This window comes from Tauraco erythrolophus, chromosome 2 (assembly GCF_009769465.1).
Source record: "Tauraco erythrolophus isolate bTauEry1 chromosome 2, bTauEry1.pri, whole genome shotgun sequence".
NCBI classification, from domain to species: domain Eukaryota; kingdom Metazoa; phylum Chordata; class Aves; order Musophagiformes; family Musophagidae; genus Tauraco; species Tauraco erythrolophus.
The window spans coordinates 114,312,605-114,456,783 of NC_141466.1; the positions used below are offsets into that span (position 1 = coordinate 114,312,605).

General features: G+C 40.6%; 1 protein-coding gene across 1 annotated transcript; it reads right to left on the reverse strand.

The window, feature by feature from the left end:
- Window positions 1–9,202: 9,202 nt before the first annotated feature.
- LCLAT1 (lysocardiolipin acyltransferase 1) lies at window positions 9,203–82,804 on the reverse strand. Its single transcript, XM_009991342.2, has 5 exons — window positions 82,636–82,804; window positions 80,779–80,977; window positions 68,225–68,371; window positions 59,341–59,457; window positions 9,203–9,907 (listed from the first exon to the last, which is right to left on the reverse strand). The coding sequence occupies exons 1-5, from the start codon at window positions 82,798–82,800 to the stop codon at window positions 9,399–9,401; spliced, it is 1,137 nt and encodes a 378-aa protein (XP_009989644.1). The 5' UTR covers window positions 82,801–82,804; the 3' UTR covers window positions 9,203–9,398.
- Between the last annotated feature and the right edge of the window lie 61,375 nt (window positions 82,805–144,179).

The following is a 144,179-nucleotide window of genomic DNA, read 5'->3' on the forward strand; positions in this document are numbered from 1 at the left end:
CTCAGCTGGCTGCAGACATTTGGGCAGCTGAGCACACTGACAGACAGACATCCACAAAGCATCAAGGCAACCCCAGGCATGAAGCACATGTCCCGTCACCACCCATAGCAGAGCTCAGCACAGGTGGTGCAGATCAGCCTCCACATTTGGTACTAGCCAAGGACTGCCCTGACCCCTGAACGAAATCAAGCATGTTTAGCAGTACTACACCATACAAAGGAAGATACATCCCACTCGTGTTCAAGTTTCCCTCTTCCACGTAGCAGAAACACCACCCATGGGCTCTCCCAGCACAGACCAGCACAGCACTCGGGTACAGCGGGGACAGCCAGGCTGAAAGAGAATGAGGTCATGGAAGACCTGCTGCCTGCCAAGTCACTGTCTGCTGAGATGTCTTCTCCTGAGCACTGCCTGGGTGCCATTCCATGCACCAGAGGGGGATTCCCCCACCCTGTGCGGAGCAATGGGGTGGTTCTCTCCAGACTTACCTATCCAGAAAGGAGGATGGAAAGCGCCTGTTGCACTGACATCTGCACAGGTTTCGATGGTCATTGCTTGCTTTCTGTATGGCTGTCTAGAATTGGCAGGCTTAGAGGAAGAACGGCCCAAAAAGGAGGTTGACTTTACAATATGGTGGTTATGGCATGGATCGGGGGTCTTTCTCCTCCTTTAGGCACTGGTTCAACATCCAACACCACAGCAGAGGTTTGAAAGGAGGCTTAGCGCAACACAGGTCCTGCCTTTTCAGAGGTGATGAACATCTATCTGAGCGTAGCACCACAACCCCAGCCAGAGCTGGAAAGGCACATTGGGGCCTCCTGACCTTGGCTCGCTGAGCAATGCAACGATGCCCTTCTGCAGCCGAGTCATATTTTTAGGTGCTTCTCCATGCTGATTCATTAAAGGAGCTAATGTTCTCCAAAGTGCCGGGCATCTGACCCTCAAGGTGCGTACACCATGCTCTCCTGATAAATATAGACCACTTCAATTACATAACCTGTCTAATAAGCAACGTCTGTCCTCACTGCAGGCATGCTGGGGACCGGGAACTGAAACGCCTCTGCCAAGGGTGTGAATGGATGCCTCGCTATTCCTTTTATTTCCACCATCTTCTATTTTTGATGGCTTCCTGCTGTATTGACCTAACGAGTGACTCAGTGAGGTTGGGTGGCCCTAGAAGTACTCCAGGTTCAGTGTGACCTCTCCGCTTTGCCCACCATCGATGATAGGCAGGGTGAAGTCCTCCTTTCTAATCCTCACTTCTGCTGGGGAGATGTAGCAGGGTGGGATGAGATGGGAGGATTAGGATTTGGAGAGACCTTGCTAAAAGCTGGGTTCGCTTCCTAACTGGATGTGTCACAGCATTTGGGAGACTAACAGTAACTGAAGGAATTCATAGCTAGGGGATGCAATGGTCTACCAATTGAAAAGGCACCTGGTTTGCTTAACAGAGCAACAAAAGCACTGACTGCATGCTGTGTCAATAAGGAATGATTAAAAAGTCCATGTGCTTGGTAATGAAGACATCTTGGTATCAGATGGCAAGACCTCAGTAGAGTCAGGTTGTGATCCCACAAAATGAACGTCTGATAACGTTAGGACCTAGATGTGCCTGCAATGTGAGCGGCAAAACGCAGAATAATCACTAAATAAAGTATTCGAAGTACAGTATGAAGCACATTATTAACAGACTTGACAAATACATGCGTAAGTGGGGGCTTTGCACAGTGATTTTTAACCCCTGGTCTCCGGTTCCTTGTGGCACTTGCAGCAAGAGCCCCATGGAGAGGACCTAGAGAAACCAAGTCTGCCCCATGTCAGGGGGTTTCTCTCCTTGAGAGACATTCAAGGATCCACTAACCATAAACCAACACAAGCTTCATATTATTTAGAAAGACAAGCAGCCATTTCCATCCAAAGCACCCACGGCTCTCCGTAGGTTTTGCCTCGTGCAGCCCGGCTGGCTGTGAGCGGCATCATGATGCCAAAGAGGACAGCTGAGACAGCTTTAGTGATATTTATGATAAGGACCGTTCCACCTATATTTGTTGTTCCTGCTGCGCAAGCATCCAGCGGGTCCTGTAATAACTCTAATGGCTTTTATGCAACAGCTAGGAACGATGAAGCTAAGTAAAGATTAGGTGTTCAACGGCCCCGGTTTTATTCCTGTCTTTATCTAACGCTCAACAACCTGATCTCTTCCAGGTCCCTCGCTATCAGCTTCAGGCTGCGGCAGGGCAGAGGGCTGGTCCCAAAGCAGGGGGCTCTGCTCTGGCCTTCTCAGAAGCAAACAGCTGTGCTTTTGCTCCTGGACCATCCCTCTCCTGATGTCCCATGTCCTGCCACCAGGCACCAGGATGAGGAAAAGGGGCAACAGCAACCAAATGGACTCCCAGGGAGCTGGAGCCCCTTTTTACCCATAATAAAGGTCATAGTGTGGTATGCATGCCCCCCAGCAGCAGCACATACTCAGGCGACGTCCCCAGCCCCACTGAACCACTTGGGCAGCAGGAGGTGTGCGACAGACGCCGCTGATCGGTGGCAGACCCAACAGCAGAGCCCAAACCACCTTTGCCCCAAGGTCTGGTCTTTGCCCGCAGGTCTGGGTTTCTGTCCCAGCCCAGAGCGGAGGACACCAAATCCCACCGCTCTTTGTCCACAGCCTCCTCCTCTACCTTCCTGCCTTCAATAATGCAGAAAGTCTGGTAAGGGCTTTCCTGCTGGAAGGACTCAGCAGGCAGCAGATAACGCAACCTCTCTTGCTCATCTACGGTACTCATGTCCCACGGATAATAAAACCACAGGCTTCCTTCTCATTAATCTCTAATTAGGCCCTCTCTCACTTCCATAGCACTTTCTGTCATTAGTGGTGGAAAGCTGAGAGCCTGACTTTAACCTTCACATGTTGTGAAGAGGCAGACTCCAACACCTTGCTGTGATCTTGCATAAAACACCTTCTTGCGCTTGTTCTCAGGGGCTCCTGGAAAGGAAGCCCCCCATCTTTCCACTGCGAGGGTAGACAAGCTAACCCTATAGAGAAGCATGGTGACTGCAATGAAGAGGGTGGGGATGTCCCACACCCAGTGGACACTTGACTACTGAGTGATCGCAAGGTCAGGTTTGCCCTTGCACAGCTTCAAGAGCCCAACTGATGGACCTCAGAGGCCTGATGAGCCTGATCCTGGCTCATCCTGGCATGGAAACGGAGAAGGCAGCACCAGTCATATGCTTCCACCTGGACCCCTGCCTCCATCACTGCTATTTACCAGTGGCTGGGAAGCAAAGGGAAGCTCCACCAGCCCTCTTGCTGCAGAAGGGTCTTCCCAAGATCCCCCAGTGGGCTTTTTGGTTGCTGTATGGGAGGGTGGTGTGGCTGTGGCAGTGGGGGACTCGGAGCAAGCTCGTCTACCTGTTGAGAGCAGAGCAGAGTAGCCCACGCTGAGCTCAGAGCAGCCAGACTACTCCCAGAGCTTCAGCTTCTTAACCTAAAGCTGGGCTGGGCCTGTGGTGTATGGCCTGGGGCACCTCAGGACCACGCAGGAGTCTCTCTCTGGATGTGGTTCAGGAGAAGGAAGAGAGCGAGTAGAGACCACAGCTGAACATCAGCCCCGCTCCCACCCACGTCAGACAAAACCCCATCGAATTATTAGGACGGACATTCTCCGTGGGTGCGGGTGCTGGGCACGTGCTGGGGATGCGAATAGGCGGCAGCTGAGTAATTTAATCTGGAATAAAATATTCCATCTTCACTGCCACCAGCAATGTGATATTCGCTGCCCGGCGGCCCTGGGTTGGCTGCGTCCTGCGCTGTCCTGCCCGTGACGGTGGGACTCGCTCCTGGCCAAGGCGTTGGGGACCAGCAATAACCTGTCCCAGATGGACGTGCAGCCTCAAACCCGTATGTGAATGTTACTGCCTGGTGCCGGACACCCCCCAGCTTGCAGTAAGTGGTGTCCGTGCACTGTCCCCACCCCTGGCCCACGTTACCCACAGCATCTTTGAGAAGGCCACCAAGGACACCCGAGGGCTGTCGGTCAGGTCAGCAGGTTTCCCAAGTGCTCCTCTCCAGCTACTCAGCTGGTGGCTGAAGCACTGGGGTGCCGCAGGATGATGCCCTATTGTCCTTGTGCTAGCCCCAAGGATCTCCTGGTGTTCACGAAGCAGCCCACCTAGATGAACCGGCTGGCACGTGCCCATGCAGAAGACCAGCAGCAGGTGAGGACCTGGATCCAGCCCCTCTCCTCGTGGGTCTCTCCAGTGGCAGACACAACCAAGGAGGCTGTGGTGTCCGCAGTCCTCGACTCCTTCCTCCTGAGCCGGGCCAGCACAGCTTGGTGCATGTGGGACAATGGCTCCAGGATCATTTCTTCAATGTTCTCCTGGTTTAAGATACCAAAACAGAGAGTGTCCCAAAACCTTCTTCCCTCTTGATCCTAGGAGGGAGAGAGAAGGAAGGCGTGAAGCAAGAAAGGAATCAGGAAAGTTTTGTTTGCTGCAAAACCAGGTTGAGTATTTTCTTTCAATGGCTGGTTCTGCTCTGCAGTTATGCTCAAACTCCTCCTGTCAGCCTCCTGCATATCCCAAACCCAGAGAAAACAGTCACCCCACATGAAGAACTCCAGAAAAAGAGATGACAAACCATATGGAAGCCAGGCTTGGATAAAACAAAGACATTGGCATTAAAACTCAGGTCCTATCTCTGCTCTTGCTGAAGATGCTGGGATGTTTGAGAGGCCCGCAAGGGCAGGATGAACACTCTCCACCTCCCGTGTGTCTCAGCACAAACCCTCTTGAGTGTGAGTCACTCAAACACATTATAGGCACAGACTGTGCTCCCTGCTCCCGGGAATAATTTCTGGTTGAGGTAGCTTGTGGTCCTATTTGAAGCCCTCAGGAAATAAGACTCCCTCGTGCCCGTTGTATTGAACCACAAAGGAGGTGTTTGGGGCAGCCAGGAGGGTGAAAGCTTTGGCCTCCATCACTATTATTTTCTGTAATGGCAGATAAGACAGAGAAATCAATTTTTTCGTTGCATATTTGAGCTCTGAGGAATCAAAAATGAAGTGACAACCATCTTTTCAGAGAGATGAGCCGCTCAATACAGAGCATGGCTCATTCCAACTTTTGGGGACTGATCTGAACACTCGGAGCATACACAGACATCGCAAACATCACCTCTAGCTGTACAAACTGCTACCAGGGTCTCCATTTCTCATGGTCTTTCTGACACACGCTACCTGCTGGAGAAGCGAGTGTTTTGCTAGGGCTGCTGTGGGGCGCGGCAGTCATGGCAAGGCTATTCCTCGTCTGGTAACAAGGAGCACGGCAACTCCTGAGAAACACAGCACTTGCCCTTCCACACCGGATTAACATTTGGGCAATGGAGAGAGAAATCAAGGAGCCTGTGATCTGAAGTTACATTAAAGACAGGTCCTCCAAGAAATGTGAACCGTGCCATAGATAATTTCTTGTGTCAGTAGTTACACGGGTGGTAACAGGATACAGCTAAGACAGAGGACATACCTACGTGTCAGTACCTAACATGCTCTTTCAAACCACAGCTTATTCTTATTCTTTGCTGGCTGAGCAGCAAAGCAAGGCTAAAATTGAGCTGCACCTCTCACACGCTCAGAGGTGTCTGTATCCCTTTACACGAAGAGGATAGAAGGGAGGGTACAGCCAGCTGCCCCTTTCCCACCTTCCTTGGAGAAAAGGAAGACGTACCACCCCAACAGCCACAAACCATGGGTCGAGCACCCGAACGGACACTGATCTGCCCGAGACAGCCAGCCCTATGACTGAAGACAGGGTTCATTCCTTACGGGTGCACACAGAATATGTCTGGCAGTAAAAAGAAAACGGCAAAATTAAAACACATGCAATGCTTCAGGTCTTTATTGTTGCTGTAGAGTAACCGGTACATGATTAAAACATTCTAATAGAATCAGCGAACTCTGAAAACTAAGGCTTTCTGTAGGTTTGTTGTATCCCGGTGTTTCCTTTCACACAGTGTTCATATAAAATCAAGTTATAAAAACACGGATCATTTTTGAACAACAGAGATTGATGCAATGCACAAAACTAGGAACTACATTTCGTATGACCAAGACAACACCTTACAGACTAGCTTCGGGGCTTGCAGCTTCGAACCCAAGAGAGCAATGTCTCAGTCTGACGTCCTGCTACCCAGATGAGCTTGACGACAAACACAGATGGCAGGATTTCAACCTTCTGTTCTGAGCAAAGGGAAAGACACCCCTGATGCTGATGAGGAAACGTGATTGAGCAAACGAGAGCAGTATCCTTAACGCACATCAGCAATCCCAGATAACGTCAGTAAGACCTAGCAAGATCTGTAGGTCCCGTCAACGGTGGGACCACGAGAGAAGGTGAGCTGTGACAAACGTGCTAATGAGCGAGATGAGTCTCGTGAATACGCGTCCCAAGAAAGAGGGGTGTGTGTGATTCCTGGAGGACTAGCACCTTTAACCTAACAGCACTGAAAACATTTCAAAGTGATTTACCCGACATGTCTTAGTAGACTTCAAATAGGGAAACAGGGTAAGAACAGAATAGTCTCCAAAAAATCTGTATATTAGAATCTTTTGAGTAAAAAGCTACATTTTGACCAAAGAGAAAGAAAAAGCATTCACAGAAAGATCTTTCCCCAGTTCCTTAACCATTTTTTAAACAAAGAAGATTCCACACCCACAAAGCTTTTTTTTTTTTTCCCTGTCTTGTATTTCTAATTGAGCTGGAAAATGATGCGCATAACCTGAAAATTTATGTCAATCACAAAGCCTGTGAGAGAAAGATTCTTCACTTACCATGTGCTGCCTGGCATGATGGAGTCAGGCACTGCAAACGTGGCATTTGCAGCTGACAAGAAGATTATTCTTTCTCTAAGATCCAAACACATGAGAGAGGAGGATGAATTACAGATTTGCAGGTTGTTTACCACATTACAGCAGGTTACGTGTTTGGCTCCAGCTGGGAGAAAACCCTTTGTAAGGGTCAATGATGGATTGTATTAGATTTCATTTTTAGAATCCAACTCGAATCACACAGAGATGTAAATCTTTCACTGCTCCATGACAAAGACTCACACTGACGTTTCTGATACATTCAATGACACCATGAAGTTCTCTGACGGACTGAGAAAAGTGTAGCTAGTATATATGTCACCGACATATATAACCTGTTCTCTGAAGTCACTCCTGAAGACCATGTTAAGGCTATTGGAGTAGGCTGGCCATGGTTACTCCTGGTGAGAAAGCACAGCTGCGGCTCAGGACAGAATAGAAGAAGCCTTTTAGGTCTCCTCTGCATTAACCATAAATGAAGTCTTCAGGTTTTTCCTTGCAGCGAGTTACCTGGATGCGCAGGGAACCGCACCAAAGCAGAGTGTTATGCAAAGAAAAAACAGGCTATGTAGATTTAAGCTGCAACCACACCTTTGATATCAGAGAATTAGGTTAAAAAAAGTCCTCATAGTGCAGAAAGGACCTCCTCCCACTTGTGACAAAGAAACATCAGCTTGTCAGCCATCAGGTACTCAAATACAAATATGAAAAAATCATTAAGAAACATAACCCTAAATATAAACCTAGTTTTATTTATTTTTAAGAAAAAGGGGATTAAAAAAATTAGAGTAAAACCGATGACTTCAAGTACTTTCCGCGTAATAAACAATTAGTTACTATAAGCACAGATTAAAAAATACTTGTCACCTTGCAAGGGACAGTTGAATAAAGGCTGGTGATTCGTTCAAAAAGTGGCCTTCGATACAAACACATCAGACAACATGTTTAGTGTTGTAATTTAGAGGAAAACAGATGTGTCTACGACGCCGACCCAACGCTTGAGATACTCAGCACAGTACAAGACACGTTTTGCGCTCTGTACTTTCACATTTCGTGGCAACGCCACTCCACATGCGGAGCCAGGCCATCTCGGTTTAGCTCAAACAAGCCTTCATGCAATAAAACCCAAATATTTAGTAAGTCGGGAAGGTTTTGCAGCAATTCAGTTGATCAAGTGGTGTAACATTTTTGAGGTTGAAAAACAAACGTAACCTGAAGTGTCTCCTGCGTGCTGGCAATGTTTATGTCTTTTACTACGTGAGCATGAACATTACTTGTATTATCTATGACAAGGAATACACATCAAAGTGCTTCGTCTGAGTTTAAGCCTTCAGATTTTCTCAACGTCATGAAAACAAGGGAAAGTTCACAGTGGGAGCCCCAAAAGAAACCCCCCAAAATTGTGAGGGAGGTTGGAAAAGCAATGATGTCATCAGGTAATCAAAGATAACACTGCAAAGGGAAGATCTAGCCCAATTTCCCTGTGCTGTGATAAGTCTGAAAACCATCTCTTGTACCTAGGAGGAGAAAAATCATTGCATCAGAGGCATTTCAACAGGTCTGGCTGACACACACGGAACAAATGGACTTCCTGCTTGTCTATATAGACACCTGAAATGCCTAACAAAGCAATATGAAAACCAAAATAAATGCTTCAAAAACCAAAAGGTATCTTGCCTACTCTGAAAAATAAACAAAATGTTTTCCATCAAATAATGGAAAGGAGACCTTTTTGAAAAACATTTGCCTACTACTCAGGGACAGACTCTTTTTTTTTTTGCCTCTATGAGAAAAAAACACCAACGAAACAACAAAAAAACCAGCTCCTCTATCCTGCAAGTCTGTGTACTACAGTAGGAACGAGTCACCCACAGCTAGCAGGGAGCCGAAACAGTAAGAAACAGTGAGAAATCAAAACGTAGCTGCACAGGTCTATTAAATAATCAGTTAAGACCTAAACAGAGGCAGAGCCAGCACTGTTTTCTGTACTACAAAACACGACTGCAAGGCTTAAAATTCCTTCTGAGGGACCAAGCCAGACTAGTTGAATAGTGGTAGGTTCAGTAGTGTTTGGAAAAGCCTATGCGGAAATATTATTTTAAAATAAGTTTGAATATTGAAATAGAAAAAAGAAACAGAACAACTTCTCCAACTTCCACCTAACAACAAAACATCATTAAACTTACCAGCTATCCAAATCCGATGCTGACTTTATGACATGAAAGTTCAGTGCGTGTCACATTTATTAATGTCCTTAGGATTGTTCAATAATCCAGCAATTTGTTTCTTAATTACAGCAGGATGCAGCTGCTAGCTGCTTGCAAGAGCAATGTTGAAATTACATTCAGAGATAAAAACTATCATTTTCACATGTAGCAATGACTAACATTTTTTCTTCCCCTTCACAGAATCAAGTGCAAATGTCTAACAACGGCGATAATAAAAGACAATTCTCATGCAAAAATTCTTCCCTGTGCATAAAATTTGCAGGACATCTCAAACCCACCCATTTTTACACCTTCCTCTACCCCAGAACTAACCGTTTTTTATTTTCGTGTCATGAAATTTCTGTTGCTTTTTAAAGTATCGATGACAAGCGAGTTCAATTAGTTCCAGCCCACCAAAAACCTTTTGCTGCACAACAAAAAAGACGATCATGGCTGCAAAATACCATCGTGCAAAGCTGTACAGGTACAGCAGTGCCAGCATACCCAGGGGGAACACCGTCCAATACAGGAGCGAGATGCACTTAACTGTCAGGACCCTGAGCTCAGATTTACACGGTGGAATAATGCTTTGCCCCGTCGCACTGAAGGACTTTCCACCTTCATAGAAGTGTCGGAGTCTCTCCTCTTTCTCTTCCCAACGCTTCCGGCACCAAAGCTGCAGCTCCTCCTTAGAAGTTGGCACTGTCTCTATGGGATATCTCTGGACGTGGAAGTGAATCTCCTTCGGGAAGTTTCCATTCAAAAGGTGCTTCTCTGTCTGAGGGATGTTTTGGGGGTACGCCACAGTTATGTCATGGATAGCATCGAGATTGTCACCTAGAAGAAAGGTTTGGGGGAAAAAAAAAGATCACTGCAGATCATGCAATGGTCAGAACACTAATTCTCTTCTAGGTGTGACTGAAAACTGCCCATATTGTGGCAGAAATCCCAAAGATGTGTTTGCTATGCAGAGTATGTTTTATCTGCTAGAATCCCTAAAGGCCGAGAAGTCAAACTTTTCCCAATCATTATTTGCTCTGAATCTAAGCAAAAAAACTTTAGGTACAAAATTATATGTGGTACAAACGTAGAATTACAACGCAGTGAGTAAGAGGATAAAGAAAAAATTTAAATGAGAGAAGATGCACATCTGGTCTTGGATAAAGAGCAGAGTCTGCGAGACTAATCTTCAGTTACTCATAACTGTGCTGCAAGCTGAAATTGCATTTAACTAGTGAAATACAACTTAGCGTATGTTCCTGTGAACACTGAAAAAAAATTCAGTTTGATCTGGAGCAAGCAGCATGCACAATCCTAGTTTACTGAAGACTGAGAAAACATATGAGGAATATACACCAGCTAAATATCAGGAGCTCATTAAATCTAGGGTATCTCACGTAGGACGAGGAGTATCTCTGTAGCTCAGTCAGCTTTGCAGAGCACTCCAGCTAATGCAATTTCTTTAAATCTGACCACCCAGAACTGTAAGGGGATGAGCTGCTGCTTACTGCATTCCAGATCTGGTAAAGACAAAGTACAACGTAACGTAAACAGTGGAGAAGCCCAGCTTTAAGTAAACCACACATAGTTAACTATTTGGGTAAAGTGAGTATAGTTAACCATTCAAAAAGCAATTGCAGATGAGAAATTCAAGGGATCACTGATGAAAACCCCCTCTGCTCTTCGTTACCACGCCTGGTCGAGCCAACGCTATTAGCAGGACATCAGTGCTGCCACAGCGGGGTTAGCCGGCACATCTCAGTATTAAGTGTTTTTACATTTTGCACTTTCCAAACACCCTCTTTATCCCCCGGCCTCTGACCAGACGTTCTTTTTAGATTTCACAAAGTAAATTCTGCTAGTGTAAAACTGATCTAAAAATAGGCGCATGGTGCACTGGATGTTGCATAACTGTTGAGTTCTGCCAGCAGTGATTTATCCCGCTGTTTTTATTTGGCTGGCTGGCTCAGGGCAAAATAGAATTCGAGACTAAAAGCTGTCTCCGGTTGCAGCGACTGAAGATTTCTGTTCTCATGGATGATGTTCCTTCTTGCAAAGATGATCAAAACCTACTCTTTAGCCCCGTGCCCCCTTTTCATTTGCTCCCCTTCCCTGGCTTTCCTTTACAGCTCTAAAAATGACAGGGACAGAATAGCAAGTTACTTTAAAAGGTCATGTTAAAAACGATGTATCTAAAGTTCAGCTTCAAACATCACAAGAGGGGGAAAAACCCTATTCAGCTTTTCAGAGTATTTTATAACTGCGCTGTCTTATAACGAGATCTCAGACAGATTTGTGGCCAGTTGCTCGTTTTTTTTTTAAAGAGCTACCTACATAAGGCTCCTAGGAGGTCTATCAAAGCAAAACTCAACACTCTAGCTTTTGTCTAGCTACGGGTTCACATCCTATCTAAGCAGAGAATCACTGTATTCTGCACGGATAAAACCTTTCAGATCTCCTTCCAAGAGATGTCAAAATTGAATCTGTTTCAGAAACTCTGCCCTTACAAACAGAAACAATGGCCAGCCTGGTGCACCCTAGCAGAAAGCATTTTCATTTTGAAAACAGCTCGCATTTTTCCTCCCCCTACTCCAAATATTTCTGCCATCAGAAGGAATTGCAGTTGCCCTACAGGACAATATGCCCTAGTCTCTAGTCCAGCCAGAGGAAGGGCTGCTACATATATATCTTAAGAGAGATCCATCCCTTACAACTTGTCTTCTTCCTGATCCTCCATAGCTCCTCAGGTCCTCGTGGCACATAAAACCTACAGGCTTTACCTCAAGTGGGAGGCCAGAAAAGTTCAGCCTTCCTGAGATCTTTGTATGAAAAAAAACCAAACAACCTTCTATGAAAAGAGTTTCTGGCTACATGAGTTTCTCACTCATCTTGTAGTCACTTATGCCTTTGCAGTTGGTCTGCCATTACATGCAAATGTTCTTGAAAAAATCAAGGCTTTACACCTAAGGATCACTGGTATACAGACCACAGGCAATAAATCACCAGATTTGCTTAAGACACAGGTTTTCTGATTCTGTGACAGTGTTGGACTGGCCAGACTGGGCAGGACTCTCTGCACCCACACATCTGGTCTGATCCCTTCAGCATGCAGATATATTTCTGCCCGTGAATTCCTAATCTGAAAGAGGGAAGCCTCTACTCCTTACCTATGCATCTGTAGCGTGTCCAGACAGACACCTTCCAGCAGGGCTTCACGCCGGACCGTAAAAGGTCTACACTACATTATGGCTTAACTAGATCAGTTGCTAAATTAGTAACTAAATTAGTTACCTAGAACAAAGCTCAAGGAGCTGCGTACAGGAGGGTGGACATTACTCTTTTCTGCATTGCAAAGGATGATTACGTGTCCAACTTGAACTAGTCTCTCCTAATTCCTAGCTGCGAGGTTCACCTATTAAAGTATATTTTACGCAAGAAGAAATGAAACTTCAAAGGTAGATTTAGCATATCTGAAAGTACAGAAACATCAGAAAGAGAGAGGAGCAGAATACCAGGTTTCATACACAAGGGGATTAGAGCCTTTCTCAACAGGCCCCTTGTTTGGGTCATACATATTTAAAAACTCCACACAAATGGCAGCCTGAAGCTTTAATTCCCTGGCAAGGCAAGCATGTGGAAAGGACCAGCTTCAATCAGTTTTCTACAGCTGCTGAAAGAAACATGCCCTGTTAGCGTTCCGTGCAGTAAGGCTGCAGGAGCTACACTGCACACTTGAACAAAAAGGTTCTGCGTATTCTCTGCTGATTCATCAACGGCATCTTTAATATGGACAAGGTCAACGCATCACTGCCAAACATGCTACAAGTGAACCTGCTAAAAAGAAGAAAAGTTGCCACAGCAGATGAAGGTAGACCAACCATTCGAGAGCAGGGACAAAACTCCCTTAGGCTAGGTTTAATCAGGCTGTTTTGAATCTGCATCGTTGGCTAGAGCATCTTTACTGTCTCCATTTCCCTCTGAAGTTAAGCTCATCTTCTCTGCAGTCTGGAGATATCTAAAAGCACATTTCAAATCAAAAGCAAGGTGCCAGTCAACCAGCAAAAGAGAGTGATCCAAGTGAAGATGCAGGGCCGTGACTGATTTTAAAGATCTTTTTTTTCCACCTGAATATAAAGATCTGCTTAAAAAAAAACAGCTTCTGCACATTTTAAGAAGAGATTGCCCTAAGGGAAACCACATCATTCAAATTCTCTAGCAGGTCAAAAACAAAGTAAGCAAGCGTGTTTGTTCATAGTTGAGAGAAGCTGTTGGTGGACAAACACTTTTTTGCAATGCTTTCAGTGACATCTGAGGGGTCTTCTTTATCCTGCGTCTATCCACATCCCTTTGGGGAAGGAATGAAGGACAGAGGAAATAAAATACTGTTCACAGTTTTGCATCTGAAACCTAATTAAGCTAAGAAACCGCCATTAAGGCTAAAATGTCAGGCAGGTAGCCCAGCTCTTCACGACAAAGAGACACCAGTTTCAGTAGCTTTACTGTCTTCATGACTTTCTCCCTGCAGTAGTAGAACTATATATGCTCCATACCCATGAACAATATTTTGTCCTATGCTTCATAAATGCACCTCAGAAAAGGAAGGCTTACTACAGTGCTCAGGAATGAATACAAAGTTTATTTGTAATTATTGCTATGTGGCTATAAACCACATAACACTCAGATGATGATTAATCCACGTGGCAGTCTCCATTTTAGGATGACAAAATGCCTCAAAAGCACTATTCTTTTTCTTTTTAAATTTTCTGTGCTCCAATCAAAGTTATTTATATTTCAGGCTCTGTAGATACACGGACATTACTTCAAGCGATCACAATGCACAGCTGGTTGCTTTGGGCATTGCACTCAGAGGTGGCAGAGGAACAACTTACCAGGCTCATGACAAAAATAACAGCATCAGAGAAAGATGTCGTCTTCTAAAAAATTTTTCCAAGGAAAAATTAGGACGTTTTCTTTCACTACACCAGCTGTTCCGTCGGAATTTTTATTCTACGTTAGAAGTTGAACATCTGGTAGATCAGCAGACGTGAGCTTGCTGCATCTCCCTGCCCCAGCTACGAGTGAGTCTGAGCACGTATCCCCAATACACACGCGCGCACACAATGCATGTGCACAGACAGACGGACAGCCATGGATCAACAGGGACAGAAAACACAGCACTCAAACAGAAAACTCCAGCCTCATCATGTTCCCCTCTCTGGTTGATTAGGATAAAGGTCTTTCAGTGGGAATTATATACATGTATACAGACTATGGACCCCTCCAGCCGCTGGCCATAGATAGACCATGCTGTAGCTGGCCCTGGGTCCTTGGTCTTCCCAGGTGCTGACAATTGGACACAGGAGCTCCTGGGGCCACAGGCCCTCTCCAGCAGCTGGTACAGATCCCTTGCACGGATGCACACGCACTGTCGATCCCTCCAGTAATGGGCCTTAGACACTTGGGACCACCCAGTAGCTGGTCTTCGGATCCTCTCTTCTCCAGCTGCCTCATGCAGAGACAAACAGACATACAAACTGGTCTCGCTTGACTCCAGACTCCACAGTCTCCTCAGCCACTGGCTTGGACCTCGCAGTCCCTCCAGTAGTCCAGTTGTGACCATCTGACCTCTCTAGTATCTGACCAAGACGTAGGGCCACTTTGATGCCTGGCTCCCAAGCCTCTTACCCTACTTGCCCCTTAGTCCAGCTTGATAGTCACTAGTGATCACACACTGACGTATGCACCCGCATGATAGACATGGACCATGGTCTCTCCAGTTGCTGGCACTTGGACCTCCATATGCAGACCAGCAGTCTCCTCACTCAGCAAAACAGTTAAGAAATGGGCTTTAATGAAATGATGGGGCAGACTGGGCTGATCAGATGCAAGGCAACTGTACTGACCAGCCCCATTTACATGGGACCAGCCCCATGCACCCCTTATTCCTCTGTTTTCCCAAACTTGTTCCTCCCAAGCCACCTTGAACCATCCCTTTCCCCATTTTTGCTTCCTCCTCTATATATACCATAATAAATCTTGTACAATCCCCAAATGCTCTTCTTGGGCATCCCTTAATGAGCCCCAAAGCCCTGCAAGCACTAAGCCCCCCTTAGTCTGTAAGGTGATGGACAGGAGCCTCTTCCATTGACTCCTTGTGGTGGGTGTCACCCCTGGCCCACAGGATGATGGCTCCTCTGTGACAGCCCTTGGAAGAGCCAAGGTTGGGGATCTGTTTGTCTGGATTTTAGGGTTTTCTTTACCTGCCATTGTGCCCCTGTGCTCCTTCGCTTGTGTGCAGACAAGCCTTTCATCTCACAACCTATATTATAAAACCTTACAACCAAGAGCCTCTTACTAAGTTCAAAACAAAGATAACACAGGTAAACTGAAAATTAATTTTAATTGTCTATATTAAATAATACAATGTCAGCACAGTATTTTAATTCTAGGGGCAAAAATCAGCCTGAACGTAAAAGGAAGTGTTGAACTATTTTAATCTGCTTTCAATACATTTGCAAAGTGAATATTGAAATGTAGCTTCAACGGGTGAAAACTGCCAGAAGCGATGCTCAGCCCCACAGCACAGTCCCAAATAAGTGGGATGGTTGGATGGACTCATCCCCTGTGCTGCAAGAATCACTCAGGAACTCGAGCACTGCTCGTTCCTCAGTCATGATTCACGTCAGGGACAAGGACACTTTCTTGCTCATACTCAGGACTGAGCAATGCTGAGCAAGCTCACCGTGAGACAGAAAGATTTATATAAGCAGCAATTTGAGGTTCAAAATGATGATTCAGAACAAAAGCTCTTAAAGCCAAAATGACCATCAGTGAGCCAAAATGAGGATGGGCCCCAGGCAAATCCATGCAATGAAATGCTCAGACTCTCAGCAGTCTGGAAGATGAACAGGCAGCTGAGTCTCTTTGGCATTACCAGTGGTGGCTATTACCCATTTCCAATCCTTGCAAGGATTTCAGCAGCCATAATTTGTCCTACTTTAGTTATCATTGACATTACTTTAAATCATACAAGGATTATACAGTCTCTTCCCCTGTATTGATCCAGTAGAGAAGATGCTATTCTTAACCACAGCACATCACAGAACAGCATGCCGATGAGTTGTTGAGCCGGAACGGGGAGAGGTATACTGAGATGTTCTCACCAAAAAATATTCATGGTCACCTTAAAATAAGCTGTTCTGTGAAAAGTGGGACCAATATGCAAGGCCCTTGCCCATTCCACCTTCCACCACAACATAACTGTAAATCCTTCCTCCTGTCCCTTCAGCACACAGCTCCAGATGCTTCATATAGCTCCAAGCTCCCCCAAAACACTAGTTGTAGCTCCCTCATCCACCTCTTAATATCCTCAACATTATATACATTTCCTTAGGAAACCTGGCAGGAGGAGGCTTGGCATTTCTGTAAATAAACTGATCAGCAACATAATCAAAAACAGATATGGAAACAAGTAGAACCAAACTAATCATGTTTCCCAATATCTGAGTATTGTACATTAGTTTTGAGACAAAGATACATTTTTGACCATTGAAACAAAAGCCATCTAAAACTGCTTACTGGGAAATATTACTGTCTTGGCTCCCGAGATTTGAGCCATTTTTCTTTGAGAACACAGTATCAGGAGGGAGCAGCTTCAAGAATTTACAGCCCCTCCTGGGAAGTATCATCCTTGTGAAGATTTAAAACTTCAGGCAGCCTCTTTAAAGCAGTGGTGTCAGCCAGGGTTAATCTAAATCACTTTCAACTCAGTAGTTATTGGAAATCTTTTTTGGGTAAGTGTAGCAATCAAATAAGCAAACAAAAAGAGACAGAATGATAATGCTGGCCTTGATTAATAGGGAAGAGCGATCCTGCATACCAATTCTTTCTCTAGCTGTCTGATTTTCCACCAGCACGGTGATAGAAGAAGAGAGGAAGACCTTCCACCTGTCAAAATGAAAGAGTTAAGGAAACTGCACCTCCTGTCCTTGAGGGTGGGAAGGGACAGACCTGTCTGCTTTCTGTTCCCCAACAGGAAGGAGCTAAGCTCTGGGAGCTGCACACACAGCAGGAGAGGACTACTGGGATACCCTACAAGGTACCTCCAGCCCAGCTGATACAAAGGTCAAGAGATATAAGGACATCCTCATAGCTATCAGAAATCATTGTGTGTGCTTAATTCTTTTGCCAAAGGCGTTTAAATCACATAATTTTGCAGCCTGATGCCACATCTCACTAACCATAAAACAATATCACTAACTGACATTGTTGGGGGCAGGGAGGAGGGGAATCCGCTTTGACTTTGAAATCTCTGTAAATACTTCATTTAATTATTTTAAGACCAGACTGGAACGTTATCATCATCTAATCTGATCTCCTGAATAACCCAGGCCACGGGAGCTTATGCAGAATGCTTTTGGTTTTGCCATGGGATGTTGTAAGACAGACGTCCTGCGCTGTCTTAAAGCTTTTAACATGAGGTAGGCAATTCCCCTAATTATTTATTTTTTTTTTAATCAGCATCACTACACTGAACTCGTAATGCCAATAAAATCTAATCGACTTAAATGCCTCTTACGGATTGAGTGATTCTTTGCAGGACTACAAACCAGTGTTAGTATGGGAGCAGGAGTAGATATCCCTCTTTTCTGTCCGAATGCAAGGGATGCTCTTTTCTTCAGCAGACACACCTGCCAGCCCCCTTCCTCCTCTCCAAACCAAATCCAAGCAAATACAAGAAGGAAGACACAGTGTAGTTCAGTCATGGTATGAGAAGTCAGGACTGTGGGAAAGCTGGAAAACCTAAGACCGGATGAAGAGGTGCATTATCCTGGTTTGCAAGTTAAGATGTATCGAGTGCTAAACTGATTCTTAGTTCATGGATTAAACTGTACAAAAATTCTTATGCACGTGTCAAGCTGAAGCAAAATACAGAAGATTTAGCTGATAATTACTGCATGCATTGCTTACACAGCTGCACTTTCCGGGCGAAATACAAGTATGGGTTGCAGTGCTGGATTTCATGCGTTTCACAACACTTTACAACCTCCATTAAGGCTCTACAGATACAACTCCATCTTGCCCACCTCCCGGACGCGGGGCCTCCGACCCAGCTGCTACCAAAGCCGCAGCCAGCTCATCTGAAATGCCACGAGGCTCCTGGGTACCGCTGTCAACACAAACCGACTAATGACTTCAGGAACTGAGTTTGCTCATATAAAAGAGGAATCTCTGAGTAGATGAGGGAAGGGTGTGCAGGGGAGAGAGGAGACCTGGCCATCGCGATGGGGAACGCGCCAACTCAGTAGCTCCATCCACAAGACTGCCTGGGGGCTGTTGCCCTTCAGTCTTCCCTCCGCAGCTTTGAAGGGTATTTTACAAATTGCAAAGTGAAAGCTGGTTGAGCTATAAATAAAATGAAAAATATGTGGAGAGGAGGGAAAGGAAGGATAAAAGGGTTGGAAAAACAAGTTATTTTCAGTCACTAGGGATGACCAGGCATAACTGACTCACCATTCTTTACTCTATCATTCCCAAACTATATTTATCAAATCCAGATAACAAAAATGCCATGTTTCTTCCCCCAACTGCGTATCGGCTTGCTCCCAGTCTCCCACCCTACACGTCTGCTCCACATACATATATGGGATTTGGTTTTCGTGGCTATATGTTAGACGTTAAGAAGGAGAAAACGTCATTTCCAGGCTTAGAGTACACTACTACTTATTCATATAGAAAAAAATGGTATTTCATGTAACAGACAGCACTGACGCATTGGTATGCAACTCCTGGCAATCAGCCAACAAATTCATATAAGAATCACAGTTATGCTTGAAATAAAGATAATTTACTACACTGCAGTGAAATCCTTTTAAAAAGCATCGCATGTACTCTACCTTGTCATGATATGATGTCTTTCTAGACAGGCAAACATACATAAATTAGGAAAAGGCTGATTTTTTTTTTTTTTTACTTTCATAAAGAAAGCTAAACTAGACATTCAAGTATTTCTGGAAAGCTAAGTATCATGACAATTAAGCAAAAATAAGACATCAAATATCCTTAAAATATCATACATGCGCATACACATAAAGTACGTATAAGCAGCTCAAGCTTATTCTTTTCTTTTGATACAACAGACTATTCGCCTAATTCCTCTGTTACTTGTCAGGCATTTGAAATCACTGGGAATCTAAGGAAGAAGTAATCCACCCATGTACATTTCTTTGCTCTCTGCCTGAACAACCTCTCTTCAATGCAGATGGAATTAAGCATCAATCTCTACAAGAGAAAACACATCTCTACTCGAGGTAATCCAGTTCTGCCAGAATTCAGCTGTTGCATCTGCAATTTCCACTGCTGTTTCTGACTGGCCTCGCTCAGTTAACAGAAAAGCAAAACACTCTGGAACAGTTTGCTACACAAGTGCCATACCAATGATGGTCAGCATAGCAGGACATCACTGCTATGCTTACTGTAGGTAAACAACACAGCCAGCTTAAAAGATGGAATTTTTGGAAAAGCACTACGTTTTTAAAGATGTAAGAAGTAGCAGTATGTATGAACTGCCATGTTGTAGCACACAAGCACATATTAGCTTTCAGCATCCCAATTAAAATACAAGCATTAAAGGGGTTACCCTTCCCAATCTCCTTGCTCATTCTGTTAGATGTTATTTATTTTCCCCCCAATCCTTCCAAAACCATTGCTTATATTCTTTTCAAATACATCTATTTTTCTTTCCAACAGTTTTTGGATTTTCCACGATGTAGGGTGAGAATTTTCTCATAATTTTCTCATTGTTTATAATGATTTTCAAATTGTTTTAAATGGAGGAACATTAGACCCTAGCTAATTTGTAGATTGACCACGCAGCTTATTTTGAGTCTTTTGTGAAGCCACCACAGAGCTAATGTGAGACACTGTGAGGAGTAGAGAAAAAGAATTCACCACAGAGATTCAGAAGGAAACACTTGTGGCAATTTTTGCTCAGTAATCAACTGAGCAAAGTGCATCCTGTCTCCTCAGAAACACCGTGGACTTTTCACTTTCCACCAGCCCTTAGGTCATGCCAATGAAGGATGGTGCTATGAACAGCGCAACACCATCCAACACTGTATTGGAATAGTAGCAATAAGGAAATAAGCGATGACTATCAAAGAAAAGAGATTTTGTTCTTGGCTTCTAGCGCATGACATCTATTCTTTTCTATAATTCAGATATAGAGTTCAGCTTCCTTTCCTCGCCTTACTCTATTTTTCTTCATTTTTTTAACGGCTACAGATGAGTAAACCTGACGTTAATTCAGCTCGCTTTGTTCTTATCACTACCCAAAGTCAACCGCTAGAGAGTACTATTTAGCTGCTGAGTGACCTGACACTGTTCTGTAATAACCCTGACCTCTTCAAACTGTCCCAGGCATCACCCATGGTTAGGGCAGCCTTCAGCAGCCCCAGGAAGAGCAATCTGGAACCAGTGGTGAGCTTGGATTCCTCACAATACAAAAGATGGGCTTGATGATAGACCCAGTACTGTTGTATTTGGGATAACACGAGGAGAAACCGAAAACACAATTGAACTTTTGAGAGATTTGATATTACAAATACAGCCCACACCAAACCAAAACACTAGATGAAAATGGACCCTGCACTAAAAATAGAGTATGAACCAGATGTTGAAAAAACACCTGCTAGCAGCCACCTCAAATATTTGGATGGAGTGCTTCCGCAGACGTACTGAGCCGCTTTTCATGCTCAGTTTCATACTCTCGCGTTTCATGCCTCGCCCATTCGTGCTATTGCCATTCTTGGTCACAGCGGTTTGTTTTCTTTTCTGTGTACAAAGCAAGTGGAATGCAGAACAGAACCAGCAGCAGGACAAGGCGGCATAATTTCAGCAGAGAGAAAATTGTGAGGCACAATTTCTCTCTGATGGATACATATACTAAAGTCACATCATGCTTTTACTCCACCTTGTTTTAAATCCAGGACAAGGATTTTGCTCTGAAAACATTTCATACTCTACCATTAGAAGAATTTCTGTCTGTTCTGCTACCTGAGTCGGCAGCTCAGGTGTATTTACACAGAAACAAGTTCATCTATACATCTCACTGACTGAAATCAGGTTGGGGCAGAGAAGCACTTGGGCTTCAACTAAGCTGCAAAGCCCTAGTTGTGAATTAGTCAACAAAACAGAGCCTCTAACATACTTTCATACTTCTGTTCTTTACTGTAATCCTCTAGATGTAACTTCACCCTTCGATGTCCAACTCTAACACTACTCATTACATTTCCATGTTTTTTTTTCCCTCCGCTGCCTGACCCCACAAACTGTGGAGCCCCCTGACACAAGAACATACGCCTGCACATAACAGGCATTTAGACCCATGCCTGCCTGCACCGAGATATGAACTTATTGTTCCCAATCCCCTGGTGCTAAAACAGTTTCCACCAGACCATGATACACACAAGTGGACAAATCTTATTAAATTTAATCAGCTCAGTACTTGGGGGAGCCATCTTAATCAGAAAAGGATTTAATGAAAAGCCGCAATTCCAATGAATACTCTTTAATTACAAATGACTAATATTTATCCACAAAGAAGAATTTGTTTCAGGATTAGTCTGAGACCTGGAAGAAGCCGAAGACATCAATTTAATAATGGAATGCCTAATTAAAGTATAATGGAAACCTAATTGTGATATACTGCTTTGTAGCGCACATGATTTATTTAGAACAATTGCTTTTCACTGGGCTCATTAGGGAAAGTTAAACAAAACACAACAGTAAAAAAGAAGAGGGAAAAACAGACACACTGGAACTTCCAAGATGATTATAATCAGCTGATGAAAGACAGTGACATATTTGTCAGATAAAGCACTGCCATCCCTCCACAGGCTGTGGTTAAAATTTCTAAAAAGGATAATGATTATATAGTTCCTTTCCTCCCGACGACGTGGGATCAGACCCAAACCCTACTGCAGCTACTTGGAGGAGCTCCACTGGTGGAAAGGAGCCATAAAGTTGAAGGGTCTGACGGCCTTTGGATCCTTCTCGTGCAGAGAAACGTCATATAACACACGCATCCTCCCAGCTGCTACGGAAGGAGAGCGGCCAGGGAGAGCAACCAGCACAAACCCCCTCAGTCCTCCCTATCCACAGCCTGTGGGTACCACCGACTGCTCTCAGTCAGGATGCCTTTCTTTAAGAAGGCATCACCCTACAGGTAGTCATGGCACATAACTGAGTGTCACCTATTTTTTTCCCTAAATGAAAAAAAAAAAAGTTGCTCAAGCCAGTCTTACTGTAAAACCAAACATCCTCCTGATCACATCCTGATGGCACTGGGGTGGTTATCCCCCCAGTAAAATGGGCTAGCTGCCATCCTCCTCGTTCACTCAAGTCGAGGTAAAGGACACGCACTGTTTATCCTGCATCACACTTCTACAGTGTCAATGCAAACAGTTTCTTCCCTTCCCTTTGGAAAAACGAAGCATGGAAAGGAGCTGCTCCTCCACTCTGTGGAGCCCTGCAGAAAACAGACACGAGGAGGTCCAGGAGCAGATGAGCTTTCTCCGTCAGTGGCTGCTGGAACTGCCGGTCGATGTTCTTAGCTCATGCTCAGTTACGTTTAATTGCTGATCTGAGAATGGCTGTACCAACAGAAGCTGTCACGGCAGTGCCATGGAAAAGAAGAAGGGATGCTACAAACAACAGGATGTGTAAAAACACTGCATCATGGCCTTGCAGATAAATGAGGGATTGCAGTAATTTTAAATGCACAACAGCAAAAGCATCTGTCTCCAGAAATAAAATGATTTGCTAATGGTTTTGTTCCAACTACTGCTGTTCATAGGGATGCTTAGAAAAATTATACTAAAGTCAACCCTTTGAATGAAAATGAGCAAAGAGTGCTGAGAGTGCCTCAACAGTCATTCCTGTGCCCAGATGGAAGATGAATTCTGGGCATCCATCTTCTCATACTTCCACATGTGTGATGCTGTCCATCTGCCAGTCTGAGAAGGAAAAACTGAATTCCTACCTCAAGAACAGCAAAAGAGTCAGATACGGGCAAGTGGCTCATCTTCAGATCAGGTCACGCTATTGCAAGAATGAGGCTGAGAGAGACCACTTATCCCAGTAACACAATGGCCCAACACTGAGCCAAACACATTGCTCTGCTCAAGGCAAACAAGACCAGGTTTAGGCTCATAATCTACGCATTGTACTTTCATGTTAAAGATGTGGGCTGCAGCAGTCTGCTGGTTTTTTATACAGATCAAAAGGCAATCCCATGCCGGCAGCTGAAGTCACAGATGAGAAAAATGCTGTAAACCTCTGTTGTACAGGCCTCTTTGAATAGAAGTCTAATATTGGTTTCCTGAAAATATCTGCTATAAACTTCCATCTCTGGACTCCGGCGGAACACTTAACTGCATTAACTAGCACTGCGAGCTAGAAAGCTTTAGGAGCAGTCATTGCTAATGTTTTTAACATTGCTTTTTGACACAAATATGAATATGTACATAACTAACCACAATGAATAAAATCAACTTAGGCAGTTCGATTTATTTCACAGGAATTACAGAAACAAATGGCCTGCAAGTTAAAAAGTCCATTGTTGTCAGCACACAATTGTTTTCCTTAAATATTTTAACTCGGGAAAAAATGAAGCCCCCTAAATTTCACAGAGTGCATTGAGAGGACAATGCTTAATTAAGGGAAGAAACTATCTGTCATAGCAGAAAATCCTTTTAAGCTATGTTTTCCATAAATACACTTTGCTGTATGTCACACATTAGAGTTCAGAAACACTTGCCCTTAAGACTGCTTGAACAACATCTCTGCAAAAGCACAAAAGGCATCGTGTAGTCCTCACTCCACAACCTCCTCCACTGGGAGATGCCAAGGTGCGCAGGGACAGCAAACAGAAAGTGGAAACATGCACGTCAGTAGCATGTCCCAGAAAACTCCATGTTCCTTGGTAGCACCTTGATATTTTCCCTCTAGTGCTTGTGTACCTAACAGTTCACTACAGTCAACATCCAGCCTTGCTAGTCTCGACATTTTTGTCTCAATGGCCATGAAGAAGCTAAACACCATTTGCATAGACTTTAGGTGAAGACTGCTATTCTCACTCATGTTTGGTCTATGGACGCAACTGTGGAGAGCTTCAGCCAGGAGGGAAAGGACAAGGGCTCTCTTGACCACCAGTAAATGTACCAACACCTCTGCTCTGGAGGAATAAGAGCCCGGGAATAGACCCAGACTGGTGGAATTAAGAGCTTAAAGCTCTGATCTGCCCGTAAGAAAACTTTGTCATGGTACAGCACACTGCCTTCACCAGCCAGAGGCAGCTAGATATCTCATTTTCCACCCCTGTGGGAAGTAAAAAGGCTGTCCTTCCAAACAGGAACAAAAAAGTTGCCACTGGTTCACACAGCAGGTCAACAAAAGCAGTGAGAAAGGTCAAGTTTAGCTGAAGAGCACAATCTCTCATCTGAGGAACAGCTTAAGTTAGATTTTTCAAGAGCTGCAGAATGATAAACTGCCAGTCGGTCTTTCACAAATAGACAAATCCAGTGTAGCTTGGCTTGTCGCAGCTGGAAGGCTTCAGGTGGCTCCAAGTAGACCAATGCTCTAATGCGAAGGCTTCAGGCTTACTCTAAGGAAGGCCCACACTCCTCCAAGGCTCAGGAGGAAATGCCTCGCCCTTAAGAGTAAACGCCCCGCCTTAAATAGTCAGGAGTCACATGGTTTGCTAGATGGGTCAAGGCTATTGGTCACTTGACCATCCATCTCCCAGAGTGATTGGCTGAATGCTACAGCACCTGTTTCAAGGTAACTTTCCCAGTGTAACGAGCTACAGGTGTTTCTTAGTTAGCCTGCATAGGGAAAGAACTTTCACAGGATGCTGCAGCAGCCAAAAGGTTTCTCCACATTGGCTGAGTTCAAAGTCAGTTAACCTCTAAAAGACAGTTCTAGTAAAATCCTTTCTCTCTGTGGGCAAACACAAGCAAAGGAGAACTTTACCAGTTTTCCTCACACTTTTTGAAACATGGAAAACACGATGACTACTGAAACCCAAATTCCACCACTCATCTCAGTATGTTTTCTGCCTAAGCAGTGGTAACACGAACAAACTCCCACCAACAATTCCACTTATCCTGCTTCAGAGAGCATTAAAAACAATCAAACAAACCAAAGAATTAGCAATAATAGCATGAATATCTCTGGAACTACAGACAATCAGTGACTGAGGCAAAAGAAATGCAAAACAAAAAGTGAAACCTCCTATTTTTATTCTCCCAAAGCAGTGTCAGCTTACAGTCATACCTTCCTTAAGTGACAAGAGCATCTTTAACTATGACGCTCTATTGTAGAAATGGCCTTTCAAATATCAGGGCTGACAACAAAATCCATTCAGCAAACTGACAACTTCTGTTCAAACACCTGTAGCAACTCATGTTTAAGTGGACTGCACGCAGAAGTGACAAATTCTTTGACTGGTTTATAAGATACATTGTACGTCAAATCAAAACACAGAGTTAGAAGCCTAAATATGCTGCTGCAATCACAGCTAATGTCTCAGAGAGGTTACAAAATGGAGTATTTTTCTACATCCATCTGTGACTTGAGCAGTCGTCACGGTATCATTCCACTCGCACCAACTGCAGACATGAATGAATAATTCTATCCATAGAGTAAAACCCTGGCACGCTTTGGCATTTTAAATTGACTAGTACATTGAGTTATGGCATTGCCTGTGATGAAATAACATCGTAGGCAAGAGCCCCAAGATGGAAATTAATTGGCTACTGTCCATCTGTCTTCGCTGACTTTCAAAAAACTTCTGCCTTGACACTAAGAGTGACAAAACAGGTACCAATGTGTTTTTAGACTCATTGGTAAATTATCTTACCTAATCTGAAATAGGGAACTGACGGAGGTCTGGAAGGCTGTCTAACTTTACTGTATTCGCATCTTTAAAGATATTTTGGCTACTTCTCAGTTACACTTATAGGGCACATTTCTATTTTGCTCCCCGAGCTACATACCTTCGAGAGAACTAACAGAGATGTACGCAGTAGTAGACCGATACAGCTGCATCTACATCGCTCTCACAGCAGTTCCAGGGCAGGCATGAGGCCAAATTAACTACCTGTTCCTAGTTACTTACCAAGAGCACTCTCCTGGGTCTAGCTGCAGGAAAATCCTGCCAGGATTCCCAGATGGAAATCTTCAGATGAGTCCAGTGCTTAGAAAAGAAAAAACACCTCATTTTTTTCTGGATTTGGACTTGGTGGTCTTTGGCACCTCCAGACAGGTTTATATCAGGCAGGGTACATACGTTACCCAGGGTCCTTCACAGAAAGGCCTTGGTACCACCTGCCAGTGGGCTCAGTGGGATTTGTACAGAGCCTGACGTGACATTATCTGCCAGAGTAGAGAGCAATAAGACCTATCGCTGAGTCTTGTCACCAGCCCAGACCCAAGTTTGTCATCAGAGCCACCCGGCTGAGCACAGTATTCCTGAGCCAGGCAGCTCAATCAGCAATGGGTCCTGAGAATTCCAGACCCTGCACTTTGGTTTTACTATGTGCAGTAGAAGTATACATTATATTTATAGATAGCATAGGCATACTAAAACATAATTAGAGTTTATATAGCACTTTGAAAAACATACAATAGTACTCAGACTCTTAAAAAAGAATTGTATACAGTAAAAGGGGAAAAGACTGGATGAACGACTACCTTCTCTTGCTTTCCTATACTGGACACACTTCTACCACCAAGGGTTGAACTCAATCCATGAGGTGTAATTCTGAAGCATGCTATAAAACCAGAAATTTATCCCCTAAAGCAAAGATGAAGATGACTAAATGCTGAGGAAGTACATATTATCAAAGAAGGATTCTAAAATTGATGGAAAGTCCATCATTTTGTCCTGACATCAGCAGGACCTCAACTAAAAATGTTGATGCTACAGCTGATCTATGTAGCTGCTTCTGATTTACTATATGTGATGCTTTCCCTTCATGATCTACTGTCTGAAATTGCTAGCCAGTAACAATACCTGTCTCATTTTTGAATACTGAAAAAGGCAACAGCAGAACAAAATACCACTAAATGCCCTGAATTCCTGATTCTTAAGTATACATTCTCAAAGGGCTGTTTTAAGAAAATATTTACTTTTTGGTTGTTATGGTGATCATCTTTTCACAGCGGTTCATAAAAATAGGAATGGCTAAAAATAAAAATCCAAAGGAGCCTAAGGCATTAAAAAAGAATATGGCATGCAGATTTGTCTGCTTCAGAATCAATCTGCATATAGTGTCCTGCAGCAGCATGTTTTACAAAGGGAATTAAAGCCATGAAATTAACATTTTAATGAAGTAGAGAGACCATTGACGTCAGGACTACTCACTGATTGCTGCTTCCAGGTGGCCTAATGAGATGAAAATGAAGTTTGTATCTTCAGCTAGTCTAAGCCAGGCTTGTTTTGTGACTGTGATTGAATTTAAATGAGAAGATACTGCTGTGTGCAAACATGTCTAGGCTAGTAAGTAGCCTTATCAAATCTAGGCATAATAAATGCTTGATTTTAAATATTTTACGTTAAGAAAATGGATTTCAGTCTTCCTTTCACAATTCAATGTAAATGCAAAGCAAAGGTTTTATCATTAATTGTATAACATGCTACAGCGTTGGCGCTGGTTGCTCCAGGAATTCCCATATAAAATTTTTACTGCAAGATGTGCTCGTTTATCTGTCAAGACACAGAAAACATTACGGATTACAAAGGTGAAGTAGGAAATCATAAATCCAACGTAGCCTGTGGATAACCCACAGTGTGATGTTTTGGCACCAGAGGCGTGTCAGGCATTAGGATACAGTGATGGAAATGCAAGACCACCATATATTGTGAAACACAATAAACAAGGAACTGCAGCACATCATAAATTCCATGTTCCTAAATGCCACTCAGAGAGCTGCATTTCATTTTCTGTCTTCACTGTACATAATGAATAGATATGTATAAATATTCTTCATTATTTCTTATTAGAGGAAAGAATCAATATTAGCTTTGCTTTAAATATCATATTTCTACCTAGAGAACGAGACAATCATAAAACTGGGGACATACCTGCAGAATCCCTGTGAATAAGTTTAGCACTGTTTCATTTTCTTGTTACGATATTAAAAAATAAATAAAAACAAACCCAAAGCCAGACTCAGTTTGTAACACTATTCATATTGAGTCTAATTCTCACTTCATTCCTGGGTTCACACGTCTGTGAAGTAGTCTTCAACAGTCCTAATTTCTCACTTCGTAAGATGTCCTGACATGCAATCTGCTGCTGCTGTTATAATTGATCAGCCCTAGAGATGGGAGCAGGGCTGGAGAAACACAGAAAATAAATCGACTGAGCCTCCAACTCAGCTCTTCTCCCGAGTCTGTAACCTACAACAGCAATGAGGGGGTTTGGTTTAGTCCCCTTACATGACAGTCTCTATTTTGTCTATTATAACACACATAGTTTTGGGTTCAAAACAAGAACAAAGGTAGCCCATCAATAGCTCTTTTAAAATCTGAAAACTTCACAGGAAACCACTGCTACAGAAAACCCCTTGTTTCTCTGCAAGATGGGGTTACTCATTTTTACTACTTCTAGCAGACTGCTTGTAAGCCTTTTATAGACATCAGCTTTCCAGGCAAGATGCATCTCTGGATACAATATCTATATTTGCATTCTTTTTTTTTTTTTCTTGTTCCCTTGGAACAAGGGCTGTTGCACATGAATTACATTTGAGGATTCAGTAACTAGGTTTAACGAATGTCCCCACTCGTAATCTAACAGTACTACCATGCTTGAAGCAACTCCTGACCCCTCCAAAGCATGGCCAAGTGATCTTCCTGGCTGTTGAGGTGAAGATTTCCAGAAATCTCTTTCTGTTTAAGATCTTCCTAGGTATGAGGCACAGGAAAAACTTCATGAAATGTGCAGCACGCCCTGTCATGGGAACTCAGACGCTGGGAAAGTGACTGCTCAAAGCAGGAGGAACAGTCAGCAGATACATATTTGAGATGCTCTTGTATCATCAGCAGAATCATGCATGTTCTCATGGGCAAATAAAGACATCTGAGTTCAGGACAGCCCTCTGGCCCCTGGGACTACCTGGAATATGGAGCCTTCTGATCCAGTGCTTGCACTACTGGAATTGTTGAGACAACTGTTCTGGCCAGAGGGCTAGATATAAACATGCCTGTTCAATACGCTACCAAAACAGAAGCGTAAACTGCTCAGTGTGATAGCATACACCTTTCTCTCCAAAAAGAGGTTTTAAGCCACTTTTATTCTTGGGATGCAGGTGATAGAGCTAAACCAATCCAGTCCTAACCCACCTCTGATGGAGTGATTTTGCTGTCTCTTGCCCCACACTGGATGCTCCCACTGCTCCCCCTGATACCGCAACGAGCCCTTTCAGCACAGGCAGCTAGCAGAAGCCAACCCTGCCAAAGAGCCGTGCTGGTACCGGGGGTGCTGGGAATCTGAACCCCTGACTACTGATGGAAGTGGGATACAGGTATTCCCACTGCAAGGCTGCGGACTCAGGAAAGCTTGTCATATTAGGAACTTCCTCCTTCATCCCTCAAAGAGGATAAGAACTCTCTTTTTCCCCCACCCATCCAAGAGGTGGGTGCAGGCTTGCCTTCTTACGGCAGGAGACCCAACCTGCAGCTCACATCTGTTGTGTTGGTAAGATGCAAAAACAAGATTACACAGAACACAGCGTCCTCCTGTAATTCATACGAATTCTGGGCCAAGGGTTGGAACATTTTTTCTTCATTATTCTACCGTTGCCTAGAGTAGCATTTTCCTCTATTAGTTACTATTGCCTAGAACAGCATCTGGAACAAGTTAGGTAGCCAGAGGAGAGTAACAGACATGAGCTCAGTGTGTTCCCAAGACCTGATTTTCAGAGATACAACACACCTGCAGCTTTCAGCAAATTCATTACAGAATTAAAGGGCTCAAAGTTATCTGAAAAAAAATCAAGCCCATGCTGATTAAACCCACTCAGGAAGTATGCCACTGCTTTCTACACTCCAGCTAAATGCTCTGGAGGCTTATGAACATTTGCTCCAAGTATGGATTGCAGTATTTCAGCCTGGGAGGTGACAAAGACATGAATAACCTCAGCGAGATCCACATCCGAGAAGGATGTTCACAAATTCCTGGCTAGCGACAGATGGAAAAAACAAAGGCATGGAACCACAGCTGTTCCTCTTCTGAAATGGTGAAGGACCCAAGAGGACCTCCAAGCTACAAACTCCAACAGAAGTGAGCAGCACAACCTCCCACTCCCTCTGGAGGTGTGGGCACATACTCCATTCCTGCAGACAAATGCCCTCTGCCCATCAGCTAGACATGTCGCTACCATTCAGACCCAAATTTCTTCACTACTGAAAACACATGGAAGTGTTTAGATTACGGAATAGCTACATGCCTCACCAGCTTTATCACAAACAAGTCCATGCTAGGTGAGAAGAAAACAGAAGAAAATGTTGTACCCAAGTCGTGCTAAAACTGTAGTTTTCAGCACTTTTCAAATCCCTTCCCCACTATCCTCATGCATTTATTTATCTAGAGCAGCAACAACTTCAGCAGATTCCTCAAATTAAAAACTTTTAGGGAGGAAGAAAACCACACTACATGTCACCCTGTGCCATCAGTCAGCGCTCAGCAATGACACCTTCATGCACAAAACCCTTCCTGCTGTCAGGAGGAGATACTCAAGAAATGGTGCAGTGTCTCAAGGAGAGAAAGGAATGAAGACTGGGCTACATCACCGCCTCCAGATGCATATAGCCCTAAACTCTTGGATATTTGAATTTTGCAGAGCCCATCTTTAAAAAGAAAGAAAACCAAGTGGAATAGTTCCTTAGTTTCCTCATTCTTCTCAACTAGCAGAAAAAAGCTAGGACTGACTTCAATTTAGAATATTGAGGGGGGGGGGGGGGGGAACGACAGTGTCCTTGTTTCGTTTCTTCCAAACTTTGCCAAAGGTTCTGTGTTTCAGTACGGCAATTTCTACAAGGTGTTTCCTGCCTCCCATCACTCACCCAGCTCCTCCATGATGACCTTAACTGATGGGGAAGTGACAAAACACGTATCTTTCTTATTTCAGTGTAAAGTGCTTAAAGCTACTTCTATGATGTATTAAGCCGATATTGTCTTTAGTAAACAGCACATTCCAGACTTACAGTGTTTTTCAGTTTCAAAATAAGAATTTGTACTGAATGCTCAACACACACATTTGTAAACTGACAGATCAAACAGTGCTAACGCTTGATGCAACATAATTACTTCTGTTACAGAAAACACTGTTGAAGACGAGTAAACACATTTTTGAAAAAAATTAAAAATAACCCACACAGTACATCAAATTTTGCACCTGAGACAAGACGAAAACCCTGCTTTGCCTAGTCCTTCAGTCTTGCTTCCCTGCCTTTATGCTGCTTTGCAAATGGCAAAGTGCTTGACCAAAGAATTAATTGCAGAAATAGTAATTCTGAATCCAACTTAGAGTTGTTTATAAGAAGCCATGTGAGGCACATACCTATTCCACAATAAAACTCTGAGCAAACGTCCCTGCAAAGAACCTGGCTCAGCCAAAGAAAAAGAGAGATTTGCAATCAAAGGGGCATGAAAATGACAGCCCTGAACTAGATGCAGGTGCTTTCTTCTATGAGCTTTGTTACCATTATGAAAAAGTATTTATAAATGATAGTTAACACATTTTCTCAAAACAAGGTTGTAGTTTGTCCGCTTAATATTTGGAATTTACAGGTTTTTTTAGGAGACAGAAGGATTATTTTCTCCGTACACAATGTGTGCAAAAAACACACATGCTTAAACCTGTCTAATTATCTTTTCTGCCTTTATGAAACGCATCTAGAATTTCCATCCTAAATTACACATAGGATTCTTTATTATAAACGATGTGACTCACCCATGTAAACGTAATCTGCCAAGAACTGCTTACTGTAGTCAACTGCATGGCAGGCACATTACTGGCAACATCGCACATGAATTACCTCAATCCCTCCTCTCCCACCCACCACCCTCATCTCCAAAGCGTTAAAGCTCAAAGATGTTTCACGCTGCATTTTGGGAATACTCCCACCATGTACAAAATGAGCAAAATTCTGTATGAAAACAATTTTCTTCTAGGAAGGATTCATATCTTTTTGCACGTTTATCGTGTATTCACTATATCTGGTAGACATGAATCAAACATTTTGGTCCTGGTTGGGACCTGCAGAAGGTTATTATAATGCAATTCATAACAACAACTTTTGGTTTTATGGATGAATCTCAAAACAATCCAGTGGGTTCCAGGGAGGCTTTTACTAGGACAGAGTACATGATTTACCTTTAAAAATACCCAGGCTGGTTGCTGAAAAGCCTGGTTCAGATTTTTAAATAGTTTCTGTGGTGTTTCACTGTCTGCTTCTAAAAATTAACTTCTAGGTGTAGTACATCCACTTTTTTCTGTTGCTGAACTACAGTAATCAACAGTTTAAGGATGCCTTATTCAAACAGAACTCGAGTTTGTACTTTTCCATTTCTTAAGTGGAAACACAATCATACAACTAAATGATATGTTCACTTCTTGTTTCATGCATAAAATTGCAATTAAATGTTAACTGCATACATTCAGACAGGAAATCAACCAAGGTTTCACAAAAATTATTTTTATATTCTGCTCTGAAACAGAAAGGAAAGAGGCTATCTGGAAAAAAATAAAATAAATTTTAAAAAAGCAGTCTTCTGAAATTAAGATGATCAAGTTGTATTTGGTTAGGTTAAAGCCTTGCATTCTTTAACCACGTTATAGCACTGAGTGCCTCATATATGAAAAAGACCCCAATCCAGCCACTACAGAAAAAGATGTCTGATTTTGTTTTAGAATGAAAAGCACCGACAAATATCACCTACTCTGGCATTCTGAAAATATTTTTTCCATATACCAAAACCTACTAAATTAGAGCCTAAAAAAGAATGCAACTTGAGTTTTTAAAATTTACTATTAAAAATATCAACTTCTGATCTGAAAAACTGCATATATATAAGTAGCTTTATTCCTGTAGTTTCTGAGTAAAAAATTATTCAAACTGGACAGAAAGTGACTACTGACAGCACTCTATTAAATGTGCATAATATATTTGGAGGAAAAATACAATAAAACACAAATCAAACATGTTTTTTCAGTTGACAGAGTAGCTAATAAAAATACATTGTGTTTCAACATGTTTGAAAGAAAGAAGATGCAGACAGAAGATGAATTACATAAAGAATGCTGTTTGAGTTTCATATAAATCGCTTTATTTTTATTTTCAGAAACCTAATGTACTAACAGTCCTGAAATCAGATGTGCATAGCTTGTCCCGAGTATTTGTGCAGTCCCTTGACCACAAATGAAATTGCTAGATTAGGATCTAAAATTTAAAGGACCTCCTTTAACCTCTCGTACCCATTTATTCATATGCGCAGTCACCAGGGCCTTGAACAGTTTACAAGCCCTCTGTGTATCCTTATTAATTTTCCCTGTGCCAGCTACATCATTCATTTCTCTTTATTTCCTGCAATCCACAAACCATATTCTGTGCGAGCAGAGGAAGCCATGAAGTGGCCAAATGTGATTGCTGAGACGCTAAGTGAATAAGAGCAGCACTGCGTTAGATACCAGAGCATTGTATAACACGTTACTCTCTCCTCACATACATTATCTGATTTTTCTTGGACAATTATTGAATGAGGAATACAGATCCAATGTCACTTTTTGTTTGCACAGGCGGTCGCTGTAACAGGACATAGGTCAGGTGAGCACAGACACACACAAAGCCATTTTGGAAACTACATCCGTGTACGCCGACCTACAGAGTTTGCTGTAACCCCACCTATCTTTAGTGCTATAACTTTTAAAACCAGCCCTAAAGGTTATTTTGATAGGTTTGGCTTAGCTGATGATTAAAAGTATTACCTCTAACATTTACCAAAAAAGACTCCTAAATCTTTGTTTTTAAAAATCTGCCAGTGATGCTAGGAAAACTTTAGCTTTTTTACAGTCTTGAAATGAAAATATTTTTTTTTTAAAACTATACTTTTTAAGTTGCATCTCATAGGCCCTTAGTCCTTACTAAAAAGTGTTTATATAACATTTCCAAGCTATTCTATGTTGATATACAGACTCTGAATTTTATTAACAGAACTTAGCATGATCAAAATCCCAGTAGGGTATGCTGACATTGCTCTCCCTCCAGCTGGTCTTCTCCATCTGAAATGTTCTCCAGTCCATAAGCAGGGAAAACTACTAAAAACCTGACAGCATCATATGCTGCAGACACATACATCCCTGAAAACGTGCAGTTTACAATATCAGCAGCTGCATAGGAAAACAAACAAACAAAACAACAAAAAACCCCAACAAAAAAAAACAACAAAAACACCACCAACAACAAAAAAAGGAACATTTCATAACAAGATTTCAACAAAATCCTCAACAATTAAACAGTTTTTGGTTGAGGAGCTGAAGCTTGTTACAAATATCCATATGTGAAAGTATTAAGATTGTCCAGACGCAGAAACAAAGATAATATGGAAAGACAGATGTCACTGAAGATGGTGCTGCATGTGAAAATGCCCATTTTTACATCTACTAAAACACAACAGAGGGTGTGCAGGAGGTGGAATCCTCCAAATGGACAGAGGAGAAAAAAAATTTCAATATGGGATGTGTCCAGAGAGAGGTCAGAGAGAAGAGAGAGGAGAAAAGGTCACATTCAAGCTTTTAATAGGCAATAACATTTTCTGGAGGATATAATTCCAAAAGTATTTGGCAAAACTTCAGGACATCCATCAGCACGAGCAAAATGAGGGTCAGTTGGCTATTCTGTGATATATTGAGCATTTTATGAGTCATAAATTTAAGAAAATGTGGATGTGCTAAATTTACTCCACTCCCAAGTCACACCCTTTTTTGGTAACCTCTGTCCACGATATTCTTCAATGCATCAATAATGGGAACCCTCCAAAAAAAACTAAACTCAAAGGAATTAAGACTGAATAAAAACAGACAATACATGAATACTGAAGTCCCATTTAAGGTAACAAAAGAATAGAGTAAAAGCTCGAGACACACACAGAAAAGTAGATACATCGTTTTTGCTGCAGGGCTGTCATTAGTGATGGGAGAACATTTCCCAAGGCTCCCACAGTTAAGCATCAGGCTCTGGTGAGTAGTTTTGCTAGCCTCCGATAGATGTTCTGCAGCTCTTTTACTGAAAAATTTCAATTGTTAAGCTGAGCCATTTCCCCACATACTCGGGGTATGTGATGCTACAGGGCTGCAGAATGTGTCCCTCCACTCTGCCCACGATCTCACTGCCACAGCTCACAAAAGCAAATTTCAGTAGACACAGATTTGTACCATGCACAAATCTATGTCTCTCTGTAGCAAACCAGTAATGATCTAGGCCGCCAACTCAGAGCGTTTACTTCTGAAGGTGATTCCTAGCTGGGCTGGCTATTCCACAGTTTCTTTGTCTCTTGCATCTCTCCCTGAAGCTGCTAAAGAAGTTTGGATACTAGTTATTTCCCTTTAAAAGAGCCTTACTGCTACTCTGCAATGCCTTTTCAAATCCCATCTTTTGTTCCCATTTCTGTATAAACTCTCAACCACAATTTCAGCAGACAGTGCTCTGGCTCCTGAAGTCTTCAAAGGGAGCAAAGGAGACTTACTGTTACCCCATCCCTTTGCAGCATTTTGCCTGATGCCCCTTGTCTTTTTATTTTGACTGTAAGCTCTTTGGTCCAGCATTTAAAATTACAGTGGAATGGAAGAACTACTGCCGTATGAAAAAAAACCCCAGAACAATCCCCCCAAAACAAGCCAGACTTCATATGAGTTACTAAGAGGTGGAGACCTAGCCACAATTTGCAGAGGGCCTCATGGATATACTCCTGTGTGGTTTTAAATCACTCCTGGAAGAAGGTCAGTAGAAGTGAAGGGAGAATCTGTAGATCCCAATACTTCTACTACCTACAAATTAGCGTGGGTCTTGAAGAAGCAGCTGCGTGGAACGGGAAAGTGGGAGAAGCAAGACCTAATTCAAGAAATCACCAAACAGAAGCTTTAACTCAACCAACTTATATATTCCCTTTTCAGGAAAACAACAGAGAGAAAAGAGGACGGGAGGCTAAACAGAATTGAAACTGGCAAAAAGTCAGGTTCCCAAACAAATCTTCATGTAAGAAACTGTATCAAAACCTCTGATGGATTAATGGACCTTTACATACACTGTCTTAAGGAAACCCTTCCCTGGTTGAAGCTTTGAATTTCAAGCTCCAGCCAAGAAAAAAAAAAAATTAAAAATTGGTTCTTTTTTTTTTTAAATTCAGAGAAGAAAGGTTATCACTGTTTTACAAGGATGAGTTAGCCTGTCTTTCGTTGTCTTTCAAAAAAACACATTTGTTTTTATATTCACGTATTACAACTGACTGCATGTTTCCTCAGGAGTTACAGTTCCTCAGATGTTCTCAGTGAAGCTACAGCGGTCAGCACAAAATAAACCGATATCTTAAATTTCCAGAACAACAGCCACTACAGGTGAAAGATTTTGTAATACAGATACAAATAATTACTCTTCAAATATTAAAAACAATCCTCTGAAAACACTTCTGCTTAGTTACACTCTTGGGATGGTAGAGAGGAAAGATACTTGCTCCTAAGACCACGCCAGGTGGGCTTCCATTCTTTCTATGGAGTCGGCTGCACCCAGAGGTTCAGCTTCGATGCTCCTTTTTAAGTGCTCATGTGTTACATTTCCATTATGCAATCTCTTGCATAAACATCACTAAAATTGCAACTGCTAGTAAGGCTACCAAACAATCTCATTAAAGTACAAAAAGTCGTTTTGTTTCTGTCTAAGGGTTTTTGTTTGTTTGTCTGGGGTGAGGAGGATATTTGATCATTTTAGTAAGATCCTGTCTCACAATGAAGTACAGCATGACATAAACCATGTCATGATCTTATCAAAACCATTTCTTTATTACAGTCATTACAACACACGGGCCACTGCTGGCTTATTATTAATTTAGAGTTAAGTAGTTTTACATACAGGATAATAGCCACATTTAGTGGAACATTTAGTTTCTTTTTTTCTTATTCCTGTTGTTTAAAAAACATAACAGGAATTAAATCATACGATATCTGCAATATTTGTATATGAAAGAGCATACATAAAACAAAAACAAGTGAGGAATCTCTATAAATGCTGGTAAATATCTTTTCTCTTTTAGTATTACTAATGCATTCATTTTCCAAGAGAGACTAATCTAGAAATGGAGACTGTCAGTATTTAACTGAATTTATTTTATACCAAGCAGGCTGCTTTTGTTAAGCTTTAAAAAAAACCCAACCACCTCAAAAAAAAACCCCCTAAAAGATACTTTCACAATAGAAAAATGTTTAACTGTTCCTAGTTAAATATTTATAATGAATTGTATCAACAAGACACAAGCAATTTAAAAATAGCAATGTTTGACACCTACTATTCAACCTGACTTCTAATGAATTAATGTTTTTCCTTGGTCAATACAAATAAAACATTAAATTCTCAGCAACCTCTCCCCACATACAGGAGGAGCCAGCAAATATCAAATTTCAGGAGATGTTGGGTCACCCGGGGAAATAATGAACAGTATCCCAGTGAGTATCACCCAGTGAGACAGATTTACCAATTTATTTTATAGCTCAGTGAATGCATGAGTGCAAGGTGTAGGTTTTGCAGAGACCTGGACTCGTCAGGTGCTCACGTCCCACAAAAGTCAATACCCTGTGACCTTTTCAGATGTATGGAATTGAGTCAGGTGCCTACTTACAGCCCTAAGAATCAATTATTTTCTTTTACCAACTGCTCTGATCACCCTGCTGCTTTGCGTTAAGCTGCAGCACTTGAGCTGGCATTGTCCTTTGCCATCAAAATAAAACAGCTTCATCCATCTCCCTCACTCTCTGGCTTTGGCATCGCAGGGCTGCTCCCTCCCTCCACGACCACCGCTATGACACAAGCATTCACAGGCCAAATGGTGAATCATATAAAAAAAATTCTCCCATTGAAAAACAATCCTCTTCCTGTATTTTTCCCCGGTGGCAGTTGCTGGTTTACATGCACATAAAACTACACGGTTGGTTACAAAGCTTTTGGGTGGACTAATAACCCCCCCGTCCCCTCCACCCCAGTTGTGCAACTTGTTGAGAAGCAAACCAACTGAAGGACCGCTTCCCGCTTTATTTTTACTAAAGTTCAGCCAGGAAATAAAAACTTGACCTTCCAAGTGCAAACCCAGACATTCTAGTTAAAAGCAATGCAAATACTCGACTGGATATAAATCAGCAAAGCTGTACGTATTTCAACAGGGTGGAACTAACACGCCCCAGCTAAGGATCCAGCCTCGCAAGAGCAGGGAGGCAGAAAACCAGCAGATCCTCACTAAAGACGGTGAGAGCTGCACCCATCTTGGAAAGGAGCAAAATAACTTTGCCCATAAAGGGTAAGATGTTACTGGTAACAAAATTCTTTGCATTCCTTTTAACAAAAAGACATTTCATAGTGCAAGACGATATCCTAACAAACTAGCCTTAGATGGTTGGATTGAGTCTGCACAGTGCAATGCCAACATATCACACGTTCTCCTGAGCAAGTAAAAATCAAAGTAGGACAAGTTGTCCAGTCCTGTTTGGGTTATTTGGTCCAAAGATAAAGTTCCTGAACACCAATTTTATGCTAGTATGAAACAACTCAGATGACACCATCCAATTTCTTTTACTACAAAGCAGGGTTAGTACCTCCACATTACAATTACCCAGCTCTTTCATTACAAGACCATACCGTAATTGCTATGTACGACGTCAAGTTTAAACCACTTGGACTGAAGTGGTCTACATTTCCAGGCTCTTTCAGCCTCAGATTCATTTTTTGAAAGGAAGAGGAGGCACTGCAATCTCAGCTAAAGCAATTTAGTTGTATCAAAGACTGAGGCTATGGAAAAAATGTTTTGTTACTTAAAAAGTCACAAAAAAAAAAATCAGATGGTTTCTTCTTTGGAAAGGAGTAGCATCCCCAAGCCTTGGAACTGGAACTTGAAGTTTGGCAGGAGATGGTATTTGTGTCAGTTATATGCCTTTCGCCAACTTCCAAGAAAACATCCCAAATTTGGCCAAAAACTATGAGCCTTTGAAGAATCTTAATTTTGCACATGCTCAGCAAACATTTTCTAGAGTCTGTAGCTGAAATTTAAGAAGAATCTGTCCTCACTGCATATTCCCAGCTTCCACCCTTCAGTTCATGCATCATTCCCTGTGAATAAAAGACCATGCTATGTCCTCTTACCACTCCTGCGTGTGACCACCCATGCAGCATGGGGAAGGAAGCCATCTGATTCAAATGCAAAGGAGACAACTATTTAACAGTTCTGGAAGAGAATTTGGCAACGAAAGCAGAAATCCAGCCTGGGGAGGGATGGCGGCAGTATCTGTTGCGTGATCGGCTGTTGATTTAGTGTTTAAAAACATTTAGAATAGCACAAAATACATCAGTAGTAAAAAGAACATTGGGTTGTAAAGTTCAATACTCAGATGTAGGGAAATGCCAGATCTAAGGCTGCCTCTGCCTATACAATGGATATTATCTTTAGTTCCGTGATGATATACTACTTTGCCCCAGGACCTGAACTTGCAGTGAATCAGGGTTGTGTAACAACAGCGTGCCGGAGCTTTGCTTCATTTGCTGCAGGACCAGAAATGTCTGCAATGAACAAAACAGAGCAAAGAGGGAGGACACAGGACAAGTTCAACTTGAGGCAGTTGAGTCTCAAACCAATCCTAATGCTAAATAAAACCCAAGAGAACTGTATGCTATTTCTGCCGATTTCATAAACAGACTTTAATTTCTCATCTTTGGTTTGGCTGACTGGAAGTTTCTAGGGTCAGTTTTACAGGGCTGCTGAGCATCCCCAGCTGCGAGCTGCACGGAAAGCGCTACCACTAAAAAATAAGTCCATAGGTGTTTAAAACCAGGCAGTAGACCTGACCTTAGTCTTGCTGCGCTTCAATTTCCCACGTCCATGAGATAAATACAGACATAGCAAAAATAAATTCCTTCAAGATCAGGAAGCACTTTAGTACTAGAGCAGCAAGCAGCAGAGATGCTTATATGGAAATTCTGTTTTCAGAGAAGAGCTTGAATAACGCAGCATATAAACCCTGGGGCCACACACTGAAGATGAGGAGAAAACAAAATATTTACAAGTTGATCCTTGAATGAGTGCTCAGTGAGGCAGAGAACATGTGTGTGGGGAGAATGGCAGGCAATCATTTAGCTAAAGACTAGATCATCTCATATATACACGTAAAAGGAAGCCAAATTAAGATTCGACAAACAGCTTTGTGATGTTCGCTGACTTTTGAGTGTCAAATCTTCCAAGCATTATAATGTTTTTTTTCTCTCTCTCTTCTTAATTTTGTTTTCATTGTTGGTTTCCACCAAATAAAATTACCAGTCCCCCAACAAATGGAATAAACCAGTCTTTTAAGATTTAATGAAACTGGATGCTGAAAGGTGATAAAGAAATCTGGCCTCACCCTTAAAGAATACAATTACACCTTCAAATATTCAGTTTTGCATCAGCTTTTAAATTCAAAGCCCAAACCTGATCTGTGAAGGAAGACTCAAATTTTGTAATGTCAATGACCAAGTCTTAGACCTTTCAACTTAGAAAAGCAGTGCCTATTAGCAAATCTAAAGCTAATTCACTATGATTTTTCTGATTCTATTTCTCAGACATTCATAAAATAAAATTATTACTTGATTTTAGACTTGAACTCCATGTGAAAGTTCTAGATTTGGAAATAAGCTAAGGAAAAAAATTAGTGTTTTGTCCTTTTGACTTGCAGCTCAAGTGTTAAAGTCTCATGTACGAACTCTGCACATGTGTTTGTAATAACAGTTTATTCTTATTTTGGGCATTATACTATGAACTCAGTTGATGCTTTCAATTTTAAAAAAATTATCCCTAACATAAACACTTGTCCTCAGTCATTCCAAAGATACTCAGACCGTCATAATACACAGCACTGTATAACACAGAGGCAAGAGATTGTGCCCAGCATGCCTCTGGCAGTCTGTTTACTGCAGATTAAGGACTCCTGTCCTACAGGAAGCTGAGTGGTGGCTCAACTAATCAAATTCAACAGTAGATTAGAAAGAAGGAACAGGCCTGAATTTGCAGCTCCAAGCTGAACCCTCTGTCATGACAAACGATTTGACAGGCACTGATCGAAATGCTTTGGGATTTGTATTTCAAAATGGAATAGCCATATGCTTACCACTGAAACGTGCCAAAGGCATCTGTTCCTTAACAGTTTCTGAAGTTTGGTTACCAGTGCATATTAATATACATTTAATAATTGCTTTAATACCCTCCTCCCTCGCCCCTACCGACTAACAGCTCCAAGACTTTTAAAGGTCATATACATCATCTGCGTCTGAACTTTTTATATATCCATGGAGAATTCTGAAACTAATACCAGCAGCATAAACAAACCATGCACAAAGAGTCAGCATAAGCATTGCCATCTATCAAGCAATATGTAGCAGAAGACTAAAGGTAAACGAACCTTTTTTTCCCAACTTTTTCCTTCTCCTCACTCCTCCTCAGTTTTTCTTCTACACTCAGTCACACAAGTTTCCAGTCTTCCAGGTAGCAGACTTGGCTGAATTCATGCTGGAGTTGTTCCCCCACGGAAGCAGCGTGGTGCAGCTAAACCTGCACTTACAGCACCCTCACCTCTGCCAGGTCAGTCCACACCTGACATTCTTAATCCCTGGTGGGGAGCACCCCTTTTCATCACCTGCACAAAGTTTTAGAACTAAGCTAGCCCTTGCGCAATCTTGGCATCAACTATGCCTGCTTATCACACTGATTCAACACTAGTCCCTTTAATCATTAAAAGCGACAACATAGACATGACACTCGCCACAGATCTAAATTAGCTTCCAAAGATTTAAATTAGCTTTTAAAAAGCTAACATCTGTGATTGTTTCTAGACAAGATGATACCTACGAAGGGTGCAGTTTTACTGTGAATAAAGCATACATTAAAAGATCTACTCAAGAAAAGACAATTTAAGAAGAAAGGCTCTATTTCAAGTGTGAATTTTCTGCTTTGTTCTATTGAAATGCAAAACAGTGTTGTTGGTTATTATATTGCCACTTTCAATGTTGCTTAATTTACATAAATATTAACTAGACTCTTCTTTTGCATGCATCAAGTATTCATGGTTAGCTATCTATGTATATTTAATATATTTCCATGTCATCATCCAGTGCTAGATAATTAGTTCCTGGAACTCTTACTGTGTTTCAAACGGTGAAACATAAGAAGATCTTATTTAACATCAAGTTTCCATTCAACAGATGAGTAGCAATTTCCCACTCATCTTCACCTCTTGTGTGTCTTGATACTTTTTTTCTGATGTTTTACACTTAAAGAGGATGCACGTTTCAGTTACCAAGGAGCCATATCATAGGCATCCAGTCTAACCAAGTTAAATGAGCATTCAACACGGACAGCTAAATGCTGACTTTCTCTCACCTCCTTTATGTTATCTTTTCTCCAACTCATACTACCTATCCCAACATACCGACATGCAAGACAGTTACGCAGAAGAAGCCTCACTGAGATGTAGAATAAACACATTAATATCTGTTTGAAACACCAGGATTTTAAACATTATTGTATGCAAACATTATACAATTTTTTCGTCTTGTGCAACAACACATCCAACTACCTCACCCAGTACAGTCATTTATGAAATTTTCTACCAACTTCAACAAGTGAGGGATTCTGCCAGAGATCTGAAGGGCCAAAACAGACACTGTCCTGGTTTTAGCTGGTTAAAATTATCTTAACCTAACCTTGCACCAAAGGCCACAGAAATTCCTCCAAAGGAGCTTCTACCTTATGATGAAGTAAGACAGGACTGTGATATTAAAAAAAACAACCACAGAAATGTAAGATGTTTGATAGCTGTTTCCCTCCCTGTTAAGATACTTGCAGCAGTTTGCAGTTCTGAGATTAAATTTCACCCACATCTGCTACTCTTACTTTGGACCAAATTTCATCTTTGGTTAGCAAGACGATTACCTGCTGTTTGTTTGCTAGCAGAGGTTTACCTTTCCAGACTTGGTGTTATAGTCATTTATTTTCAAGGCCAGTCAAAAATTCACAGAAAAGCTAGAGCTGGACACCTTACCCCAGGTATGTGCACTTTGCATGCCCTTCAAGGTTCTGGTACGGACCTTCCTCTGCCTCACCGAGTTGTACTCGCACATCCTCTGGCAGCTTTACTCAACACAGATCTGCCTTCAAATCTGATAGATATGATCATTCAAGCACATAACCCACGCAAAGCAAACCCCTTCAAGAGCCACCAGCTGGCCGGCGATCATCCAGAACGCAAGCTTGGCAGGGGGGACCTTATCGTTCATGACTGTTTATAAAGTGGAGTACGGCAACCCAAAGCTGCCTCTACTGTGTAACCTCGACTGGCCTATGTTGGTAAACAAAAGGAAACTACTGAACTCAACCAGCCTTATTTGTATTTAATTGAATTTCACTCAAAGTGTCATATATGAAGTATGCTGTTTCTACTGGACAATAGGAGGGTAAAAAAAAAAGGAATCAAGTGTATCTAGTATTATAGTAAACTGTGCAAAGCAGCTCTGTAAGGAAGGTCTCAGTAATGTTGAGTTGGAAAAGTTACTATCACTAGTGTCTGCTGTGTGGCAAGAAATCTGATCCATCGTATACTGGATTCAAACACCATCGTACTTGGCAACTGCCAAGCATCAGCACAACCAGGCTGGTGGAGGTACATAGAGCAGAACCCTCACAGAGGCTCGAGAAGGGTCCTTCTGACAAGCATCTGATACGGTGGGACTTTGCTGAGGGAAGTTAGCAAAGCATCATATCTTTCATGGTTGAGAGCAGGACTTACACAAATTTTGGCTTCTTTAAAGAGGAGAACAAGCAAAGTGTAATACACAGAAAAGATCAGTAATCAATTGCACCACAGTCAGTGTGGGAGCAAGACTGTGGTGGAGGGTGCACAGAGAGTAGAAAGAAGAAATGTCCAAAAAATAAAATCAGGAAGGCTTGAGTCTTCTTAATTCTCTTGAAGTTCAGAGTTGACAGTTTCCTCCCTCGGCTCTCAGAAGACAGAAACAAGCATATAGTGGCGTAAGACAGAAGGAAACTTAAATAATTAACTGTCTTCTGCAGAATTGGTGAGGCCATTTATGATACTCTTTCAGGTCTCTCTGAGGCACAGGCATCAGGACATACAGAGGACGGAACAACAGTAATTTAGTGAAGGAGGCTTACATGAAAGTGCATTTGGAATGTCTACTGCAGGGAGGTGTAGAAGGAGAGCCTTCAAAAAAATCCTGATAGTGTTCTAACCGAATATATGGAAAAGACTAAGAATTTGGATGAGCTTGAGCCACTGTGTAGCAGCATGCACAGTAATTCCCCTAAAAGATACTATTGGCTGATAAAGATGTAGCTGGGCATCAGGCTAAAATCTAAGCATGTAATTTAGACTGAGTATACCAGCAAAGGCAGCAAATTCCAAAATTGCTGTAGGCTGCCAGATGGTCATTTCCATTTCAGCAGAATTGCATACTCTGTTTGGAAGGCTGGACCATTTTGACCATTCTGACAAACACAAGTGCCCTGTGGTCTGTGGTGACAACAGTTACAAAAAAGCATACTGCTTCCTCATCTATTTGTCCATTGACATCAACCTGCACCTGATGGCTCCCAATTAATCTCTCTCAGCTCCAAGGTTCTGCTGATAAGCATCAGCTCCTCCAGACAGGGTTGCCTCAATCTCATTTTACCTTGGTTGATAAATCAGAACATTTGTGATCATGTAAATTTGTCCATAAATATACAAATATATTAGTTACTGCTCTTTGGTTTTGACCAAAGTAGACTATTATGGAAAAATACTAGAAAGAATAATTTATCACTTCTATGTCAGCATTTTGTTTCTCTTGTAACTTTAACTCCTTTGGTTTATTCCTATTTAACCAGGCTCCCTAGTGCATTTATCTGGTTCTGAACATTCTTTTGTATAATAAACACTGCTGAAAATAACATCTTATGAATTACAATAACAATCTGAGAAAGATATTTTATCCCTATGCTATGCTGAAACCAGTTTTTGATAACAGTCATATTTAGATACCGTCCAAAATTCACCAAACGTCTTCGAACACAAAATTTGCTTCTCCAAATCTTTTTTCCAATGAGTAAGAATACCTAGTTCTCAGAGTTCATTGTAATGCTAATGAAAACCTTTTTTTCTTACCGACTTAGTTGAAGGATATCCTGTCCTTCTGCTGCATTATTAATAACGGCAAACCACTGGAAAACTAAGTGCAAATGCCAGTTCACTTAGTGCTATCATTCGGCTCTACAGAATTTTCCATTTTAGCTACAGTGTGTGCTAAGTAGCAGACAAAAATATATTTTACATGCAGCTCTCAATAGCCTTTGTTTATTTTGTGGCAAAAGCCTGAGCAGCATATTGCTCATGTTCTTATTTGTTTATAATTGGTTTCTTAGTGTGTTTATTTTTTTTTCAGCGAAAGATTTTTGTGAAGTGTCATCCTTCTGGGATTAAAACTATGATGGTGTTCCTTTTCAAGATAACAGCTCTTGATTTTTGCCTACACCAGATATACATAGCAAATTCCATGGAGGAAAAGGCCACATGACATTTCTGCTTGATAAAGCAGAAGTACAATTTAGTAATGAAAGTCAGCGAAGATACATATAACTTGAAAATCAGAAAATCTTCTGTTTTGTTTTTTTGGGGGGTTTTGGGTTTTTTTTGTTTGGTTGGTTTTTAAGAGAGTGAACTCTGAGAGCTAGAAGATGCTTATTATGTAACCACATTCAAATATCCCGTTTGATATAGCACCATTTCCTAAAGCGAACTCTGGATTACTCACAGATATAAACCACATCATTGTATTTATAAAATTTGGATTTGACAATCTGCTGTCAGAGTATACCTCTTCAAATCTCTCTTACTTCTTTCAGCTACCTCCACTACTTCCATCATTTCGTATTTGCCACAATTCTTCTACTAAAATAAAGAAAATATTTTAGGAATCTGTTTATGGATAGCAAAATATTGTGAGAAAACAATGTTGAGATAACAGCTGTAAAAGAGTTACTACAGAATTGTTGAAAACGAAAGCAACATTTCTGTAATTATAACCAGACAACCCCAAATTCCAGCTTTCTCATAGGCAGAAATTCAGTTCATTTCCTGAGGTTCACCCCTCTCGGGCTCTTCCACAGAATGTTGCATATTATGGAACTTGCTTTATTCCTTCATAGCTTCTTGCATAACAGAACAACCTCAAAGCCCTGCCAGTAAAAGCTCTGCATTCTGACATGGCTTTTCTTTCTTTCATTTGAAATGAAAAAGCATGAAATATATTTTTAAAAGCTTGTCATTCTAAACGAAGGGAATCACAGACTAGAAAAACACACCGTTTGTTCCTTTGCTCAAAAGCACACACCACAAGAGGGCTGCATTCAATCTCACTTTTAAAAATTCCTATTTCTCAGCATTTAGTTATGCAATCTGAATGTTCAATATTTTTATTCTGTTTTACTTCAAAAAGATGCAGCGCCTTATGAGGCTATTTGAGTTGTAGGTCAAGACAGGGCATCCCAATAGTGAATCCTGGAATGTTTTCAAAGTGACAAGTACCTACTCAATTGAGTTCCTCGTCTCGACCAGCTAAGAGATGGCAATGGACCTCCAGCAAGAAGTCAGTGAAACTCACGCTGAACACCACCACCACTACACCAGCTTGGCCATGCCCAAGAACATTTTGCAGACTGAGTGAGCTCACGTTGCTCATAGACTTGACAAGTTGAAATCCACGTTGGCTTCATTAGCACATCTTCTGTTTGGGTGTAAAGTAGCCCTTGTCTGGCGATGGTGCTTTCAGTCAGCTCAGAGGCAGCAGAAGGGTCAAATAATTTGTCTTGTAAACAATCAAGGGGGATATATCCTTCCTGCATAAATTCTCAAAGCTAAGTAAGATTCATTTTCTCTAACTGTACCAAAAAGGTTTTAGAATATGATCCTCATCCTAGACAGTTTGCCAAGCAAGACAGAAATCAGCCACCAAAACTCCTCTACACACACACACAGCTTTGTATATACACCGTATACCATACCTTACAGGAAAAAAACTCACCATGTGAGTCATAGGCTCATTATATTCCATCAGCATTTGGCAGTTTGGTTTTAATGAATTCTGTGCTGTCCACTGCTATCCAAACAAGATGATGTGAAAAAGAATATGCTGCTGGTTGATTACAACATGTGCCAGAATACAGAAAGGCACAAGACAAAGTCAAAAGAATTTATCCCTTTAAGGAGGAGAATAATCCTTTGAAAATGTTCACTCCTAATGTACAACACTGCTGTTACAAATCAGAAATTATGTATATATTTTAAAATTGAGTGCATGCTTACGTGCGTGTCTCAGTGTGCAATGTCAGCTGAATTCGTTAGCACCACAGGTAGCATAAATCCTGATGAATCTCCACAGCCTCTCAGTATGGTTTGGAATGTATTATTAACAGGTTTATTAAATATTTGCAATGCTGTGGACAAGCGGAGTGCACTATTTGAGACAGCTGCAGCTTAACTGCTACCCGCTTCGACAATGTTAATGGTTGTTTCAGACACAAAAACAAAATACCTGTCTCAAAAAGATACAGTCCTAGCAGATAGTATGTGATGAATGGGAAGGAAAGAAGGAGCCACATAGCTGCTGAGCACATATTTCATGTAATTCTCGGACCCATGCTACACAAGAGCAGCAAAGCAAAGGGCTGACAGAGGAAGCCAGGGAGCTTTCAGAAGAAATGCTTTTTCAGATAAGCGAAGGCAGAAGTAGGACTGGTTAAACACAGTGGTGCTGCTGACAGGATGAGCCTGGAGAGCACTTAGGCAAAGAATCCTTTTGAGAGATGATTTTTCAAAAGCATCCGAGGAGATTTAAAGAATGCTAATTCTTATAGGATTTTAAACGGGACTTATGTCCCTAAGGTCTGCCCTCTGTGTGTTTGGCTTTTCAACATCAGTACCCATAGCAACTTCCAGACAGCGCAAACATGCCATTGCTCACAAATTCCAAAGTCTCTGAAGCGTTTTTGAAAATATCTCTCTTCTTTTTATTTATTGTGCATGTTCTGCATTTCTCCTAATAAACGTCCTCATAGTCTGTGCAATGCCATAAACCATCAGGACGGGCTGGCTCCTTTCAGAGCCACACAGTGGAGGACTGGTGACAGGAACAAGCGAGCCAGAAGGTTGCTCAGGTCCCCACTTCTGGAGCTGTTTTATAAACTCCAAGAGCACTCACTTTATTGCTATAATGCAAGGTCAACCACAACTAGCAATGCAAACGAAAATCGCAATTTTGCATATGTCTAAGTATAGATGATACGCATTTCAGAGATCCTTATTTTAAGATAGAAGCATTAGCTTTTAACAGCATAAAATGGGATTGGGGAGAGAGACTACCATAGCAAATATATATTAAACACAATTCTCCAATTTTTAACTGGTAGCCATTCCGCAGAAAAATTAAATTATGGGAAAATACATTCAAACTCTACATCTGCTCCTGTAATACACTTCATTATAATATTTAATTTATAATGTACAACACTACTGTCCTGGTTTTAGCTGGGACAGTTAGCTCTTCTTTTTAGCAGTGTTTTGGTTTTACTCAGAGGCTCGCTCTGAGAAGAATGTTGATAGCAAGCTGATGTTTGTAGTTGGAAATGAAACTCCAAGGACTTTTCAGTGTGCTGTGTTCTGACTGGAGTGCAGAAGCACGGCGGGATAAGGGGGGAGCATAGCTGGGACAAGGGGACCACGATTCCCCTTGTGATTTGTGGTGGAAATGATTAAATCATCTGTATTAAATTGTTCTTATCCCAAGCCACGGGTTTCCCGTTTATCCTTTAATTCTCTCCCTCATCCCTGGGGCTGGGGGAGGGTGAGTGAGCGACTGTGTAGGGTTTGGTTGCTGGAGTGGCCTAACCTACAACAACTTCAAATAACTGGCATGGCCCACAGGCAGTAAAGGGAAACCCTTCCTCTATCTACCAATGTTTGGTGAGAACATTGAGAGCAAAGACTTTATTTCCTGCCCTCCAGAATCCTGCAGTTCAGGAAAAGGTCGACAAAATAAGTCCCAAAGACAGCAATATTTCAGGTTACATATAAGGTGATGAATAAGGTGAAGAGTTAAATTTATGCTGAAGTTTATGTTTTGATAAAACCTATTTTAAAAAGCTTTTATACTCTACTACAATTTTTCCCAAGCTCCTCTGCCCTCTTATGTTTTTCGTTTTCCAGTATCAGCACCATAGCAACATCCAGGACTCATGAATGTGGCACTGCTCTTGACATCTCTGGAGCAGAGCTTTGCAAATGATTGCCAAACTCAGGGATCTGAGTCAGCTCGGAAAAGTATGATGCTGGGCTAATTTTTGTACACCCTGAAAACAACGGCAGGGGACTGGGAGGAGGGCAAAGGGAAGAAGAGCTGAAGAAAGGAATGAAAGAAACAAACTATCTAAGGTTTAATGATATATAAGCAGCAAATCTTGCAAGTAGAGGAGACTGAAAGCTTTATTACTATCTTACAGATTTGGGGTCTGTATTTGAACAACTTGAGGGTTCCAACATTTCCAGTAACTGAAACGATACTCTATGGACCTTCTTCCCCTGCCAGCAATTACTCATATAGAAAAGTGGTATCAGGAATAGACAAAATACATTTGCAGCAACTTTAATGCAGCTGGAAATGAAAACAGCTAGCATCTGCAAAAAGCGGAAGAGTGGGGAATCCATCAAATATGATTGAGAATTTCCTCTACAATGGGACTCTGAGTTGGGATTAGTCTGTTCAGCCTGTAGATGCTGCTATTTTTCTAGTAAAACACATCAAGAAACATCATCTCTTCAATGAAACTAAAGCTGTAGTGTGTCCTGGAAAAAGTATGTTTAGGCTCCTCTCTACTCAAGGCTGCTTGAAGCAACTATCTGCCGTACTAACAAACAGAGCAGAGAAATGGGTATGCTGTGTAGAGCATCTGGTAATACCCTGCAAAATAAATAGCTATCAATACTATTCCTTTGCTTATAGAAATTCATTTCAATTTCAGCAATAATTAAATACGCTACCAATCCAACCAATATCACCTGCAAACCCAGCAGTAATTAATAAACTTGAACTTTACCCAAGGCTCACCTATTGTCTGTCCTGCAGCCATAAGTCTTTAAAAACAACCACAAAGCTCAGAACTGACACAAAAACCCAAATCCCCTTGATAATTCTTACAAGATTCAGTATAATTTATTAGTATCAAGCCATCACATGGATGTACTGAACAAGCCCACAAAATAAACTGTCTGGTGTTTTGTGCAGGCTCAGAGGAGCACCAAGGGTATTGCAAGACCCTGTGCTAAGCTTATTGTGCTGCTGCGAGTGACATTATAGGAAAAAAATCAAACCAAATAAATATTCCAATCAGATGACTGACCTTTCAAAATGCACACCCAGAGAGATGCTGACCAAGTCTAGACCAGCAGATACACCTTGTTACACAAGCTCTTGGTCCACCACCTAGCCAAAGTGCATAAACAACCAGAAAAATCTTTTTAAAAAACATCTTGAAGAGGAGATAAACATTAGAATAAAAAAACAACAAACCTAAACAAAAAACAGAAACATCTTTTAAAATCTGAAGAAAATAATTCTAGTTTTTACTGAGCAATCATTTTTCCTGAACTCATCTGTGGCCAAGCTTCATTTCTACGTATGCGACCTGATGAGCTAACATCGTTCCAGGCCTCCAGTCAAAGCAACTGAAAAAGTCCACATTTGCCAGACATTACCACACCGTTACCACAGACACTGTGTATTCTGAGTTAAGGGAAAACAGTGGAAACCTCTAATACCACTGTGGGGTAACTGCTGGCAAATAATACTTTTTAATATGGTTACCACAGCGACTATTAATAACCTGCAAGGAGGTGAACGGAAAATGATCCACCGCACGGTATATCTGCTTGTCACAAGCCATGACTCACAGGTAAGAGTGTGTAAGGAGATTATTTCAGTAGGTGGATCTTGATAGGCTCAAGAAAGCAAAACCTGAAATATTTCTGAGGAGTATCATGGATGCGTGGGTGACAAAAACAACAATATGTCAACCTGTAAATGCTACAGGTAGGAGTCATTCTGAGATGGATCTGCCGTGAACCCTCCCTTCTCAAAAGCAGTGGAGAATGGAAAGAGGAAAGGATGGGGGCTGAGAGAAAAGAGTGGTCTGGAAAAAACAAATCCTTCTCAGGATGACTGAAACGATGGACTGTTTGCCACAGTGGTGGGGCAAATTGTGCGGAATACTGCTGCAGTAAGACATGAAAGAAGAGACAGCCACAGAAAACTTCAACCTGTAGCAAAGGCCAGAAAATATCCACCAGAAAGCTGGCGCTCATTCTGAGGAGGACGTCAAAGCCAACACATGCAGATGTTCGCAAGATATGGTAATCATCAACGGTTAGCACAATTCTGGAAAAAGTCAAGCTGCCCTTTCCCGTGTTCCAGATTACAGAGACGACTGTCAGCGTTCACAATAAAGCACAACAGCCTGCACTCGATTTTCTGCACTGCTGAATTTCACGGACATGCCTGGCAATAAAAGTGTATTTCTGAACATGGTTTTTGTTTTTTTGTTTGCCTTTTTTTTTTTTAAATGAACTAATTTGTTACGAATTTTCTACTAACACAAAAAAGGCACAAAAGGCATGCAAGCTTCAATTTCCATACTGATATTTCTACATCAAAGGCTATGCTATTTAATGCACAAGATCCAATTCTCATAAAAGCACAAGTTCAATTATAACAGCAACCAGTGAAGCTCTAATACTGCATTTTCAGCTAAAAAATTGCTCAAAGCTCTTTCACAATAGCTCTGTAATTTCTCAGTATCAGTATACTTAGTAACACAACTGTGGGAGGCACACATACACAGAGAAAAAAAAATAAATAAATTGGGAAGAAAGAATTTCCTTGCATTGAGGAACAATGGTTTAGAGTTGCTGCTTAATCTCTGCAAATCTGATGGACGTACGGGTGAAATTAGTCGACTGAAGACCTAAAGTTAGTGCTCATGTGGCCACTTACATTTTCCTATTTCCAAATCAGACTAGTTTTGGTTTACACAAGCACCGAGCAACCAGCACAAACAGGCAAGAGCTGCTCTGAGAGACGGAAGTGCCAGTCCGGTCAGTGTGCAAGCTCTGGCCTCACCAAAACTCACAGAAATGCTGGCAGTGGCCCAGTATATCATTCTGGGAGTCAGAAATCCATTCAGTCACAAAGAGGGAGGCTAGCTTTCGCTAAAACAACAGATCTAACCCTTACTGTCATCTGAGGTGGGGCCTTTCTACATCCTGTACCTCTGTTACACAGAAGACAAATTATGCATGAACCTGAAAACTGCTGAAGTCCTGCGTACGTGGTTCAGTTTGAGCACATAAAACCTCTGGGGGTAATTCAGCAGACACTTCTGTGATCAAGACCCGCACGCCTCACCCATTATTTATATCAAGAGGAAAGAAACTTTGTGTATTAAAATAGAAAGCAGTATATTTAATACGTACATCCATTCATTCATATACCCTGCCCACCACAAACTGAGCATTTCAGGCAATGAACAGTGCTATTACAGACCTGAATTTTTCACCTGCATCAATTTTCTCTTAAAAAACTCGCAAATATAACACACTTAGGAATTAGTATTACCTTTGATTTACATTTGAAAGAATGAATGGCATTTGTCTCGTAAGCTGTAGATGCTTCAGACGTAACCATGCAGTGAGTGGAAGCATCTACACCAGAAGACAAGCCTCTGACAGTATCATGGTGGCATTCCTCATCGACATTTCATCCACTCATAAAAGCAGCCTCTTGTCCCTCTCTCTTTCAAAGTCAGACTGCGAAAAAAGCTCTGGGAGCTAATATACTCCGGCTACTTCAAGTTGGAGGGTCTCGTTAATGAACTACTAAATTGAGAGTCTCAACTTAAAACACTGCTTACTCAAGTACATCAAATTTGAGCACCTTGGCTCTTGTGATGATTACAGGGCTCAAGACAAAATCACCTCCTAAAGACGGTCCATAAGCTATTTAGGGCTTTATATGGAAGCTTCTTATATTCTCCGTGCACAGAGAGGACATCCAAATGACACTTACAAGGACCTGCTGCGTAACTCTGTGGCTATTTCACATCCCAGCGAAAGTGAACCAAAACGTATGTGTCAGCTTTCAAGAACTGCTGATCATCATCTTCTATTAACTGTCTTAAATGTATATTAATCTGTAAATAAAAAACTGTCTCCCTAGATTATCAGCTCAAAAGCACCATCTAAGCACATTGTACCATAACTCAAGTACATGGCATTAAGAGTTAAGTGCATAAAGACACAGACGTGGACATTACAGCTCCCAGAAAAGCATACAAAATCTACATAATAGTCAATAAGGGTCACAAGATTAAAATATTTACATAGATACATATAGATATCCTGGACTGAAGACCTAAATATAATTTTCCTGCCCTACCAATGAAATGGTTTGGGATACTTGCATGCAGTTACTGAAATGCTGTACAACTGTAAAACCCCGATATAAACAGTAGAAAAGACAGACTGGTTTCTGATTGGGTGTAAATAAACAGTTATTTGGGGGCAAAACTATCAATTTTGAACCAATCATGGAAAAAGGATGAGAATCACAGTGTCTTTCCATAAGTAAGGACATGCAAGGAAGGCAAGCATGTTAAATTTGCGTCTTTTTTTACTTTAGGATGCTGCAGTTGTCAGCTGTTATTTGCAATATTTCTTTCACTTAGCTAATTATGAACCAGAAATAAATTTGAAATTTTATAATAAGGCAATTAATTCTGACTCTTCATCATACTGTAAAACCAATAAAATATAACCCCCATAATAGGAACATCCAGTCCAATGTATCCAGATATTAAAGACTGTTGACGGATATAGAGGAAGCATCAAAAAGAGGTCAGCTAAAATTTGATGTTGGCAGAAATTATTGTCTGCAGAAGTATGAATAATCTTCTAACACTGCTTTAAAACCTTAGCTCTGTCTTAACACTTACTGTTTATTTAGTCCTGAGAAAATACTTAAAAGTCATGAAGCAATTTTAAGAAAACATTCGCAAACAACTATTTTCTCTTGACAGACTATTTGGCTACAATTACAGATATTACGCCAAGATAACATATGCAATTCAATGAATCCAGACAATATTGAATTAAATCAACTAGTATTATTTTCCATCTCTCTGAAACTGAACATTCAAGCCATCTGAACTTTCAATGTCATTTGGCACTTCAGAAAAAACTTTATAAAATACAATCAGGCCTGAAAACCTTTACTTAATTTCTGAGGAACTGTCTGACCTTTCATAAAAGGATCTCACAAACTAGATCTTCAAGAACATTATATAAGTCATAAATGTTTTTAATTAACATTGTTAAAGGCACGCTTATATAAAAGTCTTATGTAAATTCCTGCACATTTCTGTCATTTTCAAAAGTCCCACATTTTGTAAGAGGAGATGATTTGCCTTAACCCAAGTTCTGCCGAAAATGATTCCATACATAACATCTGTTCAAAGTTTCAGGCTTTAAAAAAGGATTAAATATGATTTTAGGAGACGGTTAAAGAGAGGTATATAAAGATGAGGGCTTTTTTTTTTTTTAAAAAAAAAGGCATGACCAATCTTCATTTTTATGACTACAGTTCATTTTCTGTTGCTCGTTCCCATATTCTGACTCTATCTTTCCAAAAATGCCCATCTTTGTTCCCCAAAGAAATACAGCATAAACCTCTAGTAATGTTTCAGCAGGTGCTGACTGAAACTAGGATTCATAACAGCTGAGGCAAGACAAATGATATACTTGATCAAGTAAACAGAATTAGAAAGAAGCAAATCAACTATTTTATTTCTCTTTGCTTTCCATCGTTACCCAGTTAACTAGATATGATAGTACTTGGGATTGCCGTGGCCACTTTGGTCAACAAGGGTTTGGTCTTCCACAGGGTAATTCCTCTGGCTGCCACGATAAGTGATCAAAGTGATCAAATGTGCTTCAGCACTAAGAAAATGTGTAATTAATTGAACTAATTTTAAGCATTTTGATAGACTAAGGCCAAAGTGTTTGCAGAAGCAAACTTTAAAGCATACTAGTGCTATTCTGAAGAACACGCATCAGTAAAGAATAATGAAGAATCTCACACACCTGCTTTATCTGTTGCAGAGACTGTCACAATGGACTAGAAATTCAATAATAGTTCCCAAGAAGGATGATCTTCTTGCAGGGGTGAAAAATGCATGTATTTTGTTCATCTATATTTAGCCTAAGTATATTTAGTACTTTTCCATCTTCATTAGTCCTTACTGAAATTTTTGTTCCTCTCTTCCTTTGACATCTTCAGGTAACACTCTATACTACGTATCAGGTAGCAAGCTGACCTTATCCAGCCACCATGCAGTCTCTCCCTCTTTGTGTTCTCACATCTATACTGTATTTTCTCTTACCATGTACAAACAATGAAATCATATGAAACCATCCTACTTAAAATTATTGTTGAGCCAAAGAAACACACTTCTCCAAAAATCAATGCTGAATCAAATGTATGTCTTTCTCTTGTTTAAAAAACAGCAACAACTGCAGTCCTTATTCTCCTAAGCATATTATTAATTATACATCTAAAGCATGTTCACAGTCTGTGTTTACTCTTGGGTGATTCCAAGGTTTATATGAATGAGAAAACAGTAATGTGGTCATTTACAAGTAAAATAATATTTTCACTGTCTTGGCACCTGAGCATAATGAAAGGAAAAAACAGTCAGCTTTTACCTGGGTTTCTGTTTAGAAGAGTCAGCTCAAGGGGTAAGAGTTATCACTCATGAAGAGCTAGACTGTGGGAAAAAAGGTAAAAGACTCAAAAGCCAGGGAGATGTATTGTCTAAACAATTTTTATTTTTTTGTTTGTTTTTTTGTGGAGGTTATATGTGTTTTTTTTTTTTTACTTAGCTCCCACAATCTCAGCAATGACTTAGAAACCATCATAGCAGCATCTACAAGCAAAAGAGATCAAATAGTTGAAATAATGACCATATAAGAGCAAGAAGGCAGCCAGAGGAATTTGAGCGTTGATCATCACTGGCAAAAATCCATTCACATGGTTCAGAAATTTTTGCCACCTATGGAAAGCAAAGGACTGATAACTGCTTGGATTATGCTGTCAGGGTGCAGACAGTGCTTTCTCTAAGAAGCAACTCTCCTGCAAAGATATCAGCAACATTTTGCTGAAGGTTATTTTTTTCCCACAATTCCTCATTTCCTATTCAGAAGAGTCGCTAGTAGTTCTTTGTATGTAATAACAGGTAACTCTTTCATGCTACCGCTTGTGATGCATATTAATGAGGGTTCTTGCCAAATTAAATTAGTTTTTTCAACATTTGAAAAGCAGTTAAACTTCTAATGACATTTCCCCCCTCTCTTCATCAACCTATTTTTGGAGCAAAATAATGTACTCAGGCCTGAAATAAAGACACTTGAGCTCAGGAATGGAAAACAGCCACAAGCCAAAATGTATTCGCAGGAGAGCTATAGGGCAATAAGGTTGTCATCTATGCACAAAAATACTTTCAAAGACGCAAACATGATGTTAAAATCTCCACCACTCCCTCCTGCATGTTAAAGTCACACACACTGCTTTGTGCTGCAGTTATGAGCAGGGAAAAAATGAAACAAGTCTATTATTATGATTATTGCTAAGATTATATCATTAGGACGGTTCAGAAACAGGGACTAATGTTAACACTATAATCCTTAACAATCTTGGTATTCTTTATTACTCCTAGTATCAGAAATTAAAACTGTAAAAAGGCATTCTAATATTATAAATAGTAAGTCAAACCAGAGCTGCACGATAACACTAAGTACCAACTGTGCCATCTGTATCTGAAAATCTACCTGAACATCTATATTACACAGATGAAAAAAAAATAAAAATATATGCAGGTATATGATATATTGAAGTGCTTTACAGTCAAGCAACTACCGTTAGGTTGTCCATAAAAATAAAACATTTCAATGCAAATGGTCCATACTTGGCACACTTGCAAACAATTGAAAACCAATTCTTAAATTAGCAATAAATAAATATTTTAAAAGGCTAGTTGAACTAGCTTCTCACACATAATTTACTATATAACAGCATACAGTCATAACATATATAGCTTATAATGCCTATCAAGGTATCCGATACCTAGTAAACACAACACTAAAGGGAAATTAATATTTCATACAATATTTGCCTGCCTTAAAAAAAAGTAGGACTTAAAAGCATTTGCAAGACTGGACAAAAAAAAACAAATCTAGGAATGTTTTTGTTTTTTCTCTAGCGTTGCACTGGATAAAATCAGTTAATCAGCCTCAAATATTTTCCTTTTCATAACCTAATAGCCTAATTTGCATAGATCTCATACAGCAATAAAAAAGAAAAGCATTTTTATAAAATTAGAAACTGACTGTGTAACCACAAAGCTCATTTCTGCAGCAAATACAGATTTTTTTTTTTTAAAGTTGATAATATGTCAAGTGGAAAACATTCCTTTAAATGAAAATTTATTCCAGGCTAGGAATATTATGTACCAGGTTAACCTATTGCCGAAAACTGAAGTAAAACAAATTTTTGAAATTGCCAATGTGGCTTTTTTTTTTTTTTTTACTACAGCAAACTGAGTAATAAACATTCAAGACAGAGGAAAGTTTAAGAGGTCCACCACTGAATGTCCAACAAAAATGGGGTCAAACAGATACGTGGTCCAGCTAGACAAAATATCAAAGTATTTACAGTGATTTTAGGATATCTGCTTAGTAGGATTCAGGCAAAATGCAAGCCAGTTCTGCTACTAAAAACCAAGCAAAGGAAAAAAAAAATACCAGCAGGCATTTATTCTGTTTAATAATCTCAAACTTCTTCCTTTGGCAGTGAAAATAACCAGCATGTGTTAAAGATCTAGAATTGATTCTCCCTGAAGAACTAGCCTATAAATAAATCACTTCATATCTACTTTAAATGTTTATTTTCTTCAACCATACATTCATACATCCTGCGAACATTCACTCACCTGTATCTGAATCACGGCCATATCGGCATCATTTAATGGTTACACTGTTACGGCCTGAAAACTCATCGGAATGCCCATTCTCAACACAACCTAGGGACATCTTGATCTAACAAGCAATCACATCCTTATATTCTGTTCCCCGATAACAGGGATTCGGCCTCTACGCCCAGATTAATATGAGGATGGCAGACCATCTCTAGGTAAAAAGCAAGTATCACATGTTCTCTCACCCACCACTCTGACAAGCAGCACAACTGCTATTCTAGGCAGCTTCCCTGAATCCCCATCACCCGAAAAAGCTGGCGGAACTGGGCAGCAAGCCAGCTTCCTGCTGCCGTGCATCTCCCTTGCCGTTTAACGTAGCGACGTGGCGTCTCTGCTCTCATACTTAAAACATGCCTGTGTGTTCCACGTCAACCACCCAGATGAGGTAAGGACTGGTACAGACAGTAAGTCTGAACCTCCTTGGGATCATTTCCACTATTTTTCTGAGGCAGACTGCTAAACAAGCTATGATATTTTAAAAATATATGTGAAAATGCTGTTTTCATCCGCTGCGTATCTTCTGATGATATTAGCATCTGTTATCAGCACTCTCAAGTATCTCCACGTTACAATCATTTTAAGTAGAGTTGCAAACAAGGGCGTTTTTTCTGTGATCAGGATACATAAAGTATTTCTGAAATTACTTCGAGCAGTTTTGCGAACATCAGCTTCTACAGCTCAGGTAAGATTCGTTATCTTAACGGCAAAAAAGAACCTATAAACACAGCGCAGGATTACCTTCCCTTAGACGCTCAACCACAAAAGTGAATCCAGTAGTTCGCGGATGTAAGACGTACTCATATTTCTGAAGTCCATTCTTTTCAGCGAATTCGTTACTGCGGGCTTTGGTATTGGCTGAAGGAGAGAACAAAAAGTCCCGTTTTCTATTAGTGTGCATGTAGACCAAGAATTACAGATAATTATCACATGACAGGAACGGTACAACAGTGGTTCACACGGTACAAATGTGCAACAGCTTTTCGGATGGAGGCAGACTGCGAGTGTGCTTTCGGTCGGCTGTAGTATGGTATGAGGAAGAGCATTGTGGATTGCAAGAAAAGCCTTTTTACCCTCTCATTTCATTTTAGAAAATGATCAGTAAATCTTTCATATTTATCAAATGCAATCTGAAATCTCTAAATTAAAGTTTGCTAATAGGTCTCTGTAGAATTCAATACGCATTTTACAGCAAAACGTGTTAATTGGCTCAATTTATTTTATTTTACTTTTTAACTCAAAAGGCACAAAGTATAGTAATGTAGGTTTGATATTACATACAGAACCTTCAGGTGAATGTTTAACCACATTAAACTTCTTTTGGAAAAAAAACATTAAATGGAGAAAAACAGTTAATCAAATACATTAAAATGGTATTTTACATAGAATCACAGAATCATAGGATGGTTAGGGTTGGAAGGGACCTCAAAGATCATCTAGTTCCAACCCCTCTGCCATGGGCAGGGAAACCCTCCACTACACCAGGTTGCCCAAAGCCTCATCCAACCTGGCCTTGAACACTTCCAGGGATGGGGCATCTACAACTTCTCTGGGCAATCTGTTCCAGGGCCTCACCACCCTCTGAGTGAAAAATTTCTTCCTTATATCCAATCTAAATCTCCCCTCTTTCGGTTTAAATCCATTGCCCCTTGTCCTATCACTACATGCCCTTGTATCTTCACTCTGAACTTGACATGTTTTACTCATCAACCTGTGCTGCACATAGATGCCCTGTTTTAATTTTTTGACCAACCGCCTCAGTGTCGCAACACATGCTTGCTACCGTATGCAGAGTACGCGCAAGGCACCTGGACAGCAGCGTGGCTGAACCTCATGACAAACTTTCAAACCTCTGGCAAAAAAGTCTCTCACAAGCAAACCGAACAAAGTTTTTTTTCCGGAGCTGGTCACTAACAGAGCCCACTAAGAAAGGAAGACGTGGGCACTAAAGTGAAAACTTCTGAAGGCAAGCGGAGAGCAGGCAATTTGTTCTTTGGTGATGTGCAGGAGGCTCCTCCAAACAGTCTCAGTTAGCAGCCAAACAGACTTTGCTGGCTACGCTTACTCCTTCGTTGCAGATTCTGCTGTGCCTTGTCTGGGACCAAAAGGCAATGGACACATATAGTGTTCCCTTGGCAACATTGAAAAAAAAATAATCAATTTGATCAGCTAACTTATTAAATAACTCATATGTATATAGTCTTACAGGTGCTTTAAAAGACAAAATCCCAGCAACAGATCTGTGGAACAAAATAATCGTTGCCTAAGCAATATATTATCTTTTTCAAGCAGAAACAGCTCTTTAAGTGTCCACAGTTAACCTTAACAGAGATGAGAGATAAATTAATGAAAAACATAGGGCTGCTTAATAATCTAACAGAATTCATACTCACAGGTAAGTCCTTTCACTTATAATCATCATAATTTTTCTGGTAAAGGAACAACAGCACAAGTGGACAAATCAACAGTAATGCGAGATGTCCTTTTTGCAGTAATGCAACTTTCTTGCACCTTTTTTCCCCTAAATTACATGAGTCCTTTATTTATCAACAAATGTGGGTGTCTCTCCCAAAGGACCATCTACCTATTAATAAATGCTGTGGCCTATCAGTATACTGAGTATTTTTCCCCTGTGACTTACTGTTTCCATGTGTAAGACCACTCCTTTTAATACATGAAACCCTTAAGGTTTAGTGCACAGATTTCCTGACCACGTGACTTGGAGGAAAGGAAAACTCTTGCACAGTAGCCAAGCAAGTGATTCAGCAAAGAGGATCCAAAGATTTACTTCTTGCCAAATTGCAGCCAAAATGTACAAATACTTAAAAATATTACATCTTCAAAAAGCGTTGCTAAAATTACAGAATGTGTGAAATACTAAAATTACACTTGGCTATGTAACTTAAATATATCTTTCATTGGACACATGCATTATGTCTTTAACCACACAATTACAGAATCTATTTTTGTCTGCTCGACTACTACTCCACTCAATGTTGAAAACGGACTATTCTGAATCGTTGAAGGGAATTCGCTTTTAGGACCCCTATTTCTGGGACAGCAAACTTGCCAAGTCAGTCATGAGCAAGACTTGAATGGCAGAAAAGGCAAGAGTAATCTGGTAATTATTAAATGCTCCTCTGAAAAGCCAGATTCTACCTCTTAGACATAATTGTATTGCACTACTAGCTCAACAAGCTGTCCGTATGTCTGCTCCTAGCACTTTATTTCAGATGTAGCATGAAAACGACCTCCTTGGTGTTTGCAAAACACTCCTACTTGCACCGCAGGAAAACCAAGGAGTAAACGGGCAGTTTTGCTTTCTGAGCAAGACTTAATTGATGCTGCAAAAGAGGCTTGGGACTTCCACTGCCTGTTGCCTTGAAGTAATCATCTTCAAACCTCTTCTTAGTGCACCTCCCTGCACTTGGAAAGAATTCACTGTAAACATCTGCAAAACGTCTTCCAAATTTCCCTTTACTACAACGCCTTTCTAAGAACGCGTGAACAGCTGGACACTGGCACACCGGCCAACGCTATTCAGCTATTTCCTGAGATTTGTATCCCCGTCTTGCCTCTGGATTGTAAATTTTATGTAACAGAGATTGTTCTCCTCCCCTTTTGGATGACCACATTGCAATGGGATTTCAGAACCAGAATAACGCTCCCAGCTAATACAATGATCACTGTCATCTGGAAAAAAAATCATCTCCCTCTCCTTTTCCTAACAACTATCAAGCCACAGGTCTTTGTGCATTAAATAATGTTTATTATAGCAAGTCAGGAATGTCAAAGGGTTGTTGATGCTATCCTGAAAGCAAGGGTAAGATATGCCTTTACTTTACCAAAAAATTAAGAATAATGCCCTTCCCTCCCCTCCTGCTGCTCTCAGTTTCTTACTTTGCTCTAACTTACGAACAGATACACCGACTGCCATCTTACCCAACGTAAGCACCTTGGTGCCTACTGCTGTTTGGGATCCCTGTGCAAAACACCTGTGCCTAAACCTTCTAGGGGAAATTCAGAGTAAGTCTCCTGCTCAGCATTGGATTAAAGGAAAGGCAGAAAATGCGATGTTTCCCACTATATGAAGCCTTGAGGTTAGAAAATTGATCCTGGAAATAAGAAACCCATTTTTATATCCTCTCCAACCTAAGGCAATTCACACAACAAACACCTCTTTAAAATCCCTTAATCAATAGATCAGGCTACACTGTCAGCACTGCAAAATTTACGCAGATGCCTCATCATTCTGCAGACCAGATTATAACACTCAAGTGAAAAATAAAAAAAAGTGAAAGATGTCTTTGTAATCCTGATAGTGAAAACACCTTCTTAAGAGGAGGAAACATACATTCTCTTCTTTGCTTCCAATCAATCAAGGCAAATTGCAGAAAGCAGCTCTTGAAGCTGGGACTAGAAATTAACTTAGTTGGGGTCTCCTTGATCCCAAAAGGTCACTCACATCATTTGGCTAAGGGTAATGCCTCCTCTTGCTTACTCTCTCTGAAAAATATAAGTAAGCATTGTTTTTTAGAAACAAATATTTTCCTTCTTACACTGTATTTAGTAGATCTATCCCCAAAGTTTTTGCTCATTGTTCCTATTAGGTGTATTTTGCATTTTAACTCTTTGGTTCTATTTGCTCCTTTAAAAAAAAAAAAAGTAGAATAATCTATTTTTATGGAAAGCAGCCAGTTTATTAATAGAGGGTGATGTGAGACCTTTCCTGATCCAGAACTGCTTCTTGCTCTGTCTCCTCTGGTCTCACACTGACTTGTCTCTCCTCACCTGCCTCCTTCAGCTAATATGTGCTGCAGAGGGTATGTTCTGTGGGGTGGTGACAAGTACAAGAAGTCCAATTTATTTGAATCTTCAGACACTACTGCAGAGCAATTGTCAAACTACAGAAAAGAACAAGTATTTAAGGGTTCTGGCCATAACTTCTTTTTGGTTTTTTTTGGCTCCTGTGTTGCCTTTGGTACATCATCTGATTGCATTTTTTCCTATTTATCTTAAAATTATGTGGGAAAATCCCATTTATCAAGTTTTTAAATTACTGGAAAAGCTCAGAAAGTCAGCACTTTCTACAAGCACCACACTTCAGAATTTCATTTAAAGTAACTGCAGGAAGAAATTATGCTAATACATTTTCTTGATTTTCGAGTTACAGATTTTTAAATTAAAGTGCTTTCACCCCTGAAAACCAGAGGATAAAGTGAACAAATTCAATTTTTTTTTTCTGATGTCAAATTATATTTTTAATTTGTGAGCTCATTTTGAATTAAAACAAAAACCTCTAGAATTTGACTTTGATGAAATCCATAATGCAGTAACAAGCTTCATTCATGTGAGTCTGAATAGTATTTGGAGCTAAAACTCCAAGACCTGTACCCAACAAAAAACTAAGACTGTGCTCTCCATGAAATATGCACACAGCATTAGCTCCTCTCAAACAAGCTCACATGCCTTTACAGATTCAACACTGTCCAGGTTGATGTGTTTTGCAGGACGTCACCCAAAAGAATTATAAACTTCCCTCATTGTCCTACTCCAAAGCTGATTCTGACAACTTTCACACAACTATTTCTGATCAACTCTCAACTCCTTTTTTCCCCCCTAATGTTAGCACAGTGACATTCGAATATTAAGTAGTACCCTTTCCCTTTAATCTGACTTGTGATAAAAGCATGCATGTACTTCTATGCCTTCAAGTACTCTCAAATGATAATGGTGCCAGACAGTGAAAGAATAAAGGAGTACTCCAAAAACCTCTCTTTTTAAAAAAATAATAACAACAAAAATACAACTACATTTATCCACTAGAGATTTGCATAGAATGTCTAAAAGCTATATTGGCTCACAGTTAATATTTTAAGGAAATGTTAGGCAACTGTTTTTATTTGTGCTACTTTCAAACTATTACATGTTAAGACAACCTCTACCAGTGCTTTTGAACAGTATTTTTTTGCATTACCAAAGTACATCACATTTACCAGAAAAGAGAAAAATCCAGATGCAGTTCATTGTTACCTTCTAGATGGAATTATCATGTGTGATCCACGTCGCAACATTCCCACCAAAATCTGGGCTCTAGCAAGCTTTCCTACTTGTTTTTTAGCTGTTCCTCAAGGAAAAAAGGTCTGTGCAATCACACTCTGTCCACCTTTCCCCCTTTAACTTTTGAAGCTATTGCCACCCGCAAACAAAGTTTGACAGAGACAAGAGATTCAAAGCTAATTAGGCCCCAGAAAAGTTTTAGAAAAATCAATGGCTGAGTAAGTGGGAGCCTCCAAGAGTAGAGACCTTAATTACAGGAAAAGCCTGGGCAGGTTCCACGGATATTTAGTGTGTCAGGGCTTTCAGCACAGCATGCAGCGGTCCGTCGGTTAACACAAGTATCAGTGAGGATGAGCCACAGCACACGATGTCTCTTGCCAAGCCAGCAGCAAGAGATAATGTTGAGGAAATGTCAACATGGAAGGAAACACACGTCAAAAGGAGAAGTTGGAGTGAAGAAAAGACCACTTATAGGGAGGCAGACACAAATCCATAGGAAATGAGGCTTTAACTGGCGCAGAGCAATACAGCAACTTTTTTTTCTTATTGCTTTCTGAAGAATTACTACAAAGGGTCTTGTAAGGAACACCAACAAAAACAAAAGAACAAGCAAAATGGTGGGACACATTCCAGCTTTCCAGAAGCACCAGACTTATGGTTGCTTTGTTTTCTTCAGGGCTTCAGAAAGTTTGGCTGTATAGTTATCTGCTGAGGACTTCTTTTTAGGCAATTACAGTAATATACCTTTGATGCACTTAGCTTTAACCTTGAAGTACTCCAGAGTGAAAAGATGACCAACCTATCAGAAATAAGTATATAATTATTACCTCAGACCCTATATATCCAATCTGCAAATACATTGTTCAGGGTTCATGACATTACTATTTTTAAAATTTATTTATGTAAGATCCTCCACTGCAAAGTAATTCAATATGAAGTCAGGCAGTGACCCATGTATAAATACAGCCAGACTTTACATTTCTTTGAAATCTTTCATTCTCAAAATCTGAAAACATTATACAATTTCTTATAAAGAGGAGTAAATCTATCATTGTAACGCAGCCACTGAGAGGATAAAAAAAATGATAGTAGCACAGGGCTGCACAGCAATTCTGCTTTTCAGTAAAGTACATGTGAAAGGTTATTTTTCATTTTAAGCACTAGAAGAATTTGTTTTCAGAAGTAATTAGCAGTTTTAGTATTTGGTCAGAAAGCAAAAACCATTGCCTCTATTTTTGCAAAATGTTCCCTAGGATATTGAGCAACCATTCAGAACAAAACCGTGTTTTATTTCTTATTCTAAAAGATGAGGTTGCAATAGGTCCTCATATGTCAGTAACAACAGTTTTCTGAAAATCATTTTTCACAATGTTACACAAATTACATTATTATGTTCTATCATTCTCACATGGCATAAACTTACAGCTTGGTCAGGATTAGCTTGTCAAGGGATTTTGCCCTGTCTCCTATAATATTTTGAAATAAATGAGTTAATGTTTCCTGCGAAGACAATTAGATAGGGATAGCTATTTACTTTCGCAGAAAAAGCCCCAGGGTTTTGCCTGTCTCTATACATCTTATTATGCACAAATAGAACATCAAGGTGGCATTTGTTACCGATGGAAAGTTAAAGAGTAGTAAACACCAGATAATTCAACACGTCAGAAGCCAGCACAGCTGCCCAAGGAAGCAATGCCCTATCGTCTTCCCTGTCCATCACTGCATCCTTCGCACCGCACTGCTTCCTCCCTGGGCTGGCTCAACAAACCAGGGGGAAACGATCACCACCCATCTGTGGTGGCTTAAACTGACTTCAGAAGAACAGTACAACTAGTGCAGATACCCATTTGACACTGCAAGGTGAAAAAAAGTACGTTACGCATGTATGAGGAAGGAAAACCAGAACAACAAAAATACCCTAAAAAAAGAAAAATCTGTCAAAAATCTGTGTTCGGAAATCCAACTAGAGAATTTTTTAATATTAAGTGAAGAATCTTATCTGTATTAATTTCTCAGTAGATTCTATCAACAACATATATTTGAATTTAGTCTGAGTCATTTATATCAGTTACAACAGCAGAGAGAAAGCCTCATGTTTCCTTAGGCAACTCCACGTTCAGGTGCGAGCATCCCCAGCACTGCCTTTGAGACTCCACAGCACAAGTGTTAAACACCATGGCTGTCTCAGTCCTCAACTAATTCTTCTTTTTTAAAACTCCAGTATTAAGCTTTCTCAGTTCTTTAAAATCTGTTGTCTCTAAGAAATACCAGGAGGGATTAGAAGGTATTCATAATTTATGGAATAAATTGCAAACAATCCAATTCTTTCAATCATCTTGAGATGGAAACACCTGTTCACAGAGTGTGAGCGACCCAAGGAGGAGTCTCCTGACCCCAAGAATAAGATTAAGATTTCATCTTGCAATTCAGATCTAGGAGAAGATGGTTCTTCATGAATTCAAAGAAAAAAAAAAATAAAGTGAGGTAATTTTCATCCTTCTTCCTAATTTTAGATACAAAATAACTTATTCAACAAGAGAGATCATGTGAAGCAGTCCAAGAACATATAATGAATTTATCCTCTTGCAGGAAAGCTGATCAAGTGATGACAATTCCCTACAGTGTGATAGCATCTGAATACTATACATACCCATTTTTAAGGGTATCAGGGATACAGAAGAAAAAAAATACTAATATATGTTAGTTATTTTATACTCTATCTAGTACTTACTGATCTGACATTGCAGTAAATTCTGATTTGAAAATATCTGCAAGGGAAAGTATAGTCATCTTTTAAACAAGCTAAAAGATAGAAGTTTAATTGTAATTGATTTTCTATTTAAAAATCATTTTTATCCAATCATGCAGCAGCCGTGAAGAACCACAGAACATTCATACAATGTTTTTTTTATTGGCAATTGAGTTGTCTTCAACAGTAGTTGGCAGCTTGCTACTGATGCCATAAGATACCTGTATTAACGTAGATATTTTATTAAGAATTAATGCTACAGGATCTAACTAGTTAAATTTACTCTTATGATAATGTCAACATTTGTTTTAGGGAGGTATTTTTCTTAGAGGCACATAAAGATTGTTTACACGGCCTAAGGACCAAGTATCACCATCTTCTCCTCTTAAAACATCAGGCAAGAAATCTAATCGAATCATTAGTCCTCCTCTTCAATCACTCTTCCATAGGTCTGAAGTGATCTTGCACTGTTTGCCCCAGTAACATGGAAAACTGGAACATGCAAGTGATTTATTCCAGGTCTTGAAACCTACTTTTGCTAATGCAATGTACATACAGTACTGACCAACACAAAGCCACTTCAACCACCAGATGCTTTGACACGATAAAGTTATTTCAGGAAGACTGGCAAAGCCTCTCAGTGAAACCACATCTGTGCCTCTCAAATGAATCAGCACATACCATCATTAACTATAATTTCTTCTGTCCATGAGAACCCAGTCTTGCTCCTGCCTTGAACTTTTTTTAACTATTTCCATAAACAACAAAGAATTTCCACATTGAACGCTCCCTGAGAAGACGACAAATGTAGCCTACCTGTGAGATCAGTTCCTTCCGGAAAGATGAGGAGTTGTAGCGGTTCATGAATGTCACAGAAATAATCCAGCATTTTTTCAAAGTGACTCTTGTCATCTTCCCACTTTCTCTGAATGAAAACAAAGGCAGCAACCTGCATCGCCCAGCCTAAAGTTAAGAAAAATACACCTTCAGTAACGTTTCACTCTGATACTTCCAGTGTCTGTTTGCCGAAAATATTTTATAAGCTCTGTTAGACACATTTTATTTGTGGCCCACCTGTCCTCACCTCTGATTAAGAGCACTTAGTTACCTTGTAAAAGAAGTTTTGGATAGGAAGCAAAAGAATGCATTATCCAAATAAATAAATCTAAATAAATTTGGAATGGCTACGGTTTTGTGAAACTCCAGTTACCAGAGTTAGAAAAGCTTTCCAGAAAGCAAGAATAGGGTCAATGCTGTCATGAAGTGAAGTATTTAAAACCATGGCCCTCACTATAATATCCTTAATCACTGCAACACTGACTTGCTCAAGGGAAGGAGCTGCCCCTACGGACAAACATCTCAGCAATGCACTGCAGGATAAAAGAAAGCTGCAGTATATAGAGATAGTCACCCTTAGTAGTGCTTGTTAACCATGTGCATCGTGCAGAAAATAGCTATTGTTTTGAGGGCTTTATTACATACACCTTCTTAGAATTTTCATTACTGATTAAATACAAATTTGTTCTTTACATTTGATTACAGAAAAATTTGATGCATATCCATTTGTTCGTATTAATATACACAACAACTGTGAAGATTTACAACCTGACATCAAACTGACAATGTCATGTACTTAAATAAATGAAACTGCTGCTGAGCCTGCAGCTCAGGGGTCACACGCCGTTATCTCCAATAAACATTCTTGGCTTTTTTGGCATAATTTAGTATACAGTATATCATATCGTATTAGTAGTTCTGTCCACTAGTTCAGACAGCAGGACGAAAAAAATCAGGGCTCCAGTTCCACCACACGCCCATGACGTTCCCTTCTTAAACAGGGCTCAGAGGAGCACGGCACTGCCTTACCACTGTACTTGACTGGCTTGTATCTCATCAGAAAATCTGCAAATAGATATTCCACATCAAAGAGAAAACATCACAGCTTCCCATTTCCCTCTTTGTTCGCCACAGTTCTCCAAGTCTGTTCTTCCTTTGCTGGTGACTTACAGCATGTTATTCTTGCACTTTATTTCAGCTCCTCTTTATGGGGATTCCTTTCTATTCTGTTCCTGGCAATATCTTACAAGGAACATATGCTAGAAAATAACTTACTCAAGTCACCAATTTCTAAATCGACTTCATAAGTCAGTGAGCCTGGATAAGGCATTAACCAAGCTGCATAATCTCTTCTGTATTGGTTAGGAACGTTAATTGTATTGCTAAAGATTTGTAACCTGTACCATGGGGCAGATACTTTTTAAATCATCTAAACAGATGGAGCATGCATACCTAACATGCCTTCCGCAATCTGGACCTAATGAGTCTCAGATATTCAGATAATGAATGATATCCAGATAGCTGAATACTGGAAGTGGTTATATGAATTAAGAAAAGAAATGTCCAGAATGCAGTCGCACCAAATCTTTTTCAAATCTGCAAGATGTACTTGTTAAAAACCCTCCGTAAACAAAACTAAACTTTGACCACAACGTTTTATGTGCATCTGTGCACATATCACATTCCCACATCTGCAGTGCCAAGAAGTATCAGTGCAGCTTTATTAATAGAGGCTATCCATGTTTAAACAAATCATTTGCAGGAAAAAAATAAAGGTCAATTTTAAAGTAAAGGAAAAATAACTTACATAATTTAACTATGCTTTCTTCTGGCATTTAACCATCTTCTGCTGCTACAATACATGTCACTACAATGGTGCAAAGCCAGTATTTTAAATTGAACTAATCAAGGCTTCGTTTTCACACTTGTCATTGTGTTCTATAAAGAGGACATCCTTTCATGCCAAATGCTGCCAAATACCAAATGGTGCCAAACACCAAATGGTGCCAAACCATTCGTTTCTTCTAGGAGACACATGGAGATGGTAGGAAGCTGTGTCAGGGGAAGTTCAGATTGGACATTAGGAAAAGGTTCTTCACTGAGAGTACGTGGTCACCGGAACAGGCTCCCCAGGGAAGCAGTCATGGCATCAAGCCTGTCAGAGTTCAAGAAGCATTTGGGTGATGCTCTTAGTCGTATGGTTTACTTTTAGGTAGCCCTGTGAGGAGCAGGGAGTTGGACTCGATGATCCCTATGGGTCCCTTCCAACCTGAGATATTCTATGATTCTATGATACCCCAGTCGAAATCAAATTCATAAAAATGGATACAGCAAAGGAAAAAAGCAGAAACAGAGATGCCTTGTACCATATCATTTACAACTCTGAGGTTGTAGATGCCCCATGGCACAGAGCAGAAAAATACATGGAGATGAGGCAAGTTGTGCTGCGGTTTTGGTGTTTTCCAATCGTTCTTACTTCTAAGCTCAGAAGCTTTTCTATGTTTTACGTACCCTAGACACTACACCTGAATTAGTTTATGCAAAACCTGTACTGTGCTAAACCATTTTATTGTGTGGTATCACACATCAGGCCTAAATTATTCAGTCCTTGTGTTCTCATTGCAGCAGAGTCTGTAGGCAGAAAGAAGAGAAATGAGAAGCAAAATAAATGCTCACTTGGGAAACCTGCTGATACTTTCCCAGGTCAGCAGCTCCTTAGGAAGAGTGATTTTGGTTCGTAACAGGGAGGGAGCATGGAAAAAAACTCACTGCCAGATCCCGCTCTCTCTCTTCCCCACCTTTCTTCATGCAGCACAAGGCTTTAAATTATATGGAAATTTGCATATAAACTCTTCCTAGTGATCATTCTTTAACAGTGCTGTGAACATGAAATTACTAAGAAAGCTGCTGTTTGGGTAAGTCATATTTTACCTGACTAAACTGCCTCAAAGCTGAGGTTCTCATGCAGTAGTTTCCCATTCCTATCCTAAGTGGTGTTATATACAGGCTATGAAAAATTAAACAGAGGCAGTAATGTAATGACAGTAGGGTGTCGGGGAGGAGGAATAAAGAAAGAGAGGGAAGGGGGTTGGGAGGCATCCAGTTTTTAAGTAAACAACAGGTTTGATTTTCTAACCTTTCCAATAGATAACATCCAGTGTTCTGGAAGAACATTTCTATCTTTAAGTGTACATCTAATTAGATGAAATGGTCCTGACTGCTCAAATAAGAACAGATTATCTAACAGTCAGATGACCAATAGCAAAGGACCGAAGTTTTCCTCCCCACCCACCTCAGCACAGCACACCGCGCCAAACTATTTTACCATCTAGGAAAGTGGAAGAACCTTCTACATTTGCTCAGCTTTAAGGCCTCCAGGAAAAGGTTAAAAAAAAAAAAAAGAATTACTGCCTTGAACCAACCCCCTGGTCCACGCAACGCACCGATGGGGAGGAATGCCTGCTGCTTACATGTCTCACCATCCCACCGGATTCAAGGGGGAGAGGAAACCCAGCACAGGCTCCCAGACACATATGCCTTTGAACAACGCAAAAGCTGCTCTCCGCTTTGATTTCCGTTCCGTAGAACGTCTGCGTTGTGCTGCTGGAAAAACAATACGTAACAAGTCCGAGGCACATGTGGGATCCAATGGGAAGGCACAGAGAAACAGAGGAATTCAGTAAAGCAATGGGCAGAATGAAAGGTTTTGCTAATCAGCAAGATTTATGAATAAGCAGCAGAAGGAAGCACCTTCTCCTGCACAGCCTGCAGTGAGACACGCTGTTCAGTTAATTACCGTTAAGTTTAGGTCAACATACTGTTCAATAAAAGTAATTAGATTTTGCGCTTTTTGCACAGCATTTTTGGTTGTCTAAAAGCTCCTGGGCAAGAGGAATTTTCCCAGCAAAGGCAGCATTTACTTGATGGGGGAAAACTAGTTGCCTTTTGATTTGCAGATTTCTGAGAAATCATCAATTACAAAAACAGGGCAGAGAAACAGTGAAGCTCAAGAAGTCATAACAATGCAACTCCATTTCTTTGCTAAAAAAGTCTTCTGGTAGGAGCCAACATTTCGAATAACTAACATTGATTGGAAAAGTATACAAAAAAGCATCACACAGCACGGTTCTTGTTTAAAATTATAAAACGACAGTGCAAGAACCTACTGGGTAGAGTAGTCAGCCACACTGACCTTTAAATCAGCTATTCAGAGCTGAAAAAATAAAACAGGCAGCTTCAAATCTCAAGTAACACATACATGCTAATGATACGTATTCTATCAGGACATAATTCTACACAGAATAAAATTACACAAAAAGGAATGCCTGCTATTGAACTAGAGAAACGTGCTGCACATACGCATTTCCTTACTGCTTTGGGGATAAAGCAAATTACAGCTTATGCAGGTTGAGAATTTGCAGCATTGTATTAAAAATGCCAGCTGTAAGCATAAAGCTTTTTTAAATTCTAAGACCCTGCACTTCTCTTTTCCTCACCCCAAAATCCTTAAAAGAAAGTAACACTTGAAGCTGAAATTTCTTAAGTGTGTTTTCATTGCAAGGTAATGGGGAGTAAGTAGATGCTACGGATGAAGGTGGCAATGTACAAAAGAAATAGGAGAGTGAGAAAAAAAAAAACAATCTTTGGTTTTGTGTCACAATTTTATGTACCTTCCATAAGTATCTCAGAAATGACGTACTTTCAAAAACCTCACCTCTGTGTAAGAGCAATATTATGGCTGATACTGAAAGCAAACACACACACACATCAAGAAAACGGTATCTATGTGTTTCTTATAGCAATGTAACTCAACAGCTAATAGTACTAAACTCCCCCACAAACAAATTCAACAAATGATTCAAAACTATAGAAACAAGTAGGAAAGTAGAAGGCCTAACTATGGGATTTCATTATTATATTAATTGATCCTCCCTCTTTTCTTCCACTGCATTATTCGCTGTTTTTTCCTAGCATTATCTTGGTCAAAAATAAAAGCATCATTCAGTGCGCCTGTACTCAACAGGGGTCTGGTCCTGATCAGGGCTTTTGAGGCAACAGGGAACCAGACGTCTAGGCTTAATAAGGGAAATCACTCGGAAAGCACATGATCCCACTGTATACAAATAATTGGGTCCATTACAGTTTGTTATTCCAAGAGTTTTGCTGCATAAAATATCCACAAGGCAACAATAACGCAAAGCGGAATGTTCCTTATTTTAAAGATCTGCAGGTATTGAAAGATGTTAGCACAAGAAAATCACACAGGAAGCCAGAGCTTAAAGTTACTACGTATAATACCTGTTAAGTTTTCATCAGTATCGCACTGCTAAACAGTTTTCTGCAAATTCAACTAGAACCAGACATTTTACTCTTATTTTTTAGATAATGTCTAATAACCAAAAAAAATTTAAGAGCTTTTTAATTAACGTGATGTTTTGAGTGCACAAACTAGGAAAATAGGAAAAAAATGCGTCTGAAATAATCTTGTAAAGCACAATCTCTGCTCTTGGCAAGTTTTTTTAACCATGCTCATTTCTAATACATAGTAATACGAGTATAATGAATTGAACAACGACCATGTGATTTGGTGAATTCTCTGAGCACATTACAAGCTAGCTAAGAGATGAAATTCGACAATATAGATTCACAGTAGCACTCTTTATTTATAGTGAAGCATCTGATTCAGTCTATTTATTCATTTGATTCCATCTATTTGTAAGGTTTCCATTTAACCCAGTATGCTTTTGCTTGCCTTGCCCTACCAGATCCGAACATTAGTTTTTCACATCTTTTTAAATTAATTTTATGCTCATGTTCAGTTATCCGACTATCTATTTCACACATGTATACACCCTCGTATACTTAGTGAACAGGCTATTATCTCTTCCATGTATGTGCCAGCCTAAACCTTTTCTTACTAAAACAACTTAAGAGAACAAACAGCAATGTTAGAAACAGGAGTTTAAGGTAACCAAAAAAAAAAATACTCTGGTTTTGCTCTGATCAGTTATACGTTGATCCCATACATTCTGCATTTGTTCAGTATCAAAATACTCCAAATCTTTATATTTGCAGTCACATTTAAAATTACACTGCATTCTGTATCTCCTTGCCCTGCTTCATTTCTCGTGGGAGAACACAGTATGTGCTAGTAGAAAGCTCAGCTTTAGCTTATTGTTTATTTATAGTACAATTAGAAGCTTCTTCAAACAAGTTTACAGTATGAGATTTCTTGTTAGGGCAATATGATGTTGTCAAAAAGCTAGTCAGATACAGTGGCCTGTGTCTTAGCTGTGAAAATTTAACTGTGAAGCCTTCTAGAAAGGATATGCATTGAAGACCTGGTATCTCTGGCCAATATACACACCACAAAAAATGTGAAAGTACGTAGGAAAAAAAAAAAATCATTACACGTGTAGCAGGGAATGTATGTATGAAGCACCTAGAGCATACCATGTTTTTGGAAGTATTCTTTCAATATTAGTCCTTTAATCATGGATCAGAAAAATGCTTTGGCATTTTACTCGAATATTCATTCTACTTCCTAAATTCACTCCGTTATCTAGAATCGGACAATCAGATGACTAACTTACCTTGTATTAGTGGTATTACACAAAATCTTGTACTAAAATGCTATAAATGCCACGAAGGAACATTAAACCTATTCAGTTACAATATTCACCTTAAAATAACACTTCAAATTTGATTGCTGTACTGTGTAAAAAGAGAATACATAACATTACTCAACCTAAAGCAAAGGCTTAAATCTCTAGCACAGCTGGAAAGTTGCTTCTCCTAATGGATTTTTAAAACACAACACAGTGAAACAGCACATTAAACCAAAGTATTTAAAAAGGTGAGCCTTGCCCAATGTATATCTGGCGAAAAGCCTCACGTCATTCCAGAATCTCCAAGGACAGAAAGGAAGCAGCCTCTGGCTGTTAGATCACGGGGAAGAACAAACAGCCCCTACCAAATAGCGCAAGTCTCTCCCATGGATGTGTCACCTTAACTCCAAGACAGTCGGTGGGAGATTTTACAATTCAACACCTCCTGCGCAGGCCGCACCCTCTTCAGATGCTCCATCTCCTTACAGGAGGACTGCGAAAGGAACTCAGCCGGATGAGCTGATCTGTACGGATGCTGCGTAACCCACTGGTAACGGCGAAGGAATGCAAGTCAGGAAAACGCACCATCCCGAGTCTGCCGTTATTTGTTCTGTGAGCTCGGACAAAATAACCACTCTCTTCGTCACTTGTTCTTTATAAAATGGGCAGAACGAGCCTGGTTAGCATCTGTTCTCACTCTTTTGATGTGCGCTTTGGAGAGGCAAATGGGGTGGAGAGAAAAATGGAGTCCTTATTATGTAGAAAGCATAAAGCAAGTTTTAATAGAAGACAGGCTAGTTTGTTTTTTTTCACACCTCCGTCCCCCCAACAGAGTTGGGAGAATTTGTGGTATATTATGCCTTTCCTGGAAGAGTAAAACTGGGAAACAGGCACCTAAGTCTCTTCTTCCCCACAAAAAACACATGTAGAGTTACTGTCAAGTTAAGCTGCATTTTTGCTTCAAAGTAATAATCCTTCCTTCACACTTAAAACTTCTTCAAGAGAGTCATCACCACGAACAACTCGTAGAACAATTGTGCTTTCCATTAGAGCGCATCCTTTTCAACTTCTACTTTAAAAATCATAGGATACAACCCTAAGGTAATTAAGTCTGGCAGCCCATGATTGAATTGCTAGAAGACAAAATGTCACAGCTCCTCAAAACTCTCATTTCACCCTGTTTTAACACAACATAGATACTTGAGACATGAGCTACACTACAAAGTTCAGCAGGTTACACTTTTAATTTTTTAAACAATACGCTCTATCGATAAGACTCTGAAGGCAAATCCAGCTATAACCCTAACAAAGACGCTTTATGCCGAAGTTATATCCCTACCCACGGGAGCAGCTGTGGCAGCACAAACACTCCCATGCCAATATAAATGCGTACAGATTCCCCGCAGCGTGCTGCTTTAACTATACTCCAATTGAGTTAAGTGCTAAAATTTTCTAGGCTTAGTGACACCGATATTTTACTTCATGGTAGCTGATCCATCATAGCTGTCGGTGTGCATGCTCTTAGCCCATGGCAAAGGCAGCACAATTTGAGTTGTTTTGCCCTGCTTCATTGAAAACTAAGATGACTCAAATTACTTTGAATTTGCTGCAGGCAAAGCTCGCGCGCATGGACAGCTATAATGGATCAACTGATGTGCAGTAAAAGACTGGTGGGGCTAAGCCCAGTGCTGAAAAAGAGCACAAGTCCTTTTTTTCCCCCCAGCACTTAACACAACAAGGGCCAAATCTAACTTGAGCCTTTGAAAGCTACAACACATATGATCAGATGAGTGAAAAACAACAACTAAAAAGCTCCTACATGTTGCAGCCTCTTCAAGAGCGATGTTAGCCACAGAACAACTTGAATATAGAGATGAAGATCTGGACAGTTACTCAGTTATCTCTGCTCCTAACTACTGCAGGTTTGCCAGCTTTGCTTACGCCCTCTATTTTTCCTTCATCACCTTTTCCTTTCCTTACCTGTTCCCACCCCAACCTGCTCCAGCTATAATTCCCTGCTTTAGCAGTCTCAGTGAGCTTTTTGAAAAATGATAAATACTCAAGATCTGTCCATCGATGGTACCTGCAGCACCTGCATACCTTACATTGGTACACTGAGTTATGGTGTTATTTATCTTTCCCATCTGTATTAAGCAAAAACAGGGTTAATAATATCTCACGTGGAAGCCATGCACTGACACTAGCCCTTTTGGTCACCCTCTCTCATTTTTCCATCAATTTATCACAGAGTGCTCAAATTAAACCCAAATTTTAATTTATTTTTCATGTAGATGTCAAGGCACTTTTAACCACTAAAATCCAAATATTACAGCAAGCCCACCCAAAACATGCAATTTGTCCATCATTAAAATACACCTCTATTTCCAGTGAAGTCTTACTCGTTCATCTCATAACAAGACTTTTACAAATGAACCTATTAAGAAAAATATTTCAAGGATGCAACTAACTTCTAGTCATTATCTGGTCATCTGACACTCCTATGTGTGTTCTTTGGTAGCTACTAGCACAGTACGTATTCCATAGCACATGCTGAACACAACTGCATCACAACCTGTATCACTTCTAATGCAATTTCTCATTAATGGAAAATAGGCAAGAATCTAAATTGTACATATCTATTACAAGTACTGTAGAGAAGTCCTGTCTTGTCGAACTACGCAAGAAACTGTCAATGCCATTAGAAATGCTCCTTGAAAACTGACACGGCACAATGTGTCAGTAGTTTCTGATGATGTCAGATGAGAAACTGCAGCAACAGCTAAGAGCAGAGCAGTGCTCCCTCGAGACGCCAACTTTGGCAAGTTGTACTGAAATGCTGCAAGGATGTTTCTGAAATTGAGATTACTGAAACGTAATACCTCTTTTTGAAAATTTTACTGCACACAATTTATCAAGCCAAAGCTACAGTTCCAGGAAGAAAGGACCATCTGTTTTTTCTTTGGGTTTCTTTTTTAAGGCTCATCTTTAATCAATTTGAAGTTTTTTCATACACTGGAATGCAAAGAATTAATAACTTAACTAGATAAATGACTCAATGTGTCTCCTTGAAATACTGACTCCTCTGATTTCAATTATAATTAACTATAAAATAACTGCCTACTTGTAATATAGACTTATTAAATCTGATACCTTTACACTTTTAACCTACAAAAGGGGCAACAAGGACTCTGGATCTACTTCCATTTCAAGCTTTGCACTTCGCCTACTATATTTACCATTTGGATGAGTATAATCTCTCATAGACCTATTTTTACACTCCAAATGGGAAAGTACTTATGACAACAAAGGTGCTATGCTTAATACTCACAAGGTTTTCAGAAATTTGGAAATGAAAGGGTTGCATTGTAAATCTGATCTTATACATAATTTTAAACTAAATGCTTGTTAACAAAAGCCTTTGAAAGATCAGAAGAAACTGCACTGAAAGTAATACAGTATATTCACTCAAATATTTCTCAAACTCAAAGCAAGACTACCATTAGGTAAAGGTTTATTAGAAGTTACATTTAGCCAATATATCAATATTTCCATAATCCTTCACTTTTGACTACGTAAAACTAATTCATACAAATATACGAAAAGATGAAACTGAAAGACATGATGAAAGTAGCTGGTTTCATTTCCACCAATATAATACCTTAAATGACCAACATCTAAAGTATCAATTACAGATGCAGTGCACTGAAACTGTCCAGTTGGTTTCCAAGTTATCTTCTCACTTTCAAAAGCTCATAAAATAAACACAACTTTTATGCAAAAAGCACAGGACACAATTTAAAAACCAAACCCAAAATCTGACAAACACCTATTAAAGGTCTATCACATAACACAGCAGGACCATTAGAGATAAGTAGAAGAACTTCTACTCTTACTGGTGAGATTCAGGGTTGTCCTCTTTAGACACGATTCTCTACTATACCACAGCCTCACCAAACTTCATATGGATTCATTCTATCAATCTCTATTTAATCCAAGAGTCTCACTTTTGAACTGTCCCCTAATTATGTGGCTATAGAGAATACTTTATTTTTGCAAGAACCTGTCACCCAAAACACTGCCTGAAATGTATTTCTAAGGCTTCTTTTTAGATACACTATGATAGAACAAAAGCTGATCGTTCACAATTTTAGACCATCAAATTATGGCTTGAGTGAAGGAGGTAGTTTAGCTGAGTATCTCTCCTGTGATTAATAACACAACATTGACAGTTTACTGAAAAATAAACTATAACCCACAACATTGCAACCAAAGGACTCAAAGTCCCTATACTACGGAGGGTACTTAGACATCTGGCATATTATTAGTGGTTTATAACACTACATATCCAGGCATCCACTCTATTCTACTGTCAGAAACTGTAATCCTGTTATGCAAACAACAGGAGTAAACGTCTGCCTGTGCCACCTCTACCATCACAACCCACAAAGTGGAAAACGCCCAGAATTCCATCAGCAGCTTAAGCTACTATGTCAGAATACGCATCATCGTCTGCTAACATTGACCTGCCACAGCTCCATCTGCCTGAGCCTCTTCAAATCTGTTAGATGTGCTCAGTTTATGCACAGAACTGAGACTGAAAAAAAAAATAATAAAAAAAAAGAAAATAATAAAAAGCCCACAACCAACCTCTAAACTCCTACCACCCTTTCAGGAATGAAATTTTGCCAAGCATAACGTAGCATCCAAGCTCCTGGAGCTGCCCTTCCAATTTCATTAAAGGCATTAACATGCATACATACAACTGTGGGTTTTCTTTTTTTACAAACAAAATATATGCTACTTTTGAAGAGATAAACTTATGAATCTTCCAGACTATACTCCTGAATCGATATTCCATCACTGCTTTAAAAAGTTGTGTATGCAGCCGATTCCAACATTCCAAAACGTCTCTGCTGTATTACGAAAATAAAACATTTATCTAAATACCTATCTTCTCATTTCCCGTAACGTTAAAAGAGATGTCTTTTGTCAAGTAAAACTGACCTTAATATTTGACTGCTAGGGAAAAAAAGTATGTTACCTAGCTGCAGCTCTTACTTAAGAGGACTAAAGGCCCAGCAAGGGAATATAATAGCAGTGCAACAGTATGAGAGTTCCTCAGCATGGAATCCTGCCAAAATTATCTGTTCAGATAAATGGCCTGACAAAACGGAACCATAAATAAGTTACTCTTTCGACATCATAAAGTTGACGCATATCCTGCCCAAGCTAGTTTTGTATAAAACAGCAAATAAATCTAAGAGATAAATAAAATGCAGAGAGATGCTTTTATTTCAGATAAGTCTGTCTATTTATTCAGAAACCCATTTGTGTGACAATTTTGGCCTATCTGAAATGATTTTTCTGAGTATGTGCAACTCAGATCTGTTTCCAGCCTACAACACTATAAACACTGATTATTTCATACCCTATGCAGCATATTTTGTGTAACCAAGTTCAAGTTAAAACCACAGTTATTAAAATGAACCATCAACTTTGCAATTGCCTACAGGGCTATTTTTTTTTTTAAAAATCTTTATAGTATAACTTGGATAATGAAGAAAGAAGTTAGATGAGAGCATTTGCAACGTGGGGTGAAATAGCATCAAAAACAAAGTATTGAAAGAGACTTTGAAAATACTCAGAATCTTTTTTCATAATTTTGAAAAATGCTTTTAGTACTTAAAGCAGAAATACTTTCACCTATAAGCAGAACATGTGGTATCTTTAAAAAGAAAAGCTTAAGCATGTAGTCCAGGCATCCTCCAGGAGATTTATGGTTTAATCACTCAATATACCACATATTTGACACAAGTTTTTTTTTAAATATTGGAACAGAATTTAAATCTAGGTCATTTAACTGGGTATGTCCTGGGCAAAATTTAAACACATTTTCCTTTCAAATTAAAGGGTTTAGTGACCTACCAAATCCTGGAATGCTTTTGAGACTGGATTTGAGACAGATTTTTTCAAGTCTGAGGTAGCTGTATCGCAGCAGGCAGTTCCACAGGAACATCCAGTCCATTCGTGTGCGATGGTTCATGATAATGACACTCCTTTCTCCAGGAACAAATCCGTCACCAGTGACAACCACCTTGGCACCAAACACCATCTCCAGCAAGGCCTAGAAATAGTATCTCAATAATTATTTTATATCTTTACTCCCAGAAGTAAAGCATCAGCCCATTAGCAATAAAAATTAATTTGAATTATATCATCTCACTTATTCACTCACATTATCACTGGTAGACAAACTTCTGACTGTTTCCTAATAAAGCAGCCAGCTTTTCCATAATAACAGTCAGCTGTTTAATGGAAAATGAAAGAACAATTGAATAGCACTTCCTAAAAAGCACTATTTTACAATGGTCAACATTAAATTCACTTCTCCCCTGTTTTTCCCAGAATACTATCATGTAGGAATAAAAGTAAGGGTATCAGTATGGATTATCACATGGTAGGTAAAATCTAAGGACAGGCTGGCCGCACAAATAATCTACTGCTCAATACTGTCAGACTGGGAAGACATGAGAAGCTGCCTTGATTTCTGCTTGGGTCCAAGTGGTCAACATGATCGTGCTTGACTTCCACCTGCAAAAATGACTAGAACCTAATGGCAGAAAGGGCAACTTAGACAGAAAAACCCCAAATAACTTGAATATAGTACAGTGATGCAGACCTAAATCTGTACAACTCTGCAGTGCTACCTTGAAGCCCGGGACTCCATTCCACAATTAGCAAAAAGCATCAACCACCAAACCCTGGTACACAAACAGGCAGAAAGGGTTGACTTTGTGACACTATCAGCACCCAGCTAAATTTCACCATGGCAAGAAATAACAACCCCTCTATTCCCTTTATTGGTAATTATTTCTTCCCTTCTAATTTCATCACATTTAGTAATGATGAGAAGGACAAAAGTTTTAGAACATGAAACAGTGCACACCCCTTTAAAACACACAAGACAGAAACAGAAAAAGCAGAAACCATTTGATACATAATAAGGATAAATCTTCCTTTATGCCGCAGGATACGTATTTCTGCACACTAATATAGCATTTTACTTCAGAGAAAGTTAAGCAAATCTTTAAAGGCCTAGAGGAACAAAGTCCTTTGGTTTTCAGAGAAATGGATGAAGAGACAGATCCCATTCATACCACCTTTCCTCAGGAACAAATCAGGGGAGAGCTTTGTTATTGATTTCCGGACTCCTATTATAAGTGAGGAAGACTTCATTTCTAGGGGAAGTTCTTCTTTCTCAGATGAAATTATTTAACTTTAATCCAACTATAAGGACTACATTCTAAGAGGAATGAGTAAGAAAACAGTGAAAGTCAGCAACAATGTACCAGACAGTGAAAAATTTTCCTAATTAGATAGTTGGAGCACAGTCGTCGAAAGGAAGAGCTTATAAGATGACACATTTAGGAAGTCTGTAATTTTAAAAAATCCTCCTGCTTACTAGTGCATCACCTACTCTTCTCTCATCAGCTTCTAACTGACAGTGGATGGAGATGTCACAAAAAGGCCATTTCAAGAGCAGATTTAAGATATGGCATTAGCTTACATATAAATTGAACTGTGGAAGAAGAGAGGGTCTCTAGACAGGCACACAGTCTGGAAGACTGAGCTAAAACCTAGGTCTCCACAGATATTAAGTGTGTTAAGGACCGTTTTCACAAAAGCTTCAAAAAAATAAAATTAAATCAAAAGCATTAGTGAGCAAACTAAATCATGGGATTACGAAGAGTTGCCCAGAACTTGGCTGAAACTGCAACTTACCACTGGGAGCGTGAGCCAAGTGGCCACAACGCAATCGGTGATCCAGCGGTACCAGGCCGGTGAGATAAACATCAAAGGTAGAAAAGGACCGAGCATGAATATACTTCCAAAAAAACTTCCCAAGAACAGTGCAAGTACAAAGTATATCCCTTTCCATGACACCATGGCTCTGAAAAAGAAAGTTGGCATTATGTTAGAGAAAGAAACTGAAAGTAATTACGTAACTCCTCAAGTCCATAAGTCCCATCTGAGATAATATTCCTCCTTTTTTTTCCATGGCTAACACCACATGATGACAGTAAACGCAACCAAAATGTTCTACCTCACAAGCAGCAGTAAGAGAACGACTTTGTAAACACAGTGGTTTGTAAGGAGCATTGGGATATTAAAGGGGTCATAAACGCATCAGCTACATCATAATCTCCTCCACTTATTACAATATGTAGTCCCACTCTAAAATCTTCAATAAGCTATTTTTATTATTCAAAGGTACAAAAGAGCTATGTAAGAGAGTACTTTGCCAACGACAAAGACGTTAGCATTTTCTGAAGACAGGGGACTTTGCTTTTCTATTTCTCCATTTTCTCCATTTTGTTTCTTCTTGCTAGACAGTGTTGTAGAAACTCATCTTCTCCACCTAACAAGGGCCTATGTGAACTCTCCTCCAAAACCCACTCAAACCTTGTGAGACTGATCAGCCATTTCAAACACCAGTTCCCTTTTCATCACAACAGGGCAGGCAAGCAGCGCCTGAAACTTCCCAACTCACCCTGGCTCAAAAAGTCAAATTTGTGACTTCTTGAAGTCTGCTGTACTTCAACTGTCCTTATCAGTTATTTTCCAACTTATTCCACCAAAAAGCCAATAGCCTTTGGTTTTTAAGACAGTCTAGACTTGAAATATTTCAATGTCTGTGCTATCAGCTAGACACCCTTATTATAAATTGAAATGTACAGTGCACAGAGCTTCTTAATGCATTATGGCAGAACACTCAGCAATCCCTCCAAGTATTTGTAATAGCTACAAGCTTTCACAATTTAGCAACTACTACCAGCTATGACAAAGCAAATGTGGAAATATCAATTCCCTAAATTAGGGCCTAAAAATAGTCTGTTTTCATCTATTTAGGACTCAACCATTGTTTATAAAATCAAAGGTTAAGCAGAAGTCACTTTTCAGTCACTTTACTGAATTCCTTTTTTGACAGGCTATTTTAGAAGCTATAAGAGCTCAGATAGACAGGACTTCAGGACAAGAAAAACAGGAAGCTGGTGTTTTTAATTTTGAAATGCAATAAAAGTAACCCATTAAACCTTGTGTACTGTAACATACATGGTTTATCTCAAGCATGTTTTGGACAATGTCCATAGCAATAACGTTTGCACAGCAAAGTATTCAAAAGTCAAGGAATGGCAACACTAGTGTTGCTAACGCAGGAATTTGCTTCTGCTACTTCACGTTGACAAGTAACAAGAAAGTAGCTCTTTTAGGATACTTTTAGGTTTAAACAATTTCCTAAACTGTACCTATTTGGAGGAAGGCCAAGAGAAGAGGCCATGCAAATTTGTTAATGTAAGAAGGATACAGGAAGCTGTATTTCGACTGATTTCTGCAGCGTAACAAAAAAAGCAACACTAAATACAAATGTTTGCTGATAGCTGTACCAAATATTTTAACGCAAAAACCTGAATTCAAAAAATACACTTATTTACATTCTGGAGCACAGAGCCCTCTCTTCCCTGCTAAAAGCAGGAACTAAATCACCAGCTGTCCACATATGCATGCACTAAGTAGGATCGATTTTGACGTATCAAAGGATCCTTGAAGAGCACTGTACTGAAGAAGCAGTGCTTCAACTGCCTTCTTGGATTTATTACTGCAAACCTGTGTGGGGAAAGTCCGAAACAGAGGTAGCAGAGGACAAAAGAAAAAACCCAGAGAAGGACAGAAACAACAGAAAGGGCAAAGAAAAGCATTAACTGTGGCAGCACTTGAAGAAAAGGCCTTTTCTTGACGTATCAAGACTTGAGACCTACTGCAGCAGGCAGTAGAGAGGATTAAAGTTCAGTGTCCTTGATCTAATCAAGCATTTTTTTTAAGGAATACACACAGCAGAGCAACTGGGAACGTCTAGGGACAGCTTTCAGAGAGGTAAAACCCACTAGCAGACACGGAACACACGTTTGTTTAGCTTCAGCCAGCCGCTCTGGTCCTCTGCGTGGCTGCTCAGAGCCACTGGTCACGCAGTCAGACGCAGGGACGTCCGCCAGACAGACACCCCGGCTCCCAGCAGCTGCCGGACAGCACAGAGGAACGCGTTCCCGATCCGAATACTTGACTACCGCACACAAGTAACCACAGAGTTAACGAGAGAAGACGTCATCTATCCTTCCTAGACTCTTAGGAAAGCAATGTAGGTCACTTATTTACAGGCAGAGCTTTTCACAGTTTACACTGGTCCTTCCCTCAACTTACAGGACAGAGCCAAACATTTAAGAAAAAAAAATATCTCTTTTCTGTATTTTATCTGAAAGACTGTCTTGCAAATCTTTTTTTTTTTTTAATGAAGGTACCTGAGCTATGGAAAAGACCTGAGAAACTTCTGAAGTTTCTCTTCTTCAACCTGCACCCCAGCAGTATTTTCTTTAACTTTACTGCATATACATATAGAAATTATACTGCATTCCACTGAGCTAAACAGTGTGGTGTTTATTTCTAGACACAAAAGATACCACGTGTGTTTTTAATCGATGTCATTTATGTCTCCCGCCGTCACATTTTTCAAGTGTGATACATACCATGTTTTGCTTATTGCTTATATATATAATACATTGTATATCCTTACAAATGCACACATGCATTTATCTAGAATAAGGATAGACTTTGTCTCTGAATTACCTCAACTACAATAAGGCACATACCATGCAGACAGGTATGAGAACAGAAGAACAACTCCCTCTTAACAAATTGAGCAAAACCGCAAAATGAGAACCCTGTGATAACCATAGAATCATAGAATGGTTAGGGTTGGAAGGGACCTCAAAGATGATCTAGTTTCAATCCCCCTGCCATGGGCAGGGAAACCCTCACCACATCAGGTTGCCCAAAGCCTCATCAACCTGGCCTTGAACACTTCCAGGGATGGGGCATCTACGACTTCTCTGGGAAACCTGTTCCAGTGCCTCACCACCCTCTAGGTGAAAAATTTCTTCCTTATATCTAATCTAAATCTCCCCTCTTTTGGTTTAAATCCACTGCCCCTTGTCCTATCACTACACACCCTTGTAAAATGTCCCTCTCCAGCCTTCCTGTAGGCCCCCTTTAAGTACTGGAAGGCTGCAATAAGATCACCTCGGAGCCTTCTCTTCTCCAGGCTGAACAGCCCCAACTCTCTCAGCCTGTCTTCATAGCAGAGGTGCTCCAGCCCTCAGATCATCTTCATGACCCTCCTCTGGACCCACCCCAGCAGCTCCATGTCCTTCTTGTGTTGGGGACTCCAGAGCTGAATGCAGTATTCCAGGTGAAGTCTAACGAGAGCAGTGTGAAGAACTTATGGCTGAGCTTAACCATCCAGCTGGCCTTCAGAAAACCATGCTCAGCAAGCTCGTTTTAGTAACAAGGTGAAATTGTTAAGACACTCAACCCATTTCTTTTCATTGTGCGTTCAAATGCTGGAGTTACAGCCCGGACAACAGGTTTACATGACTTAAAATGCATCTGCCTATGTATGTCAGTTGAGAAACATTTACATATATTTTCATTCTAGCTAACAGTCAGGGATGGGTATAACATCACCCAAGCTGCTGGGCACAGTGGCTGCCAAAAGCACATGCCCTAGGCTAGTGAGCAGAAGCGTTGCTCTGTGTGTGTTCAGGGCAGGGAGGGCAGAGAGGAGGCTGAAGCCCCAGGCTGGACTGGACACACTCACCAGACCCTGTGCCCTCTCTAACTGAAGCGGTGCCACTCCAGCATCTCCTCAGCCAGGAGTACAGGGCACAAGTTTGTAAATCGTACAGAGCCAGCTCTGGTCAGACAAAACTATCAGTCACAACTTTGAATCCTACTAAAGCTTGGGAATTGCCCCGTCTCTGAAGCAGTACAGTCGCGTTCACAGCACGGCAACTTGCCTAACAAACCCTCTTTTGCCCGTCTTTGCTCAGCTCTGTATCCTCACCTTTTCCCCTTCCCAATAGCAACCCCTCTCCCAGCCCCACACCTCACGTCTCCCATCCCAATGCAGCAATACCCCTTCCATACATACCCCATCTCCCCCTGCCCCTTCGATACCCGCTTGTCTGGGCAGATGAAGAGCAGTGGGCTGCAGGTGGGCACCGACCCTGCCAAGAAGGAAATCTGCAATGCCGAGGACTGCACAGTTGGCATGCAGGCTCAGCTATCGAGTCCTGCCAGGCCAGGCCAGGCTCCACACGCTTGCGTCCAACTTGTGTTGGCACTGCAAGGGCTGCCGGACCCAGGTTACCATCCTGTCAGTCACCTGAGGAATTCCCAGACATCTGCCACAAAAGACAATAGGGAATTGACTCTATTATCATCCTTCCCCATCTCTCAGCCCCTTAACACCCAGCTTAGTATCTTTATAGAGAGATGTCGGATATCCCAAATCTAACACAGGTGTTCAACAAGTTACAGCTACAAATCAATGCAAAATACATGCCTGCAACTTCAAAACATGGTTAAAAATCAACCAAATAACCTCAAAGGGAAAGAAGTACTGAATAAGGACTTGCAAAGTGATCTAAAACAAAATGTGAAAAATCTCCAAACAAAGAAAATGGGAGCTGATTCATGTCAGAGATGAGACACCCAAGAGATGAATTACAGGATTTGACAGAAAGTCTGAATAACAGAACCCAAGTGTTTCCAAAGTACAGAAGTATTTCTTTACTGCTGCTGACAACTATCTCTTCCCAACACAGCAGTCACACTCAACACCAGATTTAGCATGTGTCACAGCCTTTATGCATCTTAGAGCCACTTTCCATTTGCTGTGTGGGTCAGAGCTGTGGGTAGACGGTCAAAACTATTTTAAGATTCAGGCTGAAAGCTACACACAGAGAGAAAGCACCCTCATACTGGGCTTGTAGTTCTTAATCTATTTTGTGGCAGAACTCCAAGTTATTGGGGTATTGTACTTGACATGTTCTCGTTACCATAGCAGAAGGAAAACATGCTCTGTCTCCAGGTAACGGGAAACAGTAATTCTTAAAAGACAGTTTTTGTTCTACATTTCAGTTGATTTTAAAAATTCTTGGCTGCAGTGGGACAAATTACTTTCCAAAACAGTTGCATTTTTGTAAACTTCACCTTTATTAGAATATTTTCTTGACATTATTTCAATATTAAATATGCAAACACTTTGTTTGCATAGTAACATAAAGCAGAGGCATCTTCCTGTGATCGAATTTTGGCTTGTTTTGCTTACCATCTACATACTTTTATTCAAGGTACAGCTGGAGCTACAGACAAAACCACAGCTTGTTAGGACGATGATTTCAAAAGGTTTTAAACAGCCTGTTCTCTACAAGAAGACTAATTTTTCTTCACAATTGCTTCTGTGGCTTGTAAGAGAGCAAAGGATGCAAAATAAGTTTATCTGGTAAGCAACAAAAAAGTTCTAAAATTAAAGGTCTAGAAGTTTCACAGTAGTCAAGACTCACACACGCTTCACGTTTCCTTAACAGCTCCTGTGTACCTCAAAGTTCTTGTACAAACAGGTTAATTCGTCTTCCAGGTTCAATGTAAAACAAGATTTAACCTACCGTATGGAATTAAGTAATACTACGTGACAAACAGAGCCAGCTGCCTGACAACTCAAGAGATTTTTAAGCACTTAGTATTATGCAGTCAGCAAATCAGGTCTTATTTACACTACTGAAAAAATAAAGAAATGGTCTTTAGTGCCAGTAAAACAACATGGTATTATTACGGTCAGAATGTTTCCATTCAATCAGCACAGGCAATAAACCTGTTCATTAGTCTTCAAGAACTCAATGGGGAATACTAGGCAGTGGGTTTAATTCTTCTTTCAGTCAATTACCAGTGGAAAAGGCAAACGTTAACTTCAATTAAATCAAGCAGAAACTCACACCGACAGCCAATGATGCCTTTTCTCTAACAGTTCTGCAAAGACAGCCAGCAGTTAACTGCAAACTGACCTAATTTAGTTCTGCATTTCCTCTAAGCAGGGCAAATGAAAGAGGTGAGCTGGAAATTCCAGCTCCCATATTCAGTTTTGCATTCTGAAACATAATTTCCAAGTCAGAAGACACAATTTTCACAACAATTCACACAACAATTTTTAAAACTTTTCATCTGGGTAGGGTGAATTGGACTTCAAGGAGGTGGGCAAGAGGGCAATAGAGATTGCCAACTCCCCAGGCATCCATCAAACAAGCCATCAAACAAATGGCCCAAACTTTCACTTGTTCACTAGCTTTTAAGGTTACTAAACAAAATCATCTAGACAGGAGAGTAGGTAGCTGGACAATCCTTCCCAGCTTGCAAGGCAAATAATGTAAGGGTCTCGGCAACCACTGAGCAGGTAGCCAAGTGACAAAACATCACTCAGGCAAAGTTCCAGTGGAAATGAAACATCCTAGCAGCATGTTTCAAGTCCAACAAATCACCAGGCTTTTCTGTTTGAGCATTTTATGGGGTTTTTTCCATAACAACATTTCAAAGGAAATTTTTACCAATTATTGCACTCAGAGCAAGAAACTAGTTTCTATGTGTTACCATATTTTAAAAACAAAATTGCTTACAGCAAGCTTCTGTAGACTGACTCAATTGGATTTCCAGATCTACAACTTAACTCAACTCTTTGATCACATAACTTCTCACTTGTGCCTCAGTTAAAAGAACGGCAGAAATAGCAGAGGTTATGTGGGAAGCAGCGACAGGAAGAAGCTGAATTATTAATTGCACAGATATCCACACTGATCAGTAGCCCACATGATACAAGCAAGAAGCTCTATCAGTCTCCACAAAACTCTTTATCAACTACATTTTATTTCTGATCCTTCTCTTGGGCACTTTAGTATTTTAAGGAACACACGAACATGGCACAGATCACTATCGCAGAAAAAATACCTGAAGAAACAGGCACTTGACCATTAAAACTACTTCCCTTTCATTCAGGTCTTGCATTTAAAAACCTTTAAGAGATTTAACACATGTATCATAAAACAATACAGGATAGGGCAATAAAAGATAATTACCATGACAGTCCACATCCCTGACCCTCTCTAACAGTATAGCAGATATTAGCTTACACATGCACAAAATAAAAAGTATAATACTTAATGAGTAATTTCCGTAAATATTACCAATAAAATATGATTATTGCTGCATTTTACAATTTATTATCTCTTTTATTTGCCAAGACCTAATCTACTATAATTCAATAAAAATTTACTAGAATATTTAATTTGCTCTTCCAAGTAATTGTGTCTTTCCAAATGCAAAAAAAAAATGGCTGAGATTCTTTGCAGTACAGCCTTTAGATACTCTGAGCAGATAATTCAGTCAGGGTACAGACATCAAATCAGTCTGATGCTTTTCACTCTTGTTTACCTGTATTCTTTCCACTGTTGCTCCAGACAACCATTAGGCCAATAAAGCTTGAATGAGAGGATGAGCTAAGGTATTTAAAGTCATTTGTAAGAGGGTATCAAGCAACAACTACAGCTGCTTCCTGAAAAAAAAAAAAAGAATGTTATGGAAAAGTAGCTTGCTTTTATTTCTTACTATATTCAGCAAATCTAGATGAATTGACAAATTTGAGCTGCTGCAGGAAGAACAGCATGAGATCTTTTTCTACCAAAAGCTACCTCATTTTTATTATGCATATTGCACAGACACAAATAATTCTGAATTACTTCTTTATGGCTTTCCATGCATATAATTGTTCTCTGTACTATCCTTCAAGTTACCGCAGCCCCACAAGCCTGTATTAAACAGCAACCAATATAAAAACAGTGCCCTGGATGACAAGTCCTCAAAAATAGGTTTGGCAGATGAAGGACAGCTGTTGTATTGCCCCCATCCCCTTCATTCCCTGTCTCAAAATAAAACGAAAAAAAAACATAACCTTGCAACAAACATGGAGTAGTGGTCAGTTCTGGAGTTTTATTAGGTATATTATGTAAAACCTGGAGGTCAGCTCCAGACTCAGTCTACTTTTTTTGTAAAGCTACTTGTGGTCAACAGCGCGCAATTCCAAGCCCTCTGGTTTAACAAGCCTGCAACAAACAAAAAAGCTGACCAACCTCGACAGATAACAAATCCAAGCTAAAATTATGAAAAACAGATAAAACGGCCCACTTTGCAATTGGAGATGTTACAAACAAACAAAAAAATCCTCCCCCCCCCCCCAGCCCTGCATAAAGCACCTCGACATTTTAGTTCATAGTTATTCTTGGCAGGGAGAGGTGGCATTTATAATTTCAGAAGTACCTATTTTGCAATAAAATCCTCAGCTGGGGAACAGAAATCAAGGACTCAATGCCTAAGAACAGTTCCACAAAGATAAAACTAGTAGAGTGTTCAGCGGAGTATCGTAAAATCTCTGCTACTGACATTGAACCAAAATCACTCCCTGAGAACAGTGAAAGCTCTTCAAGTTATTGATCTGCACTGCAACAGATCCTGAATGTAGAAATTTAAAAAAAAAATGTTGCATTTCCAAGGCTCTAAAAACTTTGCTGTGTTCATTGCTTCCAAGATAAACTATTTTCTCAGCCTATTTAAAGAACAGTAACCAGCCGCTTCAACAAACTATGAAAACCACCAACCATCACTAGGATAGTAACAGCATGACAGAAAACTTATGCCAACTCGTATTATTCTGAAGAGTGCAACTACGAAAATAAAAAGGGGGGATGGAAAAGCAGGTTTTCACAGGCCTTAAGCAAGGCACCCAACTTGGAGAAAGTTTCTGTGAGAGCTCTGTATTTGTGACCATCCTTTACGAAAACGTCTCTCGGTTTTACAACAGAATATATTAACCCAAATAATTCCTCCTTTTCCAGTTACAATATATGCTACAAATGAACTTGATTCTGGATGGGTAACATTACAGCATGATTTTTGGTGGGTTCTTTTTAACCAAAGCAGTTTTGGGTTTTTTTTTTTTAGTATCTTTTATATCAGGTCAGCCACCACCTGTAAAACAATGGCAATTGCTAAATTACTTTATCCCTTTTCTTAGTAGCACGTTACACACTATAAAACTTCAGCAGGCCCCATGCTAAAAATCCCAACAGCAAACTTACTGAAGCCAGTGAGTCTCTGCCCAGAATCAACTGCAAGATCAGATTAAGGACTTCATCTACTCTCAGAATCTTTAAAGGGCTGAAAAGAAAAACTAGAGACTTATCTTCATTTCCCTACCATGTAAGTCATTCTGGCTAAACAGCACTTACGTGAGAGATGGAGAACAGTGCCTACAGATAAATTTATATCACTGTTTTATTTTCTTTTTAATAATAATAAAGATAAATTGCTATTATCAATTGCATACAACTTGGCCGAGCCTTTGAGTCTGTGCAATCATCTCAGGCTTTTTAAAAATGTATTTCCAAGACAAATATCAAAGAAAAAAAAATGCAAACAACATTAAAAACGTTCTAGCCATTTAGTTGGAAAATTCCATACTTTAGAGAACTTGAAATTTTGCAGGGCTGCCTTTGTATCAGAAATACACAGCACTTTGAAGCATACTTACACATCAGCAAATAGCACAGGTTTATAACAACTTTAAAAGCCACATAAATTGTAGTTTTCTAGTGAGTTATGCTTACAGGCTGGCTGCTTTCCAAGGTAAGCATAGAAGAAACAATAGCTTGGTTACCTGGCAGGCTTCGAAGAAAAAGAGGAAAAAACGCAGTAGTTCTGCAGAAAATTTACAAAGGTTTCATTCCACTCGAAGCCGCAGAAACAATTTATTTGCATTTGTTCCATTTCCGGACATGAAATTTCTGTTCTCAATCTGTTCTGTTTTGGTGAAGATGGAACACGCAAAGTGATATAACCAAAAACCACACACTGCCAAACTACAGTCCCACTACTAACTAGTAATATTTCTGCTTCAAGATCTGACAGTAAGAGATGAAGTTCTGCTGTGCTTTTCGGAGCCTTCTAGAGAAGAGTCTTCAAATGTTGTTTGCATAGCTCACCAGTAGGATCAGTCAACAGCGTATCTGGATATTTCTAAGATTACATTACAAACCAGTGTTGAGAACTGTAGCTTAAACCTCATCTTCAGCTCTGTGATTCTTTCCTTCCACCAGCGACAAAGGGAAGCTTCTCTTCCGACAGAACTCCAAAGGCACGTCCTCAGGGCGTCAAGTCGATGGAGGTCTTCAAAGCCGTTTCTAAGGGAGCACTGGGTTGCACAGTGTAAACACTTTCTTCAGGCATCGGCGTGGCGCTGTGCATAGACGCAAGCTTTGCCTGGGAAGCCGCACAGCCGAGTTAGCTGATCTGCACTCGAGCTAATAAAGCTCCGTGTCTCAGCAGGCATTCTCAGCCCATGCACAGCGGCAGGCTGATGCAGATCCGTCGCTTCTAGTTCCAGGGCTACTGAATCTGATCCTCCAAAACACACAACGTTTTTCTTCAAACTTTAAGTGCTCTCAAAGCCAGAAAACATTTTACCAATACAGTGTAACAAAGCAAGTCATGTTTCCTGTTAAAGCTGAATAGCTTTGGTCCCTCAAACACACAGGAAGATAGGAGTGACCGTTTGATTCTTACATATAAAGTCTTTTGCATTTAGATGCAAAGGACCCAGTGCTATTGACAAATGAATAACAAATGTTTTGCGTGAACATTTAGCAAGGTCATTTTATCATATAATAAATAACCAGTATAAGAAGCTAAATAAAGTAGTGCAAAGTTGAAGCAACCGGGGAAGTTATCTGCCAGTGCTTAAGCAATACTTTACTAAGCTGCCAGGAGACAAATGGAAAAAAGCAACATTTAAGACTAAGATTTTTAGGTTTGTATCATGTAAAACAGTAGCTCATTTGAAACAGAATCTCATTTTCTAATAAAGTTTGCCAGACCTGAAAGGAACTTCCAAAAATGAATTCAAAGTGGTTTAATAGGCGTTGTAGTTCCCATCACAAAGACCAAATCAATGTTACAGCAAGAATGAGTTTCAAGTCAGCTGCAAACACATTTGGCAGCGCAGACTCATTAGATAGACATGCTGTGGCAAACACATAGATGCTAGGCAATCCAAGAATAAAGTATCCATGAAATAATTACAGAACAGCAAGTGACCTAGACAGGGAAATAACCCATTACAGCTATTCAGGAACTACTAGATTTCACACATGAGCAATGCTCTAGCTTAACAAGAGCTATGAGTTAAAAAAAAGGGGAGGAAAGAAGGAAAGCCTCACAAGAGCTATAGATAAAAAGCCTCCAAACATGCATTTGGGGCATTGTTACAGACCAACTGACCACTTCCAGTCTCTGACTCAGTACTGCTGATGTTGCTACAAAAGTGCTTTCTTAAAAGCTGCAAAGCAATAGAAGAAGGGAACAAAAAGACAGAACAATTTTTAAAAGACTGTGATCACTGAAGCAAAAAATTGCTCAGATAGTTAAGGAAACGACATTGCTCATACCTCGGGGATGAGAGGCCAGAAGATAAAGGATACTCTGACCTACACCAAGACTATCGCATGGAAAATAAAGGAGACAGGTGACAAGACAGACATAGCCTAGAGAAGGTTATTGATTGATATCCAAGAAAGGAAGGTATTATCCAGATTTGGCTGGGCAGATCATGCTACCAGAAACATCTAAATCAGGAATCTTCTCATAGCAGTTTCTACAGTCATGGAACATGTTTAATATCAGCTGTATCTGGACTTTTCTTTAGGGCCAGACAGATTTAGAGTTAGTGATCTAGCAATTTGTTATAAGGAATTTTTTTTCTTTTATCTTTTTAACTCTCTCGCTACAAGAATTTCTCTTCCAAGAAGATCTAGCATTCTCTCAGTTATTTCCAAGTGGGAACACACTCTGGCATATGTTTCCCAAGTGTGCTGACCTTTCAGGAAAAAGACTATACAAACCCACAGAATTCCTAGAAAGAATGTGCTATTTCTTATTAACATACTAAAATCACAGAAACAGAAGCCAGAAGAGTTTATCTTCAAGCTGTAAAATATGCTCATTAATAAGTGAAGTACCTGCGCTACTGGCTAAGGATATATATGAGGAAGCACATAAATCTTCCTAGTTGCATTTGCAGAAGAATTCTCAAATGCAATCACAGCTCTTGAAATGCCTTTAATGAGTTCATTGCAATGGGCATTGTGGAGGTGATATTTTTATTAAGAAATTATAAATCATGGACTTGTCAAAAACAGACGTCTATGACATTCCAGTTCCCTCTCTTCATCAGTTCGAGGCTTCTCCCTGTGTCTTACGAAAGTAAACACTGCTGCAACTCTCAGTACTCCTGAATAACTACAGTTATTGTGTATCTTTGCATACTGGGACATGTTGCATTCAAACAATACAGCCTCAAGAAAATTAGTCCTCTCCTGGTATGACTGCAAGGCATGCTGAAGCTAAGAAAAAATATCACAAAGCACAGCTATGAAGTTGAACACAGAAGTGCAAGCACAAAAAATAACAGCATTGACTATGAAATATTCTTATGCCCCAGAGCTAAGTGACATTTTTCATCTGAGCGTGTAACAGACAGCTACCTTATCCTATACTGAGATGTTCAGCTCTTAAATATTTTTGTTGCCAGCAAACAACTTGATAAACAGGAGTGAGAGTAGTAATAGCAAATGATGCAACACAAGGATTGAAGATCTGATATTACACAGTATCACTTGGAGTCTATTAAAGTTATTTGTTTATACCAGCATAAGTAAATACTAACAAAAGCATGGAAACTATTTAGAGAAACTATAGTTACAAGACCTTCATCAAACAAGGGACACTAAAATTGTTGCAACTCTTTACTAAAACGTTTTGAATTAATTAACTGGCAGTTGGGTCAACTTGTCATCTTTCCCAAAGGCATAAAACCAAGAAGACACGCAGGGATGCTGCTTTCCAAGCTCACAGGCAGAATGAATAGTATGCGAATTTCTGTTCTAGTGGAGGCATCTAACTGACAAACACTCACTCCTATATACCTTAACTCACACTGAGCAGGGTCTTATACCTAAATCTTCATCGTGGCACTAAAATAAAAGCCCCAGTGCCAAGCAAGGCAAGGCTCCAGCCATTCAGAGTTCCAACTTCTCCCCTCAGCAGGTCCGCTTTGAGCAACGACTGAGGCAATAAACCCTCTAGAAAAAGTTAAGCTGTGATTGTTAAGTTAAAAACTCCTCATTTTGACTTTCACAGGGGAACACATGCAGATGCTTCTTCTGAGTGCCTCCACTCTTAACACTAAATATGATTTCTTGTATGTACTTTGATCTGAATTTATGCAAGATGACTGCCTTCCCACGCGGGTAGCTCTTAATACATAGATGGCCTTAAAAGCTCTCCACAGAATTGCACGGAGAATTATATTGCTTTCTTAAAATATTAATAATACATTTTTCATAGTTTATTTAGAAGATAAATGTTTGCAACTCCTACTATGGTATATACAAACATGCTGTGAGAAAAATCACAGTTTGTTATAGTATCAGTTATATACTTGGATTAACACAAATAACTTGGATCATGCCCACAATTTCTCAAGGCTAAAACATACCATTTTCGATTTTACTAAAAGTTGCTTAACACTCAAAACTTTCTTCTCACACAAATCATTTTCACCTGCTCCTGCTGTTGTTGCAGATTAAGAGCCAGAGAGAGAGGACAGAAAGAACCAAAACAACGCAGCAGTGGGAATAAAGGAACAGTGTCAAGCGGTGTTCCTCAGGGGTCTGTTCTGGGTCCAGTGCTGTTCAACATCTTTGTCAGCGACACGGATGATGGCACTGAGTGCACCCTCAGTAAGTTTGCCGACGACACCAAGCTGTGTGGTGCCATGGACTCACCTGAGGGAAGAGATGCCATACAGAGCGACCTTGATAGGCTTGAGAAATGGGCCAGTGCAAACTGCATGAGCTTCAACAAGTCAAAATGCAACGTCCTTCACCTGGGTCGGGCCAATCCTAGGCACAAATACAAACTGGGCACAGAGTGGGTTGAGAGTAGCCCTGAAGAGAAGGATTTGGGGGTGTTTATAGATGAGAAGCTCAACATGAGCCAGCAGTGCGCTCATGCAGCCCAGAAGGCCAACCGCATCCTGGCATGTATCAAGAGAAGCGTGGTCAGCAGGTCAAGAGAGGTGATTCTCCCCCTTTACTCTGCTCTTGTGAGACGCCACCTCGAATACTGCGTCCAGTTCTGGTGACCCCACCATAAGAGAGACATAGATCTGTTGGAGCGTGTTCAGAGGAGGGCCACAAAGATGATCCAGGGGCTGGAGCACCTCTGCTATGAGGACAGGTTGCAGGAGCTGGGATTGTTCAGCCTTGAAAAGAGAAGACTTCGAGGGGACCTAAGCTGCCTTCCAATACCTGAAGGGAACCTACAGGAAGGCTGGGGAGGGACTTTTTACAAGAGTGTCCACTGACAGGACAAGGGGAAATGGGTTTAAGTTGAAGGAGAACAGATTTAGATTAGATCTTAGGAAGAAATTCTTCAATGCAAGGGTGGTAAGACATTGGAATAGATTGCCCAGAGAGGTTGTGGATGCCCCCTCCCTGGAGGTGTTCAAGGCCAAGTTGGATGGAGCCTTGAGTAGCCTGATCTAGTTGAGAGGTGTCCCTGTCCATGGCAGGGAGGTTGGATTAGATGATCTCTGAGGCCCCTTCCAGCCTATGCCATTCTATGATTCTATGATACTATGTCAAAGGGAAAGCCTAGAGCTACTGGAAAGCCAAGCAAGGCAAAACCAACACGCCTTCTAACAAAGACAATCTGAAGCCAATTACAACCCAGAAGATTAATGTACTGACTCAGGCGTACATAAGCCTGAGTTTTCCATCGCCCATCTTTCCCAAGAACCCTTGTCTAATTGACCGAAGGAGGGATAAAGCTGGTTGTAAAAAAGTTTACAGAAGTTCAGTAAGGAGAAAATTTGAAAACAACTTGAGGAAACATGGATTCCTGCTGAGCACAGAGTTTTCAACAACAGCTAAGATTTATTATATTGAAAACTTTTTTCCAACACAGATAGAAGCTACAGCAACGTGTGTTTCCTTTCCAATTCAGCCGCAGCTGAACATTTTATTGAACCATTTCAGTAACAAAAGAAGTTTTCACAAAAACTTTCAAAAAATATCTCTTTTTTTTTTGGATCAAACAGATATATTATTAAAGTAATGCTGGTAAGAAGAATCAATCATTAGACTAAGTGAGGTCACGGATTGCTGAGCAATTAAATCTGGTTACTAATTTTGATGTATTGATGAGAATGTCAGAACACAGTATCCAGAGAAATGTACTGAAGACAAATGTTCATGAAACTATTCTTTAAAGTCTTCACTTTCCCTCTGCCCTGGATTTGATATATCAAGAAACATAAACAACCTTCTACATCAGTATTTAGAAAAGTTTTATGGGCAATGCATACAGTAATTGAGTTTTTAATGAAGATATCACTACCCATACTGTACAATCAAAACTCTCAATTCATTTGTTTGGGTTTTTTTGCTGTAGAGAACAAGGAACAAGGGGTTGGGAGGAGTAATATCTTTGCTACTTTCTGTTGTAAAAGGTAAGCTAGCAATAGTCACCAAAGCTAGCATTTTTAGATCCTCCTCCACCTTCACCAGTTTATTCATCACATGACAAATTAACACTCTTTTCAAAGAATACACTGACAGAAGATAGCCATATAAATTCTGTTTGGAAGCAACTGGCTGGTCAAATAGCATGTGCGTAGCCCTGCACTAGTCCCAGCATGTGCTGCTCTTTGATATATTCCCATTAGGCAAAAGATGTGGAGGTAAAGCTGCAGTTGGTGCTTTGAAGGGAATATTGTTAGGGGACAGAAAAAAAAATACATAGGATCAAGGTTTTATTACAGAACAAGCCACTTTCTAAATAAGTTTCTAACAACATCAGAAGAACCTTCCCATTGATTTCCTTGCAGAAGGCAAAACACTTTCTGTACACATACTAGAGTATTCGTAATCAAATAATCTTTATTATTTATGTAAGCCATTTTTAAAGCCTCTTCCTGTAAATCACATCTGATTCCAGTATTTGGTTGGTGGCTTTTTTTTTTTATTAAACTTTACTCCATAGAAACATCAGCAATTACACTTGGTGGAATGGGGCAAGAAGTTCACACACAAAGCTCTCTCACTGAATAGGCAGTGATGACAGGATTTGTTAAATATGCATTTTCTCACCTTAAAGGTATCTCACTGGAACAGCTTGAGCACAAGACGAAAACGTAATTGTCTCTTGGCAGCACATATAAGCTGCCATTATTGGGATGAAATACTAAACCACAAGCAGCTTCCAGAGCAAGACGTACGTATTGTAAAGGAGCACATTTCTTTTTCAAGTGTTTTAGCTTAAATAGATACTGAAGTCAAAAGAATTGAAGAAATTTTAAGAATCACCTTCTAAGTCAGGTTTCACCTCTTTTTGTATGTATATTACAATAACATTACTGCGTTTCTCGAGTACAGGTTTGGTTGTCTACTTTTTTCAAATCTTTGAGAGAAAAAATGAAATTAAAAAGAAATTAGCTGTCTTCTGCTTCATACCAGCAAAGTAGTACAGACTTTTTAAAATCCTGGATCAAAACCTCCTTATGCAATTTTGAATTTGCCAAGCCTAGTACCAATCCATCAAAGGAAGATTTCCTTCATTTCATTTTGGGCACTTACATAAATGCTTTAAGTTGGGTCACTGGAATTATTTCCCCTCATTCCTCATCCCATCTCGCTCCATTCAGTAGGCTGATCCTATAATCTAATTTCACTAACGAAAACTCCACTTTCTCTTCCTGTGAAGCAGCAAATATACACACAGCTTATTTTCATGGAGGCTTGATCTACAGGGGTTGATATTTTAGAACTTCTGAGTAAAATTTGCAATCACGCTAGGAAAAGCTAGAGAGACACTTAACCTCAGGGATGCCTCTCCTCACATCTTTGTGACGTTAGAACCCTCCAAATGCAAACTACTATGCAGGCAGTATTTTTAAAGTTTTTCTTCTGAGAAAAAAGAAAGGAGGAAAAAGCTACAGGATGCCCTTGAAGTTTCCTGTTATGAATAAAGGTTTTACTACAAGAACATGCAACTATTGCTGTACACCCACACAGCCTAGAGTTTCAGCAAATAACAAAGTTTAGCCCTTTCACATTCTTTTAAATATCAGCTAAAGACCAAGTTACCAGATTCTCTGACATTTGCATATGAAAAGGATAAGAAGTGACAATGAAAATGGCCGTATTTCTTTTTACACACAAGAAATGACTAAACATGTTCAGAGTTATAAGCTTCAGCAATGACAAAATCACTGTTTGCAAAATGAAGTGCTTTTGCAAAATAGCTCCCTCTCCAGTCTCCTTCCAGTTTGTTGCCACCAACTTAAAACATATGTAAGAATATTCTTCCATCAACACCACCAGAAGACATTTGGAAAAACCTGTGTTAGATCCAAACTGTATTTTAGTTGTCATGGGCTTGTCCTCCTCAAAGTTTAAAGCCAGAAGATGCCATTAGCTCATTTAATCAAATGTTTACAGAAGGCTATTTAGTTCAGTTCACTTAGCCAACAACAGTTTGTCTAGAACAACCTTCCAAAAGGCTGTCCTGTTTGAAAATACAAGCACGTGGAAGTCTAATATCTCCCTTTATTATGCTATTGACCCATATTTCAATTTAATAATTTTGTTTCCATAAAGATAATTCCAAGCTAACCATGAAACTTAAGTCTTTGTTTAGATAAACAGGACAAATGTAATAATATCTCCTGAAGAGCTGAGTAAAACACATTACAAACACTACCGAACTTGATCAGCCAAATTTATTTTCCATACAATCGTATGTATTCAAAGACCATCCTAGGCCAGGTGCACACTAGGCAAGCATCACCATGAACTCTAGAATTTTCCCTTAGCCAGTTCCATTTTCCAAAGAAATTATAAATTTAAAAAGTATCCCACAGATGATAAAACAGACATCAGACAAAGATTCCTACTCACTATGCTGTGAGGTTAACCCATTACCCTCTAGTAGTCCCAGGGATGTAATCTATTACTAATGCTATGAGTACCCCAACCTCCTGCCCCATACACACTGGTTTTTTATACGTATACATATTTTTATATATACATATAAAATACATTAGTAATAGGCTACCAGTCTTAGTGGACTTCTTAGTACAGTCATTGGAGTGGTAACATTGTAAGTGTCACTTTGATTCCCAAAATTTTCTTCCCTTTGTCATGACAACTGTATTCACTGGATAATTTTTCTCCAAACTCAGTCACGTTTGCCTCCAGTCAAATTATTCATAATTCAAAAGAGTAAACAGTGACCAAGCTGGGAAATTTAGTTTGTCAAGTTTATCAAGGGACTTTGTGGTCATGCATCTAATTTACAAGAACTTGGCCATTCAACAAATCCGTACAGCTATTTGTACATTCAGAGACAAGACCACAAAAATGGGACTGTAAAAATCAAACACAGCAGCAAGCTTTTGCTCAGGGTTCCTATCTGATTGAACAAACAGCTAAATAGCATTTATCCATACTTAGATGTACTTTAAAAGAAGCTAAGAATTTACACTTTACACAGTGGTAACGCATAAACACACCTAAATCGGAAGTAGCTGCAATACATCTACCTATCCCTGGACAGAAAACCAACTTCATTTTAGAAAGGGGAACTCAGCCAGCATTGCCACAGTTGAGGAAATTGCTACTTTCTCTCAGTATCTGCAAGTTCCTATGACACAGTAATTTCAAGTTAATGAAGGGAAGATTTCTCTAGTTATATCGGGGTGGGAGAGAGTGTGTGGGTAGTTTTATTTTCTTTTATTAATTTACTTTAATCTTATTTTGGATTTCAGTTTTCAGTTTGTTCTTAAGTCTTCTTTTCAAGTATCCCACACTTGTTTCAGATATAGTAATTTATCGAACTAGAAGAAATTATGCTATCAGTGATATGGAAAAAGCCTAGCTAAGAAGTCAGCCTAATTTCTCTACAAAATAAGCTCCTTTTTTATAAAGGACAAATTAGTTTAACCATGAAATTTTCAACATTAGGAGGACTGCACTGCTTATGGGCAGGATAGGTAGGTATGTTTCTAATTAAAGAGTAAGCTGCATTCTTCATTCAAGGCTCTCCAGTTGGTTGCTTGTAAGTTTAGAGAAAGGAAACAGCTAGTTACAGAAAAAGTAGTATGTGTTCACGTAAATCAAAGATACTACCAATGTGTAGATCAAAACTGAACTAAGCTCTGCAGGCAATTTTACTTCTAGAATTTAAGTTTTTTTCCCCAACAAATTTGAAATAAATTCTAAATTTAAAATATTCTAAATAAAAATAAATTAAAAATAATTCTAAATTAATCATTTAGAATTTAAATAATTTCATTTGTTTCACTAGAGAGATTACATGTTTTTTTGAAAGACTAAGGTCTTGTAAATAATACAGTTTATCCAAACCCTGGAAGGGGGTGAGGAGAGGAATGGAAAAGAGGACAGGCCTTACTTAATTCACTGTGCGGAGCATTCGGATAGTTCAGTGATCAGATCATACAAATCTTTATGGAATACAATATTCCAAGAAACGCTGCCAAGATCTTCAAGGGTTTAGAATGCTTCAGATGCACTGAATTGTTATACTAAGCTTTAATTGCACTAGGAGAACATATTATTGGGGATATTTCTACAAAAGAAGTAAGCCCTGTCTTACAGGTACTAGAAGAACCCGGAGAGTCCTGATTTTTTTCCCTTGTAAAAAAAGTTATATTTTAGAGTTTTAAGTATGCCCAGGAGTTTGGTCAGACTCGATGTATTCACAGTAAATAAAGTACTTATGGATTCCATAGAATTTATTTTATGAGTGGCAATGACAATGGGCTGGTGAAGGACTCTGTCATTCTATCAGCATTTTATATCTCTCACATGGGACAGTATTTCTGTTTCTCCAATAAAAAGGAATTAGTCATTCCAGTTTTCGATCCAGAAGAGAGCTGCCCTTACCACTGTAGAAGATGCCAGGTGGCACTTCAGGGAATGAGTTCTAGAGAAGGCTATATCCAGCAGAAAGAGTGCACACCAGCACAAACTGAAAACTGCAAATCAGAAGCTATGAAACCTTAACAAATTCCGTCATTGACCTTCTGTCAATTCAAGACCTCTGCAACCATCAATGGACACCTTCTAAAATAAAACATCCTACTTCCTACCACCTCTTCCCTCACACAATACACCTGATTAAGATCCGCTTCCTTTGGAAGTGCATTCCTTGTCTCCTGTCTTTGCCCATGGGCTGTAAAGAGAAGTCAGAGAAAAGAGGGCATCTGTCCCTGTGGAGAATAGACTGCAATGTCTAAGCACTCAGAAAACGCAGAATAACTACAACACTGAATATATACCTTTGCAAAATCCATGTCACACTGGGTAGGAAAAAAAAAAAAGGTCAAACTATGGACTTAAAAAGGAATCAGGAAGAAAAGTCATGGGGAAAATTTCGGAGAAATTTCACATGAAAAGGAAACCCATGAGCAATTTCATAAAATTTTCCATGCTCACTCATCCCCCTCACTCTTTCTTTTTTCTTTCCCAGAGGCTTCATGGAAGAGGACAGGCCTCAAAATACTTTTCTTTATCCTGCTATTAGAGGGAGAATAAAACAGAGAATAGATCACAGTATGCTCTGACACCCTGAAGATTTGTCTGTTGCATCTTTTCATTCATGGAATAAAACAAAAAAAAGCATTACATCAGGAACTGGCAACTACAAGCATTCAAAAACTATGAATCAGATTGCCAAAAAACCCAAACACATTAAATAACCATTCCACTTCCAGTTTTCAGACATGCTGTCAGGAAACAAGTGGTTTCTTTCTTGTCCTGCGTCAAATGGGCAGGTGGAAAATTCCCAAGCACGTTCTTCTCACGGCTATGTTCTCAATCAGCTGGAAAACAAATGTGTCAAAGTCCCAGTAAGGTCATTTGGATTTACGTCTTAGTTCCCTCCCTGACACTCTGAGCCAGCTTTCTATCTTTGCTCCTGCACTAGAGAAACCAAAAATGTCAGATTGTTCAGAAGCAGAAAGGCAAGAGATCTCTGTAGATCAAGAGAGGTCCTCAACACCCCTACTATCAATTGGCTTTACTTAAACAAATTATCTCCTTTCCTCTGCAAATATCTTAAGTCATCACCTAATTAAAGAAAGAAAAGCAAGCTGCTTTGCTGTTCTAGGTGAATATACTTTTTAATGGAGAGCACAATAGTTTGGAGAACAGACGGAAACATCAGCTGGAAGCTCTAAAGGACACCGATCATCTTAGCTTCTCAGAAGACTGAGGCACAGTGCTCTGCTTTATAAATTTACCTGTTCACATGCTCACAATCTGTGCAGCTTCTAAACATCACTCAGACTCAGTCTCGATTCCGAACAGAGCTCAAGAAAAGGCTTTCTCAAGAAAAGTTTACTAGAAATAGAGTCTGTAGGGTAATTTGTCTGAACAAATTCAGAACAAGAAAAATTGAGTCCTTGTGCAAAACATTTGTTGCCAGGAGGCTCACAAAGGGATTCTGCTACTGAAATGACATCGTGTTTGTTTCTAGAACAAGTGTGGTTTTCCAGGAGTCTTCCAGTGAAACACTGCCCGGACTTGATGAATCAAATTTTCTAGCTTTTTCGCTCTCCAAAATAAAAAAAGCTCAGAAACTATATTAGAATCAAAACAAAAGCACAGGAACTGAGAAGCTCTTTTCTTACACTGACACAGTCCTCAGATTCCAGACTATGTCTCAGTTTCGGTGGCTGTTCCCTCTGGTTTGGGAATTCCAGTCTGACAGTCATTGACCTGTAAATTCTTCATTTATACTTGCCCTTTGGAGAACAGTCACAATTAGGATCCTCAAAAAACATCTCGGGGAGGCCACAAGTCCCACCATGACTCACACGGGTAGAAATGGTTTCAAGGAATCAATTATTAGCTCTTTGAACGTGTCATATAACACCCCTTTGGAAAAAAAATAAATTCTCTTTAAACCCTCACAATAGTGAATTCTTTGTAACCTCAAGAATTTCAAGTGAAATAACACTGACCTGTAGAAAACAACAGCACACGTGACTCAAGACAGACAAGCTGCAGCCAGCCACCAGTGTTCAATGAGTCAAAGAACTAATGTTATGAGCTCCGTTGATGGTTGCCACACACATCTGGTACAGACGAAACCCAAACAGCTCTTCTGTAGCTGCAGAAAACATCCTGATTATTGCTCCGAAAACCAGCTTCCTGTCCCTCTTGCTGTCATTCAGCCTTAGTTTCTGATCATGCTTCTCAGCAGTAGTCTTTGGCCCTTCAGTTGTATTAACTCATTCTGCCAGCACAGCCTTGGTTTCTAATCCCACCTCCGGTCTTCTTAACACTGATTCCTGGATTCCACCGCCTACCGTAACCCCTCACCCTACTTATTACTTCTGATTGTGTTAGCTGGAGGAGGAGCAAGCAGGCATGGATCAGAGAACCTCTAGCCTACGATCACTCTCTCTGGAGTCTGTATCCCTGGTTTTCCAGTTCTTCATAACAGTATTTCACTCCAGCCTGTCCTAAACTACAGAATCTATCCACTCATGCCCCAGTTAAGATTCCTCGCTATCAAGTCAAAGAGCAACTAGCATCAACCCAATCGATATCCCAGAAACAAGAACAACAACTGAGCATCATCAAGGACATAACAGTTGCCCTAGAATTTCTCACAACCTTAACAGATGAGGAATAAAACCTTAACAGTCAGATAAAAAGTATACCTTTACAGTACTTGTTCTCTAGCATTTTCATTATGGCACCTACTCTGAATTAGATCAGAGCCTGAAAAAGTCTGGTTTATTTTGTGGATTCTTTGGGAAGTTTTGTTGTTATTCTGGGACAGGGACAGAGAGGAACACTTACAAAAACCTGGCAAGAAGTGGCAACATCCACTTCTCCTTTGTTATTTTGGCCCCCATTGCTGGTATTTTTGGATTTTCATTCTGGAAAAAGGAGAAAGATGAGGAATTGTCTGAAAGAGTGTTTGGTGGGCTGCTTGCCCTCAAAAAATAGGAAAATTGCCCAGGCTGAAGAAAGAAAGGATTCTATAAACTCAGATCTGACTTGTGTTTAACAGAACAACATTTATGGAGTATGAATATTTACAGCATCTTGACCTCAGATACTTTGTTATCTGGTATGGTGTTGAAGAAAGAAATTACCAGTGGAAAACCACAAAAATTGTCAAACTGAATCAGCTATAGTCCAACCAGTCATCCTGTCTGACAGCGTCTGGAACCATATACTTCAAGAGAAGGCGCGGGAAGAAAGCCTACAGTAGGCAGTGATGGCAAGTTTATTCTTAATCTCTGTTAACATTTATCTTAAGCCATAAAATACATGGGCTTATATCCTTCTCAACATTACTCATTCATTAGCAGGCTGATCTTGTCTTCTATATAAACAGACCTAATCCCTTTGTTCTATGAGCAATCTTTAAAGCCTTCTTCACTGTTGCTGAGTATTCAAATCCATAAAGGAAAAGGACTGACAGCAGCCAGACAACCTGCCCATTCAAGCAACAAAAGTACAAATCCCACCCTCAGTTTCACCCAACTATCAGCAGCAGACAGTCAGTCAGAAGTGAGGTGATTAAAAGCCTGTAACCTCAACAGCAAACGACCACTGATTCTCATCGCCACCCTCCACGCTCTCCTGGAATCTTTAAAATAAAATTAAATCTGAACTCTGTATCTTGTTCTAAGGAAAGTTTCCATTTTATGGAATATCTTACTAGAAAGCATTGTTAGTTGCGTAAAGCACTTCAGAGTTAAAGGCTTACACTTAAAGGCTTCAGGGAACACAGTATTAAAGAAGAGGAAAGTAGTAAGGAGAAAATTAGATCTTACGTCTGGGATTTGTTCAGACAGTTATTACAGAGCAAGAGATGCTTTTGAGAAGCTGTCTCTCCAAGCCAAGAAGATCTTGTTAAGCTAGCCAGTCGTCCAAGGTGCCAACTATGAAGATTTAATCCGTCTTTAACTGCTGGAGGAAGTTCCCGTTCTGCTGCAGTAACAGCAGGATAGGAACTGGGGAAAGGAAGGACTCGGTCATGCTAATAGGGCAACACTGGCATGACCTTTAAAGAACAGCTGGGAGCTACCAGCTTAGACAGTAGAACCAGTATGAACAGTCATGTAGTAAGATCGAGTCTGCAATGACTCCTTGTAAAAAAATTATTTGTAATCTTATACAGGCCAGGTTGTTAACACCACAGGGGGTGAAGAGAAAAGGAAAGAAAGATGCCAGCCTAACAAAACAAAAATATGTATTCCTGCTGCCTTCATTATTTATATTGCAATTTATTCATCACCACACCAGACTATGAAATGTCTGAGCAACTTCCAGAGCACAGAGAAGTTTTAAACACAACTGACAGTCGCTATTTTATACAGTAACAATGCGATGCCATGATTCACTTGCATTAAGTCTGACTAAATATGTCATTACCTTTAAATAGAAACTGTAGCTAATAATCTCAAAACTAAAAATAGAAAGATATGTGATGTTAATCCTATGTGATTTACTCGTAATTTGAATATATTATGCTGTCTTTCAAATGGTTTTGTAGGTGCTTATCAGCTTTACTACTTTTTTTCTTCTTTTTCACTCATATTTGCTTTATCTTTCTTCTGCTTACCAAGATAATATCTACTTACAGAAATGCGTTTCTAGAATTTTATATAAAAAAGGACTACATCCCTACACTACTACAGTAACCATGCTGATATGAAATGCAGATGCCTTTGTAGCTGAAGAAAATCAAATGGCAGAAAGGATGACAATGAAATATGTGGGAGCAAATACGCAAATAAACCCTTTATAATGAAAGGAAATAGTACTGAAAGTCTTCTAAAAATGTCAGCTAGGGGAACTCAATAAAGGTCAAGACACTTTGAAAAGGAGAAGTTAATCAAAGATTTTCTCTATCTACAGCGTTTTGTTCCCTAATTCAGTATAAGGTACTCGAGGTTACTTTAAAGCTAAGCGACCTTTCTTGCCAGCATTCACTGTTCATTATCCCAGAAGTCCCAAGTTTTGCTTGAAGAAGCCAAACCTGTTGATGTGTGAATTGTCTAAATCTACACATTGCAAGATAAAGCGATGTTAGCCTCTAAAACCACTACTTAGATGATAGAACTTCACCAACATGAACACTTTTCACTGTTCTTGCATAAACCAAAATAAACAACAGGTGGGGAATGACCCCAGAACTCACTTCATATATTTTAAACAGCTTTTAATGTTACCATTCCCATCGCTAGCAAATGAAAATAGGTGGGGCAAATATTTTTGTGCCAATAAAAATGTTTCATTTAACAACAAAGTGTGTGTCAAGAAGGCAAATTAAAATGTACAGGCACATTTTGAAGTCACTGAATTCAGAGCCACTCCAAACATGTGAAAATAAACAAGTATTTCAAAGTGGAAGCATTTTCATTACAAAAATGACAAGCAGATTTCTGTCACCTAAAGGAAAGTCACTTTTTTATCATTTTCTCTAACTGTCGCTCTCAAAATGAAAGCAAAATCAAGAATGAGAGAAATTGTTTTTGATACTATGCATGCTCTTCAAACATCTTTTTTTTTGTGGCTTAACAACCACATTTTCCTGTGTTTAAAGTGCTTCTCTCCCTTCTTACAGTGCAAGACCACTACACAAAAGTAGAAACAGCCTATAGCAAAACAGAGTACACAGCAAGTGCTGCTGTCCTTCCTCTCTCAGGAAAGAAAATTATTTTCCTATGGTGGCTTAGTTACAACATATATTTGAATTGCTCTAACAGCAGCTAAAACTATCACTTCAGTTCTCAATTCACACGCGTTCTAACACTTAAAAGAGGAAAGGAACCTTGTTTCCCAAATAACACCCCTTATTCTGCAACTTTAGCTAAGTAGTTATCCTCCAAGGCTGATGAGAGCTTTAAAGGAATAAATAAGGTAACTATTATTTTAAGGAGAATCAGCTTCCCCTGTGAATCACTTACAGGTGATCTCAAACCACTAAAGATTGTGTGGCCTTTGCACAACTGAATCACACAGAATGGCTGAAGTTGGAAGGGACCTCTGGAGGTCATCTGGTCCAACTCTCCTTCTCAAACGTACATCCAGTGCCCCAGGACCATGTCTAGTCAGCTTATCAATACTTTCTGAGGGAGACTCCGTAACCTCCTTGGGCAACCCGTGCCAGTGCTCACTGACCCTCCTAGCAAAGAATGTTTGCTTCTAATGTTGTTTTGCAATATTGCAAGGCCAAGAGAAAAAACTAACAAGAGATTACAAGACAAAACATGAAGATCAAGAAAAAGAAGATGAAATTTTCATACTAATCATTGCCAAAAATAAATGAGAGGAGGGAAACAGGTGAAACTGTTTCCAATTTAAAGCTGTTTATAACATGCATAAGGTCTCAGTAGTTCTGTGTCACAGTATGGCCTAACAAAATAGTCCAAATTACTTTAGGAAAAGGTAAATATAATCCAAACCAAAAAAGTTCACTGATCTTTCAACACTTCCCTCTCTCTCCCTCCCTGTTTTGGTAAGAGGACCCAATATCAAATATCTAGGTAGACTACAAGACATGAGCAACAACTGCAAGATCCTTTTCACTTTATATTAAGCCATTACTTTTTCATAATGCTTTCCAGAGCAATTTACAATACTATGCAGTATGCAAAAAGGACATAATAGACAAAGAGAATGAGAAGCTATTTGATAAGCATTTCTTAGGACGTCAGAATTTTTAATAACTAATATTGTGGCAAAGAAGAAAGATTAATGGTGACAGAGCAAGTAATGAAGCAGAGAAAGCCATTCAAGTAAACTCAGCATAAATGTCCCAGCATTGCTTCAGGCTTCAGTTTGGCAGCTGCTACAGTCACATCTTATCTTCAAACCATACAGCACAAAGACACTCAGACCAGCCACTTTCTGCATCTCAAAATGCTGATAAACTGGAAACTTTGAAGGGGTTTGGAAATGGAAAAGCATCAACACAAGTGTAATGAACAGAACAAAGAAAAACTTGCAAAACTAGCTTTGCACAAGATTGCTTTTACAGGATTCTCTATCCAACAAATACAATTAAGGTGTATAGATAAGGAGCTTATGACTTATACTGGTGAGATTTTAGGTATTTTATGTTAAATAAGAAATCTAAAGTGATCTAAAAATCTCTAACAGCATAATCATAAGCCTTTTCTACTGGTAACAGACTCCAAGCTTCAAATCAGTTTTGACTGCTTTAGTCACTACAGAAAAATGTAATAACTTCCTGATACTTAACTGAAATTCTTAGCTCAAACTACAACAAAAATAAACAATAAACTCTTTCAGAAGGAATATCAGAAAAGGATTCTCCTCCAGTGGTTCAGGAATGCTATGGATTTAAAATATTTCAAAATGGCCAGCTGAAGTTCAATACAACATGGCTAATGAGACTCATCTATCAATTGTCCCGTTACACTTAATGTAATCAAATAATTTCTCATTATAACTTTCCATCCCTAGCTTCTATACTGTCAGATAAAGATATCAAGCATACAGATGGAAAATTACATCGAGATATATTATAACTGACCCTTTTAAATTGAAAGTAGGTTTCTCTATACATTAAGAACCAGCTCAACTCAGTTGCGAGATGTCCTATTAAAGAACATCTACAACCAGCAATTTTGGTAAAGTCATTATACATTTCGATAATATAATTTAGTCACTTTCTATTATGCAGGACAGATAACAGAAATACATTTTGTAGCAATAACATTTTTTTCCCCCCTAAAGTTCTTGCTTTAAAAGTGCAGAGAGGAGTATTATTTCTCACAGGCAGGGAATTCAGGACATTAATTGTAATTTGTAATCATGTATATCCACACAAATGATTACTGCGTCCTTGATCAAGAGCTGAAGAAAAGATTTAAATGACCATCAAATAAGGTAAACTAAGATAAAGCTAAACCACCAAGCTTCACACCTTATTCAAAATGCATCTCTCCAAGTTATCCACCTGTAAAGATGTCTGCCAGCTCATCAAATTAGCTTTGTCTCATTCTAAATATCATAAAAGACTAAGATATATTTAAATCAAATAACATCAAATACATTTTTAGGCTTAACTCCACTGTGAAAGCCAAGAAAGTTTGGGCAAATCTGTCTATCACCGATTAGACAGTAAAAGTTAATCAATGCACAGTGGTTCAGTATTAATTTCTCAAAAGAAAGGCATCCCCATCAACATCCTTCATCTTGATTGCAGAGTCATCAGATTGAAATTGAAAAAAGTGGTCCTGGATGGCTAATACAATTTTCACAAGAGTTACTATAAAGAAAATTTCAAAATGTGAATTGGCAGATCAGAAGAGGCTATCTGTCTCTTTACTTCTCCTTGGAACAATAACTATATGCTCAATCATGCATACGTAAATACACAAAGAACTATTTCACTCTGGACAAAAACAAGATTCAAGCGAGAGGCATAAAGTAGGATCTGTATAATTTAGTCAAACTACAGAACCATTCACGACTGTCAACTGCTTTGTAGAAATAACTTGGAATACTGGCAGATTTTTTTTCTAGTCCTGACATGATTAGTAGTCTTGATACTATATTCAGGAACTCAGTCTAGTTACTTCTCTTTGGAGTCAGCATTGATCTCAGATATCTATCATTTTGTAGATTGCCAGTAAAGCATAGTCTCAGAGTACAGATGAAGTCATCCTGTGGAAGTTTAACATACAGTAGCTAGTTTCAGCCTGAAAAGCATTTAAGTCAGATACAGCACCATCAGAATTTACGTGAAGGAGAACGTCACCTTTAGCAGGGGGCCACCCGTCGCATAACTACAGTTTGCTACATTCACAGCTAAAACATCAGGGGCATTCAGCACCACCCAGCACACTGTTAGTGAATTGTTACCTTCATACTACACTCAAAAAACATTCAGGATACTGAAGCTGCACAATCAAACATACAAAAATTATAAAATACCAGACTTAAGACTGTTCCTTCCTGGCTGGTTTATTTGTTTTTTCAAACAGGAATCCTGCCTCGTCCAACGCACGTGCTTTGACAGCAGGGTTAACAGGGAGAAATTACTTTGTATTCTTCTTCCCCTTCTCACAGTACAGTGCTAAAATTAGCCTAAACTATTAAAATCTCAGATTAAACAAACCCTTTTTTTTTACCCCCTCCATATTATGCTCATTATACTACTATCTGAAAGTGTTATATGTCAGTAATTTATTCTCTCAACAGATTCCATTTATATTTTTATAACTCAAGATCCACAGCACAAAGTATATGAATTGTGTCTGCCTAATTTGGAATGTTTCCAGACTAATTTTTTTCTCAGAATATTTGTCACTGTGCAGTACATCACAAGCACAATTCACAGTTGCTGCTAGCTTCGGTTGCAGCTGTGAAAGCTTTGCATTCTTTAATTTATAGTGGTCCAACTTGAAACCTTACTACTCCATATAAGGATCACAATTAGTTATTGTTAATAACATTATGTGTCTTGCTTATCAAGTAAAAAGCAAAATCTAATTCTTCAGAGTGGCATTTAACCACATTTTAAGATCATGACCTTCCTCAATCCTTTATTCAGTTCAGTATACAACATCAAGCATGAGCAACATGGGTTCCACAGACTGCACTCCTTAAATCTTTAAAGCATTCCTAAAACACAAGCCACCCTGAACAGTGAGTTTTTTAGGGGGAAAAAAGGTAATGTGTTAATGGAATTACAGACTGTCAACTCAAACGTGGAGATGTGGGTGACATGAAAAAATTTAGCCCATATATCATTTGGTACTTATGTTTCTGTTGGTATTTTAACAAAGTCTAAGATCATGAGCCTAATGTGTGAAGAGAATTTTCAGGAACAACAGCTGCTCATCTCTGATAGCACACACGTAACTTGAGAAAAGTAATTTCAACATTTTCATGGAACAAAAGAAAACACTCTGGTCTTCATGAATTTCCAGAAAAGAAGTGTAATGAAAAGGTAGGATACCTTAAACAGAGGAACACCTTAATTCCCATATACAATACTTAAACTTTTCTAAAATCAAAAACTCAACATCTAAGTAGGTCACATAACCATAAGCATTCTCTTCAACCTTTTCACCTAAACAAAAATAAAAATTAGACCATTATCTAGAAAGGTAACACACATAACTGTTTCTGTATTTGCTACATTTCAAGGTAGATCTGATAGCACCAACAGATTAATGGGAAAAAGAGCAAAGTGGTAATTAAACCAAAAGTTTACGTTTCAAACCATTAGAGCAAATCTGTAATTCAGTGTAAAGACAGTGAGCTAGACTGGATTAAAGAAAGAGTAAACCCTACCATATTTAATGTTTCACATGCCTGATCCAGGTACCTTTTTATGTGCACTTCACTATTTTCCTCTACAGAAGTAATGTCTCCTAGTGCTATTAATTGCTCATAAAAGAAGCCATTTTCAAATAAAAATATTAATATGAAAATCTTAAAATGTAATCTGTTTTCTTTTTTATGTAAATTCTGTCCATCATGAAGAATCAACAAAAGCAAGCATACAGAATTTGAAGGTAATAGAGTATGACTCCAAGTCTTTTTTTCCTTTTTTTTTTTTTCCTACTAGTTACATTGTGTTCAGAAAATTTCTTTATTCTGCATTAAGGAACAACTTAACCTAAGTCAACTTCCTTCTGAAAACATAAATTGGTGGCTTTTAATAATGGTTGCATTTAGAAGAAGTTTATATAGAATTTTCCTAACTCTTTTCCAGAGCAAAAACAGTTAAAATGTTTTAATTAATCCACTTTTCCTTGACAAATATTTCCTTTACAATGTTTTTAAAATAACTCAACATTGGCTGCATCATTCTTGACAGCTGGTATTTCCTTAACTGAGAATGTCTCAAATAGTTTATGTATAACATTCTTTCTAAAATTCATTTCCTTTCTGTGCAAGAAGTTAATACACCAGGAAAAAAAAAAAAAGCAGGAATGTTTCATGCCATGTGGGATATAACAGTTCTAGAGTTTTGCTTTAAATTAGCCCAATAACGTTTCTGCAGAAATATTAACGTGACTGAAGCTTAACATTTGGAAAAAGGAAAAATACTTGCTCACAAGTTTCCTTCTCTCCAGATCTCATTCCAACATGAACTTCACTTTTATGTTCTAGCTCTTCAGTACCTGCCTGGTGGAAACCTGCCAGGTCTTAGTAAGGTTCAGCTTAGGGGAGAGATGTTAAGAAGAAAACAATCATCTAGTTAAGAGCAACTGACTGATGGTTCTATATCAAATAACTCCCAAACCGGAAATGAAAGTTCTCCGTAACTTCACTCTAAACATTAAAATCATTCAAGACATTGAAACTGGCAGAAAAGCACACCAGAACCTTTCTCAAGAGGACGACAGACATTGAGGTCTCACAGAAGAAGATGCAACTCCACTCCTCCATACTAACTCCAGATCCCAAGTTCTTAAAAGCTGGAAGACTTTATACCAGTTGCATGCTGAAGAACTAAGGTCCCCCATGCAAAAATCCTGGGAAATGGCATCTTTACAGGATATTGAGGCCAAACAAAGGCATTTGCTTTACAGTCTGTAATACACACCCTCTGTAAAGGTTGTAAACCCTTAGCTAAATGACTGGAGAGCTACAGCAGTAACAACAGTCTTAAGTGATGAAGAAATATCTGCTGATAAGTTCTCCTTCCTGTCATGCTGTAAGCCTTACTTAAAATATTGCTCTTCTGCCAGAGCAGATCATTTTCAGGACTGCTGAAAATTTTCACTCTAAAATATTCTGCAGTCTGTGGAACTCTATGTACAACAATATTTTGCAACGACTGTTTTCCATTTTTGGGGTATCTCCAAGCCAATATTATCATTTTGTGATCGTATCACAGTACCATCTTGTGATACTTCTAGTAAACATTATCATCTGTGTTAATGCTGAACATAGATAATATCTTGCACTGAAATCCAAAGCTGCTAGACAGTTTCCCTCAATTTTAAAGTTTGCTTATTTTACGTTTATGAATAAATGACATGTTTCTAAACTTCAGCAAAAGCCTGTCCTAAAAGTCTTTTTTAGCTAATTCTGTATTTCGATACAGAATGAGAGATCATGGAGACAGGAAATGTAATCTTTCTTTCTTTCTAACACGCAAACTCATTTTAGCGTTCTGCTCACAACGATGTTACCTTTTGTTTTGAAAGCAAGCTTAATTCTGCATGCCCAGTGCTCATGATAACACAGCTACGGACAATATGTGCAATGTTAGTTTGCTTAACAGATTTTTATGGCTGCCTTACATAAAGTTAAAAAAGAAAAAACAGCTATATTTACCACCTCTGTTTGCTACTGTCTACATGTAAAACAAACAAGAATCTGAACATGCTTGAGGCCACAGACAACATGGGAATAACTTAAACCTTCCCATAAAAAAAGGGAAGCAAGTCCCTGCCTGTGGCAGGGGGGTTGGAACTAGATGATCTTTGAGGTCCCTTCCAACCCAAACAATTCTGTGATTCTATGATTTGCTGCAACCTGACTTCAGGGGCAGAGTGCTGTTGCAGAAGGGTGATGGTCTGCTAAGCTGCAAAGGCAGAGAGAGACTGCAGGCCATAAGAAAATCTTACTAACATGTGACTGACACAATAAAAGCTTACTAAATCCTCTAAACTTTTCATAAGGTTTTTTCTTTAATGAAAAGTAACTGTTATTAGTATATTTGCCAAAGATATTCTACTGCGCAAGGGTGCTGTGCATCATATCGTATTGTTCTTTAATGGACTAGTCTACTACAATTACTGTAACAAAAAAACCCATAATTTTAGCTATCTTCCCTTTAGACAGAAGATAATATGTATTCCTGTGTTACCAACAATCATTTCAGCAATACCCATATTGTGACCACTCAGGCCACGTTTGCTTCTGCCTATATTTAATTTCCACACTACCATAACTACAGAGCCTTTGTCTCCATTTTACAGATCGGTCATCTCTCAAGGTCCTTCAATGAACTACTGTAATAAAAACACATAAAAAAAAAGCTGTTTAACCTTTGACATCTTTCCAGGGATTTATCATTCAAAAACTATTAAGGTGGCAGACAAGATAAACACACAACTGTTACTCACTGTCAAAATAGAATCATAGAACAGTTTGGGTTGGAAGGGACCTTTAAAGGTCATCTAGTCCCCCCCACAAAATGAGTTGGGACGTCTTCAACTAGATCAGGTTGCTCAGAGCCCTGTGCAACCTGAGATTGAATGTTCCTAGGGATGGGGCGTCTATCACCTCTCTGGGCAACCTGCTCCAGTGCCTCACCACTCTCATTGTAAAAATTTTCTTCCTTATATCTGGTCTGAATCTACCCTCTTTCAGTTTAAAACTGCTACCCCTTGTCCTGTCCCAACAGGCCCTGCTAAAGTTTGTCTCCATCTTTCTTACAGGCCCCCTTTAAGTATTATCGAAAGGGTGCCATAAGGTCTCCCCGAAGCCTTCTCTTCTGCAGGCTGAACAAGACCAACTCTCTCAGCCTGTCTTCACAGCAGAGGTGTTCCAGCCCTTGGATCATCTTCGTGGCCCTCCTCTGGACCCACTCCAACAGCTCCATGTCCTTCTTATGTTCAGGGCCCCAGAGCTGAACGCAGTACACCAGGTGGAGTCTCATGAGAGCAGAGTACAGGGGGAAAAATCACCTCCCTCAACCTGCTGGCCACACTTCTTTTGATGCAGCCCAGGATACTGTTGACTTTCTGGGTGTATTGCTGGCTCAGGTCCAGCTTTTCATCCACCAATACCCTCACGTCCTTCTCTTCAGGGCTGCTCTCAATCCCTTCATCCCCCAGTCTGTATTGATACCAGCAATGAGATGTGTTCATAGAATCATAGAATGGCATAGGCTGGAAGGGACCTTAGAGATCAGCTAATCCAACCTCCCTGTCATGGGCAGGGACGCCTCTCAACTAGATCAGGCTACTCAAGGCTATGTCCAACCTGGCCTTGAACACCTCCAGGGAGGGGGCATCCACAACCTCTCTGGGAAATCTATTCCAAAGTCTCACCACCCTTGTACTGAAGAATTTCTTCCTAAGATCTAATCTAAATCTGTTCTCCTTCAACTTAAACCCATTTCCCCTTGTCCTATCAGTGGACACTCTTGTAAAAAGTCCCTCCCCAGCCTTCCTGTAGGTTCCCTTCAGGTATTGGAAGGCAGCTATTAGGTCCCCACGAAGTCTTCTCTTTTCAAGGCTGAACAATCCCAGCTCCTGCAACCTGTCCTCGTAGCAGAGGTGCTGGATCATCTTTGTGGCCCTCCTCTGAACACGCTCCAACAGATCTATGTCCCTCTTATGGTGGGGACACCAGAACTGGACGCAGTATTCGAGGTGGCGTATCACAAGAGCAGAGTAAAGGGGAAGAATCACCTCTCTTGACTTGACCTACTGACCACGCTTCTCTTGATACATCCTAGGATGCGGTTGGCCTTCTGGGCCACATGAGCACACTGCCGGCTCATGTTGAGCTTCTCATCTATAAACACCCCCAAATCTTTCTCTTTAGGGCTACTCTCAACCCACTCTGTGTTAAAGCATTGTCTTAAAGTGGGATTTGTTTTTTTATTGCTTAGTGCAGCTGACACTATTCAACATCTAACCCTGTATCCAACAGTGGTGCAAAAGTAAATGCTTCTCAATATTTAGGAAAGAGACCAAGATTCTTTCTTCAGAGTAGGACTGAGATACAATAAACACAATGCCTATCTTTAGTACAACATCAGTAAAAAAAAAAACATTCTGTGAAGAAAGTGTTTAAAAAGCAACTATTCCAAGGAAATTTTGGAAATTGAGATTTAAAGATATAACCATTTACAATAAAATAATGAAGTATCCAATTTGTAATGAATGGCAGCCTCATGCAAGCACTGGAAATAGTGGATAACTGTCAGGATTTTATTTAAAACTTGGTATCTAAGTGAAAATTTAAACCTGATGTTCCTAATAAAAGAACACGCTTCTCTGAGCAAAGCCATAATTTTGGGAGAGACACACCCTTCGTTGCTTTCTTTGGTTAGAAATAGATGAGTCTGCAAAACATATTCTTGTAAATGAGATTGACACAGAACTTTTTTTCTAAGGAAACTCTAGTGCAAAATCTATCCATTTCATGCACAAAACGCAGTAAGACCGATCCTTTCCTAAAACAGTCTACCCCTGAAGTTTAGAAAGATCAAACATACCCAGAACAGTACATTCCATCTTCCTAGACAGTCTGCAATTATTTAAGAGAGATTAAACCAAAGCAAACACCCCCTTTCCAAATGTGAAATACATGCTAATTCCCAGAACATTTATTGTTTCCACTATCTGATGATGAATTACACATAATTAGTTCACTGGCAGTGCATCATTTTTATTTGTCCTAAGAACAAATCTATTGACCAAGGCAACAGACCTTGAAATAAATTGCTAAAACTGTTTTCTTTTTAAGGGAATTCACTAGTTATGTTGACAGATTCAGTGGTATTTTCAAACTGAAGAGGGAAGACCAGAAGGAAAGCTACTGTCTACGGAGCAGCCTTACCTTACCAGACTCTACAGATGGGCTCCATAACCTTGGAATGAGTGTATTACCTCACACTTTCAGAAACATTGTACTCAAGAGAAAGAGGATTTCCATGAGTGGAGTTAAAATAAATTTTTTTTAAAAATTGACTGCCTCTCAACAGAGACTTAGCAGATAAGTATTTCTTCTAATTGTTTTGCTCTTTAAGAAATCTTTTGTAGTTTTCCTTGGCTTTGTTAAAGGACCTAGAGATGACTTCCCTGGAGTACATGACTCCCAACTCCAGCTGATACACAATATAAAAAATTTACATGGCAGAACTAGGAACAAGCTCCAAGTCCTGACCATAGCCTGACAGCTGGAAGCCAGTTCGCAGCTTGTTTCACTCTGAAAAGTTAACTTCCATAGATCAGCACGTGGTCACCACTGTCTTCCGGCTTTATCTTACCAAAAAAGCTAAAAGTTGCCTTTCAATGAGCAAAAAATGTGTAACCACTATTCAGTGAGATGAACGCTTGAAAAATTCCCACTGTACCACACAAATTCTGGCTAAACGTTAGTCCTGTTTATGAGAAAAATCGTCGAGTGAAATTAAAAAGTGTTTGTTCCATTTAAGATTCTTAAAAGTAATAGCACAAGCTGCAGCAACTGGAAAAAAGGAAAGCTTTACCAGTCAGTGATAAATTTGCCACTGGTAACTATTGCTATAGTATCAGCAGCTTTTTCAAAACCAACATTCTTTACATTCCAGCAGATCACTGAAACACAGTAACAAATATCATCTTGATAGCAAATGATCAGCTGAACAGACGCATGATTGCTCTAAGATTAAGTGTTAAATGCTAGAAGGATCGAGTGCTTCTAGCATCTGAAAAATCAAATAAAGCATCTGGAAAACTAAGTCAGAGTTCTCGCAGTTCAAGTTCCAAACCAGGACAGTACTTCTTTTCTACATTATTTTCACTAAAGAAACAGTGTGTCAAAGCTAACCAACACATCTTACACAAAAAACACACTGCATTCCATATAACGGAAATCCAAACAACTCATCTCCCTCTTAGGACATTCATCCTCACGTTTCTTTGTGAAAGCATCTCTCCCTACCTGTGATCAGTAGAAACGGTCTCTTTGAAGAGAAGTCTGCTGACACATTAACTCCCTTGGCCTCTCAACACTCTGCCAAATGGAAAAATTTCTGGATGTAGCAAAAACTGTTTTCCCCACATTTGGGTAAAACCAGAGATATAAGATTAGGAACAGTTTTGAGGATCTTTTTGCCTTTTTTTTTTTTTTGTATTCTTCCAGAAACTGAAACTATCAAATGTTTAGCAGTAATTCAGGGAGTTGTAACAGCCACCTGATAGATTAAATTCAGACTCATTCCCACATCTATTTTGGAATATGTATGATGTTGAATATCCTCTATACAAAGCTTAACACTTGGAATCATAGAATGGTTTGGGTTGGAAGGGACCTCAAAGATCATCTAGTTCCAAGCCCCTTGCCATGGGCAGGGACACCCTCCACTACACCAGGTTGCTCAAAGCCTCATCCAACCTGGCCTTGAACACTTCCAGGGATGGGGCATCTACAACTTCTCTGGGCAACCTGTTCCAGAAGGAACAGGTTGTTCTGTTCCAACACTTGCTATACATCTGTTTACAACTTCAATCTACCAACTGAAAATGGTAACTATACTCTGCCAAAAGAAATACAAGACAACCAGTGAAACCTTCAGTAATCCCCAAAGCAACACTTGCATGGAAGTCTGGAAGAACAGCATTTTACTTTGTTTTGATGTTATAACTTAGTTGTGTGATCAGCAGAATTTACAGTTTCTTTCTGAAAAGCTACCTTTCAAATTTCAGAAGCACAGCATGAAGAGCTCTCAGTGACACCTACTACAAAGAGACTACTAGTATCAAGTCATATTTGAGCCAGTCTCTTAAGAGTTTTTTTGCAAATAAATTGTAAGAACATTTCAAATGCATTAATCACTTAAAAACATTCATTTCTGCATACATTTTTCTACATAAGTGAAATCATATTAGGAGGACATACGTTTTAAAATATGGCTTGAGCTAATTTTAAACATGGTTGGAAAAGTTTGGCCTACACTGATTAAAATCTATATTTAAATGAAAGGAAAATTTAACCACAGAAACTGTGCTCATTTTAGAAAAACAAGCATAACACTGCCAAAGCACTGTCCTAAGTTTAGATTGCTGTCTGACTAAAACATTGCAATTATAAGAAACTAAAATGAATTTCTAAATGTTTCAAGATGAAACAGTCATTGGGTAATTTGCAAGATACACAGTTATCTTCTGAATTCAAACACATAATGCTAATACTCGATCTGAACAAACACAGGCTGTAGATTGTTGCCTGTGTAAAGATTGAGAAAATTGATGTTAAAAAAAAAAAAAATCAATACCAACACTAGATAAGAGTAATGATAATGAAACCTAAGAGCAAAATTACCAAGTGATGTGGAATTAATTACTTAGACATAAAGAATTTTCTTTGAGGGAAAAAAAGGTTTTGAATCTTATCTACTGCTTCTGTTTCTCCAAGAGCTGATGAGGCTGAACAGAGGATTCTCAGCACTTTCATCACTGTTAAAACCGCATCAGTGCCCATACGGGGCATTGCACCTGAGAGCTTGCGCGTATCAAGACAGTAACATTTTCACCTTCAAACACCAGAGAGGTGTTTGAAGTCCTAATAGACTTGAAGGGTCATGCAGCATATTTCCTGTTACTTTGCAATTAACACGTGTATTTGGGTGGAATCATTATCACATTGACTATGCAAAAGTTAAAAGGAGAAAAAAAAAATTTAAAAAAAATCACATACTAACCCCAGATCCGTATGTTCATTTAATGTATAACCACAATAAATTCCAGTTACTTTGAACAGTAAGTCAAATCTTGATCTGAGACAACCACTGGAACAGGTTGCCCAGAGGGGTGGTGGATGCTCCATCCCTGGAGACGTTCAAGGCCAGGTTGGATGAGGCCCTGAGCAACCTGATCTAGTTGTAGATATCCCTGTTCCTTGCAGGGGGGTTGGACTAGATGACCTTTGAAGGCCCCTTCCAGCCCTAACCATTCTATGATTCTATGATTACCAGTTTGATGCAACTAACAGGATTTCAGGAAATCAAAGTAAGTCCACTCCTGTTTAAAAATCATAATTGTATGTCCTTGTGAGTACCTGCACTGCCTGCTATTGTTTCTCTTTGATCTAGCAAGATGAATAAATGACTTGGTTGTGTTTTATTTCTTGTTCTCCTGGAAAGGCCTGGGTGCTTGGTTATCTTTTCTCACTACAGCCAGCTCTGTCATTTCACTGATTTGGTGAAGGAGTACAAAACAATCTATCATCCATACATTAAAGTTCCCAGGAACTGTGAGCATGTCTGGGGACACAGTAGTTTATAGGAAGACTTCCATGATTAAAACAGTAATTTTATAAAAGACTAGAGCATTTCAAGAAAAATAAATTCTCTTTCTACAAGCAATGTGGGGTGATCCATATAACTGCTTCATATAGAGTCATCAGGCAGTCTACTCATTTAGCCTTCATGGCACCTTTGAAGCTGCCATCAAAAGAGAAGAGCAAATAGATACAGATTTCTTTCAACTGCAATATATGCTGGATGCCTTAAAAACAACAAAATGACCATAAGCTCAATAGAAAGGACTTGAGATTAAGCAATACCTTTCAGAACCACTGGAATGAAAGCAATAGGTGCTCCCTTGATACCTAAGACAACATAAATAGCAGGTATTATACTAAAGGATGCCCCAAAAAACACCTCAAAAGTCATGAGAGTTTTATTATCACAGATGCAAAATCTTGGAAAGGTATGATCAAAAACAGCAAGACGAAAAAAACAGTTTTGTTTCAAGGAATCCCCAGGGGAGAGGGAAAACAAAACAAAACAAACAAACAAACAAACAAAAAAAAAAACTTACAACCATCACTCAAAACCCCCTTCAAACTAAGCCTGCTATCAGATTAAATGCAAATTCATTTTCTCAAACTCAGGAAAGGACAGTGTCTGAACCTAGTGGAGGAATTAATTTTGTACTGATGAGTAAAGACTCCACCAGTTTTGGACCTCTAAGCATGTACGAAATCATAATACAAACAAATCAAATTAAGTTTATTATAGCAAAACCAGTTCACAAGCAAACTAGTTCATTTAAGAGAAAAAGATTTGAAAAAAGAAGAGATATTTTGTCTACGTTTCAAGAACTTTGCTAACACCGCACTCTCGCATCCCCTGCAGCAGCAACAATGGACTTTATAACACAGAACTGTCTTTTAAGAGCAATTTACTTTTTGGCCAGGTCAACAAAAAGTCACACAAAACCAAACTGCAAGCCTTTGCTCACACTCAGCAGGGACCTGTTTCAAAAAGTCAGCTCCCTAAAGGTTCCGTTTTCCCCTCTCTTAGCTCCAAGTGCTGACCAAACACCACACACGCGACGCGAACAAGCCAGCTCTCCTCAGTCCATAGCTAATAAAATGTTAAACCAGATTATGGAACTCAATACCACATACGGAACATGAGGAATCTTATCTGCATGTTCTCAGTGCCACAACCTGAAGAAACAAGGCAACAAGCAAGGGACAACCTTGAACAAGACTGCAAGAGGCGAACAAGAGAATGAAATAAGGAAAGAAAGGAGGGCAGAGGAAAACAAAGATCATTCGTAAATGATGACCGGGTAGGAGAAAAACATAGAGATAAAGACCCTGCATGTCTCAAGAAGCTGGAAGAAGTAGCCAACAAAGTAGAGGTGGGAGGTGTGGGGGGCAGCAGCACACTGAAGGACAGGACAAGTGATAGGAAAGACAGGACATAAATGAGGCTGTCTAAACAAAAATTAAGAGGTAGAAACTCTACAAGGAGAAGCCTTGGACAGAATCAAACAGAAAGCTAGCAGAAGGACAGAGGATTTGCACCTGAGACAGTTCAGGTGATCAAGAATCTAGCCTGGCATTATTAAAAATAGCTGCTGAAGAAGTAGAGACTCTGCAGGAACAGATGAAACACAACAGCCTGCCACCTGAGCAAGTGGAGAAATGATTTGCTGGATCAAGGAACCCTAACACTGCTAAAACCTCAGGCAGATGCAAAGATGACACTTTGTTACACTCCCAATTTTCTTTTCAGATTGCTTTTGTGAGGAGGGCAAGGAACTCAATGAAAGCAAAACTCATCAAGACTGATGAGTTGGAACATACTGGGATCAAGGTTTCCCAGTAGGATATAATATTTTTTTTCCTTCAAGATTTCCTGCCTCACTGAGTACACATGGTGGACCAGCCCCTGAGGTCTAAATAAGGCTTTGTAAGAGACTTCTCCTTTTCAGCACAGAAGCTCTTTGGCAAGAAGTGAACGGAGAAAAAACTCTGGAAAGATGGGAAAGTTCCTTCACAGACTTATACTCCCTTCACTCTTACCACATATTCCCTACACATGTCTGACTGTCGGTTTTTTAATCCAAACTTTTCAGAAGTTTTAAGCATAGTCCTGATTTTCTGAATGACCAATTTCAGATTTGGTTTCTCGAGGTGCAGTTTCACATTATACTTAACCCATAGCTGGTTTACATTAGTGCAGAAGGAGAAACAGCTTTCACTCATATCACAGCAAACACTCACTAGAATAGCTTCCATCTGACAGAAAGCCATCCCCATAAAACTGTAAGACCAACCGTCCCTGCAACCGTCCAACCACTAAATCCACTACAAAGAAAGTAGCAGTAACCCATGGCCAGTGATGGCCAAGGAGTGAGACCACACTCTTCAGCTGCAGCCCACACACTGACCAAACTATGTATTTGCACCGTTAAACTGTACCTTAATATGCTAAGGAGCCAGATAGTGGAGCTGCCACTGATGCTTCGCGTTCAGAGTATTGGATAACACTATAAAATCTGATTACAAAGTCAACCGACTTGTTTCAGATTTCTGTGTTCAATTTAAGACATACTTTGGCTTTCCTTCTTTTTTTATCCTAGTTTCCTCATCTGCAAAGTAAGAAGGGGGGGGGGGGGGGGGTGGAGACCATCTGTTTATCTCTGTGTGTTACAGTGGAATAAGTTTGTGCTTAAGAAACATTAAAATATTGCGTGGAAACCACTACTGAAAAGTCCGAGGATCCAAAAGCAGAAAGTGGGTGCTGTCTTCAAAACAAGAGACAGCTGCTATGAATTAAATGAGATATGGCAACACTTAGCAGTCAATAAGCAAAGGACACTACCCGTTACGCGAGCGTAGTCCACTCCATCCACTAGCATAAGCGGAGGTTAAAAAGAAAGTCTAGTGACAACCAAGTACTATATCACAATGAATGCACACAAGTACCAGCGTGAAGCTGCACACATCATTTAATTCCAGCGTTTATTTTCAGTACGCAGCTTTTTGCAGCCACAGTTATGTTCCCAACAGCCTGGCTGTGAAAAGTTGCATGCCTAGTTCTGATTCTCCCCCTGCACATCTTACACAAGAGGCAACTCAGGCCAAAGTTTAGCTGTGCCAGAGGGCAAATCCAGCCGAGACGGCAGCAAACACAGCAATACCAGCGGGAGAAGTGACAACAGACAGAGTAAACAAGGAAAACCACCCAGCTACAGCTGGCAAAACCTGACTGACACCTGTGTATGGGCAAGTCCTAACAAGAGACTCTGCTATTTCTGAAAGGAAGGATACTAAGGATGAGACTGTAACAACAAGCCTCCCTTTATTCCTCTAGGTGCGACAAAAGCAGCAGCACTGAAGCCAAGGTCTGGGGTAACGTACACGTTTCACAGACAGCGGACGTATCCCCAGACACGCTCAAGCGCTCTCCTCCAGCGGCTCCTCGTCTGGCATCGCCGCGGCTCCCGGCCCTCCTACAGCGCGGCCACCATGCCTGGGGAAAAATGGGAGGCAGGTGAGGGAGTCCGGCAGGCCGCATCTCGGCCAGAAAACAACCCGCCAAGCCGGGCCAGCGGCGGAGACCCGGAGCCGCTGGTCAGCCCCGCCGCGCCGGGGGGGGGGGGGGGGTGGTCAGCCCGCCGCCCGCAGCGCCGCTGCCGGCACCGCAGCTCGGCCCGCCGCGGCAGCACCCGTGCCCGCCCGCCCGCCCTCACCTGAGACGGGGCAGCGCCGCGGCAGGAGGACGCTCCCCGCCCCGCTCAGGGAGCCGCCGGCCCGGGGAGCGCGGCCGCGCCGCCGCCAGCGCCCAGCGCCGCCAGGGCTGCCGCCATATTCCCGCTGCCACCGGCGACCTCTGACCCGCGATCACTTCCGGTCACGGCTGTCAAGCCGTTGCCATGGCACCGCTGCCGGCCCCGGCCTCCCTTAAAGGGGCAGTAGCCGCCCACCACCCTCCCGCTCCCGCGCACCCCCCCACACTCCGTACGCCTTTTGGGATGCGCAGCGCCCAGCTGCTGCTCCCGCGGGGCGGCCGGCGGGAGAGCGTGGCTTCGGGCGCTCGGGAAGGAAAAGCACTCGTCTTCATTCAGTCATTAGCTAAAAAGGGGCAGTGATTCACCCCCCAACGGTGCCGTACGAAGGGGAAAACCCTACCGCAGTCGGCTGCGGGTTTTGTCATAAAATAGCCCGTCGAGTGTGAGAGGAGTGGAAAACGATCGTGGCGTGGTTTCCACTGCCGTGAGGCGATGGTTTCTCTCAACCGTCTGTGAAACTGGCGATATTTTCAGCTTTTATCGCTCCGTGCTTTACTGCCGCTCACTGCTGGCACGGTTAACCTTTTCATACTCTTTCCACATGTGTGTTTTTACAAGGTAAACAAATCTGGTGAAACCCCCGATTCAAGAAGGAAAACTCCGGGAGGTTTTAAGTAAAGTTTTACGCTCGCGTAAAACCCAAGTGAGCCCATGACCGTCTGACTGAAGCTGTTGGATTAGGACCAAAGCGATCCAGGCTGTCTTTCTGACCCCGCGACAATTTCACCTGCATGGGCGAACACCCTCTCTGCAAAACTCCTGCAAAGTACAAATACCAGGGCAAAACGTGATCACATGCCCATTTAGGGACATATTGTCCCATAGCTACTCCCCTAGCTATGAGGGAGGGATCCCTCTTTTCTACTGCAGTTAGTTTTGAGGACAACATTGACTCTTCTGAAGTGCCTACCATCATTCAATGAGAATTCATTGTCTTAATAAGCACGTTTGTGGAGCTGAGAATCATTCATCAATTTGGTCAATACTTTAAATAAAAAAAAAATAGGGAATAAGCCTTCTGGGAATCCCATCCTAAAAGTCATAAAAATGTTGGAAATTCCGCTGTTATCCCTTTTTGAGGGATCTCATTTGTTCATTCAGCCTGGAGAAGTAGGGGCTGAGGGGGAATGTAGCTGTTGTCTTCCACTGATGTAAAGTTATTGAGAAAATGGAGCCAGGCTCTTCTCAGCTCTTCTCAGATACACACAGCAAACAGATGAGAGGCATTGGTCCCATGTTGCAGAAAGAGAAATCCCAATTAGATATTAAGAGGGAATTATTCAAAATGAGAATGGTCAAGCACTGGAACAGGCTTCCCAAAGACCTTGTGCAATCTCAAAACTGGCCTGGATGAAGTCTTGAGTAAAAGTACTAATAGCATCCCAAATCGTTCAAAATGACTTAGCTGAAGAGATGAAGACAACTCCCTATTATATTGCACTGTTTCTTGTGTCAGGAGGCCGTTTGTTGGGTGATTCAGCTCACCTGACTTGTGCAAACTATGAAACGGGCATTTAGTCACACTTAGTCATCCAGGTTCCCCCCTCTAGGCAGCCCCAAAAAGTGACCCATTCCATCCTAAAACAGATGTCTAAGACAGCTCAGTACCTGAGGAGCTGAAATGGTTGACTTTGGAGGCACTCTTACTGATCAGATAGTTAAATGAATTAAATGATAGGTGAAATGAATTCTTACTGGTGCCTCCAGAAAATAAGGACAAGAGGAAGGCAAACTGCAGAATTTTAAGCAGCTAAGTGCAAGACCTTAGGATGAAAGAAATAACATTGGCAGAATGGCTCCGAGGGGAGCATGTGCCTTGGGCTGTCAGCCATTGACTCGTGGCCAGGCTCCTGGGCAGCCACAAAAGTTTGAATAGAAACGGGGCATCTGCAGTGATGGCGTCTGCAGTAGGCCTCCTGGTACAACCCTGAAATGCTAAATGGAAAGCCGTTCCCAAATTATTATACTGCTGTCGTACAGGAAGGTGAGAGAGGTGAAACTGCAGTCATAGCTACCTGTGGGTTTTGGTATTTGTAATGCAAGGAAGTCACGACTCTTTTCATTAGTCTGATAAACTGATAATGGGCAAAAATTTATATGGCTAATTGTCTCTCAAGTCAAAGCTCTCCGTGTGGAAGAAATCTGTGCTAAAATGGGTAAATAAAATCTTGAAGAAGATTTTGTAGCTAAGTAAGGAGCTTTGCACTCTAGTGTGTATCTCTGAGCCCCAAAACACGGGCCAGAATCTTACTGCAGCCCACTCTCTGCCACTTTCAGAGTGATCCTCGACACATCCCTTCACTCTCCCCATCAGTGTAGCAGGAATAATGACACTTTCCTCTTGCTGAGAGTGCCGTCAGGAGATAGTAATCAAAGTTCATAATTTGATTATGAAATGTGAAACACTATGCAGCTCTCCTTCTTACAATGCCAACACCTGGCTATACAAACACACAGTTAAGATATTTTACTTACAACTGTGGAGAAAACAATTTTCTAAGCCAGACAATAATGAGTGATTGTGTTCCTGTTTTCCTTAAGGACCCCAAAGCAATTTTGTACTGTTTGTAGAGAAATCGTTTTGTCTATTGCATTGACATGCAGCCAGCTGAAGAAGAACATGACATCTTTTCAAGCATTCACCATGGCACTCTATTAGAAAACACAAAGGAGAATTTAATTATCAGTTGCAACTACAGAGGCAAAGTAGATAAGCACCTTGTGCTTTACAATTGTACACTTGACGCTGAACTTGCGTGAGGTGAGTTAGTGTAACCGTTTTGTTAGAAAGCAAAAAGTCTGCTCAAGAAAAATACAGGCATTCATAATGCCCCTACAGTTTTTGTGAAAGTGGAAAGTACAATTTCTACAGCCAAAGACAACAGTGAGGGGAAGAAAAGAATGTTCAGTATTCAGCAAAAAGGAAGAATCCGGCTGACTGGAAATGTATGCACATTTCAGAAGGCTTTGTTAAAATAATATTAAGGTACTGGCTTTACCGCCGCAAAAATAATGCCATTTGAAGCTGAAGTCAAGCTTTCAACATGTTTGAAATAAAGCAATATAGATTTAATTTAGCCACAAAACAATTCCTGTGGGGAGAGCTGGAAGCAGCAAGGCCTGATTTCCGACCAATTTCCCTGTATCCCTCAGCCCACCTCTGTCCTTGCTGCATTAATTTCATCTCCTCCCCGCATCACGGACGACAGCCCCACAAAGCAAGAAGCAGTAGGTGCAGGTTGGCCAGTGGGTACCAGCTGCCAAAAGAAACAATAATGTTTGCTCAGTGGGGGCATGAATTTATTTCTCGTTCCTGTGGTGTGCTGTCTGTATTAACAGATCTTGTAGGAACATGATTGTTTCTGAGACCACCGCCCTTCCCTCAAATTTGAGCGAAATTTGTCGGAAAGGTTCAAAAACTATTGGAGGGGGACTTGCAGCCAGACTGAAAGCCAGCATGGCTGCATAACCAATATTCATGTGGAAACACAGGCTGAAAAAATAAAAGAGTTGACTACAGTGGGGACGGGGTGGGGGGACGGAGGGAGACGGGCAGAAATCAAGGAAAAACTTTTTGGAAGGGGGTGAAATTTAAAATGATTCAGACTTTCTAGTTGTGCTAGCACCTGGGAAATAGAATATAAAAACAAGAAGTGAGATCAGCTACCATCCATGCACTGACAGGGCTTGGAAATGTATGGAATCAAGAATTTAAGATGTTGATAGTGACACAGGGAAAGGAAATTTTATAGCTATAGCTGGGGTAGGCTTTACAAAACATTTTTAGTGATATGATTTGCAGTGGGACTCTTCCATCCATCCTATGTTGGCATAGCTCACCTGGATGGCAAGTGGCATCATGGAGCTCACAGCAAGCCACTAAGAGAGAGGAGACAGGGAAGAGGGGAAAGCATTTGAAACTATTGTCACTGACGACGTCAGTATGCCAAAAACATCTTGATTTTTAATCACTATTGCTTACTTCTGTGTTTTCCTGATAGACTAAGTACCCTTGGGGCCTGTATCTGAGCTGAGGGAAATGATAGACCATGTGGCACTAAAGGAAAAGAAAAGATAAGCAATATGGAAAATATCTTTAAGCAGCCAGTCAAGCCTCCCTAGAACTGTCAGAGAACAGCAGAAAGAAAACTCATGTTCTCTGGTTCCTTGCAAAAGCCTCAGTTGCTTGAATGAGGAGACTCTCTAGGAGCAATTGTTGCTAAATGGCCTGGGCTGCGCTTACATCAAAACGTTTTCAAATTGTGACCTTCAAGGTACTAATGGGTCTGCAGAGAGCCTGCTGTTCACATGGCTATTTCCACCTCCTAAATCACATCAGAACATGTTAAACGCTTTCCTAGTGGTCCTATGCCATGTAAACAATTGCAGAATGAGCCTCAGAGATGTTATAAAATGGTAAATTGAAGAAGTGGGAAGAAGAGGAAGAGGAAAGGATTGTGTGATGGAAAGGGAAAGATGAGAAGGGAGTATAAATGCAAAGATGGGAGGTCATAAGATGGCCTCCACAAAGACCATCTGCAGTGCAGATACTGTCACCAGGGCTTCTACTGTATTTTCTCCTAAAACCCTTTAGGCTGGGTCTGCCCTAATCCCCAGGGTCTGCCCTAACGCTCCTCATATAGCTCATTTGCCAAAACTGCAGTATTCCATATCCACCTGGATTTTTTCTCTCTGGTTTTCTAAGCAAGTTTCACTGCCTGTGAGAAGAGCTAAGTTACTTGGTGTCTGGATCATTCACCTTCTCGCCTTCATTTTCCTACTTTTCTGGAGGGCTCCAGATAAGGATATGACAAGCCCACATAAGGATTTTCACCTCTCCATCTGCTTGCAAAGGAAACCAGATATCCGAGCCCACATACCCTCTTAGGTGTGGAAATTTGCTAACTGTTCATAACATGCCTGAGATGCACTTGTTAAATTTTTTTCAGAAACAGCAGAAGTAGAGAAGGGGCCTTGACTCAGAGGGTATCAGCACAGCAGTGAGTAGAGATTACCGTCACCAAATCAAAACAAGGGAGGCAGTGACAGCATGGAAAGCTTGCACTGATTTAAACTGGTATAATATTTCTGGTGCCAGTAAGGTAGGTGTATATCTCTGGAGACAGACTAAGCTCGTTCTTATGCACAGCCCCATGAACAGCGAACAATAAAGGCCACTGTTTACTGCCCTACAACTATAGTAACTGGCACAGGTGATATAATGGATTTAGCTGATTTGGGAAACAGTATGAGTTTAAATGTTTTTGCTATCAAATTCAAAAGGCATCTGCAGGTATAACCATGAAAGGCAATTCAATAAATTACTGGGTTTTTTTAAAGTCCCCAAAGCTAAAGAGAAGATGGATTTAATTCAGAAATGTTTATTTGATTTAGTTGCTGTTTGGTTCACAGGAGACTCCCCGCAGGGGCAATAAAAACAAGGCTGCCTTTTTTATAGTGCAAAGATTTTACACTGCAGTCCTCTCCAGTCTTTTTAAATGTGCCTCTCTCTTGTTTCATATACTAAGAAATTCCATTCATCATGACTCAGAAATTTCAGAGATGGAAACGATCTATTAAGCCCTATGGTCCATTCTCCTGAGCAGTGCAGAATTGCTCCCTATAGTGCATTCGTATTTTTAATATTTTGTCCATCAAGTTTATAAGGTCACGTTACCGAAGTGCTTTAAATCACATTTCATGTTTGTGTAAACAAATACGTAGTTTTTGCGTTCCGGTGTAATTGCTCTAACAGATGCACCAGAGAAAGGAGGGAAGAAGTAGCCAGGATAAACGGCAGGTGCCAGTATCGGGGGGGTTGTTTTGTTGTTAAATGTGACCAGTGCTGTGCACAGTGGGCTTTCAACTATTCCTCTTTAGAGAACGGTCATTCTAATGTCAGTCATTAGCAATTTGCTGTTGGTCACTTGGGAACAGCATGTTTCCTACAAATTGCTTCTATTAGTCACCAGTTCTTGTCTAAATAATTTGCTATGAGAGAGAGGGAGCCTCTGTGAGACAGGAGTGAACAGAATTACAGAATTTATGGGTACATTGTCATAAGACACATAGTTTACATTTTTTGAATGCCAAAAAAGAGTGGAATGGGCTCAGACCTCTTTTACACTGGGGTCAGGCAGGAGCAGCACCACTGAAGTCCAGTGGACCCATTTGAAAAGCCAAGGCTAATGTACATGAGATCAGTATCTGGCAGCCATACAGCAGTACATTTGCTTGTCTCTGAAATGCAGCCACCTCTGGCATGAAACCTGGCAGCTGTTTCACTTAAAATGGTAAGGATGTGGACCAATATCCTTCAGGAAAGGAGGAAGAGAAAGAGGAGGAAGCGCATGGAGGAGTCTCAATGGTTTGCACCCTTCAGATACCTGTCGCCAGCCCGTTCAGTGAAAGCTCCTACACAGCGTTGTTTGCTCAAGTACCTGCTGTTTTGGCAGCCTTTTATCTCACTGAAAATAGGTGTTTGGGCATGACAGAAAATAAAAGGAACAAAAATAATTAACTTGCGTACTAAAAAGAAAAATGCTGTGGCAGAGAAAGCAGGTCGCAGTCAGCAGCACATCAGCATTCAGCTATTTCATTCTCACCGGGAGCTTCAGTCTTCCCACCATACCATCTGGATACGTTCTACTTCAGGTTGCTACTTGACTGCTCTTATGGTCCTGCTATACTTGATTTGTGAAAGCTGAGCCCTAGAGAGCGTGAGGATAAAAGGTTACAAATGTCCTCCTAATAAAACTCATGTTGTAGTAATAAGGAAATGTCTAAGTTTGTTGTTGATGGGGTACTTCAGAGATGCCAGAAGAAAGAGCTTTGAGATCATACAAGTCATTCTGGACCCTCTGAAAACACATATGGGGACTCTAATGCAGGCATGTTCAATAGAGGTGCAGAGAGAGAAGCCGCAGGACCTTTGAATCTGAAACTGCTGATCTCTGGACTGATGTAGAGGGGACTGGATGGTTATTCCCCAAGCTCTGGGTAGGAGCCTGAGGGGGATACTGGGAAACTGGAGCTCAATTACTGCTGTCTCGGGAGGAGGCAGCAGCACCGGGACAATGGATGGGGGTCAGAGAGGGGACAGAGGAGCCAGCCTTACGTAAGCCATTTCTCAAAGTTACACACAGAGAATAGTAATAACACTAACGCACTTTTATAATGCATTCCTATGGAGATTTAAAATGCTTTGAAAAGGTAAGTAAATATTATATCATAAGGTGGCAGATGGAGAACCTGGAGCAATGAGGAAATAAGGGGCTTCCTTGTAACTGAAGGGAGAGTCAGTAGTGTGGTGAGGAGCAGAAGTAAGGTCTGTGGAGCCCTCTGAGCACTTGGTCACAGCCTCTCAAATGCCTGGGTCTGCTGGAAAGGAGGAAAGCTGGCAAGTTAGGAAGAAATTTTCCCTAAATCAGGAAACAAATCAAAACAGAGAAGCACATTTTTCAAGATAGGAAAAGATGTTTAGTGAAAACAAGAGAGAGGCATTTTGGGTTCTCAGGATTTTATTACCTTTTCTAGTGTGAGCCAAAGGAACCTGTCCAAGTTTCCAGAGATTACTCCTTACAGGAAAAGCAAAGCCCTAATAAAGGACATAGCAATTGCACAGCAAAACCAACAACAATAATCAGAAGATGCCTTTTGTTTAATCACCTGGGCAGATCCAGTGTGATGCAAATAAAACATGGGATAACAGCTCCAAGAGACAGGTCACATCTACAGGGGCTTGTCAGGCCGAGGCAGCGAAGTGAGACAGAGATGCTGGTGGGGAGTGAGGAAGGGCAGCGCTCCCAGTAGCATGCACCTGCCTATGGTCTTTGTGGTCAAGCTGCTGTTTGTCATCAGCACCAGTGACCCTCAAGAGTTTTATGCCCTCCCCAAAAACTGTTCAAACCACTTGATGATTTCCCAACAATAACAAACTCACCATCTCTCCTTACTACCTCCCTGGGCTGGACCAGTCCCTTTGGGGCTACCATGGGGGGAGCAACTTGACCTTGGGAGCAATCACTGGATGCAGAGAAACCTCCATCCTTTGGAGGATGTGTCCTATGCCTTTGAGCACGTCTGCCCCATGTAACGAGGAGCGCTGCCATCACCCTCCTCGTCCCTGGCCACAAATTGCTGTGTGCTGAGGACAGCCCCTGGCTGCCACTGTGCTGGACTTACAGCTCTTGGTCCATTCCAGCTGCTCTGCCTCCACTCATTGTGTGCAGCTGCCCTCTTTCCTGCTGGGCCATTTGTTGTCCCCAGGCAGGCAGAAGGCCTCTCTGCCTGCCTTGGAGTGGCTTCAGCTCATGTGCAAGAGCCCCAGGCAGCTCCTGTGCTGTGTGCCCTCTCTCCTGCCTGCAGTACTGCTGTGAGCGGGACTGGTCGTCCAGGAGAAGTTTTAGTTGGGGAGATCAGATTACGTGGTTCAGGACTTTCGCTGCAAGACAGAATTGAGCCTTCATCCAAAAAACTCAGCTCTCGCTCCTCCTGGACTGAAATAAGGGCTCAGATGTGCAGCCAGGGGTAACATTGCACAGATCCGTAGGATTAGTTCTGTGTTTTCTCTGTTAGATTTCCGGGACTTAGGGAAAAATGTATGTCCTGTCATATAAAATGCAGTAGCTGGTAAATAACTATCTGCATTTCTCCAACTGCAATGTTTAGCAGCCGTTTGTGACTGCAGTGTTGTAACAGGTCAGAGAGCAGCCAGGTGTTGCTGCCATTTCTGGATAGAGATGTGCTCTAGGGAGCACAGGACTGTTGCTAAAGATGGCTTCCTTTTCCAGGAGGTGTAGTGCATCGCCTCCTCCCATGTTATAATCCTTCCATGGGCAATACAGCTGCCAGGAGGAGCTGTAATCTCCCCTGGGTAGGGGGAACAGCATGACGGGCACATCTCCAGATGACCCTCCCTGGCTCACTTCTTGGACGGGCTTGTCTGTGAGTTCAGAGGGGAGTGAGGTAGAAAAGCACCAGCCATCCCTGCTGGAAAGGGTGTACTCGTGGCTGCCAGGAAGAATTCAGCCATGATTACATGAAATCCAGTGCTGTTTGGTCAGTCTCAAGCTGACACTCTCCTCTGCTCTGGCTCATCGTGGACAGAATCCGATGTTCTGGGTGAAAGCGAAAACGCTGCAGCTGAGGCTGGCACGGAGGAGACTGAGCCGGCTTCAGAAAAAGCATGTGGCTTTCCAAACATCTTGCAGTCCAAAGCAAAACCAGCAGTTCTGACATGCTGTGAGCAATAAACAATGAGCTTTGTCAGCATGTCTAGAGGAAATGATAATTCCCGGAGTGTGAATGATGAAATGTTAACCAAGATGGAGGTTTTGGATAGCATTGTGGTTAGGAAAGCATATGTGCTTCAGTGTGGAAGAGCTGACATTGAGGCAAAGGACCCTAACTAAGGCGTTGAGCTCTTCCAGGTCTCTCAACTTACTCCTCAGGGGTGTTTTCTCCTGTTTGCTGTGTAAAGTGTAAAGCATTGCTTATGCCAAAAGGGAGATTTGCACTGCTGTAGCCAGCACCTGAATCCACCTCTCTCCCTGCATGGCTCTTCGTCACCTGCCGCTCAGCATTGCCATTCAGTCCTCTGAGACGTACAGGTCTCGGTGCAGGTCAATTTACTACTGAACGTGCATTACAAGATCGGCAATCTCTCTTTTCCATTCTTTGTACTAATAGGCAGCTCTGATTGCTCTGGTCTTTTCAGTGTAAAATAAAGCCTAATGAAAGTTTTTACAGGTCATGGTGACCTTGACAGAGACCTGGTAGCCCTGTGCTTAAATATTTTGCAGATCTGTCGCATAGTTTCAGGCCAAAAACAGTCAAGGTGTGTTTTATTCCTTTTGCTTGGAAGATGTTAAAACTATCCGCTGCAAACCATGTGAAATGTTTCCAGTCACTCCAGCGATGAAGAGCATTGACATGCATGTATTAGCAGAAAACAAGAATAACTAGAATCAGAGAAAATGATGCAATTATTCATAGTAATAATATTAATTTCATTATGTCATCACTGTAGGGGCCTGTTGCAATAAATAACCTCCAGAGTTATCTTAGTGTGTGTGGCAGAGGACGTATGTGCATATGAGAGCTGATTTCACAATAGCTTTTTTCCGATCTGCCCTATGAAACATGGAACCTTGATCTCACTCTCCAGCCACCCATCCTGGGGTTGTTTTAAGAAGAATGACATCCAGGCCCATTAGTCAAGGCTGAGGAAAAAAAGACTCAGTGTTCTGCTATGGCTAGTGTTACCCTCAGGCATTTCTGGCATGTTTCCGTTGTAAATTCATTTTATATGTGGCCAGGAAGTACAACATCTTGTTGCATCATGTAAGAAAATACCATATTTCTTCCCTGTTGCTCATTTTCAATCTACAGAAGCATCTGGTGGGAGCATGTCAGAAGATCTGTTGTTAAATGTAAGAGTTTCAGCCCACAATGCAGTTTCATGCCTGAATCTCGTCTTGAAAGAACAAAGTCAAATCATATTTTACTTTTCTCCCTTTTTAACTGTGACTTTTTATCATGTTTCTCTCTTTAGAGCATGACAACGATTTTCTTTTCTACCAAAAACTGTTCTTGCCACTGTTACTTCTGGGCAATTTGTTTTTGGATGGTGATAAAAATTAACACTGCTGCTTTCCAGGAAAATCCTAGAGCCATGAGTTTCCACCAAAGCCTGGCCCACAGATTAACGTGTCCAAGTTTTGAGGCATTCTTTGCAATAAAATACAAAATATTACACGAGGAAAAGTAATAAAAGGCCAAACACTCCAGTTTGCATGAGTGATACTGCAGGGCTTGAGATGATGGCTAGCCACACTGTGGCATGTGCTAGAGGGGCACAGATTTGTCAGCAAATATGAAGGCTCATCCTTGGTGTCATAAACATGACCTCTCTCCCACCTCTTGTCCCTTTCTCTTCTTCCCTCTCTGAACCAAGCTAACATCTGCTTCACCATTCCCGTCATTCTCACAATGGTAACCTCAAAAAATGTCTGTTGAGTGTAAGGAGGAAGGTCGAAAGCATGGCATAATAATTGCTTTCATTGCTCCTGCTAAGCCAAGGTCCAAGCCACATAGTCTTGCGCACTGCCTACTGGCACAATGCCTGTCAGCTCAGTGCCCCATACATACGGACCTGGAGCTTTGCGGTAACAAAATCGGATCGTTTCTGCCATGCTCATCTCTCACAACCTGCCCGTTTCTGTCTCCACACCATATCTCCTGTAAGGGTCTCTCTGTCATCTGGTTAATCTGAGAACCGAGACTTGGATAAGACAAGTTGCATTTCCCAGCCGTCAGACTGGTTCATCTGACATAAGTCTCATGGTCTTAGTAGAAGCAGGAAAGATTGAGAAAATACATCTGATGTAATTAGCGTAACCTTTCTGCCAGGTGGTTAACAGCAGAGAAAATGTCTGGATTTAATATACCCATGGCCCCTCTTGATAAAGGTCTAAATTCCAATCTCCACTTAGAAACCTGAGAAAACTAAACATACCCTCCCCAAGAGCTCTTAAAGAGATGGATTTCCACCACTCACTTGCATTCCCAGATCTTTATTAGGCAAGAGGGAGCGCAGTCATAAAGCCAGGCAAAACCTGCAATGGCAATATATATCCAGATAATGAGCAAAAGACCCCTCTTTTTCAGATCTGTTGCAGGAGCCCACCTCTCTCCCTTCCCTCTCTCTGGTGAAAAGGTCCCCCAGGGAGAGCCCCGTGGCTCCAGCACGTCACCTGTGGTCAGCATCAGTGAGCCGTCCTACTCAAGGCAGCAATGGAGGACCCCAATTTTGCTGCCAGCACTACAGATAGAAGAGCTCTCACCTGCCTGCACAACTACCCAAGACCTGGTGACAACACGCACTGATGCTCCACACCACCCTTGGGACGAATCGGGCTGCGTGGCATGGAGCTACAAGGCAGGAGTTGAGGCAGCAGTGTGCCATCAACCTACATTCAGTTATCAATGAACTGGCGTTGGAGTGTGCCTCCCCTCCTGCACTGCGCTTACTCTTACCGTGCTCTTACCTCCTCATAAAGCCTGTAGGCAGAAGTGGAAGAAGAAGAACTATTCCAGTTTGCTTTATGACATGTTGTTAAAGCAAGCCAGGTACACAAAGGACAGACCACTTTCCTGTGCAACTGTGATGCTGTTTCCTCCAAGACACTATCATAAAAGTCAGGTGTCCACATCAGTATGTCCTGAATACAAGGGTCCTTGAGGTTTCAGGGTCTCAGGTGGCTGGAAAGGAATAACTGTGGTTTCCAAAACTGTTTTATTTTCTCAGTTACACTTGACTGGGAGATTGCATCATCCCAGTTTGGAGGTGGGAACCTCACCTCTCTTGTCTGTTGGGTTGCTGTAACGCGCTTTGCCCAGTACTGTAATTTCAAACTCTTTGGAGGCTGCTGCTTCATGCAGAATAGGTTGTGCCCAAGGCAATATTTACCATGAGAGGTATTTCTACACGTATGCCATCGTTCACAACTGCTTATAAATGATTTGGGGCTGAAGATGTAAATGTTGATCTTCACTCTGAAAAGCCTAGATGATTTAACTCGTTTAGTCAACTTTAGGAGACTGACAGCTTTTTGATTACAAAATCTATTGTTCTCCCCTTCCGTTCTGTCTTACTGGGTCTATTTGGAGTTTACTGAAATACCCAAAGGCTGAATATTAATCCAGTTAGCTCTAGGCTGGATTCTTTGCCACATTTAGCTAAACTCAAATCTAAGCTTTACTCTTAGAGATGAAGCTGTGGAGTTAGAAATTATTGGGAAGGTGTACATGGAAAATACTAAGTGTGAGAGATTTGGATATTTTCCAGGTTTTGCATATTACAGCCTTTTGCCTGACTAATTTAAGCTTTGTGACCATTCTAAACCTAGAAACATCATCAGAAAACCTAAGAGAATCCTTCTGAGACCCTTTAAACCTACCTTCTCTGTAAGAAAATGAAGGTGCTTTCTCCTTTCCTGAAAACTCCCATTAAAACAATACATGGCCTTGACTCCAGAGCGAGAAGCAGCAGGACAGGAGTCAGGACTAAAGGAGAAAACTACATGGAAAAGACAGAGATAGTTCGAACAGCAGCAAAGAGGCAACACAAATTGTCCATGGGCATGTATCCAGGCAGATTTGCTCATCTGTCTCTCCATCACATGTGGCAGATGTCCAAGGGAAGCCGTGTTGACTGGTCAGTGTCACAGTGGAGCGGTGAAGAGCGTTACTCAGTGTTTGGATAACACATCCAGCCATTCTCCTGGTAGTCTAAACACATCCGTGACGTGGACAGAGGTAAGACAGTCTGTCTGGGTAGTTTCAGTGAGGAATGGGACTCATCTTTCCCACTCACATTGAAGCTTTTCTTTTTAGTTCTCTTTCTTTCCCTCTTTTCTTTTCTTTTTTTTCCCCTTTTTTTCCAGAAGGCGCCCATCCAAATGGCCCTATGAGCTGCTCATGCCATGTAGCTGTTTCCTGTTGAGCGGCCATCAGCTGGCAGCTGGTAGTGGGGGAGCTTGGCCATGGTGGCTACGGGGACCTCTCTGCTGTGAGGTTTGCGCAATGCCCTGGGAACTCCTGGAACAGACAGCAACAATGTACATAGGAGATATTCCTGGGGTCATTACACACCATGGGAAGAGCCTGGATTGCAACGGGCCTATAAATTTCTTTCATTCATCTCCGCTGAAGTCACCAGTTGAAAGCAATTTTAAGCACTTGGATCATACATAATATATAAATACCTGTATTCTGGCTAGCTGTAACAATTCAATGATAAGTATGACTCCCTGGTGAACGAACAGGATAGCACCGACTTATTTTATCTTCCAAATGGGTCAGAGTTGAATCTTTTTCTGGATTTCCACATTCATTTTCTCTTAACAGGTTAGGTTTTTTACTTGGAGAAGGCATTGTTAACAGTTCTCAGACTCACTGTCGCAATGGAAACACCTCCAGATCTTCTGAAGATATTTTAAACAACTTTGTTACAACCTGCAATTTGGTTCCACTTTCTAATGAATGCTTTCATTTTTATATCTAGATATAGTTTAGGCTTATGTATTCAGCTTGTATTAATTATGCGTAGATCCAGTAACCTTGAATTGATATGCATCCTTTCATAACTAAGGGGAATTAAGATTAATTAACCTTTGTAGGCAATAATGGCCTTTCCTGTGGTATCCCTGTTCGTGTACCATTATCCGAAATAATGAAGGAACCCCTTGCTTCAGGTATACTATTTTCAATAACACTATAAGCTTTGTTAGAGATAATTTTAAAAAGTCTATAATATCTTACAAGAAGAGCAATTTTGCATTTTTTAAAATGGTGTGATTCTAGCATTTTTAAAAATTTCAACAGCCGTTTACAAAGGCTGAAAGTTTCATCTGACAGCTGGTTGAAAAATGTGGAAAATACTGAGGCGAGCTCAAGAGTCAGATTATTTTGGCTAGCGTGAGTATTTCTCCAGGCCTTAAAAATAAGGCAGTGGGATAAAACAAATTCTGATCTTAGTGTTAGACTTGTAGGCAGAGTGTAATATGTGTTGTGTTTTCCAGTGTATTTTGGCCCTTGTACTCAATGTACCAGGAACATATATATATATACACATATACTCTCCACTTTTCTTCACTTGTATGTTCACTTGAGCTGTGTTTGGACTTCGAAGGACACACATGCAATTACACATGAATGTGTAGGTACACAGGCATAAATCCAGCTCTGAATTTACACATACAGTAGGTGCATAATTTGTGCTTATATCTCACTTGATGCCTTGCTGAAGTCTTTCAATTAAAGATCTTAAAGTATTTTAAAGTTCTTTAAGAACCAAATACCCCATGGGTGTAGTCATGAGCTACCCATATACCTTGTCCCCTGTTCCTGTATTTCACTAGCAGTGTGCTCAGTTCTATGCCTTGCTGTATCCACACTAGATAAAAATTAACCCACATATCACTATTGCAAACTGGATATATTTATAAGTTTCCTAGTGAAGTGAGCTGTTTCCCCCAAGTCCTTGCTTATCAGCAGACCTAGGAGCAACACCCAGGAGTGTTACGGTCCCAAACGGTGTACTCATCATCAGAGCAGGTGATCCCTCCAACATCTCATTTTGCCACACGCTGCTACTTTAGACTTTTATCTTGAAACAGAAGGAAAGACATCTGAGGCACCCTCAGCTCCAAAACGAGTTGCTCAGAGCCTCCAATGATTTGGCCCAGTTTTGTCAGAGGAGGCACGAGTGCGGTGATTGTCAGCTGGGTGAATCCCAAGGGAGGACTGCAGAATTTCTGTTAGACACTTTGATGAGCCGGGCACAAAGCTATGAGCCTCCCAGGACCGCTCTGAACACCTGAACAGAAAGAAAAACAAAGTTTTAAATTAAAAAGAGAAATCCCATGAAGGTTAATCTTTCAAAAGCCACAGTCCATCTGGATGCCTTCTTCCTTGGTATTAATTACGAAGACTCGCCCTGTAATCCATAAGTGAAATATGAGTGAGATGTAAGCTCGCTGCAGTTGCATTTAGTACTTTGTTTGCTAACAGGGCATCTAATCCACCACGAGCAGAAATTCATCAAGCCTCAGGGGCTACCTAAAAGCACACACAATCCCTCTAAATGGACAGTAATCTCCTCCGTCAAATCTTCAATCTCATGAACTAATAAGTGATGAAAAAGGCTCATTTGCTTTGGGAGCTCCCAGCAGTGGAGGGGACGACGCTGTACCCAGCTCGCGATGTAGCAGCAAGCACAGCCCGGAGATGAGTGTGGGCAAAGGGGTGGATTCCTGGCATTTTTACTTTTGCAGCAAAGAGCACTTCTTCCTTGGAGGGCCAGCGCTCTGCCGAAATTTGTGAGCCACATGAACGCCGGATGAAAAAGATCCCACTAACGGTTTCGAGCAGCGAGATCAATAATAATTTCCACGAACTCAGCTCTTTTACATAACGCCTCCCTCCCCACTCCCCGTGGGATAAACAGCGGGACGCAAGGCTGACATTTTGCAGATGCCGGGAGCGCGGGCGGTTCCGGCGGCGGTGGCAGGAGGAGAAGGAGGCAGCGTGGGGGAGAGGCACAGGCGACTGAAATTCATTACTTGGAGAGGTCGTGGGGGTCAGTGACAGTGGCGCTGAATGGATTTTTCCAGCCGTTTCGAGCTGAGATTTGCACTCTGTAATCTGAATGCTTTTATCTATTTCTGAAAATAGACAGGAATTTTTTCCACAGGCTGCTCCAATCTGGCCGCGGAGATGCAGGGAAGGATTACAGGGATAAATTCAGGTTTTGTTAAGCAAGCGTAGCTTTTCCAAACCAAACATAGACAGCTTTCTCGCGGCATAAACAGGCGTACGAGAGTTCTCTTGTCGGAAGGACACATCCCCTTGTGCAAGAGATAAAAGCACTAGGTGCCACGCACAGCCCTGGAGACCTTAACTTCTGCTTTTTACTTTGTTTGCCTCTCCAGGCCAGCTGTGCTAGAGTCAGTGAGATCTCTCCAAAGCTGCAGAGAATGATCTAGATTTGTTTCCCCCGCTAAACGGACAAGTACTAGTTTAATCAGTGATTATTTTCTGTTTCACTCACATTTTGCTGCAGTTGAGCTTCCTCTCTTGCTTAGTCATGTCCTCTTCTGGCAGAGGTTTCTCTGAAAAGAGAGCTGATTCTAGAAATTAGCTGGGACAGAAACTGTTGGGTGGGTGTATTACAGCACTTTGAGGGGCGAGGAATTGATAAGCAGCCAGCTTTATTTACTTTTTTTTCTATCCAGAGCAGAAAAGATGATGCTAGGGCATGGTTTTGGTTTTACTAAGGCGTTTTGAGCTAGAAATGAAAAGATTTTCTTGGGTGTGTATATGCCGATGTCTTGGGGTGAAATACTGTGGGATAACACAACCTGCCATTTCACAGCATCTACTGTGCTCAAAAGGTTTTACCATTTTCCTGGTGTCCCACCAGCCCTGTCTCCAAGCAGCTTACCTGCCCATCCTTGAGTTGTGCGGTCACTCTCCTGCCTAGCTCCTTCCAAGCCCTAGAAATGAACCAGCCGCAATTTTCTCTTACCTGCACTTAGCACACCCACACTATATACAAAAGAGCTATTATGAAGAACAGCTATACCCTTTTTGGGTGGAAAGAGTTAGGTACTGAGATGTAACCTTTCTCTCTCAGCCTGCAGGCTGGGGATATGTCATCGATAGTGGGCAAATGTTTGCCCAGAGACAAGTACTGGGCCATTGGATCGGGAGCTTGGCTTATGATCCTGCCAGGAGGTGGCTCTGCCTAGCCATGCCCAGGTGGCAACAGAGCTGCAAAGTAAACACTCAAGAGCAAGAATTCTGGGGAATTCTAGGGAATTCGGTTAAGCATTGCAGTTATTGATGACAGTAAAACCTTTGTGGTGGGGAGATATGAATCTGGATGGAAAACAGTGTACATGACCGGGGCCACATCAGGGCAAGCAAGGGTTGGAAAACCATGCCAAGAGCTGAGCTGCTGAAGCATCCTGACAGCTGTGAAAGATGATGATGGAGAGTGACCGTCCCCTGGGAGCCTCCTCAGCTGGAGATTGAGAGGGCAGAAAAGGTCTCTTAGGAGGCAGCCAGATCCACCGAGCTTCAGCTGTTTGACAGAGTTTTAGATCAGCCCTTCTCAATGCAACGCGACACGTCCATCAAAACAAAAAAAGAACCCAAACAAGTAAGTGAGTGCAAAAACCCGTTGGCATTCACCCATGCCCTTAACATTTACCAGCAGTCTCTCACCATCCTCCTGTCTGTGCATCCTGCCATTTGCCTGAGCTCAGAGCACAGTTTCATTTCAAGCCAACAGCAAGCACTGCCTGGGGGGACCAAATGCCTTCAGACGCCGGCCGTTCCCTGGCACGGAAGAAGAGACGTCAACCATTTCCCCTTGGCTAGCTAATACCGACAGTAAAATTTGTTGAATCCATAATTTGGAAATTAAGTTTCTATGATTTACCAAACCGGTTAGACTGGAGCTTTGAACATCACCTTCTCCCAGATGAGGGAAGAGACTAAAAACAAACCCTAAGGAAGCGTTCAAAGGAATTTACTTGTGGGGCAGGATGTCTGGGCAAGTGGCAGCCCCATGCTGAGGATTTTAAGATGGCGCTTGGGCTTAGCAGACTCTCCGCACTTGCTGCTTATGGTACCACCGGACAGAGTTCCCTATACACCAGCCTTCCCACTCCGGTGGTAGGTGGGCTCTGTGCTGTCAGACCTTCAGCTGGCTCTTCTGCCTCTCTCCCTGCCTTCCCTAGTAAACAAATAATGGCGAACTCCTGTTCAGCCTTGTCTATTTTGGGATCTCTAGCAGTCCTACTGATAATCACTGTTATAAATGTTTACACTGATAGGAGACTGG

What these genes read in the sequence shown, in the direction of transcription:
- LCLAT1 (XM_009991342.2), bottom strand. Translation starts at nt 82,800, where the DNA reads ATGGTGTCATGGAAAGGGATATACTTTGTACTTGCACTGTTCTTGGGA. An exon ending in CAAAAGCATTCCAGGATTTG is followed by an intron (nt 68,372 to 80,778) that starts GTAGGTCACTAA and finishes TCTTAACTTTAG; the next exon opens with GCTGGGCGATGCAGGTTGCT. An exon ending in GGTTGAGCGTCTAAGGGAAG is followed by an intron (nt 9,908 to 59,340) that starts GTAATCCTGCGC and finishes CCTTTCTTCTAG; the next exon opens with GTGACAATCTCGATGCTATC.